We start from the raw sequence: 121,896 nt of genomic DNA on the forward strand, positions 1-121,896 counted from the left end.
TGGGAAGGAGACCTGGGAAGGAACTACAAGTTCGGACTTCGGCCGATCAGAGCTTGTTTGAGATAACGTATGCGCAGAAGGGAGCCGTGTTGGATTCAGCAGAGTACGGTCATTTTTACCGTTACCGCATTTGACTGAGAATTATTCAAAATCACTGCCTACTGGCCGTTGGCCTTACACTGAAAATGTATAACTTGCACACCGTTTCAATTATTGTGAGCTCTGCACTCACACTTGCACACTAAAATAAGATGTAGAGCAATGGTGGGAACTGAACTCACAACCCCCTGGAATGAAATACCCATCATGCATTTCAGAGATTTCAGAAGTTCGAAAGGGTCTTATTTTGTATTTTGCAGACGGATAGCCAGACGGCGCTGCACGCGATCCGAAGGGTCTGATTTCCGAATGACGTTAATACACGTTCTCTCCCGTGTCGTCCACGTCTTCGCATTTGTAATTCAGCCCTCTGCACGACGACACCACACGAACGCGCGTCAGGCTCTGTCCCCCGTGACGAGCGAACGAGGGCTCCCCGGCCGAGACGGATCACAAACAACGTCACTTCAGAGCGACGGCAGCATCCGTCTGCAGGGAAAATAATAATCACTCGGAAGAAGAACGTGGCAGGAGGCTGACGATATAATACAGCACTGGTCTTCAATATTACAGTGTGTGTGTGTGTGTGTGTGTGTGTGTGTGTGAGTGATAGCTAACACTTTCACACAAACCAACTTTACTGAATTTTAAACAAGGGGATATTTTAACTGCTATGGCTTTCGCAAGGTAATTACAACAAGTCTCCCTCCTGAGACTCAAACCTGTAAACGAGCAGCTATAGGTGCCCACCCTTAACCGTTACACCTCCCTCTGAGCGTGCGTGTTCACTTCTTCGCCTGCAAAGAGGAAGCCAAAGCACCGCGGGAAGGCTCCTGTCCGCCACCGCGGTTATTTAGGCCAGAGCAGACGTTAGGTTTCCTCCTGACCCCAAATTTTCAGACCGACAGCTGTGTCCTACATTGGGCATCTGCACTCGTTGCCACACACCACCGCGGTTAAGAACCCCGTTGCGTGACCAAATGGTTGCCATACCCAATACGAGAAGAGACCCCATCTGAAGGAGGATTTTAATTCTGCACATAGAGGAATAACCAGCTTTATAAATTGGTAAAACTGCAGGTTATTCAAGATATGCAAGGCCCTATGGGTAACAGAGGCTGCTGAGCAATTAAATTATTTATCTATTGTAAAGGGACGAAGCTGGATACTCCTGTCCCCCTAAATTAACCTGGAGCACCTCTGTGCTCCCCAGCGGAGTTTTGGGAAAATAAGTAATTCCTCACCTTTTGTTTCTCATTATAACATTCATATATGGATAACCTGTGGGTCGGTTTGCAGTGCGGGCAATAAGCAGGTCATTGCTGTAATTAATTTTTGATTAATTAGCGCTCAAACCCATTTGTTTTTTTTTTTTTTTTTTTTTTTTCCCCCTGCTTCAAAGGCAACTTTGAAGCAGAGTACAGGGAAGGACAAACTAGAACATCCAGGACCTCATGTCTGTGACAGCAGGAGGGAATCGGCTCCTTTACATCCCGTACCCCAGTTAAGCGCGTTCGGTATTGTATCGTTAACCGTTTTTCTTAGCTGCGTGGTTAACCGGAGGGCACCGACACACCCCGATTACCTCAAACGGGGGAAGGGGGGCGGCGGCAGGACGTGTAGCGACTAGAATTTCCACCTTGCAAGCAATGGTCCCAGGTTCAAATCCAGGCTGCGGATCCCATGATCGAAAAGGGTACTAACCCTGAACTGGTAGAGCAAAAATTACCCTGCTGTATAAATTGCTAAATTATTGTAAGTAGGTTAGTGTACAAACCCAGTACTGACTTACTTTAGAGAAAAGGATCAGCTGAACAAATAAATACATATATAATGTTGAAGGGACTAGACCTGTGATCACAGGGTTCTGGGTTCGAGACAAATTTGTCTGGCGAAGACACTACGAAAGGGAAATAATAAGTGGGGGATGTGCAAGTCGCTGCTTTGAATAAACAAACACTATAAATATACGATAAAAATATAATGGAATGGAATGAGAGCAACAATAGCAGAGGATGACAGCGAGCGCGAGGCTGCTGTGCGTCTGCATCTACTGTGTCACATTTACGTGCCACGGGGGAACGCCGTGAAAAACTTCCCCGTTCCTTTGAAAGCACATATTGGGGATAAATATGTGTCAGGCAGCTGCTCAGAATGTACCGCGCCTTGGGCTGAAACCCAGCGAATTAGCATTATTACAAAAGGACTTCATCTTCATATTCACACTCGTGTATCTCTCATCCATTCTGCTTTTTGTTATCATGTGCTGTTTTCCAAAGACTGATGGCAGCAACAGGGAACATGGGCCTACCCTTTTTTTTCAACATTAATTTAACAGACACTTTTCTCCAAAGTGACTTCCAATGAACTCTATGTAGTGTTATCAGCCCACATACCTTAGTCACCACGGTAACTTACACTGTTAGATACACTACTTACAATGGGTCACTCACCCAAACATCAGTGGAACACACACACACTCTCTGTCACTCACACACTATGGGTGAACCCGAACAGCATGTCTTTGGAATGTGGGAGGAAACCAGAGCACCCAAAGACTTACACTGCTAGATACACTACTTACACTGGGTCACTTATCCATACATCAGTGGAACACACACGCACTCTCTCTGTCACTCACACACTACAGGTGAACCTGAACAACATGTCCTTGGAGGGTGGGAGGAAACCTGAGCACCCAGAGAAATCCCACACAGACGCAGGGAGAACCTGCAAACTCCACACAGACTGAGCAGGGATCGAACCCATCTCCTCTCACCCCACCCAGGCACCGTGAGACAGCAGCACTACTCGCTGTGCCACGCCTTTCAACCCTTTTAATAAGAACGATAAAACCCACGGTATCGTCCTGCAGTAACGTCCACACCCAGCCACCCTCATTCCACGTGAAATTTATACACACATTTCAACTGCATGACCACAGTTCATTTTGACATATTGGCAGGGAGGGGGCGGGGTGGTGTTGGGAAACTTTCCTCAAACGGTTCCTATCTGATAGGCAGCTGCGCAACTGGCAACCTCCCCCGGTGGGTCAGCCGGCCAAAGGCTTGATTTCCTCAGCTCCGACTTTCCAAAATTTCTTACGGGTGTTCGCCATCGTCCTCGTAGAAATGTGTCAATGATAAGAAGTACGTGCGAGAAATGTGAGCACATCAGGCGGGATCATGATTCCCCATCTAAGTGCCCTGCATGTTCATTCCTCCTTTCATATTCATTTCCCATCATAAGGCCTGTTCCACAAATATAGATGTGTCCTGCTGTACGTCCCTTCCCATTAACCGCCCCTGGGACGGGGGTCACGGCTATTCAGAGTCATTTTCTGCCAGAGTGGGGCTTATAATGGGGTAAATCAGCTCAGCAGCAGGCCCCCCACACACAGTGGGCCAGCAGGTGGCGTGGTGGTTATAGTTGTCACCTTGCAAGCTGAAATTCCTGGGTTCGAATCACATCAACGCTCCTGCTTGAGTACCTTTCATGCTGCAGTAGGCTGAGCTGATATAGTAAAAATCACCAAATTAAATGGGCAAATGACAGTAAGAGAGCAGAGTGTACAGACCTGTCGTTGTTTAGTTGCATTGGAGAAAAGTGTCAGCTGAACGAATACATAAAAGTGGTTAAGGAACTGGCCTTGTGATCACATAGTTCCTAGTACGAGATAAGTGTTTTCTGCCAAGGCAGTGTGTGAAAGGGAAATAAAAAAAAACAAGATCACGATGGCACAGGGCAAAACTGAGTGATTAAAACAACAAAGTCAAAAAGTATCTGTAATAATGTTTTTTATTATCATCAATGCAGACACTTCTTGACTTACCCTTGTAAGTGGGGTGGTGGGGGGGGATGTATGCCACTGCTTTGAATGCCCAAGTAATGTAGTAAAAAATGAGGACAATGGCTCAGGGTGACAGCGAGCGCTTCCTGCACGATGCGTCTGCTTTTGCGATGCGAAGGTCGGCTGGGGGTCGCCCGTTTACCTGGATCCCCGAAGGACAGCTGGGTGTCTGAGGGACAGGGACACAGCCACGGGGGGGGCAAACCTGCCAACTCCAGACAGTCAGGAGAGAAGGTCAGGACTGGATTCAAACCTACAACCCCGGAGCCACACAGTGACAGCTGGACCCATAGCCCCCCCCCCCGCACCCCCTCCCTCCCTCCCCCCCAGTAGCACAATGTGATTAATAAACCTCCACAGCGCGGTAAATCCAGCTTCCCCGCACGTTCGTCTGCCCGCGCCCCCGTGTTTGTGCCCCGGGGGCGCGGCTCCATGTGCGTATTACTTCGTCAGCAGTATTTCACGCTCTCCAAATTCAGAGGTGCTTAATCATGCCCCTCCCACCCCACCCCACCCCACCCCACCCCACCCCACGCCAACCACTGAAGGTGAACGGGAAGCCGAAGTGACTCATGCGCCCAAATCGAGGACTCGGCCCACCTCATCTATCAAACGGACTCTCGTCACGAGGGTTCGAGGGCAGCGAACCTGTGTGTGCGCGTCTGCTTCTCCTCCTTGCCGTGGACCCCCTGCGGCAAAATGAGCTCAACAGAACCCCCCCCCCCCGACATCACCGAGGACCACGTCCTTCTTCAGGCCTCCGGTTGGCACTGCGCTTATTAAACCTGAGCCGCAGTGACATCGCAGTTCGGACGAGAAAATGTAAACGTGTGTGTTTCCGGTGCTTCCGCACCTTTGTTACGCTGCTTTGTGACTGCTGATCAATATTTACACCCTCGATCGCCCGCCGCCCCACAGAGCGATGGGCTGCGGCGCCGACGGCCGCCGGATCCGCGGGCTTTTCCTTTTCCCGGCTCTAACCTGATTAATTAAAGCGTTCGTTCAGATAGAAAATAACATCACCTGCTGCCTGGAAGGTGGCCAAGTCAGTAAATTATTCACAGCGCGGTAAAACCCGGGCGATGCCGCTTCCGATCCAGACGATGACTCTAATTAATCAATTAAGGTGGGGGAGGGGGGAGACAAAGGGAAAAGCGACAGACCCCAAGGGCCTGTTAGGGCGTGATTAACCACGGTGCAACGGCCACCGGTATTTAAGTGGGACTCAATGAATATTCCATAAGGCCGCGTGTCGCGGAATTAGCGCTCCACTCATTGTGATTGTTCACCGTTTGTTTAACTGAGAGAAGAAGGAAAGGAGAGGAATGTCCGGCGAGGCGCACACAGGCCAACGCATAGAAAAGAAGCTGCCGGTAATATTTCAATGCCTTTGCTTTTTTCCTTCTTTAATGAAAAGATGTGTCATTAAATGGGTTTTTAATATTTTATTTCATTTTGTTAAATATTCACTCCTTTTGCCCACGGTGATGTGTTTGTGACCCAAGTTACATTTTACAGGTGTGTGTTAAGTAAGCAAAATTCAAATATGATACAACGCATGCGCTGCCAGTGTGTGTCACTATGTATGTAAGACCATGAGACCAATACACATTTATAATCGTTGTTAAGTGTTGTTAACGATTTCAAGAAATTTTTTTTCATTTTATATACTGACTTGCAGCATGAGGTTCGTACACTAAGTTACTTATACTGATTTACTCATTTAAACAGCAGGATAATTTTTCCTGTACCAGTTGAAGGCGAGTACCTTGATCAAGGGTAACACAGCAGGAGCGGGGATTTGAACCCGGGTCCTTAAATTCAAGACGACAGCTATGCTACACCTCCCTCTGCCACCCAAAGGTTTTTACATTTACATTTATTTATTTAGACACTTTTCTCCAAAGCGACTTCCAATGAACTCTGTGTAGTGTTATCAGCCCACACACCTTATTCACCGCGGTGACTTACACTGCTAGATACACTACTTACACTGGGTCCCTCATCCATACATCAGTGGAAGACACACACACTCTGTCACTCACACACTATGGGGGAACCTGAACGGCATGCCTTTGGACAGTGGGAGGAAACCAGAGCACATGGAGGAAACCCACACAGATACAGGGAGAACATGCAAACTCCATGCAGACTGAGTGGGGATCGAACGCACGTCCTCTCGCATCACCAAGGCACCGTGAGACAGCAACACTACTCTGCACTGGTTTTTTCTGCACTGGCTTTCTATAGCTGCCCGGATCAAATTTAAGACCCTGGTTATTGCCTACAAAAGCATCAATACAACTGCTCCCAGATACCTACAGGACTTGATCATCCGCTACACCCCAACCAGACTGTTTTGCTCTTCCACATCTGCCCGCTTGGTGGTCGAACGTACGAAAGGTGAAGCACGGAGGTTCTCGGTTCAGGCTCCATTGTAGTGGAAAGACCTCCCCCTGTCACTCAGAACTGCTGAATCCCTGTCCACATTTAAAAAGGATTTGAAAACTCACCTCTTCCAGACTCACTTCGCCCATCATCTCTTAAGTTCATGTACGGCGTAAATGTTCATGCTCGGATCAGTCCTTTACAGAGCCACTCCTGCAATGTAATGCAAATATTTATATGCATCTCAAAAAATAAACTCCTTTGAAGGCGATCAGGAATCGTCGATATTCTGGAAAAGTTTTGTGCAGCTATGTGTGATGAAGGTCGGCTCGTATGGCGAAGGAAACAAATTAACTGCACTTAAGAGTCACACATCCGCAGCTGTGTCCTTCTCCTAATGTAATGCACAAATTGTATTGTCTATGAGATGTTGGTTGCTTTGGAAAAAAGCATCTGCTAAATGAATAAATGTAAAGGGGGGGGCGGTGGCGCAGTAGGTTGGACCGGGTCCTGCTCTCCGGTGGTTCTGGGGTTCGAGTCCCTCTTGGGGTACCTTGCGATGGCCTGGCGTCCCGTCCTGGGTGTGTCCCCTCCCCCTCCGGCCTTACGCCCTGTGTTGCCGGGTAGGCTCCGGTTCCCCGCGACCCCGTATGGGACAAGCGGTTCAGAAAATGTGTGTGCGTGTGTGTGTGTGTAAATGTAAAGGTTCTCGCTGTGCCACCGTGCTTTATTTGTCTGTTACACAAAGCGAAGTTGCCAAAATTAATTTCTTACATGGAATTTTGGATGTGCAGCCGTGGGCGGTGGGGTCCATCTAAGTTCCAGGGAAAGACACCTGGATCCTGGACTGTTTCAACTGACGCTGGTCTCGCTCAGCACTCAGGGCCTCCGCTGAAACGGGGACGGGAGCGCTGACACCGGCCGTCCGCGGGGGGTCGAGGGCGGAGGAGCGCCTCGGCCGTGACCCACATTCCGGGGAGAGAGGCGTCCCGCAGGAGCGCCGGTGTCCAGCCTCATTAAAGCGCCTTTCATCCTTTAAAGAGGCGCCGGGAAGTAAACACATTGCCCAGAAGGAGACGGGAGAGCGAGGCCTCGCAGCGCGGGACGGAACGGGAGCGAATTCCCAGTGACGCTAACTACTGGAAACATGTCGTCGAGCTCCGGCTCATTTTTGGCGCTCGGATGCAGAGCGGGGCCCGAAGAAAACTCGCTTCCACGCGGGGACGTCCATTTAAGCGTCCTCATTAGAAATGGCGCGTCGGTTGCGCCGATCCCCGGGTGCAGATCCCTCGCAGCTCTCGATTAAATTATTATTCCTAATAGCTGAAAATGAAAATAATCGGGCGGCACGGCAATTTGTCAGCGGTTACATCAGCGATGCCCCGCTTCGTATTGTTTCATCAAGCGCCGTCTCCCTCTTAACTTTCCAATAAGTCTGTCCGCGACGCTCGAGTGCAACTCTTAACAAGCAATTTCATAATGCAGCCATCAGCGGCCGCGAGCGAAATTCGCAGCGACAAGTAAAGAGTTTTACGTAATATCCCTAGAATAACAGAATTTCTTTGACTGCACGGATGTCTCGATTTGCGTGCGGAAGCTCCGCCGGACGTTGGGGCGCAAGGGGCCCTCGGCCCTCCGCAATGATGCGGGGTCATCTCGGCGAACGAAATGCGCTGCTAATTGTTCCTGGCAAAAAGCAACAATTTAGGAAATCGATAAAATGAAGCGAGAGAAAATTTCAAAGAGGAAAGTATTAAAGGGGGCTCTACGCCTTATGGAGTATTATTCATCTGACCGCTTTGTTTGTATCCGCTGGACGTATCCGAGAAAACGGTCTCGTGGACTGATGACACGTTAATTAAATACCCAGCTGATTTGCGGGGGAAATGAACAAATAATAAAGTCCATAAAAAGAAGCAAGAACAAATTTCTCAAGAGAAATCTAATAACAAGTCTTATACAGGACTCTGCACTTTACAAAATGTTATTTATCTCACACCTTTCTTTAGAGTCACTGGACTTTAAGTAAGAATTTAAGGTTAAGAATATAAAAAAAATCAACGTTTAAATAGTCCACAGATGTAAATAGACATATATATGTATATATATTATATGGTGTCTGCTTACATCTGTGGACTAATATTTTCGTATTAACTTTATACATACAGTGTATAGAAGTTGCTACTTTCCCATTGTCATTCTTAATAAACATTATTTAGTCGACCCCTGTTCTCTAAAGTAATGCATAAATTGATCTTGGTACATTAAGCTACTTGCAGTTATTTACCCATTTATAGTGGCTTTTACTGTATCAGTTCAGGGTAGGTACCTTGATCGTGGGTGCTGCAGCAGGAGTGGGATTCGAACCCTGGTCCTTAGGTTACTAGGCAACAAATGTAAATACTACACCCTAAGCAGGGAAGTAAATATTTATTCATTTAGCAGAGCAATGAGGAGTCAAGTTCAGGAAGGTCATATTTAGGGGAAGCTGAAATTCAGAAGTGCATGAACACCCAGAATTGAGTAATAAACTGAATGAGTGAGTGATGACAGATCAACTGCATCTGAGTGGAAGGCAGAGAGTCAGAAGAGACCGGAAAAAGGAAAAAACACCTCTCATTTTGTGTGGGCAACCCCTCACACACACACACACACACACACACACACACACACACGCACTCATTCGACGTCCACACCCACATCCGAAGGCCTGCTGCCGCAGAACATACATGATGCGAAGCCACCATCGGTAGAACCTAAGCAACTGTCTCATTCGCAGAGGAGTGGACGCATGAAGAGAAAAGACGTCTCTCGGGCTCGAGGACGTGCGCAGAATTTCCCATCCCTCTTCGCCCCGGGGTTGCGGCAGACCGCCATTCCTGACAGCGCCACCGCAGAATCCATTATTTCACATCTCACTTGCGGAGCGACAGCAGCGGGCCATCGATCAGATGCGAAGCGGAGATGTTTACCGGGTTCGGTTTAAATTCCCCCTCCGTCCCCATGCCGCAGACTTTCGGGCTCTTTTCCAATGCAGCATTTTTTTAAAAAGACCATATTTGCGCATTCTGTAAACTGTAGGGTTTGCTGAGGTGTTATCCAGCATCACCTGCCGAGCCTTGATAACACATCCGGAAAGATGCGAAGAAGACGAGACGTACCTACTGGGTGTATTGAATTCCTTGAAGACCTCTCGATGCCTTCATGACCCCCGGGGGCTGCGCTTACAGCTCGCCGCTCTGTCCTTTTATCTCCGTCCTCGACTTAAATAATAAAGTGAGCTCTTGCGCAGCGAAGAGTGGAAGTCTTCATTTGCATTTCCATCTATTCATACAGCAGACGCTTCTTTTCCTCCAAAGTGACGCACAACTCGCAGCGAGCAAAAAGGTTCGTATTCAAGTTCGTCTTTAAACGTTCAAATTTTCACGCTTTTATTGCGCCCCCGCAGATCACAGACGGTATTCATCGTAATTGCAATATTGACATGATGACAACGGGCCTCATAATTATTATTTAGCAGCTTAAACAAAGCCACTTTTCCCCCCCGACGGTGACCTGTTTCAACCTTTTACGCGGCTGGACATTTCCGCTGGACAAGTTCGTGCAAAGAGCCGTGATCAGAAAAAGGAAACGGATGGATGTCGGATCCAGTCAAACCAGAATTTTCACTGGTAGAACAAGTAATGAGACTGGGGTCGTCATATGTTGACACATTGTGAGAAGGTTGGATTTTCTCGAAATGATGCCGTTGATTGGAAAAGGAGGAGGAAGAAGAGGAAGAGATTAAGCAAGAACCACATGGATGAAAAAAGCAGACGGATGAATGTTGGATCAAATCACCCAGAACTTTAGCTGGAGACTCAAACGATAGCTTGTCGTTCATTGGACGTGTCGAGAGAAGACTGGATTCTCTCAGAAGGATCATGATGATTAGAAACCTTGAAGTAAGAAGAAGACGACCAGCAACCAGATGGACGGACTCAACCGCAGTGAGAGTGGACACGTACCTTTCACTTATGGAGGACAGAACTTTCTAGAAGCACTCTATACGTGTGGTTGCCTAGAGCTGACATCAGCTCAACAGCGTCTTTAAACGTTCAAATTCGACTCAACAGCAATTGCCAACAACAACCTTGATCGAGCGCACAACAGCAGCGAACTTGCCGAGTCTCGAACTGACAACCTCCAGGTAAGATGTCCTTAAGCGCCACCACGACCTGCTGAAGCTGCAACCTTCTGCTTTCCAGCTGTGATCCTGCGAACAGTGAATCATACTCGAGTAAGCGATATGCCATAAAAAGGGACACAAAAGGAGAAGGAACAATTTGACCGTGATCTCGTTCAGCTTGACTGGACGCGACCAGAAGGAGGACTCGCTGTGGTTTTCTCACTTGCCGCTGCCTGTTCGTGTAAGAGACCCCATTATATTGCCCATGTGATTCACTTGCCACGTAGGAACGACTTGTTGCCAACTTATATCAAGCAATCAGCCAACATTTGTGGTAAGAAGAGTCCATCTACTACGGGGTTATTTCATAATGACCCCGGAAGGCTGATTCCAAGCTGCTTTTATTCTGACCGTGTGGAAAAGTCCCCAATTCAACTTCTCGTCTCTACTGAGCCCATTTCACTCCCTCTCTGAGCTCTTAATTCCACGGCGGGAGTTCAGGAGCTCTGGCCTTCCAGTTGACCCGATGCTTTCAGAGGCATCACTCTAACATCTCGGCGGTATGTCGGTATGGGGACCGTTCCTAATGCGCACTCAGATGCGATTGCAGGAGCTGAGTGGCGGTAATGGAGAATGCCAGACATTGGTTTCAGGGGTGGTTTATGAGGGCAGATGCTGCACGGATCCTGTACACATGGGCTCTGCGAAGGTTTACTTCCACTGAAAAAGTTAAAATTTTACATGCATCACAACTGTGGTGACTCGCAGACGGACGTAGACAGCGCTGCACGAGCAGCCCGACAAACACTGTAATGTTGTCGTGGCCTGGATCTTTTCCGTTCTGTTGTTAATTAAAAAGTAATTGACTTCTAATTGTTAGGCCACAGCTAACTAGAAAGGCAACCGCATACCCATTTACATTTATTAGCTTAGTAGAATCTGAGCAAACAGAAGCGCAATCACAGCCAGTCCATTCAAAACCACATGAGTGGATGCGTATAGCACTGCTATGAAATACAAAACTGACTCTGACAGACGGGGTGATGCAATTCTATGGAGCAGTTAGGAGGCCGGGAGAGAGATGTGTTTGAAAGGTATGTGTTGAGACCCTTCTTGAACATCAGGAGGGATTCAGCAGCTCTGAGGGATGGGGGGGAGTCACTCCGCCACATTGGAACCAAAGCTGAGCGCTTACGGCATTGATGGTTGTTTGCCGAGCATCAACAAGTGATTTTGCTACACGCATCCACATGGGCGCGCTCCCGCTACCGGCGAGCCTCGAGCAAAGATCTCAAAGAAACTGAAAGAACACGCAGAACTGTGTGAGCTGCTGCCGGTTGAACAGTTTGACTATTTTTTCCATTTGCATTTCTCTTCTTCTGCAGGGGATTAAAACTAAAAGTTATAACTAACTCAAATGCTGCAGTAGCTATTGTCCTGTTGGTCAAGGATGCCACCACCCTGAGCACTTTAAACATCTTCGGTAGTATCTGTGCTTCACCCCCCACCCTCTGTATAATATTTTCCATTAATATTACCTGGTGCTCCCTCCACAACAGCTTATAATGTTAAGGTGCCTACAATTATTTATGCTATTTATACAGCTGGGTATTTTTTACTTGAGTAAATCAGGGTAAGTATTTTGCTCAAGGATACTGCAGGAGGATATGGGATTTGAAACCTCCATGTCCAAATGCAGTAGCTCTAACTACTATATTACATGCTGGCCCGGTCTCGTTATTATCCATTATTATTCATTATTTATCATTCATTATCAGCCATCAATACAGTGTATGTGGAGGAACTGCATAAATTGTTTTTGAACTTCTTGTGCACATTTTATTGCCTTCATGCGGAAGATTTAATTCATGGCTCAGTGTGGCTGTTTACAGAGAATGAATATTGTATTTTGGCCGTGACCTTTCAAAAAAACGGCCGTAAATATGGGAATGAAATGCCAGGGTGTGCTCGCAGATTACAGCGGCGCGGCCCGCGGTTCAGTTCTCCCCAGACGCACTCGGAGTTTCCAGCGCTTTGCTCCACGGGCCTGAATGAGAAACAAACACGGCAGATGGCTGTGTCTCAGAGAGGAGGGAGGACGTTGGATTTCCTCTTCCGCAACAAACACATCTTTCTTGCATAGCAACTGCGCTGCAAGACCTGGAGAGAAGAAAAAAGAAAACCAACAAGCAATGCACAAAAACCCAGGCGGCATGGTGCAACAGCGAGTAGCGCTGCTGTCTCACAGCGCCTAGGTGCAGGAGGACATGGGTTCGATCCCTGCTCAGTCTGTGTGGAGTTTGCATGTTCTCCCTGGGTCTGTGTGGGTTTCCTCAGGGTGCTCTGGTTTCCTCCCACACTACAAAGACATGCTGTTCTGGTTCCCCCATTGTGTGTGTGTGTGTGTGTGTGTGTGTGTGTGTTCCACTGATGTATGGATGAGTGACGTGCAGCGAATAAGGTGTATGGGCTGGTAACGCTACATAGAGTTCATTATAAGTTGCTTTGAAGAAAAGCATCTGATAAATAAGTGTAAAAACTGATGCCCACAAAAAGTGTGAGGGTCACATGCAGGCAAAATATTACTAGCCACATATTTTCTGTGCTGCAAGAGCAGTTCAAAAAAGCATTTGAGGACATCGTGCCACCGAGGTGGGTGAAACCCCGAAAACAATCTGTGAATAAACATAATGTTCTCTGGGACATTCCAGCCTGTCTCTGCCGCTCTGCTGGCGGATGCTCTTGGAAATTCCTGGCTGGGCTAAACCCGGCGTCTCATTATCACCAGGGACTCAGGGGGTTTGTTTTCCACCACCCCACCCTTGTGCTCGACCATCCGGGGGGGGGGGATTGGGGGGCTCTTTAAATGATAATACGAATTTAAACAGGCAGCGGAGTGACATAACTGTGCTGTCGCGGCTGGAAATTCTCAGTCGAAATGATGTGCCGCACTGAAATATTTTGTGCAGTAACGCTGACTTTAAAGTGCAGACGCCGTTTTTTCATGTCATTTATGTTTAATGCTGTCTGGGAGTCAACAGCCGCACGTCCCCAGCTTTGCGGTATTTTTATTAAATTTTTTATCAAATTAATTCACTTCGGTAACACATTTCTTTACGGCGATTTTCAGCGTGACGCTTCCTGCAATTACATACCCATTTACGCAGCTGGGCGATTTTTAATGGAGCGATTCTGGGTAAATACCATGCGGAAGGGTGTTAGAGCAACTAGTGGGATTCAAACCTTTGACCTCACAGGGTGAAGGCAGCTTTCTTACCACAACATGACCTGACACTATACTTGACTCAGAGTATTAAGTTTGTAGACTGAGCTACATATTTATCCTTTTATGCAATTTTTTTTAAATACATCTCTGTCTTTGATTTACCCATTTACACAGCAGGGTAATTTTGCTGCACCAGTTATTATTTCTAGTGATCAAAGGAGCTGCGGCAAGATCAGAGATTTAGTTACTATTTAAAGACAGCAGGTGGAACCACTATACATGTGAGAGGCCCTATTATACCACATGCAGTTTATATAAATATTATATACTCTATGTACGTATAAGTGAATAGATGCATATACATCCATACATCCACACACACGCTGGCTGAAGCCGCTTGTCCCAAGCGGAGTCGCGGCAAACCGGAGCCTAACCCGGCAGCGCAGGGCGCAAGGCCGGAGGGGGAGGGGACACACCCAGGACGGGGCGCCAGTCCATCACAAGGCACTCTAAGCAGGTCTCGAATCCCAGACCCGCCAGAGAGCAGGACCCGGCCAAACCACACACACACACACACACACACACACACACACACACACACACACACAAGTTGCACTGCTGCAGCTGTCGCTAATTTCACAGCAATACTTTTTCCCATGAAAAAAACAGACGTGATGCTCTGTGAATCCACAAAAAACAAATTAATGTGTGAATAGTCCAGCATGGGAATCATGACTTCTTACCTGCCTCTTCGTAATGAACCAAAAGGGGAAAAAAAGGTTCTTTAAATTGCTATTTATTTTTTTTTTATAGAAGACTTGTATGAAACATGAACTAAACCATATATCAGGTAAATGTTAACAGATTTTTACTGAAAGCAGAATTTAAGGTGAGTGTCTGGAGCTGCTCGTCCTTCGTTCTTTTATCAGCGCATCTGACTGTTTTTTTTTTTTTCGTGAAAATGTTCTATGTTTTTACGGATAGAAGGAATGAAAAGGGAACTTTAATTTTGAGAAAAGAGAAGTGAAACTGTTGACCCCATTGAAGAGCATAGGTTGAGTATAAATTCCAGAAATATCTATGATTCATAGAACATTTACTCATTTAGCTGGTGCTTTTCTCCAAAGCAACTCACACTCTTAATTTTGCAATGATTTACCCATTTATAGCTGGGTAGTTTTACTGGAGCAATTTTTAGAATAAGTACCTTGCTCGAGGGTACTACAGCCAGAGGTGGGACTCAAACCTACAACCTTTGGATGCAAAGATACTCATTATAACCACTACACTATCAGGTGTTGAAGTGCAGCATAGCTATTATTATAATTAAAAAAAAAAACATGTGCTGTATATGCCCTTGATTTGGAGGGAGACCCCAAAAATCTGAGCACTGAGTAAAACAGTTAGAGAAAGACACACTGTTTACTCACCGCGGTGTTTAACTCGTGCTCTTTGCAGTCTGGGGGCGAGACGGTGAGTCGGGTGTCATTCTGTCAGGGTCACGGTCACGATGGCAGGGTCAGGGGTCACGTAAGCATTTCCATATGGAACCTCTTTCTGAAGGACTCTAGGACTTACAGCCTTCAAGGTCAGAGAGCAGTAAACCTGTCAGAGGTGCTACTGTCCCTTTAAGAACAATAAGAGTAATAATTACTATTATTACTATTATTATCCAGGCCTTGAGTGGAAGCCGCTCTGCTGTCACCGCAAGTCAAAACACATGGGGGAAAGAGCACGAAAGCCAGGAGAAGCATTGAAAGACGCGTGGTGCGGCTTTACAAACAACATGATGCCGAGTTACTCACCGCTCTGCGTCTCTAAGGAGCTGCGGGAGTCACAACAAGTCGGTTTATGATGTTACTTTATGGGCAGCGGGTTGCGATCTACCCCACTGTTGTACACAAAACACGGCGAGGTCACCTCTACCTTCCTTAAGTCTATATAATCCTTCGTGAACGACGACAAACACCGCTTTGCCAGCCAGCAGTTTTCAGCATATAATTATTTTTCCCACATGCAAGGTGCCGTTTAAAAATATCCTTTTCTACTGCATATCTGCCACAATTTTAACTGCCTTCTGTACCTTTGTATTTGTTCACATCTAACTGCAATATTTAACATTTTAATTTGTGTTTGCAAGGGGGTATGGTGGCACAGTGGGTTGGAACCCTGTCCTCTTCTCCGGTAAGTCTGGGGTTCAAGTCCCGCTGGGGGTGCCTTGCGACGGACTGATGTCCCGTCCTGGGTGTGTCCCCTCCCTCTCCAGCCTTATGCCCTCAGTTGCCGGGTTAGGCTCCGGTTCCCTGCGACCCCATATGGGACAAGCGGTTCAGATGACAGGTGTGGATTTGTGTTTGACAGTTGAATTTTCATATGAAAGCCGCTGATGGCGTAACGGTTATCGATGTCGAAAGCTGAAGGTCCCGAGTTGAATCCCACCTTCTGTTATCCTGAATTGATATGGTAAAAATTACCCAAAATTAAAGGTCATTTTTATGCATGACAATTATAACAACCTATATGACATCATTTAATATTAAAAAAAATTATAAATTTACCTATATTCTATATTGTGTGTGTATACTGTATACACACCCATTTTAATATTCTGTTTCTATTACATATAATTGCAGAATTCTGTCACTTATTATCCAGTTTATGAAATGCAATACCATCAGTTTTGCAGGGAAGTGAATAAACAATTGCTAAGTTGATTACCTACCACTGTAAGTCATCTTGGATCAAGGTGTCAAACAAATAAAAAACTTTAATAATAGAAAAAGTCATCGATCGCCAAATTCCAAACATGTCCCTTGGCAAATAGCTGCGCTGTTTTACCTAAAGATGTAAAGAGGGACCTTCGGAAAGCGCGGTTCTTATTATAAAAATGTTCCGCTCCCATAAATGTGAAATAGTACGGCACTTGTATAGAACAGGTGACATTTTGCAAGTGGCCCCCAGAGCCGTGCCGCTCGGCCCGAATCTCCGCTGTGGCGCAACGGCTGCTCCTTCCCGGAATGCTTTGGCTCAAAGCGCCGAGTGACAAAACTCTGTTTGCTTTCTTTTTCGCACTCCTCCCCCTTTGGCCCGCCTTCCCCCAGCAAGGAATTTCCCAGAGCGGACGAAAGGATAACTCTTCCTGGTCTCCGCGCGGCCCCGCGCCCCCTCCCCCTCTCCCTCGGTAAGGGGGCGGGCGTTCGAGGGCTCACATACATATGCGGCGGTGCGTTTCCGTCAGTGTGCGCGAGGACGCCGCGTGAACCTGCCGCGCGAGGACGGGAGGGCTGAGCGGAGGGCCGGGGGACGACGTATTTAACGGAGCGTTTCTTACTGTCGGCGTCACACTCGGCGGTGTAAGTATGTCTCCGCTCCTTAGTACGTAAAAATACACGAGGAACATGTGCAGCTACCCAACAGCGGACGGGTGTCCGTTCTCGGGCGAACCCCTCCCGGCCTGGCAGCCAGTGGTTCCGGGATAGGCTCCGGACCACCGCGACCCTGACGCCCAAAGTTTTACGGGACAGATGTGGACACGGTCACTCTGGTGTCGCCTTTCCCCCATAGATATGGAAACCAACTCTCTGGCTATGAGCCCCGTGGACGGAGGCACGGGCCGCAAGCCCACCACCGTGTGCATCTTCGGCACGGGCGACTTCGGGCGCTCCCTGGGCCTGCGGCTGCTGCAGGCCGGCTACGCCGTGGTCTTCGGGAGCCGCCGACCCCACAACTCGAGCTTGCTGCCCCGGGGGGCCCAGGCGCTGAGTCACGCGGAGGCGGCGCGGACCTCCGAGGTGATCTTCCTCGCCGTCCACCGGGAAAACTACGACTTCCTGGGGACGCTGTCCGAAGAGCTGGTCGGCAAGGTCCTGGTGGACGTCAGCAACAACCCGAGGCTCAACCAGTACCCCGAGTCCAACGCCGAGTACCTCGGGAAACTCGTTCCGGGCGCCTCTGTGGTGAAGGCCTTCAACACGGTGTCGGCGTGGGCTCTGCAGTCAGGGGGCCTGGACGCCAACCGGCAGGTAATGATTTATTCCGCGATCCGGAGAGGATTATGGTCCCACCCGCTGCAGAAAGCCCCACTCAAAGACCGACCCTCAGGCTGCATTCCGGCAGGTTAAAACATCATTTTGCCGAGTGGCCTCTGCAGATACAAGCTATTGCGCTCTCGTTATTAATATTTGCATCGGCGGAGGGCGGAAATCGGGACGCAACAGCTGCCGCGGCGGAACTCCATCGAGCGCCACATAAAGCCGTGAAAATTGCAAGCCGCCGCATTACGGCAGTCCGGCGCCGGGTGCCGCTTATTTCTGCAGGGATGAGCCCGTGCTGGCAGCAAAACAAGACTCCCCTCGGCTGAAATAAAAAAAATTAAAAATAGGCAAGAGTAGAGACCGCAGGTGACGGCCGAGCCCCAGGAGTTAAAACAAAATTGCCTTTCATCAGCTCGGACTCCCCGTCCCGCCGGCGCCGCGCGTTTGCGGGAAGGGGAGAAGGAAGCAGCTCGAGACGAGTAAAAAGAGCGATGTTTGTTTACAGGTACGCTACAGACCCGCTGTTTGATTAATTCCACGGGGGGAGGCCTCCTGCATTAAATCCAAACTTAAATAGGCTTTTTTCCCCCTCACCGCCGTGTGGCATTCCGAGAAAAGAAAGACCGTGTTCGATCAAAGCGGAGCGGGTTCCGCCGGTCACCACCTTGACGCGGAATTGTAATGCCGCCGGTCCGAGGGGGTTTACGCCGATGCGCAAACGTTAGAAGGGGGAACGGCCTTCCGCAATTCGGGGCCGGGGGGGTTATTCTCGAACCTGCAGCTTCGCGGTCATCGGCTCGGCTCCTCGATCGCCGCACGTGTGCGCAAGTCCCAGCTCGAGTCGTAACGCGGCGAGCCAATCAGACACCGAGGAATCGTTTTTACCATGCGTCGACCTCACTGCCTCGTGAATCTGTCTTCCTGGTCTGCTCTCTTAACAGGCACAGAAGGTGGCGTAGTGGTTAGAGCCACCTGTTTGCACTCAAGGACCAGGGTCTCCAACCCTGCTTCAGCTGTAGTACTCTCGATCAAGGTACTCACGTTAGATGATACGGTAAAATTACCGTGCGGCATAAATGGATTAATCAGTGTAACAAGCTTACCATACAAACCTAACATTGTAAATCACGTTAGGAAAAAGGGGTAAGCAAAATATATGTTTATAATATTATTATTATTATTATTATTATTATTATGGGGGGGTGGTGGCGCAGCGGGCTTGGCTGGGTGCCGCTGTGTGCTGGGCATGGGGTTGGAGTCCTGCTTGGGGTTCCCTGTGGTGGTCTGGCGTCCCGTCCTGGGTGTGTCCCTTGCGCCTTGTGTTCCTGGGTTAGGCTCTGGTTCACCGCATCCCCACTTGGGACAAGCTGTTTCAGCCAGTGTGTGTCTGTGTGTGTGTGTGTGTGTGTGTGTATTATTATTATCATTATATAATAGTAACAACATAAATATACAGTTATATAGGTCACCTTTTCCTACTATTGCAATGTAATAAAAAATTAATAAATCTCTTCAAAGAGTTTTCAGATATATATAATACCTGTGTATACATATATCTTTACCTTTATTTATTTAGCAGACTCTTTTCTCCAAAGTGACTTCCAATGAACTCTATGTAGTGTTATGAGCCCACACACCTTATTCACCGCAGTGACTTACACTGCTAGATACACTACTTACACTGGGTCACTCATTCATACATCAGTGGAACACACTCTCTCTCTCTCTGTCACTCACACACTATGGGTGAACCTGAACAGCATGTCTTTGGATGGTGGGAGGAAACCAGAGCACCCAGAAAAAACCAAGGCAAAGACAGGGAGAAGATGCAAACCCACACAAACTGAGTAGGAATTGAACCCATGTCCACTTGCACCACCAAGGTGCTGTGAGACAGCAGTGCTACTCACTGTGCTACCATACCACCCGGTATGGTATATCTTTATGTACATAGGACAGTGTTGGTTTGTACTTGATTTCTTACATTAATAACTCTAAATACTTGGTTATTATCCAGTTAGTGCAATTAAAAGTGTCAGATAAGTAATATCCTGTTAGTTGTAGATCCCTGTAAATGGATTTGGATAAAGATGAGAGATAAATAAAAGTTTAAAACAATAACTTTGTTACACTGTGATTATTTTTGTGCTCAGATGATGTTTTTACTGGCAAGAGCTCAGTCGCTCCACTAAGAACTGATGTGTAATGAACTGCTGACCTGTAATGGGTGAAGGGGCTCATCTGAGAACTTTTCTCCAGGGACGCATCTTGGGACGTGACGGACCTTGTTCCTACTACCACGTGTTCTCACCACGGCACTCCTTCCCACCATGCAGGTCCTGATCTGCGGAGACGATAGTGAGTCCAAAGAGGTAGTGGTGGACATCGCCCACAGCCTGGGCCTTACCGCTTTGGACAAAGGCTCCCTGCGGGCAGCCGGCGAGATCGAGGACTTTCCCCTGCAGCTATTCCCGTTGTGGAGGCTGCCCTTGGCCATCGGCGCCGGCCTCCTCGCCGCCGTCTTCACCTACGTGGTCGTGCTGGACGTGATCTTCACCCGCGTCACCACCGGAAAGGATAATTCATTCCGGATCATGATTTCCCTGGCCAACAAGGTGTTCCCTATCATCTCACTAACAATGCTGGCCCTCTGCTACCTGCCGGGTGTCATGGCCGCCTTCCTGCAGCTCTACAACGGCACCAAGTACAAGCGCTTCCCAGACTGGCTGGACCGCTGGATGCTGTGCAGGAAACAGCTGGGCCTCTTGGCCCTGGCGTTCGCCTTCCTCCACGTCCTCTACACCCTGGTCATCCCCTTCAGGTACTTCGTGAGATACAAGGTTGTCACATGGACCATTTCGGAGGTAAGTGGACAAACACACTCACGTTACGTTGAACGGAGACGCATAACCCTTTAATATAATATTATTTCAGCATTAACCTCTCATATTGTTGCCTTGATCTCTATTAATAAGTGTCTACATGTAGTTGTTTAAATTTGTGTTATTTCAGAGCTCATGCGCATTGCAATATTTAATTATGGAAACATCATTCTTCCATGCAAACCATTACATTACTGAGACTCAGCTGTTCATTTTTGTCCACTGTAGAGGAGATGATGTTTTTAAGTCTGTCTTCTAGACTATACATCCTTCAGAGATGAGACCTAATGCACCTTATATCAGGCATCGCGTGTTTTTAAATGATGTCATATATTTTGGGGTGAGGCTTAGAGAACTTCATAGAAATCTTGGAAATAAATCCAGAAACTTTTTTGCTGGGTCCCCGGAGGAAATGACTGCATTTCTTGGTGAACGTTGCTTTTCAGATGAAAGCGAACCAAAGTAAATTTGACAACACCGTGGCCTGGTACACGGACTCCTACATTTCGCTCGGGATTCTCGGCTTCGCTTTTTACGTCCTGCTGGGAATCACCTCTCTGCCTTCCGTCAGCAACGCCGTCAACTGGCGCGAATTCCGATTTGTGCAGGTAACGTCTCTCCCGAACACCTGTCCGCTCTGCGTGTGCATCGAAGAGGCAGCCGATTAATGGCAAACTAATGATGCATGGGTGTATTTCTCAAATGTCTTAATGTCTTATTTATTTTCCCAGACACCTTTACCCAAAGTGAATTAAGCTGTTTTAGGGGCTTTGCGCTTGTGGATGAACAGCCTTGTTTCCGAACCGTTGCGCTATTTTTATCAATTTATTTACCCGACACCTTTCTCTACTCTCAGTATTAGGTTTGTATGTTAAGCTGCTCACAATTATTTACTCATTGGTGTCGCTGGGTCATTTTCACTGTATGACTTCAGTGTGAGTGCTGTGATCAGGGGTACAACATTAGGAAGAGGGATTTGAACCTGACACTTTCCACTTCCAACGCAGCAGCTCTGCACAACCTGCTCCTCCGTTACTGGCCAGCGCTCACAATAAAAAGACAAAGCATAGGTTTTTCACTCATCGGTATTTTTAATTTCTAAAAGTAGATGTCAGGTAACTGAGGTCAGCATTTCCTAAATGCCAGTACTTAATCACAAGAGTCTTGCTAATTATGCAATTCACATTCCGCCAAACAAAATGTCAAACACTATTGGTTTAATGCGGTCCAAAACCCATGCCATGTTCCAAATGTTAAGTTATTCATAAACATAATTTAAAATATACAAATTAGTTCCACCACAGGAGCTTAGGTCCTCTAAAAATGTTCACTTAATCCAGGTCAGTTTCACTCTGAGTGGTCAACGGCGCTGGTGGGGCAGCACAGGAAATTCAGGGGAACGTTTCTACGTCAACACGGAGACAGAAAAGAGCTCCTCGTGCTCTCTGGGGTAGAACCGCATGATCACAGCAGATGTAATACCGACCAAAAGTTTCAGTACGGCCACTTAAATGCAGTCTTTTCTGAGCCAAAAAAGTACAGAAACTGGACTTTCAAGGTGTGGAAGTCAGTCTTATGGACCAAATTTGTCAGAATTTCAATTATGTGGGTCCAACAGGTGAATATTTTTAGATACAGAGAGGCCAGACAGCATGGTGGTGGCAGTGTGATGATATGGGGTTGCTTTTTGTACTGCATCGCAAACGATCTTACCATGCAGAGATGAGAAAATACAGCTCCTTGACAGGAAGTTGGGTATGGACGCCTGTGATCATTGATCTACTTCCTGTTCGTCCCCCTTCCAGTCCAAGCTGGGCCACCTGACTCTCCTCCTGTGCACGGTGCACACCATCCTCTATGGCTGGAACAGGTTCCTGCGGGCTTCAGCCTACCGCTGGTACCTGCCGCCGGCCTACATGCTGTCTCTGGTGGTGCCCTGTGTGGTCCTGGTGCTGAAGCTGGTGCTCATCACCCCGTGCGTGGACCGCGTTGTGATGCGGATACGGCAGGGCTGGGAGAGGAAGCCGCCCCCCGACGTGGCCCCGTCCAAGAGCAATCCCAGCCAGCAGCCCCTCATACTCTGAAGGTGGCAGAGGAGTTCGAGGGACAGCCTATAAGAGGGGACCTTTATTATCACCCTGGATGGAACATGCTGGAACATCCAAGTTGCTAAAGATGTCAAACACACATGTCACATAGCACGTCTCCCGCAATCCATTCCGTTTCTCACCTTTGCGGGTAGTTTTGTTATTTTTGCACGTTGTCTGTTTTTTCTGTTTCTTTTTACCAGACTGAGGAAACTGGTAGAGATATTAAACTTTATGTTTGGTGGAGCCAAAGAAACATAAAAAATATCATTTTATAGGATTTCTTGCATGGCTGCAGCAGACTCGTTCAATTGTTCTTAAAGAATACATATTTTCATTTTGGTGCAGATAGAACCGTACCTGTTTCTCTCCCTAGGGCAGCCAGGATCATTGTGGGTCACGACCTAAACTTGCAACAGGGAGGTGTTGTGTTCAGGTCGCAGCTGCTGGATCCTTAAGGAAGGCACTTAACCCAAGTCTTTTTCAAACGAACAGGTCAAGGGCGATAGAGTGCAGACCTCCAAGGGGCGTAACTTTGGCTGAAAACATCAGTGTACAAAACATTTTATATATTGTAGAAACGACACAACAATAACATCAGTATTAAAAGTAACAATCATTGCTGTTTATTATTTTTATATATACATACACTGTCCTGTAGTTATATTCTCTGAAAGGCATTTCTCTCATATTGAATAAACTGATTTTGCATTTTTAAAACTGCCAAATTTTTTGCTACGCTGAAAATAATTCGTTTCATGCGGAATGCGAGTCCTGCAGACCACCTGAAGATGACCGCAGTAATTTCACCGAACTCATCATTTGTGTCACAACGGTTAACGAATAATCTGCGAGATTCAATAAAGACAGAAGCTATACGATAATAACTCTGCTCTATGATCTAACATACACAGGGGCTACCAATGTAAGTGTCGTAGATTTTTTTTATTAGTCATTAAGTGGCCTTTTGTGGGGATGATATTTTATTTCCAGAAACAAACTCCATCAGGGCTGTGGATGCCATCCTCCTCCCTCCTGGCCCCCTGTCAGACCCCCCCCCCCGCATAAGAATAACCTCCCGCCGTATGGCACCGCCACACTTAGCATACGAGACTCATCCGATGCCCCGAGGTGGCGGTCTAGTGCTGACCACAGATATTGAAAGCAATATCGCAGCTCGAACCCGAAACCGCCTCGCTGCTAAGAGCGTGCAACCGGGCAGGAAATATACTGCCATCCAATATTTAGGAGCAATATCCAAAGTTGGCCCTTAAAAAGATAATGCATTATTTAACTGCATTTTCTACACCAAGGTGGTTATTAGGGCCTGCAGAAAGATGCACCGCCCCTGGGGGGCTATAGTCAGGGGGTAGGGGGGTCAGAACGGAACCCGGGACCAAGCCCATGTCATTGCGGAAACATGAGAGTCGGCAGCAACCAGGGGAACGTGACTCAGCTCATTACTCAAACACTTTAAATGCTAATCATTGCAGTGTCATTATTTATGTATTTCTAATATATTACAATAATGAATTTCTGCTCTGCAATAATATTTCCAAGGACGGGCTCCGGATCCCGACGACCCCGGTAATGTCACACCGGCCCGTGTAAACATACCGCGGCGAAGAACTCCTAACCTCCAGAAGATGAGCTGCGGACAGGAGGACAAAATTGAGTCTCGCTTCCTGTGGGTGCTGCGGGTTCATAACTGCGATGGATTAAAGGGCGATAATGACCCTGAGGAACTCCACAGTCCTCGACATCCAAACACAACGGAAGGACGTAAAAATGGCACATTTTACCATCTCAGCGCTTCGCTTTTATTGGTTTGTAGCCTGCAGAATGGCCCATTTCTCATTAAAGTCGTGGGCTGGCAGTTAAACTATTCACTACACGTTAGGAGGACAATATATGACCGGGGTTCGTCGGGAAACACAAACACTGCACTTATCTAGCGTTACGGGGGGTCGCCTGCTTCCCGGTAAACTTCGGTGGATGGTGCCGTTGCTGTATTGCTTAACTTGTGACCCGTAAGGTTGTGGGTTCAAACTCCACCTTGGGAAATCCTGCTGTTGCCGTGAGCCAAGCAGGGAAACAGACTAGAGGGTGCGAGTGTGTAGTTCAATGGTTTTTTTTAGTCATTAATAACAGAAAAGGTGGTTTACTGAGTCACCTGGATGTCTTCCAAAGAAACTAAAGAAATAGAATAAATCTGGAAAATCACGAAAAAAAGGCCGGATGTGATCGCTGTCGAAAAACAAGAGGAGGCGAGTGGTGTAGTCGTTAGCACTGTCACCTTACAATGCGAAAGCCCAGGGTTCAAACACCCCCTCCTGCTGCAATACCTTTCGTCAAGGTACTTACCCTGAAGTGACACAGTAAGAATACCGCTCTGTGTGAAAGGCTCAATCCCTGTGAATTCAAATATCCAGCACGGCATGTGGCCAAGGACAAAGGTTAATAATCTAATAATAACAAGGGTAATAATAATTTATAACGGTGGAACGGTGCCACAGCAGGTCACACTTGTGTCTCGGGGCTCCTGGGCTGTGGGTTCAGGCATGGGTTTGAATCCAACTCGGTCTGTGGGGAGTTTGCACCAGGTGCTCTGGTTTCCTCCCACTGTCCAACTTCACGTGTTTCACGTGCACTGATGACCTTGAAGTGTGTCTGAGTGAATGTGGCTGTGTGATTGTCCTGTGATGGGCAGGTGCCCCATTGGTGGCGTACATTGACTTCCTGGGATAGGATCTAGGCCACTGTGACCCAACAACAAAGAGCTGGTGGTGCTAATACCTTTAGCTGTAAAAGTTGTAGGTTTGAGTCTCACCTCCTGCTTTAGTAATCCAAAGCAAGGTACTTACCCTAAATTTCTCTGCTAAAAAACTATGCAGCTCCAAAAACGGGTAAATAATTGCAAATAGCTTAAGATTATAAGTTGCTTTAGAGAAAAGCATCAGCTAAAGGAAAGGGGTTATTAATGAATAATTTTAATAACATTAGTTTGTTAATACATTTTATTTACGATTTTATTTCTCTTATATTTTTTTTATTTGTTCTAGTTCTGTTGGGAGCCTTTAAGTACAGTAAAGAAGCCCCCCATTTGCATGAATTTACCACGTTATTTCTGGCCCCTCTTGACATTTGGCCCCAGTTTCCACTGGAATACTATTCTACTATCCTAAATATTTCAGAGGCTGCACACAAATTGCACAACCTGTGAATGGCCAAAGATCCCAGACAGTTAAGGAGTGGGTAAATCAGTGTAAAGCTGATTATCTAACAGAGTAAGTCACCTTGGACAAATGTGTTGGCTAAATAAGTGTGTGGGGGAGGGGGGGGGGTCTGCTAAGCAGGATAATAATAAAGAAGTGAAAAGGGAAAGTAATTTATGTGGCTCCACCTAAGGGAACAAAGCAGGCGCGGTTCGCAAAGGCCTCGGTCGCAGTGCGCCACTCGCGGTGGAAAGCAGAAAAATTAGCTGCATTCTGGAACATTCCTGTAAACACAGGAGCTGCTGTTCAGAAGTCCATTTCCCAACCGCTGGCACAGGTGAGCAGCGGCCGTACCGCGGTCCGCGTGGGTGTAGGGCGTGGGGGGTTGAGGGGGTGTGCAGGCCGGCCTCCCCGACCGCATTTCTAGCCCTGTCTTGTCAGAACACATATTAGAACAAGTCACTTTTTATTTCAGGCTCATATTGAATTGTGCTTGGAGCGCGCACGCGGTCTCACCGGGGAGCGTCACGGGCAACTCGCGGCCGCACCAGAAAAACAAGCTCTGGCACTGTCAGTCAGGGAAATTGCTGAGCGCAGTCCAGACGAATGCACCGCGGTAAAACAAATAGATTATTATAAAAATGGCCCGAGTTACTTGTACGGGAAAGTTTCCACTGAAACCTGAGTACAGATCGCACATATAAATGAACTGCTGCAAAGAGCACCGCGAAGGGGGCGCGACCTGCAGCTCCTCGGCCGTACGAGGTTGGCCGTCCAAATTTATTCGGGTACCTTCGCTGCCAATGATGCAATGCACAACAGTAAACATGTTTAAGCACGGACACACGACGTGAACATGAGAGCAGAAGTGTGCCTCCAAGGGCAATAAAGCAGATCTGGCCAACCTGATGGTTAGGGGCTATACTTTAGGGGACAGGGCATAGGGTTATGAGATAGAGTTAGGGAGTACGTTTACTCATTTAGCTGATGCTTTCGTCCAAAGCAACTTACAATGTTAAGGTTACAATTATTTACCTATTTATACAGCTGGATAACTTCACTAGAGCAAGTACCTTGCTCAAGGGTACTATAGCCACAGACGGGGAATCAAACACCCAAGCTTTGGCTCTAAGGACAACAGCTCTAATCGCTACGCTACCAGCTGACCCAGTAGGAATTAGGGTTGTAGTTTAAAGAATATGCAGTAGGGTTACGGGTTTGAACTAAGGCTTAGGGTTATGAGGTAAAGCTAGGAGATAGGAAGTGGTTAGGGGTTATAGTGTAGGGGTTAGGCAGTAGGGTTAGGGGTTATAGTTTACAGGATATGCAATAGGGTTAGGGGTTAGAACTAAGGATTAGGCTTATGAGGTAGACTTAGGAGAAAGGGTTAGAGGTTATAGCTTAGGGGTTAGGCAGTAGGGTTAGGGGTTATGGGATGGGGGCTACAGTTATTGATTAAAGCCAAGGGGTTATAGGTTAGGAATAGGCAGTACAGTTAGGGGTTATAATTAGGAGTTAGGGTGATGAGTTGCAATTAGGAGATACAGGTTAAGAATAAGGGTTAGGGGTTAGAGGTCATCCAGAGGTCTGACTAACCCTTCACTTCCAGCCATCAGTGTCCTTTGAGCTGTCATTCACAGAAATAATCGGTAACGGCAACAAAACGAAGGTGCAACAATCGGACCATGTTTCAAGGGAGAGTATAAAGCTGCCAGTTTCTCCCGTGAAGATATTACGGCTTCTTTTCATTCCGTTCCACTCAAAAGGTAAATGGCTTTCAGAGAAATCTGTCACACGCAGAGGCTCCCGTTCCCGCTCGTCCTTTTCTGCATATTCGCAGCTAACCCTTTATACACGGTGCTGCCAGCGCCGAAGATACAATGTCTAGGTGGGGCTGTCAGCAAAGAATCCCAGGGTGGAGCTCAGCTGGCTGGTCTCTGTGCTGCACCTGGAGCAAACACACACACATACACACACACTGCCAACCTTCACCAAAGAATTTGGGTGATCGCAAATCTGCCAGCCTGAGGGTGGGGAATTTAGCAGAGAGGCTTTTCAATTTCCCGTCCGGCGGAAAAACATTCACCGCGCCTCTGAGCCGCGCGCTTTTGAACGGTCAATCGGAGGTTTAAAGGGACTTACCGCGGTGGACAACAGCTTCTGCGGAAGGAAAGCCTCCAGTTTGAGGAGGCCGCTCCACCGCGGAGAGGGAGGATTTTTTGGCATCGTACGCAAGCTGTAGGGAAGTTTCCGCCTTTAACCATCATGCCTATAAAACATACCCTCCTTTGTCCATCTGGGCCCGTTTGTCAGGAAACAAGTGATACAGAAAGGAAAAATTTGCTGAAATGTTGAAAGAGGCTGTAAAAGGACTTTGTAGAAACCTCTAATATGGCACGATGAAAGAAGGCAAAAGACGATGACCTTGAGAGGTGGCGTCTCCTGAGGTTGACCGGGAGTGAGGTGAAGCGGCGCGATCTGCCGCATGGAAAAAACCCAATCGACATTTCACGCATCATCCCTCCAGCTCCCTTGGATTCCTGTTAGTCCCCTTTGCGATGGGCAGGTGTGAAGAGCCTCCATTCGACCCCTTTCCAGCATCAGAGCTGCCAAAAACTCTACAGTAAAAATTTCTAAACCCATAAGCACTCATTTGCGGTGCGTTGATGTGATCAAATGGGATCGCAAACAACTTGGAATATCCTGCAATGATGCTAAGACACAAGTCTAACACACACCTGTCCTTCTGGATCACAGATAACCTTAAAGACAGTTATTAATGAATTATTTCTTTGTGAAACATCAAGATCTGAGCTGGGAGGTGTCCATCTGAAAGAGGGGAAAATGCATATTGCATATATCTGGCACTTTTCCCCAAAGCAACTGACAATTTTAAGATACTTAGAATTATATACCAATCCATGCAGCAGGGCAATTTTAATGGAGCAATTTACTACAGCTGGAAGTATGAACTAAACCTATGATTTTGGGGCCCAGAGGCAGCAGCTCTAACCAGTACACCCTCAGCTACATTGAATGTCAAAAAAAAAATTTGAAGAACAGAGAACAGGGATGAGGACTTGCTAAGTGCTGCTAAGTTGATGTCACCACTGAGTGACCAAATGTGTGGAGTGCTTCCAGAACATTCTGCCCTCCACTTGTCTCCTTAGTGTTGAAAAACATGTGTCCACTGTCATCGTGGTCGAGTCCATCTACTTCTCCGTCCTCCAGTGTTTGTAATCATCACCGTCATTTTGTGAGAATCTTAAACTTCTCTTGACATTTCCAGTGTTTGACAACCTCAGTGTCATCGTTTGAGCTTCCAGATAGAGTTCAGGGTGGTTTGATCCAACATTCACATTCACATTCATTGTTTTTCCTGTCCTGCTTCTTCAGTGTCCAGCTGTTACAGAAAATATCGCCGATTAAATAGTTCCAGCCTTCCTTCCCGTGGACACGTGAGCACATTTGAGGACCTTTTCCCAAATGTTCGCTGAAGCCCTGCCAAGTGCTCGTCTTTGGCATATCTCTCGACTGATACTAATACATAAAGCAAGGTTGAAGAATGATGCCACCGTGCATCCTCATGCACAACAGGACAAGCGTACCGTTTGGATTGTCCTCAGCTCCACTAAGTCTCACTGTTCCGTGTCCTCCATAGGTTTTTGCTCGGCTCGATATTCTCCGGAGGAACACGGCATAAAGAAACCCAAACATTCCAGGTGTCCCGTTTTATTAAAAGGACTTCACAGTGATCGGATCTACAGGCTAATACCCGAGCAGTGCAGCTGCAGAAACAAAGGCGAACAGAGAAATCAGAACTTCAGGAATAAATATTGTCGGCTGGAACAAACTTGTCATGTCTGAAAACGAAAAACCAGGGGATCAAGGGAGAGCTGTTTTGTACAAAAGCATTTTAGATCCTTTTCCCACATGCAGCCAGTGGGAACTTCCAGATGTTCAACAGCTGGGGCAGCGAGTAGTGGTTCTCTCAAAAGGTACAGATTTGAATCCTATTCCTTCTGCAACACCCTTAATCATGGTACTTACCTTAAACTCACAGTAAAAATTACACTGGTACATAAGTGGTAAATCACTGTAAGTGACTCGGGGATAGAACCTATGAGAGGCTCCATAGCGCAGCAGTTAGGGCACTGGTCTTGTAAACAAGGAGTTGTGCGTTCCATTCTTGTGGGGGCCTACCTTACACCTGGAACAGTGAGCAGCGTAGTGGTTAGTGCTACTTCCTTTAGAGGCAAAGGTTGCAGGTTTGAGCCCCACCTCTGGCTGTAGTACTGTTGAGTAAAGAAACTACCCTGCTGTATAACTGGGTAAATAATTGTAACCTTAATACTGTAAGTGGCTTTAGAGAGAAGTGTCAGCTAAATAGTTAAATATAAACTTAACCCTCCAAGGCATTCTGGAAAAGGTACTACATTAATGTTATGTATGTAAAAATGTGATGTTCCCATGATGCTCTGCCAAAAAAGGAATGGGTGTAGCAGGTCTTTATCTTGTGATTCCCAGTCTTTCCCACTCATCTGTGCAGGAAAGCAAAGTGTGTTGTGGGGGAGTAGGATGGTGCTCTGAGGATACAGGCCCCTCACCTGTATTCCCCCCCATACGGATCTTCTTCTGTCTGGCGATCGGGAGCTGTTTCCATTTAAAGTTCCCCATATTTGTCTCAGATGCATCACTTTCTCCATCTGAAAGAGACATCTGTGATTCACTCCCCCCCCCCCCCCATTTTCTGCTCCTCCTCCCTAAAGGGCATTTAAATATATTCCTCCTCTGTAGTCCAGTTGGTCCTTTCCGTTCCGCATGGTTGGTGCACGAAACATGATATTTTTATTTACAGAAGAGTTACTCATTTGGCTTTTATGAAAATATTCACTTTTTCCAGCGCAGACACAGCAGCGAGTGGAACAGCAACCGAGGGCCACGGTGCCGCACAGCCTCGGAGTTGCGGCTTCGAACTCCACGGCCGCAGTCGTTCCGCGACTGGTCACTCTCAGAACCGGACACAAACCAGCGCGCCGCTGCATGGTTTTCTTCCAGGTGCTCTGGTTCCCTCCCACAGTCCTACAAACTGTTCTGTGATTTGTTGACACCAAACAGCACAATCACATTAGTCTACAGTATTCCTAATCCTGCAGTTTGTCATATAACACCTGAGGACAGCAGGAGGCGCAGAGGTTAGAGGTATCGTCCTGCAATGAAAGAACCCGGGACTCAGTCCCCACTCTCGCTGTCGTACCCATGATCACGGTACTTACCCTGAACTGATACAGTAAAAGCTACCCGGCTGTATAGATGTGTAAATCATTGTAAGCAGATTAGAATAGAAACCTCCCAGAAGCGTCAGATAAACGTAAAAGAAATATTCTTTTTATAACTTTCTCACAAGTTTTCGCAGGAAAAGGCGAAGATTTTCCTTCCGTAGCTGTTTTGATATTAAAACACGGACCGGAAGAAATTAATATCCTGGCGCCTGGGCACGGCTGCCACCGCTAACATTCCCAAGCAAGTTATTAATACAAAGCCGTGCGTAGCGGGGGCCTTCGGAATTACTGAAATATTAAAGTGCTCTTTTTGAAAACATTATGACACCTTGATGAATGGGAGCAGGAGGAAAAGAAAGCAGTCTGTTTGGCGGGATAATAAAATTGCGGCGCGCTGGAAGCCGCTTGCCATTAACGCCGAAGGCGGACCGAGCTGACCCGGCCCTTCTCGATTCATCACCGCCGACAGCCCATTGTTTGGCCGACGCCGACAGCCGTCCGGAGAGGGCCCCTCGGAAAGGGGGCGGGGGGTCCGGGGCCGGGGAGGTTGTCGGTGCCATCGGCCCGTCGACGGACACACGCAGGATGAAGCGACCCCATTCCACCGCCTTCCTCCTTCCCTGACCTCTTTTCTCAGCACCGGCGGGATCGCTTTAAACGCGACGGAGGAGATGGTGAAGGGCCAGTTCAGTTCAGGGCAGCGCTTATGTTGACGGTTATTCTGGAACGGGGTGGAAATCCTGCCCAAAGAAGGTCCCTCCCTCGCACCGAAACAACGACACGTGTTACCATGTTACCACGCTGGAATCCATATCCTCTTGAAACACAGCTGTTCATTCGTCCTCTGTGGAGGACATCAGATTTTTCAGTGTATCTTTGAAATCGTAAATGATACAATGTTGATTCCGGATGGAAACTACAGAGCGCATTCTATGCTTTAAAATAATACTACATGTTTGGGGGTGGGGCTTGGATAACGCCCTAGAAATCTGGGAAATACATCCAGAAGCCTTATTTGGTGGGAGAATATCGCAGGAAAAATCACATCTGTCTATTTACTTCAATATGATGCTTATTAATTTTAAGGTCCCGAGCCTGAATGCCACTCCTGCTGTAGTGCCCTTCATCGAGGTACGTCCCCTGAACTGAATGCAGTAAAAATGACCCTGCGGCATAAATGGGTAAATCATTAAAGTTCATTCTCCGACATGACCTGGCGTGACTTAACCTAACAAAAGGCTATGGTGTCAAGTCATTCTGGATAAAAGCATCAGCTAAATATGTAATTGATGGATTTTTTTTTGTTTTTTAAATAAACTACAAAGCAATAGGATACAATTCTTGTGAAAAGAGGGCGGCAAATCCGCCAAACTTAGCCCTCAGCTCAAGGTACGAACACAACGTCTTCGCTAAAAGAGCTGAAAAATCAATCACTGCAAAACAATCGCGTGGGCCTCACGCAGCGCGACGGCTGACGGCGCGAGAGTTCCCATCCCTCCCACCCCCCCCCCCCCCGGATCTGAGCGCGAATGTTCCCGTGCCCACAAGGTGCCATTTCATCCTGGCTTTAATTAACTCGACTTTGGGCCAAGGAGGAAAATGTCAGGCCCAGCATGTTCTTTCACCCAAACCGCTTTTATTTCTCCTGATTAGATCAGGACTCGCGAGTCCAGGGGGGCTAAAGAGACGCGCCTAAGACAGCGGTGATCTATAAGGTGCCCGGGAGGCACAGAACCCACAGAGCACTGGGAGCTATACGGACGCAGAAGTTCAATTAGGCCACGTGCGGCACGATGCATTATGGGATACAGACGACGGGTGAGGACTTGCTGCTGTAATGGAAGGAGATAAACTCAAGTTCCCTCAGAAACCGTGACACGCACACACCGACAAATAAAAGGTCGGGCAAAAAGTTTCCTGGCGGTTAAGGAATTGCTGTTGTGAAGTTAAGGTTGTGTGGTCGCGTCCCTAAGAACAATCTTGTTGCTGGACCCTTCGGAAGCACAGCAATACGGCACAAAGCGGGCGGCACGACAGCACAGCGACTAGCGCTGCTGTTTCACGGTGTCTGGGTGGTGTGAGAGGATGTGGGTTTGATCCCTGCTCAATCTGTATGGAGTTTGCATGTTCTCCCCATGTCTGTGTGGGTTTCCTCTGGGTGCTCTGGTTTCCTCACACAGTCCAAAGACATGCTGTTCAGGTTCACCCATGGTGTGTGAGTGACAGAGAGAGTGTGTGTGTTCCACTGATGTATGGATGAGTGACCCAGTGTAAGTAGTGTATCTAGCAGTGTAAATCACTGCGGTGAATAAGGTGTGTGGGCTCATAACACTACATAGAATTCAGTGGAAGTCACTTTGGAGAAAAGCATCTACTAAAGGTAAATGTGGACTTACCCCATAACCAGAAGGCTGTTGGTTCAAACCCTCCTCCTGATTGTGGTAGTCACCTTGATACTGTGAAAAAATTACCCTGTTATATAAAGAGGTCCAACAGCACAAAGCATTATGGGGGAAAAAAAAAAAAACTCTGCACTGCATGTCCACATTTTTGCCCCATTTTTCACAGTGTTTTAATAATCATACTCCCATAACTTCCACGCCGAAACTCAGTGTTGATATGCGACACCTCCCCAACTGTCTGCCGAGTTAAACTTCTTTCATTTAAACACTTCCTTTTACACAACATCCAGGCTTGACATCTCTACTAATCTCATATATTAAAAAATAAGTATTTTGAACATGCATTGTGGAAATAATTTAATTTCGAGAGAAAGATGCTGCAGGTCACTGGGGCTAATATTAAATAACTCGGCTGTAAGTGGGACTTAATTACTTTAAAGAGATTAGAAACTTAACTGAATGTCTTGGCCTTTTAAGCTATAACTCCCCCACCAGCACCTCCCCCGCTCGTGAATGTCACATTATATTTCTAAAGAAGTATGTTTGCCCTTAATGTCCTTCTTTCTCTCATATATAGAGAAAAGTATCTTTCCATACGTTAGCGATTGTGTCTTTTCTGGTTTAACTGCACATTTTCAGTGGATAGAAAGTGAAATATAGGAAGTCAACAGGAGGCGACGGCTCGGCATTTTCAATAGGATGATTATATTCTGCGTGATCGGCAGGTACTTAACACGACTTAACGGAGCCCCATTAGCATCGCGGAAATGCACCATGAGGTCGGCCCACGTCGAACATCTCGCTTTATCGCCGCTTCATAAGGACAAATACAGCGGAAGTGACTTTGCAAAGTTGGGAGCTCAGCGACGACAAGCGAGCGACACGCAGATAGCGATGAACACGGCCTCTTCCGCAGGTACGCGCACTTCTTACCACGGTACAGCTGCTAGTGTGGTGGTTCGAGCCTTTGCACCCCAAGGTTGTAGGTTCGAGCCTTTCCTCCAGCTCCAATACTCTTAAGCAAGGTACATACCCAGAAATTACACAGCTGTATAAGGGGTAAATACTTATAAGTCAGTTTGGAGGAAAAAAAAAAAACATCAGACACATGTATGAATCTCACACCTTTAGAGTATTCAGCATAAAACTGTTAGAAAACTCATACACTCAGTATAACCGTAGTACATGAAATAGTTTAACTGGATTAAAAAAAAAAGCTGTGAGATGTAAGCATAAACCAAATAAAATAATTTGTTTATGAACTGAAATACACACACACATTTTTAGAACCGCTTGTCCCATACAGGGTTGCGGGGAACCAGAGCCTACCCGGTAACACAGGGCGTAAGGCCGGAGGGGGAGGGGACACACCCAGGACGGGATGCCAGTCCATCACAAGGCACCCCAAGCGGGACTCGAACCCCAGACCCACCGGAGAGCAGGACTGCGGTCCAACCCACTGCGCCACCGCACCCCCATGAACTGAAATATATATTCTTTATATATATTCTCCAAAGCAGCTATTAGGAAACACAATGCTTTTTGAATGCAACATAGATGCTAAATACTGTTTATTATTATTATTATTATTAGAGCAGAGGAGTCTGTACTGAACACAAAGAATTATTGTGGGTCAACTTCGCCATCTAGCGGCAAGTAAAGTAATGACAAGAAGCCCTTATTGTGAGCAATTGACGTTAAAATGATCGAACATTTTAAATGTCTTTTATTTGTTTCCATAAAGTCGTTTATGCAGCAATCATCTTTATGTTCGTTTTCCAAGTGCTAACGGCACCGTGGACGTCCTTTCCGTGCCCATTTCCATTTTCCACTAAAACGGTCGTTTGCGCTGCATCATTTTTGACACATATTTATTTTTATTTATTATTACTGTGTTTCAGTGGGACGCCACGTGCGGACGAACGAAGTTTTATCATTGCATAATGCATTGCGTTCGTCTTCAGGGAAGGGAAAAAAAAAAAAAAGCAACCAACCCTTTTTAGACAATTTCTAAAATAAATTTAAATCCATTTCACAAAATCATCATGACTTTGCGTAACTTTCCGCCGCTCGCCTTTACCTGACTGTCTTTTTAAATCGTTCTCACCCACATCACGTGATTGGGCTACTGCGTATTTTCCCTGCGACACGTAGCAGCCAATGAGGTCACTTTCCTGCGACGATTCCTCCACACACAGCATGTGAATGTCGCCGCCGTGCCCACGCTAGCGGACGGAACCGGTGAGTTCGTTTGGGCCGTTCTGGGGTTTTATGATCACTGGGCTCCGCGACTGAACAACATTATAATCCGGAATAGTTAGAAATGTGCGCGGCGACGCTTCTGTCAAGCTTTTTCGCGCTACTCAGCCGGCGTGGTTATGAAAGTAAGAAGTGGCAAGGTCAACGCCAACAACAGCGGCCCGGGTGGGAGGGGTAGTACCTGCACAGGAGTGTGTGACGCCGGTGTCCTGCTACTACCAGGGACTCGAGCTTCATTTTCACACTTGTGTGGCTCCTCAACCTCAGCGTGGACCCCCCCCCCCCCCCCCGCGGTGTGATGACATCTTCTTGTCTGCGCTTGACCGTGATTGGTCACGCCGGCCTGCCTGGCCTGGTCGTTTGATGGTTACACTTACAGAGTGTCACTCACTGTGTCTTTGACTCACTTTGGTGATCGTGATGGGGCCAGGCCAGGGTGGACCTCCTGCAAACGACCCAGTCATGCTGGATCTTTGGATGGCTGTGGTGGGTCTGTCGATGACCATGATTGGTCATGATCGGTTTTTGGATGACCGCAGTGAGTGAGTCTGTCAACGATGACTATGGCCCATAGATACATAGTATGGTTCAGGGGGTCTTTGGGAGCATCATGATTGGTCGCACCAGTGACCAGGTCTGTAAATTTACATTCATTACCGATACTAAAGCAACTTACAGTGTTAAGATACCTACAAATATTACTTATTTATACAACTGGGTAATTTTACCAGAAGTACCTTGCTTAAGGTACGGCAGGCAGAGGCGGGGCTCAAACCTACAACCTTTTGGTCCAACGGCAGTAACTCTAACCACTATGCTCCCAGCTACTACATGACCGTTATCAGTCACAGTGGGTCTTTGGATAACCGCGGTGGGTCTGATCGGTTTTTGGATGACCGTGAATGATGGATCTGTCATTGACCGTAATGGTTTACGGCGGGTCTTTGGATGATCTTGATCGGTTACACCAGGTCTGTCGATGACCGTTTCGAGTCACGGCGGGTCTCGATGACCACGCTGGGATCCGGGCGGTTCCGCGGGTGACCGCGACAGGTTGTCGAATGTAAAGTTAACGAACGCTGCTCCGCTACCTGTGTGGCGGTCCTCGCAGGTGCGGTGCGATGCTGGATGTGACTCCCCGCCACCGACACGAGTGACCGCGATGGCCGGCGTCAGACTGTTCGGTCGATGGGCCGGACTCCTGGGGACACGGAGTTCCCTGACCGCCTCGGGACCGCTGTGCCTCGCCGGTCGTCCGCCCCGCGCCCCCTCCGCCGCCCTCCTGGAGCCGCCGTGGGCGCAGGCCTTGCACGTACGCCTCCAGCAGAGGGCGCTGTGCGAGGGGCGGCGCCTGCTGAGGCGGGAGGACGAGAACCCGGCAGTACCGAAGCGCACGGAGCTCGACGACCTGGTGGAGAAGGCCGGCGGTCCTGAGGAGGTGCTGCGGCTGTGGGCCGAACGGGGTGCCACCGCCAACCAGACCGCCATCTACATTTTCCACTTGGCGCGCCTCGCCTCGGAGAAAGGGGCCCCGGGCCACGCGGACCTGCTCCGGGACCGCCGGCTCCAGGACATGTTCGACCGGGTCTCATCTCAGGTAGGGCGGACAGTGGCACGGCGCAGCGGTTAAGGCACCACCTCAGTGGCAGAAGTATAAGCAGGGGGCGGAGATTAACTAATTAATTCTCAACCATCCCTTGCCTTACGGGGTTAAATCTTTCTAAAAAAAAATCAGTTCCATGAAAACTATGTAAAATTAAAAATTAACCAGAAGAGTATTTTAATTGTTATATTTTGAAACATGAAAATTGGAACATGTTTTCTAATATTTCTATCAAAATTATTAAAACTTAAGAATAATTCTTAAAACTGGCACCACGAATTACGCGGGAGAACGAATAATTTTTGAACCGACGTGGTCACGTTCGCACTCCGACTCGGTCGTATTTGTTAACTCTTTCTTTACAATGGAAAGTCCATATATGATTAAATAATTAATATTTACATGTTGATACACATTATTTGCCAGTTAATCTGTGGAATTACACAAGGGAACGGTGTACATGAGGTACAGGGTTTTTAATGTGTTCTTATTGCTCGCGTCTCCAGGTGTGCACCGTTTGGAACGGATCCCTGGTCAGCGTCCTGCGGGCCGCCGCTTTGCTGGGGGTGACGCCGGGCTCCGCGGCGCTGGACTCCCTCCAGACGGAGGCGCTGTGGCGCATCCGGCGCTTCAGCTACCGGCAGCTGGCCTACCTGGCGGACTGGGCGTGCGGGCGGGACGGCGGCACGAGACCCAGGGAGCTGCTGGCGGCGACGCTCAAGCAGCTGGAGCTGCGCTGGACGGAGCTGGCGGACGTGCGCACCGTGGGGCTGCTGCTGTCCAGGGCGGCTCACCTGCCTCCGTCGCTGGTGGACAAGCTGGAGGACAAGGTGGGACTCCGAATGTCCTCTTCGCCGCGGCCCCTTCCCGGGACGCTAACGGTCGAGCCGCGTGTCCCTGTGCTCCAGGCCCTGGAGCTGGTGGAGACGTTCCACGCCGAGGACATCCGCAGGGTGGCCGTGTCTCTGGCGGCCCAGGGCCGGCGCTCCGTACCCCTCCTGAGGGCGCTCTCCTACCACGCCCAGCAGAAGCCGTCGCAGGAACTGAAGGCCCCCCTGCTGCTGGACCTCGTCTTCGCGTACGGTGAGCGGAGGGGGCGGGGCAGTCGGCGACCTCGCGGACGACGAGTTCTTGAGAACGCGTCACATGGGCGCGGGTGGTTGCGCGAGAGGAGCTCCGTACTCCTTGTGCGTACCGCGTTCCTGTGCTGAGGGACAGGGTGAGACCAGACTTTCCGCGCTGCCTGGGCAGGTTTTACTCCCGAGGAGAGGTTCGCACGCTACGCACCAGCTGGGGCCGCAGGTCTGTTCGTAACTCGTTTTGTTTGTAACTCGGGTCACGGTTAATAAAAGTTCAACAATACCGATGTCCCTTGAGTTACAGGTGACGTACAGTTGAGGTTTTATAAGTTTAATTATGGCTTCACCAAAAAGTAAACTCCAGGACTTTGTTTTAATGTACTGACTTTGAATTACATTAAACTGATCCAGAGTTTAAAAATATGATTTTTTTTAAAAAAATATGAAATTCCCACATTTGTTTTATTAAAAACTTAAATGTGACTCTTACACCTAAGTTGTCATAAAAAAACATTGGCTTATTAATGGGGTATATTCTCTGATATACTGTTATAGTTTTAAACGTTTTTGCAAACTTCAAGCTACATTAAATTTAATTAAACTCCTGTTCAGTGCCAGTTTTTGATTGACTGATCCGATAGACAAACGTGCCGTGTCGATCGGTTACTTATCGATCGCCGGCCCTCAACGCCAGGCATGAACAGTAAACACTGTGGGGGTGAGTTGAATTAATGCGGTCCCACACTCTGTTTGGATGCTCTTTACTGCCATCTGTTGGCTCGGAGGCTGAACGCAACGCACGTTTGCTCGTCTATGAGCAGAAATTTACAGCAGTAGGTAAGTGAGCGTGCTGATGTTTTTATGCGGTGTCGTTATGGTGCCGGTTAGATCGGTACCCGCTCGTTTTCATATATTAACGAGCGAGGCGAGCGGCCGGCTGGGTGGGTGCGTGCTTACGGGTGTCTACGCGCAGCGAGGAATTGGTCTCGCTGACCGTTGATCGGAGTTCAGAGGTCGCCCGCGGGGTCTGCACTCCCGCCGTCTGCGGGACTTGACCCTCCTGTCTGTGTTCCGCCGCCGTCCAGCGAAGATGAAGTTCCACCAGACTCAGCTGTTCCAGCGCATCGCGACCGAGCTCCTGCCCCAGCTGGCCCAGCTCTCCTCCGGCGACGTGACCCGCTGCGCCAGGTCCTTCGCTTACCTCAAGTGGCTCCATCAGCCGCTGTTCGAGGGCTTCGCCGAGGTTCGACACCCCACACCGACAATCGCGCAGCGCAGGTTCTACGCTAAGTGGTCGACTTGTCCTAAAAGAGGCGTCTTATGTTCTATATGGTTATTATATTGTCTAAGCTGTGATCATTACATGTAAATTATCTATTATTATACTGTCTGAGCTCTTACCTCTTTTCAGTATGTGTCAAAATACATTCGTTTCAGTTGTGCCTTAAACTCATTAGAAGTCGGATGTAAAATATCGTTTTATGTTTACAATCAGTTTTTATTTGTTTGGTATTCAATATAAATAAACTTTACACGTTATATATTTTATATTCTGTTTATAAAAAGTCAGGATCACTTTTCTCCAAAGTGATTTATAATGTAGCTACTTACACTGATTTACCCATTTATGCCATTTCGGGCCATTTTTACTGTATCGATTCAGGGTTAGGACCTTTTTGTTGGGTACTGGAGCAGGAGGTGCGGTTCGAACCTGTGTCCTTTGAGCTTAACCAACTGTAACCACCTGCTTCCCCCACTTAGTTGATTTTACAGATTAATTGATGTGCGTGTATGTGTGTGTCTCCATCCTCCAGCACTACCTACAGCAGTCGGAGAAGTACAGCGCCGTGCAGCTGGGGAACCTGCTTCTCTCATTCGCTCGCCTCGACTTCCAGCCCAGCAAGAGGGAGCACTTCTATAGCAAGGTGACCCGGCGGTGGGTCAGTGGGAGGGGCCACTTTGCGGTTGCTCGGTCGCATCCTGACGTAGACCCGATCGGAGCGGAGGGCCGCCGGTCTGCCAGGTGCCTTGAAGGCTTCGTCCTCCTGCGTGCAGGTCCACGACGCCCTGCGGGGGTCGCTCTCCCAGTTGGAGCCATACCTCTTGACGGATGTCGTCTGGTCCCTGTGCGTGCTGCAGCAGGCCAAACCCGAGTACCTGAAAGTCGTCCTTGACCCCGCCTTCCAGCAAAGACTGACGGGTACGTGGCCCGTTCAGCGGCAAATGTCGTAAAAATGCGGTAATTTCTGAACTGCAGGGGGGTCGGTAGCATGTAGGGCTGTTGACTGCTGTGGAGTCAGTTGAAATTTTTTCCCCCGAAGGTCTGCGGGTGGATTTCGGGACGCGTTCCGTCCGGGTGACGTATTGTAAATGACGTACTGTAGACGCACCGCAACGCCTCACGTGTCCTGCTGGTGGCAGCAGAGAGGCAGGAATTTGGCTTTGATCTCATCTACATCACGTCACCTGCAACCTCCCTCTGTGCGGCTGAACCGCAGCGATGTGCACCGCCGCTCCTTGACACTCGCTGGGGCTCCGGGGAGAAACATTTAATAACCTTAGACAAGAGCAAGTACTACATTCTTATGTATTTAGAGTTGTGGGATTAATACACTTTTATTCATTCATTCTTTCATTCATAAGTCATTTAAGCATCGCTGTGGTGTGATGTCAAGGCCTTTTATACCAAATGAATAAATATATCTGCTTGTATTTGTAAGATCTGTTTTCATTTGATCTCCATGGTTACAGAACTTTTTTTCCATTTCTATAAATATTTATTTAGAACACAAGAGGTCTCATCCATTACTTTGATAAATTTAAATATTTTGTCTTCAAAGGTTTCCACAGCAGCAACATTTGAAAGGCAATGGATAGAACATTTTATATTTGAATGGTTGTGTTTTGGGATTTTTTTTTTTTTTTCTCGGAGTGTTTTCAGCACACCTTCGTCTCGCGTACTGGGACGCACCTTAACCGCTTGTCTTCTGTGTCGCAGATGGCGGGAACCGTAAAGTGAGTTACGCGCTCAAACTGCTGCAGGTGGCGGCCACGGCCCATCTGGAGAATCTGTGTCCCCAGGGGGCTGCGGCAGACCCCTTGCTGCTGTCCTCAGCACCCGCCCTGGAGATCCCCCCAACCCCAATGCAGAGAAGCTTGCACGCGGCGCTGCACGACCTGGTGGGGGGCCTCGAGGGGGGGTGTCGCACTGCGGTCACCACAGTGTACGGCTGGACCGTAGGTGAGAGCTGCATCCGACGGGCCTGATGCTGTGCGCTGTCCCCAGTTTCTCACCTACTGGATAGGTCCACCATAGCACTGGGTTTCAGTAGAAATACAGTAAAATTCGCTCAGCTGTATAAATGGGTAAATCAGTGTAAGTAGCTTAGTGGTTAAAGCTAACATTGTAAGTTGCTTTGGGGAAAGGTGTCAAATGAGACAATAATAATAATAATAGTGAGGTCAGTAGAAAAACAACAGTGATGGTCAATGTTTTATGTTAAAGTGACCACACGGGGGTGCTATTTTGCTGTTTAAATATCTTAATAATTGATAAATTATTTTAAATGCTAATTCATTATCAGTAAACATTACGAACTAGGTTTACTTAATAACATGTCTGCAACAATATTTCTCTTTCTCATAATGTAATACACAAATTGTATTTTCTCTGAGATGTGCGTCGCTTTGGAGAAAAGCGTCTGCTGAATGAATACATGTAAATTAAGTATAGGCGAGGAACCACTTTTCTGAACCCCCATCCCCAAAAAAACCCCACATGGTGACCACCTAGTTTAAGGACCTCCATTTCAGACAAGACATCTGCATTGTCTCAGAACTTGTATCAGTCACAATATGAAGACAGACTTCAATAAGGGGTTTGGGGGGGTAAGATGTAGCGTTAACCTGTCCACCTGTCCCCCGTTCTCTCTCCTACCAGACGGGGAGTTGGTCATCGACTCGGACAGCAAGCCCATCCGTCTGCTGGGGCTAAAGGCTCCTCACCTCCCGGGGGGCGGCGGTCCGGAGCCACCGCCCCAGGGGGCGCGCAGGTGAGCCTCGCCCACACGCGAGATTCATGGCCATGGTCATAAATCCAGACTCCGCCTAATCCCAGAAGCGGGAGGTTCCAAACATGTAATGCCTGGGTTCAGAACAGTTTTGGGTCGAGCCCCGGGAGAGCTCGTTGGCAATGGGAACCGGTCTTGTCCCACCAGACTCACAAGGTGAATTCTGCTCGCGCAGGATCGCCTTCCTGGCCGGAGACTTCCTGCACTACGGCTCCCGGTCCAAGGAGCCGCTGGGACGCTTCGCCATGCAACGGCGCCACCTGCAGCTGGCCGGCTTCCTCACGGTAGAGGTGAGCGAGTCCCGTTGCGAGTGTTCGACAGCTCCGGTGTCAGGTGATCTCAGCCAACGGAAGGTGCTGAGAACAAGACCAGCGTTTGTCACTGGTGGACGCGGAGACTCGATGATGGACACGCGGTCTTCTCGGATGACCAACGCCGCTGGCGCTGCAAGTGTGTTCGTAACTCGGTTTGTTCATAAAGCCGAAGTGACGATCGATCCCAGGTTAATTCACGCACCCCTCAAATTATTTATGGCTTAAGTTCGGTGGAAACCTCAGTTACGGCTGTAATAACAAATTACATTGTAGTGATTTTAATACTTTTATTGAACTTTAGTTACATTCAAGTTAATTTTAATTGAAAGAATATATGCCATCCGCATTTTAACTGTTATTCCGCCCCAGTTGTTGACCGATTTATCCTGTGTCGCTGTCCTCATCTTGTTACCAATCTCCAGCTCACAGACACGCTATAAACACCGTGGAAGTGGGTTGAATTGATGCGGTCTCACGCTCTTGTTCGGGTCCTCTTTATCGCCATCTGTCATCGCCGCAGCTACACGCTGCTCGCGGAGGAATTTTAGAAAGCGGACGATTGAAGAAAATGTAGTTTATGTAAATAAAGCGGAGTGTGTTTTGAGGGGGGGCACGGTGGAGCAGTGGGTTCAGCCAGTGCCTGCTGTGTGGCGGTCTGGGGTTCGAGTCCTGCTTGGGGTGCCTTCCGATGGACCGGCATCTCGTCCAGGGCGTGTCCCCTCTCCTTTCGGCCTTGCGCCGTGTTGCTTGGGACGAGCGCTTCTTGACGATGGCTGGATGGATGGATGGAGGGAGGGAGTGTGTGTGTGTGTGTGTGTGTTTTGGAGTTTGCGGTCGCTCAGAGGGGATGGGTCCTCTGCAGAGGGTTAGGGACTCCGAGACACATACAGGGCTTCTCTGGTTCTTTCTGCAAAGCGTTCTGATTAATTGGCAGGGCCTCTTCTCCATCTTTCTACGCACGCACGCGCACGCACTCTGACCGAGTACCTATCTCTCTCCACCTAGATGACAATCTCTTTAGAAGCTTTACTCTTCCACTCCCGCTCTTGGCACTTGCCGACATTCCAGCGTCACGCAGCCTCCCAGGTAGCCCCACCTTTCCCCCAGATCCCACTGCAAGCAGCTTTGCCCCTTGGCTCAGGTGTGCTTAAGCTCCCTGTGTGGAGGTCGGGGGTCAGAAGGCGGAGTTACACACTGCGTACTTACAGTGATCACTCTGGGCTCCAGTTGCAGCTTTCAGGTATTTAGTCCTGTTATGAACACACACACACACCCTGTACATATACATTTACATACATGGGCACATAGAGAGATATATAAACACACAGTTGGACATATAGTTCCGCAAAACATTTATATCTGTGTGTAACTCGACAGAAATTGCACCAGCGTCTCTGGGTGTAAAGCTTTAGGTGAAAGCGAGGATGTAGAAGCCGCTCCACTGGACCTGCATGTCATCTTTCTTCTGGCTCTACATTTATTTACATTTATCTGACACTTTTCTCCGAACCGACTTACAATTATTTACTCCCTCATTATACATCTGGGTAATTTTTTCTCTTTTTTTTTTTTTTTTTTTTGCTGGAACACTTTAGGGTAAGTAACTTGATCAAGGGTACTACAGTTGGAGGTGGGACTCAAACCTGCAACCTCTGGTTCCAAAGGCTCCAGCGCTAATCGGTATGCTACCAGCTGACTGTAAAATACACTTGATGCTGGGTCAAATCGCATATGGCAATGTGTTTCGTGGAGGTGCGGGTGCATTGTGGGATACTTGGTTGGTGTTCCTTCGCCTGGTTCCCTTCGGTCGCCGTGGAGAGGACCGTCGGGCTCGCGAGGCCTTAGCTGTAATCCTGAGCAAGTTAAGAATTACGGAAAAGGAGAGGAGCAAAGCGGGTTAGGGAGACCGCCGGGGCACATCAGCTTGAGGGTGACGGACAGGGAGTTCGGGGGGTTCAGCACCTTCTGGGCTGAGATCGTCTTATGCATCCAGTCATCGTTCGGTGGTTAAAGGTAAACGGCAGTCACACAGAGATGTTTTTTGTTCAACTCGGTGTTGTGAAGTCATTATGCAGCAGATAGTTTTTCTTCCCCTCAAGAACAAACAAAGGAGAGTACCTGTAGGGTATGGGGCCTAAAACTGAACACCTGAAATTTTCACTTCTGTCCACATTGTAGTGGAGTGAGTGAGTGGCTTGTGTGCCTCAGAGCTGCTGAATCCCTCGTAGCATTAAAAAAGGGTGTCAAACCCATCTCTTTCAGGGCCACTTCTCTCCTGATCTCCAGCTAAATGAGTCCAACAGCAAGTGCTGTGATTATCTGTGTATTTGATATTTGAATTTAATTTCCGTAGGCAGAGTAGGCTGAGCTCCCTGTGCCCCTCAGAGCTGCTGAATCCTTCCTACTTTGTTGATGTGCTTTTGTCCACTCCAAGCTTTACCTGGCTAAGTATGATTAAACAACTCAATGTGTTCAATAACTGTCCAGGTAAACTAGCAGATTTTGATTTGCTGTTCAGGCAGAGAAATTGCTAGGATTTTTTTTTCCCCCCCCCTACTTGTGTCTGGACTCATCTTCCTACCAGTATAATCTGTGTGTGTGTGTGTGTTTGAGCTCTTCACCTGGACTAGAGTAGCTAAAGGGACGGAGGGCTTTCCGTTGCACTATTAACGGTCCCTCATTCCTCTCGAACCCTCGGGGACGCGATCAAACTCGTCCCGCGCTTCACGCCATTTCCGTGCCTTTTTCGTCTCCTCCTTTCCATCCCACTCGTCTGGCACCTCGAGGAACGAGGTGTTTTGCAGACGCGGCCCCATATGCAGGGCATGCGTGTGTCTGAGGACACGTTTCGACGAAACGCCGGCTGTCAAAACACATATGTGTTTCCTGGGCCGCATGGGGTGTGATCAGTGAATCCGTTTCAATACTGTGTGTTTTCCTGGGTGTTTGTGCGGTTCCTGTGAATAACGGAGTGTGTGGCGAGGGCTCCCCAAATGGGAGCAGATTCCCACATTTAGGCCAATCCCATTAGTGTGTCGGCCCCGCTGGTATACACTAAATTGAGCCGGTTATATCGGGCCTGGCGATTAGTACCGGTACGGTTTCGCCGGAGAGCCCGGAGAGCAGAGAAAGGGAACCAGGCGGGTCACGTCACCATGGCAACCGTTGTCTAGTTTCTATGGGTAAATTACGTAATATTTATGGATTCGGCATATGTTTTTCTCCAACGGGATATAGAGCTGAGCTTTAAAAAAAAAAAAAGGCTGCATCAACAACCGATGAAGAGCTTTAGATACAAACACAGGATTGATTGGAAGCCTGACTGACATGTTTCTAGTGCTCATTTTCCAGCAGGTTCCTGAAGGTACTGAACGTACGAGGAGCGATATGCAGATAGTGGCTGGACGAAGAGCAGCAGGTGGTGAGGGGCTAATGTAGGGAAGGTTTCAGGAAGCTGAGAGGGAAATGGGTTCGAAAGAGATGGGTTTGAGACCCTTTTTGAATATGGGAGGGATTCAGCAGCTCTGGGGCACTTGGGAGCTCATTCCACCACATTGGGGTCCAAACCGAGGACCAATGGCTGATTTTGGACCCCTCATAGTGGGATCACCAAGAACTCAGAGGTAGAAGAGCACAGCGCTCTTGCAAGGTTTGGGGACTGATGAGATCCTCAAGGTTTGTTGACCTTCCCTCAAATATCCTTCTTCTCAGATGTTTATTATCATCTCCTTGTGTTCAGTAAGCGAGATGAAACGCCATTGTCCTGCACACCACTCAGACTTCTCCACTCTCTCAATCTCCTCCTTAAGGTGCCTTATTACGAGTGGGCGGAGCTGAAGAGCGACTGGCAGAGAGTGGCCTACCTGAAGGCCAAGATGGGCAAGGCTGTGGCCGAAGACATGGCCAAATGACCCCCAGCGGTGGGCAGTCGGGAGCGCCCCAACACAGCGACGGGTCCCCGTCCTCCAGCACGCGCACGAGCTGCGTTTTCACAGACTCGTTAAGGCCTCCCAAATTCTGAGGTTGCCCATTTTGGATCTAGTTGCCTAGACAACGACTGGGGCTTCCCCTGTTGCCATGGCGATGGCTACGGAAGCATTCCGCCGCAAGATGCTGAGAGACGGATGATAGAAAAGGAATGGTTGTTCTCATCTGGGGTTCAGTCTTCAGTCTGTACCCTGGAGAGACATGAAAAGTGATACAATATTTAACTTAAGTAATGTTCATTGGTATTTACCTTAATCACTTCATTTGTAATTGTGCAGCCCTTTATTCGCACCCGGATCGCTGCTCTCAGCGCGGCCTGTTCTGTGCTAACTTGCAGGAGTGAGGCGGCGAATCCGTTACGGGGGGGGTGCAGTGTGACGTGTCGCTCGTAGTGCTGCCCTCCTCTTGGTTTGTATATGGGGAGTACAGTCGGTGTATGAAATATTAAAAGTGTTTTTAAAATTGTTGTGGTTCTTCCATCCTCACTTTGTCACTGTTGTCACTGCTCTTGGACCGTAAACCAGCGCTGCAGTTAGAGGTTTGGGTCCCAGAAGGGTTTTGCTGTTACACTCCTGTCATTGTTACATCTTTTTGCATTTATTTAAGGTGACTTAACATGTTAGGTTTGTACATTGAGATACTTGCGCTGATTTACCCACTTATGCAGCAAGGTAATTTTTACTGTGTCAGTTCAGGGTAAGTACCTTGATCAAGGGTTCTACAACGTTGTACAGCGGGAAGTGGGATTCGCGGGTGCAAAGTACCCGAAGCGATGCCCTTCCGTCAGTTCGAGGAGTCACCCGGGGGGTCAACATCGCTGCTAGCACAGCGGCGGGGTGGGGGTGGGGGTGGGGCAGAATTTGCCACAGCTCGGTCAACACTTATTTTGGAGATTCATGGGGGGGTGGTCTAGTACTTTTAGCCCCTCCATAATTAAATTCCTCCCTCCTGCTCCAGTGTCCTTGATCAAGCTACTTACCCTGAATTGATGGAGTAAAAATTACCTTGCTGTATAAACAAGTAGATCAATGTACAAGTAGCTTAGTGCACAAACCTAATAGTGTAAATTGCTTTGGAGGAAATGAAATGAATAATGTTAATAATACTATCAATAGTTAATTCTAGTTAATATTCAGTTATCCTGAATGACCTCATTGTTCTCTGGAGCCCAGGGCACCTGGGGGGTGAGACAGGTGTCCCTGTGCGTGTGGACCTGTGTCCATGTCCACTTCACAGTCTTGTACGGTCTTGGACACGGTGAGGTAGAGTTGTGGTAATGTATACTCTTTACAGCATTATTATTTTGCTAATTCAATAGACCCTGGTAAACATGTAAATTAATAAATGTAATGCAGATTTTGGGTTAAAGCAGCTTGAGGACCTTGTTAAAGGTCCAACAGCAGCACCTGCACTCTGTACAGTACAGGTCAAAAGTTTGAGAACACCCACACAAGGGCAAGTTGTTCACGCTCATTTTTCCTATTAACTACGGTCAGTTATGAATCAAAATGTAATTTGTGATTTTCAATGAAGTGGTCATCCAAATGTGTACAATGGAAAACATGGTAAATTCTGGGGAAAAACTGGTGCTTTTCTTTTGATAGAATTTTTCGTATTGCTGGACTTCGACTTACTCTTGTGTAGATGTATGTTGCATATTTATTTATATACATACAGTATATATATGTGTGTGTGTGTGTGTTTTTGCACACACACAGGTGTACTGAAATATACACATAAACGAAGCTGCGCTTCCAGTAACTGCAGCTCGTCTCCCCTTGTTGCCTGGCGCCGTCATCGTGCCACATCCACCGGTCCCTCTTATGGCCCAGCAGGTAGTGGGGACGCGCCCCAGCGTCGGGTCTCCTGTGCCGGCGTGGCGACCGGCTGATTAAAAATATCCTTCCGGAACCATCTGCCCGAACCACCCCGCCCCCCCTCCCCCGTCGCTCTCGCCTGCGGGAGACGTGAGATCTGCTTACCCTGCAGTGCCAGCAGCTCGTGAAAGACACACCGATGTCAGATTGAGAGGTAGTGTCAAGAAGGAGGGGGCCCAGCGGAGTGCCACGTCCACACACACGCGCGCACACACACACACACACACACACAGCCTCTGCACTGCCTTCCTGGTAGCCCTGCAGCAGGGTCAGTCCCCAGCCTGTCCCAAGCCTTAGGGTGAAGCGATGTACGTACTGTAGCCTGCAGCTGAGGTCATTCACACAGCTGCGTGTGTTTACCAGGGTATTTTAGGGTAAGGGCTGCAACAGCAGCTTTCCTCTGAGGATCTGCAGTTTCAGGACATCCCTGCAACCGCTGCGCTGACTGACAGGAGCTGGCACCGTTTACCAAAACTGGGGTTTTACCGGGGTAATCTCGGTGGTATCCTCTTATCTGGTGGTGGACGGTGGGGTCGCGACCGCTTCTCCAGCATCGCGCTGATTTTACTGTTTTTTGCCGCGTCCACGGCAGCTGTGCAGTGTAATTTTTCGTTCGTTTATCCCGCATTTTTCTCCAAGACGATTTACAACAGTTAGGTTCGTACCCTGATTTACTGAGAGAGTTTCACCCGCTCATACAGCAGGCTCATTTTTTGCTGCAGCAGTTCAGGGTAAGCATAGTGCTTAGAGTTGCTGCCTTTGGATGCAAAGGTCGCTGGCTCAGATCCTGGTCCTAGTAGCCTTGAGCAAGGTACTTACCCTAAATTGGTCTGGTAAAATTACTCAGCTGTAAAAACTGTTAAACAGTTATAGGTGGCTTTGGAGAGAAGCATCAGGTAAACGTCATGTAAATTTGCTCTTGGGAAAGAATTTTCCCCATCTTAATGGGGGGTTCGGGGGGGGAGTCACATTTTTTGGAGTGCGTCTGCAAATGGATCATCTTAAGAAAAAGAAGTGACGCTACAGATTAAAACGTGCCGTAGCGGCAGCTTGTGTAACTTAAGTAATTATATAACTAAAAGTGATATAACGGGTGGGAAAAGGCTGCCGAATGAAAAATCTCGCTGAAAACTTGAGCAAAGCTGGAGGATAGGCAGGGGTCACCATGGACACTTACCGTATATTTACATTTATTCATTTATTCGTGTGCTACTTGGTCAACAAAGCGTATTTCACAACAACAAGGTTCAGACACAGAGTTATCGATATTCCGACACCACCGTGTTGCTGGTTCACATCCTTCAAGTAGCTGTCTGTAGGACTGACATTCGTATAGTAAATACATGTATGATCATAGCAGATGGTGTTGGGCTCATTTATGGAGCTGTCAGGAGGTCAGGAGAGAAGTGGCTCTGAAAGGGATGGGTTCAAGACCCTTCTTGGATGTGGGAGGGATTCAGCAGCGCTGAGGGACAGAGGGAGTTCATTCTACCCTGCCTATGGAAATTAGATCTGAATATGAAATACACAGACAATCATAGCAAATAGAGTTGAGCTCATTTATGGAGCTATCAGGAGAGAAGTGGCTATGAAAAGGACGGGTTCAAGACCCTTCTTCAATGCTGGGAGAGTTTCAGCAGATTTTAGGCACTGCAGGAATGTGAAAGAATCCAGGACTTAAGGAGTAGTGCTGGTCTAGGAACAGGACTTGTGTTGTGTTCAAGTTGCGGTCGTTGTGTTCAGGTTGCAGGTCAGCTCAAGGAGCTGAACCCAATATCGTTCTCCAAACATGTACACACACACACACACTTTCTGAACTGCTTGTCCCATATGGGGAGCCAGAGCCTACCCGGCAATGCAGGGCGTAGGGCCGGAGGGGGACGCCAGTCTGTCGCAAGGCACCCCAAGCGGGACTCCAACCCCAGACCCACCGGAGAGCAGGACCCGGTCCAACCCGCTGCGCCACCGCGCCCCCCTTCCGCACATGTATTTTATCATTAATTCTTACTTTTTTATTATCTTCCCGTTGCAGTCAATCGAGTCATATGAGATGCACAATTTTGCAAATTTACCATAAAGACATAATATCACACAAATCGGGTTTGACCGCTTTTGACCACGAGGCTGCACTTCAACCACAAGGTTGCATGTTTGACTCTGAAGGTCCATGAGTACAGCAAACAGAAAAGCAACACTGATCAAGTTAAATGTGTTATATGTTCACCAGGAAACACAGATTATTTTTTTATTTTTGCCACTTAGGTGACACATTTACCCATTCGCAAGGTACAGTATTGATTCAGGGTCAGGGTGGCAGAGCAGTGGCGGGAGTAGGATTCGAACCAGCAACCTTCCGTATCCCTTATTTCTACACTGTCCCATCTTCCGGGCTGGATGTGTGATGCAGATTCATAACAGAGGTGCAATGTGCACGCTGCCTTTTAGCTTTGTACCCTGTTTTTACACTGTTTGTTATGAGATAGTCTTTTGTTGCCGCAGCTGGATGTTTGAGATGCCAGCCTTTCGCCCACAGACCAGGCTGCGTAAGCGCTGTGTCTGCTGCCCACACGGTGCTGGAGAACACAGGCGTCTCTGTGTTCAGAGCGGGACGGTGAGACTCGAACCCGTCCCGCAGCCTCGGAGCACTGGGACGCTGGGGAGGGTGTTTGGAAAACCCCAGGTCTGGCGGGGAGAGGTGGGTAAGGAGCTCATGGAGAACAGATGGGGACACATGGCGGGTGGGGGGTTGGGGGGGAGTTGGGGGTGTTCCAACAAATCACCACATTCTGGGAAATGCAAAGCGAAACCACCAGTGGGAAAGAATAGGGCCCCCACCAGTGGGGGGGTGGGGGGGGGGTGCTGTTACTGCGCAGTCATGATGATATCTATCTATCTATCTATCTATCTATCTATCTATATCTATTACCCTGCTGTTATTGTACTATTGCTATAGTGTTACTGTTCTATATTACTGTACTTTTACAATAGTTTCTGCGCTACTACCACAGTGTTACTATAGTATTCCAGCAGTGTTACTGTACTCTTATGGGACAGCTGGTAGCGTAGTGGTTAGAGCCGCTGCCTTTAGATCCACATTGTAGTGCCCTTGAGCAAGGTACTTACCCTAAATTGGACCAGTAAAATTACCCTGCTTTATGAATGAGTCAATAGTTGTGGGCAAATTTGCACTGTAAGTCGCTTTGGAGAAAAGCATCAGGTAAATGTACTTTTAAAGTAGTGTTACTCTACTCTTACTGTAGTATTACTGTGCCGTTGCTTCGCTCCACCCAGGCGGTCATCAGCATCTGAAACCCGAGCAGCAGCAGCGACAGACAGCCCTGAGAGGTTTTCTAAGTGGCCTCGGCCCCCCGGACCCCCCCCCCCCCCCCCCCCCAAACGAACAAAGAGTCTCAAAGAGGGAGGGGGAGGGGTATGCTGGGGGCATGGGGGGGCTGAGCATCTGGTGGTCTGGCTCTCAGTCTTTTCTCTCCCTCTCTCGCTCTCTCTCTGCAGTCTTAGCTGCTTTTCTACAGATTTACTTAGATTTACTCTATTTACTTCATATTGCATTGTCTGTGGCAGTCTCCCCCCCTGTTCTCTCTCTCTCTCTCTCTCTCTCTCTCTCTCTCTCTCTCTCTCTCTCTCTCTCTCTCTCTCTCTCTCTCTCTCTCAAGCTCTGCAGTGCTGATCAGCCTCAGCCAATCAGCATGGAGACCCGGCTACCCCCTGCTGACATCGACGGCGGTGGCCCAATTGCAGGCCGGCAGATGGGGGGGTGTGTGGGGGAATGGGGGGTGATCAGACGGAGCGTTGCAGCCTGCGCTCAGAGTCGCCGCGGCCGCTGCAGCACCTTGGAGAGGGACGCGTACACTTGCACGGTGACCCGTGTACGCGCTCTCAAACTCCTACCCCCACCGAGACCCCCGTGAGCCGCGACCTCTACGTCAAGACGCTCCCCAGCCGCCGGCTCGGCCCCCCTCCCCGCTGCGGGAAGAGCCGGGGCGTCCTTCTTTGTCCTCGCGTGTGCCGTCCCCCTCCTTCACCTTGACGGTGCTCTGCATCGCTGGCGCCAGGAGCCATGCCGGGGGAGGCCGTCCGCCGGATCGCACCCTCGCCCGAGCCGACGGAAGCGCGGCAAGAGGACGCGGGGGTCCCGGGCCCAGGTAGGAGGGGTGGACGGGTGGGGGGGGGGGGGGGGGGTTCGGCGAGCAGGACAGGGACACGAGGGGGACGTGCGCAATGCAGGTGGAAAAGTGGAGTGGGGACAACTGGGGGCACCGGTAGGGAGAGGCCCGGAAATGAGACCGGACCCAAACAACACCGGTTCCATTAGACCGACCCCCCGCCATCCCTCGAAGCTCCACCCCTCAAGTAGTAGCAGCGCCCAGATGCTTGAAGTATGACACAGCAGAGACGGGAAGCAGTAGTGTGTCGCACTTCGGGATGGGACCGGAGGGTGCGTGACGCCGCTCGTCGAGATGAGAGCGACGGTGCGAACGCGTTCGGCGGGGGGGGCGAGGGTGGGCAATGGGGGGGGCTGCGGTGTCGTACATCGCAGTTCCGCTTTGCGCACGCTTCCCATCAAAGGCGCTCGCAGAAACGTTTGCCGATGCAAATTGCGTGCGAGAACCCCCCCTCTCGTCAGCCGTGCGCTTCCAGAGCGGACTCCTCCGTTTGCGTGCATGCGGAAGTTCCCCACCGCGGTAAACTCCTTCGGGGGAGGGACGGAGGAGCCGCGGACGCACCGCCGAGCGGATTTTGCTGCCTCGTCCCGTTTCGCCGTGGGAGGAGCAGAGGAGGAAGGGGCAGCCGAACACACGCAGGGTGGAAATTGAGCGCCGGTCTCGGCCTCATCGTGGTGCCTTTATGCGGGGCTGGAAGGGGTTCGGGGGGGGCGGGGGGGGGGGGGGTCCAGGTGGAGTCACCTCTTTGTGCCGACGGCTTCCGAGGAAAGCATCTGTAAGCCCCGGCATCGTCAGCATCACGCGAGGCACGATGCGCGCGTGCGTGCGTGTACGGTGGGGCTCGGCGGGCGGCAGCTCTGACGCAGCACAAACAAGTCGAGGCCCCGGTGACACCGAGGCTCTGGGAGGGACACGGTGCCAACGGGAGCCACGTGACATGTGCGGTCGCCTACCCCTCCGCGGGCGCGCCCTTACAGGGATGCTCGGCCTCCGCTCTTGGAGATGCGGGGGAGCGGTGAAGCACCGGGTACAATTACATAATGCTTGGCACCGTGTCCATGGCAACGGGCATAACAAAGCAGATGAAATATAGAGAGGTGAGCAGAAATGTAGCGGATGTCAGCAAATAAGAACATATGGAGCAACATGGTGGTTTGTGTGGCTTCGCTGCTCCTCTGTCTATCTATCTATCTAGCTATCCATCTATCTTCACCAGAGATGTACCCATGATTCACTTTGCCTTTTGCAATTCGCTTCGACTGCTATTCTTTCATCTTTGTTTTATTTATATAGATGTAATTTCTATAGAGCGATAACACATCCATCTCAATCCAGTGCAGGTGCAGAGGTACAGCGAAGAGGTTGGGGTTTGTGGGCCGGGGAGAATGGAAGCTGTGATCGTGCCCCCACCCCGCCCCCCCCCGTTGTTGTCCGCGCTGAGGGTGAAGTGCTGAGCTGGCGTGTCGGGCTGCGGAGGGGGGTGCGGCGGGGTGCAGGGTACGAGGGGGAGGTCGGGCAGTGCCCTCCGAGCGCTCCGCGGGCCCATCGGCGGCAAGGATGAGGATGAAGTCATCGCACGGAGCGCCCAGTAAGGGGGGGATGAAAGCCTGCGTGTTGTTCTTCCCGGACGCGTGGCGATCTGGGTGCGTCGCCCGTCAGCCTCTCCACCCAGTACGCGCTGACACCGGCCTCGGGGGGCTGACCGCTCACGTGCCACGACTCGAGCGAGCGAAGCTTGAGTAATCGAGTGAGACTCCTTGTTGCGGGGGGGGGGGTACTGCACTCCAGGTCCCCCAGTGAGGGTCTCAAGCCATTTTCTAAGTGATTTAGAAGCACGTTCATGCATTAGATTTGAAGGCAGAAGCTATTTAACGTCTGTATCGTTAATCTTGAAATTAAGGATGTGCATTTCTTACACGAAGGTTGTTGATTCAAGTCCTACTCCCCATTCCTGCTCCGGTACCCTTGATCCGGGTACTTACTCGAAACTACTGCAGTAAAATACCCTGATGCACAAATGGGTCAGAGAATCTGTCACACTGGATTATAGCATCAGCCAGATGATGATGATGATGATGATGATGATGATGATGATGATAATAATAATAATAATAATAATAATAATAATAATGATGGCACGGTGGTACAGCGAGTAGCACTGCTGTCTCACAGCTCCTGGGTGGTGCGAGAGGACGTGGGTTCGATCCCTGCTCAGTCTGTGTGGAGTTTGCATGTTCTCCCTGCGTCTGTGTGGGATTTCTCTGGGTGCTCTGGTTTCTTCCCACACTCCAAAGACATGCTGTTCAGGTTGCGTGACAGAGAGAGTGTGTGTGTTCCACTGATGTATGGATGAGTGACCCAGTGTAAGTAGTGTATCTAGCAGTGTAAGTTACCGCGGTGAATAAGGTGTGTGGGCTGATAACAATACATAGTATCCTTTGTAAGTCGCTTTGGAGAAAAGTGTCTGCTAAGTGAATAAATGTAAATAATAATAGCAATTAGTGTTCTTGGGGTGGTAATGAAATAAAAAAAATTAACTGACCCCCCGTGTCACAAAGGTGCTCACGAAAGCTTCCCCAACTCTCCAAAATGGCTGTCCTGCTGTCCAGGATATGATTCAAGCAGAGGTTCGAACGCACGGCACTGGCCTCGTGCCTCTGTCTATTGTGCCCATGGGGCTGCAGAATGGTGACAGGCTCACCCTTCTCGCTCTGGCTGCGTCCCCTGCCAGTGGCTGTCTCACACACACACACACACACCACGGCGCTGTTCCTCTGCTCCGTCACGTGTTCCTCTCCCCTCCTCCTGGGCCCTTTAATGTCTTCTGACCGTCCTGCTTTTCTCTCCGCGGCTCCTTTTTCTTCCTTCCTTTCAACCCATTAATTTCTGTATCGCTAATGGAAACAAGAGAGCAGATATTACATTTCGTGTGAGTGTGTGTGTGTGTGTATCTGTGCTGAGTGGCATATATATGCACTTGTAACGAGTAAATAATTAGTACAAAGAGCCTAGTATGTAACCTTAATATTGTCAATTGTCTTGGAGAAAGCTATTATTATTATTATTATTATTATTATTTTTATTATGCAGTTCCATCTTTTTACTGCCGTATTGTCACTAGCTGCCTAAAAGCACGTTCTCTATTTTGTGGAGAGTTTTCTATGAAGAACAGCACTTTATAATTCAAGTTTTTTACCATCTGAAGGAAAATGCCGAGACGCACATGTTTCGCCACGTTTCAAACCGATTCTTGCGTGCAGAGAGCGGGCCGTTGCGACGATGCGCGCTCATCAGCCGGGACTTGTTTGAAAAGGGGGCAGCAGGTGGCGCGGCGGTTCGAATGCCGCTCCTGGTCTAGTTCCCCTTAGCAAGGTACTCACCCTGAAGCGATAAAAGTAGAAGTGAAAAACGAGTGTAAGTAGTAAGCGCAGAACCGTAACGTTGCAAGTCGGAGAAAAGGGTCCAGCGGAGAAATGAACGTGAAGGAACGCCAGGAAAACAAGCTGCGCTTTCTTGACGGTGACATCATCATCATCAGCAGCAGCAGCCAGAATTTCTCTAGCGGCGGTAATAATAGCCTGCGGTGTCAGCGCGATAAATGTTTCCCCCCGTTTCAGGCTCTCTTTCTAAATACCGCGCATCTCGGGAGAAAACTGGGCCGTCGGGCTCTCGTTTTTCCGCCCGGAGGGGCCCGGCGACGCAGCGGGGCGGAACGCTTGGCCGAAGCCCCGCGCCTCCGAGATATCGAACCCGACACGCACGCTTCTTTTTCTCCTCAGAACCGGGTCCCTCCGTGGACTCGGCAGCGACCGCGTGGCGCCTGGCGATGGCGTGACCGCGACCTGGTCCGGAAGCACGCGCGAAGAGGCCTCTGTTCTTAACTCCCTCCTCGGCTCTCGGGGTTAAGGGCGAGGCCTGGAGCCAAGCCGCTGTAAATGTCCCTAATGAGCGTACCGTGGTCATCAAGTTCAAGACGACAGGGTTCGTCTCAGGGTGATGGAGCTCTTTTCCTGCGGTGCACGCGCCGCTATGTTTCCGCGATGACCGCAGCGTACAGGACGATGCAGTTGTTTATAAATGCATATTCACAGCCTTTGTATTTACAGTTATTTACATTTATTTGGTTATCAGACACTTTTCTCCAAAGCGACTTCTAATGAACTCTGTGTAGTGTTACCAGCCCACACACCTTATTCACCACGGTGACTTACACCGCAAGATACACTACTTACACTGGGTCACTCATCCATACATCAGTGCAACACACACACACTCTCTCTCTGTCACTCACACACTATGGGGGAACCTGAACAGCATGTCTTTGGACTGTGGGAGGAAACCAGAGCACCCAAAGAGTTACACTGCTAGATACACTACTTACACTGGGTCACTCATCCATACATCAGTGGAACACACACACACACTCTCTCTGTCACTCACACACTATGGGTGAACCTGAACAGCATGTTTTTGGGCATACCAGGCTAGCAGGTAGCGTAGTTCGCAGCTGCCAACTTCGACCTCAAGGAACCCGGGTTCAAGTCCCCCATCCTGCTGCGGCAGCCTTGATCAAGGTGCTCAATCTAAATTAACGCAGTAAAAATTACTTTGGACAAAAGCGCCAGATCAATGTAAATATGTCTTTCTCACCATCTTCGAGCACAGCCAGAGCGTCTTTAGCACGACAAACAGGGCATTGCCACTGGCAGGTAGTTACAACATGAAATATGATCACCTCTCTTTTATCTTCTCCTCTATCCCACTTGTTTCGCAACAGAGGCCATTAGCGCTTTCGCTGTAGTTCATGCAACCTTTAGCGTGATTGTGCTCGGTTTTTATAATCAGACATCCAGCTGATGTTCTTGCAGTAAAAAGGGTGGGTTCACAAGATGTGCAAAATGAAATTCGATAATTATGGACGGCACAGGAGAAAATGGCTGCGTGGATGCGTGGAGACAGGGGTTAAGCGCTCCTTCCACAAAATGGCGCTAATGGCAGGAAGTCATCCTTGTTCGGCTGACACGGCGCACGGCCTTTCGTTTCCACCTTCAGCGACGATTCGGTCACGCTTCATTAAACACATGATGGTTCAAAATGGAAAAATCGGCAGGGTCGTCATACCTACGGAAATGCATAATCCAGGTGACAAAAAGTTGTGAAAGTGCTACTTTCTATAAGAAGATAGATGTTTGAACGAAAGCCCGCTCGCTGTTTGTCATCGGGACAAGGAGATCCGTCCACCGTCCTATGGGAATAAAGTAGAGCGTGTTCTTCCACGTCTCTTAGGAGACGGCAAGTGCCTCCCGTGACAAAAATCTCATTAATGGCTGTTTTTCGCCTCTGCTGACATCATGAGTGTCTCTTACTCTCCTCCCCCCTCTTCCCTTTACAGACCTGACCGGACATGTTTCCAGCTCCTCCGCTTCCACCCCCAGCGACTGTGCCTCTACTCCATCCCCCAGTACCCCACCGCAGCTCTCCCCAGAATGCACTTCTCCGTTCGGTCCGCGGCTGCCCAAGGCCAAGCCAGGCAGCTCTGCGGTGCGGCCCCAGCCAGAGGGGGCGAGCAGCGACTGTAGTTTCGACGGCCGCCCCGGCACGGTCGGCCGACTCACGGGCAAGTTCGGCCGGGGTCCCTGCAAGCGCGGGCCAGTCAAGATGGAGAGGATCAAAGTGCTGACGGGCACCGAGGTGGAGAGTGACTTTAAGGAGCCGGAGGAAATAGACACACGGGTCGTGATGGGTCAGGAGACCCTTCTGAGGAACATGGAGGTCCAAAGAAACCTGCTGGTGGGGAAAACAACAGGACAGGAAGTCCCCAGCCTGGGATGTCAGGGTCTGGTGCTGCCCACAGCTCCAAAGGAGGAATCGGCCGAGCCTCCTGAAAAGGAAAAGCTGGACACTGGCCAGGACTGTCCTTCTGACACCCAGAACGAGTCACTGACTCCTAAGACGGAGCCAGAAAAAGACTCTGCACAGCTTCTCACCTGTCCTGTCCTGGAGCCCAAAGTTACGGATGCTGGATTGACTGACAGTTGCGGCCCTCTTGAAGGAGAACGGGAGGAGGAGCTGTCACTATCTCAGGGTGAAGTGCCTTCCTTGTCTTTCTCGGAGCCATCCTGTGCGGTTGACCCCCTTCGAGTGGGAGTACCTTCAGGTCTGGACCCAGATCTTTACTACACTGCCCCCTCCACCCCTATTAAGATGGCCTACTGCTCGCACCTTAAGCACCAGTGGTACCCAGGCTCACCTTGTTCTGGCCCTGGCTCCCCTACCGATGAATCCTCTGACCTTCCTGAGAGTGAAGGACTGTGTTCTCCCCCAACGTCCCCCTCAGGCTCCTATATCACAGCAGAGGGAGGCAGCTGGACCTCCTCCTACACATCCAGCACTTCCCACTCCTGCTCTCCCAACCTCATTGGGGAGGCAGAGCTGCAGGAGGCCCCCGCCTGCTACGTTGAGTCCCTCTCTGAGATTGGGGACGAGCTCGGCGAGGAGAGAAACAGCATGGACAAGGAATCCTGTCTCGATAAAGCCGACGGACCGGAAACACTGGAAAGCGGGATCTTTGCCGAGGGAGGGGACGGAGTAACGAGGCAGATGTGCCGGCCTCGGTGGGTAACCGAAGATCTGTCTCCTCAGAAAAGCAGCAGTGGCAGGAGCACATCTTCCCAGGAAGGGGGAGGAGAGTCTGAAGGATCTCTGGAACCCTCAGAGGAGCACGAGTCCACAGCGCCGGCAGCATTTGAGGATCCAAATCAGGGCCTAGAGCTGGACCTTAACGCCTGCATTTCTGAGCATTTTGCCGCAATGGGTACCCCTGTAGAGGACATCTCCCCAGAACTTGTGGCTTCTTTCCCTTTTGTTCACCGACAGACCACTGCAGCAGATACCGGGAGTCTGACCCCAGCTACTTGCTCTTCTGAGGTCTCTGACACAGACAACAATAGTCTCTACGGCGAGATGGCTTCTTCCCCCCTGCTGTTCCCAGGCCCCTGCAGAGACGATGGCCCAGGGGGAGACATGATGATACCTGCTTCAATGCTCCCCTTCCATACGAGCCTCATCTTCCAAGCTGACTCTATGGAGATAACTCTGTTCCCCACAGAGGATGAACCTGGAAATGATGTAGATGCTTATGCAGCTGGGGAGGAGGAGGGGGATGTGGATGAAGATGAAGATGAAGAGGACGAGGACGAGGTGAACGAGGTAGACGAGGAGGAAGAATTGGTGGAGGAGGAGTGTAAGGCTTTAGAAGATCCAAATGAGGAAGATACGTCTGCATCGTTCCTAAACTCCCTCTCAGAGAACTCCATCAACGAGGGTGTGGACGAGTCCTTCGCTTTCCAGGATGACACAGAAGAGTCCGTCGACTCTGCCTCCTACAACGGCGAGGAAGATGACAGGCTGTACAGCACGGAGAAGCATGCAGAACTTGCCCAGCAGTTCCCTGGTCCTAATGATCCACCTGGGTCTGCAGCCCCTTTGCAGCAGGACTCCTCTAACTGTGGGAGCGAGAGTGAAATGGAGATCTCCTCTGAGTCTTCAGATGCAAACCAAGAGTCCAAGGACGGTCCAACAACAGGTAATGCCAATCCTGCAGAGTCAAACCCTCCCATAGCATCTCCCAGTATTTACGTCCCACCAAACCAAAAGGATGAGAAAGAGCTGTTTTGCCCAGAAGAGGGCCCTTCACCTCACAAAGTGACCTTGAAAGATGAGACACCAAAAGGGAGTGCAGAAACAGCAGATGGTTCTGCTCAGGAACTGGTTGAAGCACCTGTTATACAAACTTTCGAAACAGAAGCCTCGCAGGCAGAAGAATGTGGTGGAAAAGGAGAGAGTCTTGCTAGAGAACAGCCTTTGATGCCGGACTCCAGTGACCTTATCAAAGAGCTCTCCTCCTATGTAGTCGGAGAAGCTCTTACAAGTAGAAGTGAGGAACTGAGTACAGAGGCTGAACTTGCTGATCAAAAAAATGGAAACAGTACAGAATTTCCAGAATCCACAGTAGATCTGGGTGAGATGGCCACCAATGACTTGAATAAAGGAGTTCCAGTGCTATCACATCCCAAAGATGACTGCAGCCCCAGCAACATACCCGTGTCTACAAGTCCCGAGGTTTCCTCCGAAGTCCCCGACAACCTGGCTTTCGCGACGGCAGACATCTCGACCTCAGAGTCCTCTTTAAATCAGGACAACTTGGCAGAGAATCAGCCGTGTACCGATGACATCAGTGCAAATCCCCTTAACGTGACCTGCACCACCTACAGCATGTTAGCCATTTCGCCAAAGAAAGAGAACTCTGAGGCCAGCGTTTCACAAAAGGACGCATCCGCTGAAGTCTGGGAGGCTGAGGTGCCACTCTCCCTTGGAGAGTGCTGTGACTACGAAGCAGAGAGCCTCCTGATGTATGAGGTGTCCCAGCCTACATGCGCCGAGCCTGTTTTCACTTCCAACATTAGTCCAGGTGATGCGGCGTTTGCAGACCAAGAGGATAACAACAGCATCAGTGATGTGCAAGTGGAAGCAGAAGATGCAGACGGTGGCTTGCTGGAGTCTAATTTGTCAAACTGGAAATCCATGGAGGAGATTTCAGAGGCTGGTGGAGGTGAGGATGGAAGCATGCATTTTCCAGAGGATGAGGATAGCAACCTTCAAAACCAGGAGAGCAGCATCCCGATGCACCATCCCGTGGTTGCCGAGGAAACTAGCACACCGAATGACCCAGAAAGTGACAGCTTGCTGTTTTTACCCACAGAGCCACCAAAATGTCTGCAATTCAACATCCTTTCAGAGGAGGAAAATGAAGACTTCAAAAATCTGACTCCAGCTGGTGAACAGGATAACGTAAACATCCGAAAGGAGTCTTTATCAAACATATCTGTTGTGGAAGCTGCACCTCAGCCGGAGACGACTGTTACGGCACCTGACACGGAGCCCTCGCAAGTTGAAGGTAACATTGAGGAAGAAAACAGAGTGCAGCAAACAAGTCCAGCAGATGTCAAAATGACCTTCCAATATCAACATCAACATCATTTTCCAGAAGATGGTGACGGTAGACTATCAGAAGTTGAAACCAGAACGGATGCTATTGACAAATCAGATGGCTCCGCTGTTGCAGCAGAAAAGAAACCTACACCTGTCCAAGAAACCGTCTGCAAAATGGAAAATGGCGCCAATGGTAACGTAAGATCATTGGAACATGAGCCTGCATTGACATTACTGGGTGGATCTTTTGGCACATTTAATCCCAGGAAAAGAGCAAACTTCTCTAAAATACAGAAGGAATCAGCAAGTGTTCTAGCTGCAGTGAAGAAGGACGTGGTGGAAAAGTTTATGGGCCAAGAAGGTCTTCAGGAAGCCAACCATTCAAGGAGTGAAGCCATAGAGGCTAGTGTTAGCAATGAGCTACAAAGTGAAGTTCAGGAAAATCAGACAAATGACCAACATGTCAGTGTACCAAAGACTGAAAGTGCATATGAGAAAAAACTGAGCCCAGAGAGTGAGTGCGATGTCCTTGAAGCTAAAGATAATGATGTAAAAACACTTCTTCTGGGCAGCGGTGAAGAACATTTGTCTTTGCCAGGGGAAGGTCATGTGCAGGCAAATATTTGTGTTGAGAAACCGCCTGAAAAAACAGTTGTCCCTGTAGATAAGGGGGAAGCCAAGGCCGAGGACACACCTAGAATGCTACATGAGCTTCAGAAGTTAGATGGTCCAGCAGTGAATAGTGCTGACTTTGAAGAGAAGGAAAAGGAAGCCGCTGTGTTTTGTAAAAGCTCATCGCCCTCTGGTTCCGCTGAAACTCGAGGCAAAACAGACCTTACTGGCCTGGAGGAGTCACGGGAAGAGGTAACTCCTCTTGACGACACCCGTCAAAAGGAACCAGTGGAGGTGAGCGTGGAGTCCATGAACGAGGCCATCATCGAGAGCCTTGGGAAACAGCGGAACCCTCAGCTGCAAGCAAGTGAAAAACACGTGCCTCAAGAAGCAGAGCAAGTGCAAAATGAGGACAAAGACGGCGGTGTCCACATTTCGGAGTGCTCTGCCCGCCAGGTGGAAGAGAAGCATTTATTGCCAGAGGATGTGGAGCCGGACAGCAGCGACATACAGGGGGCACGACCGGTTGGAAGCACAAAAGACATCAATGACAATAACATTTATGGTAGCCCCACCCCCTCAGCAGAGGACGACAGACCCCCCGTCCTTGGTAGCTCCGTGAGCGTATCAGACGAGGAACTTCCCACCCCCATCCAAGAGTCCCAGAGCGAGCTTGTCCATCCGCCTCTGCAGTCTCACCTCCCCACACCCCACCTCCATTCACACCCCGACTTCTTCTGCCCCGAGTTTCCAGCGCCCCTGGCCAGTCCGTCCGGGAGAAGCACGTCTCCCTCGGCTCGGTCAACTTCGGTACCTGTCCAGGACACCCGCCAACAGGTGGAGCAGCAGTCTCCACGCTCGCCAGTTCTGCAGCATTCGCCGACCCTGCTGAGAGGTGCGTGTATTCCTATCCAAATGAGACTATGACATCATCGCCCCTGCCAATAACTATGCCGGCTATGCCAATATAAAGGTATCGGAGGAATAAAGAACAGTAAAAATAAAAGGAAAGGCATGTGTCACGCACTAACACGGTGAACAGGACTTGTCTGTCATTGTCTGCAGAGAGGTAGTGTACTCAACTGTGTAAAGCCGAGGTGAAACGGTGTTTTTTACACTCTCCTGGCAGGCGGAGCAGAGCTGGAGGACTGCTGTCCGGCATCACGCAGAGAGCGCCCCCCGAGGGGCTCTTCGCACAGCAAGTCGAGCTCGTCCAGCGACAGGGAGCTTCCGTCCTCCCCCAAGCCCGTCAGCCCTGCCCCCTGTAGCGCTGAGCCGCACCCCCCGGAGAGGCTGGCCAATCGTCTCACTCGCTGTCCCATGACTTACAGTCCCAAAGGTAAAATCAGGGTCTCCCCACTCCTCCTGAAGTCTCAGCTAGTGGATCCGCGTGATTTACTGGCAGTCCAGCCCTTCCAGTGTTCCGGATTTAAGATCTGTGTATTTTATTGCATAGTGAGCGTATCAGAACCTGTAATTTTTTACAACCTGTGTGAAATGAGAACAAATAAAAATAAAAAGCGTTCTGAGGGATCACGCAGAGGAGTCGTCTTGAGGAGCGAATGAATTGTCAAAGGCACGAAGCGCAAGGTATCGACGCCAAGCCTCGAAAGCTACGCATGTGGAGGTTGAGGGACCCGCAGAAGCGATACAGATTATAGATACAGACGATGAGGGAGAGTGAGAGAGTGAGCATCATGGCCCAGCCCTGAACTTTGAAATCATTACATCAGCCTCTGTGTGTGTGTGTGTGTGTGTGTGCGTCCGCATCCTCAGTGGGGTCCTGTAACGAGTCAGACAGCGATGGCTCCGTACCTGAGCTGGAAGAGCCAGATGGCCCCCTGCTGAGAACCCCGGACACCCAGGTGCGACACCCATTATTGCATGTGGCAAAACAATAATCCTGAGGATCGCTAAGGGCGTAAAGTTCTCCTTAAGCAAATACGCATGTAAAAAGCACGTAAAAACATACGTATATACATTGTGGCGTCAGCAGGGGAGAAGGAAAAGTTTACCTGTATCAGCAGTCGGAGTGCACATCATTCCAGAGTCACCTTGAAATCCTGCCAGGCACTGTGCTTTTATACCTTTTCACATTAAATATCAGTTTTATTTTGCTTATTTCACTAACAGTCCACTTAAGGTGACTTCAGAAGGTCTGCTTTTAAGTGCGTGTATCATGGTAGACGGAGAATAAATGAATATTTAAGTGCGTGTCAGAATGAGACGAAACAGTAGGAGCCGGTGTGTGTCGGCTCTAGACCTGTTGCTCTGAGCCAGTTGGTTTACGGCGTAAATGAAAAATCCACATATTCACATTTAAGTGGTTTTGCTTAAAAAAAAAAAAAAAAATGTTGCTAAGCAACAGCTGTAAATAACGTGGGCTGTTAAGATGAAGCAGACATCCGAATGTGACACTGCCTGCTGTACAGAAACGATGTTTTTAGACGATGTATTTACGTTATGATTTTCAGTGAGTTACCTCTAAAATGTTCACTGAAAAAGAAAATCACGATTTTTGACTGACCCTCCCTCTCTCCTGCCGCCTTTAGTCTCAGCTTTCTCACACAGCGCCCTCTGCTGACGACTCCATGAATAAGGCCAAGCAGAGCCGCAGCGAGAAGAAGGCGCGGAAGGTGGGTCGCCGCCAGGCCGGATTAATCGATCGCAGAGCCAGTACCGCATAACACGCGCGCGCACACACACACACACACACACACACACACACACACACAGACTGAAACTGCTTGTCCCATGCAGGGTCGTGGTGAGCTAACCCGGCAACACAGGGTGTGGAGATGGAGGGGGAGGGGGAGGGGGCACACCCCAGACAGGACACCCCAAGTGGGACTCGAACCCCAGACCCACCAGAGAGTAGGCACAGGCCAAACCCACTGCACCACCCCCCCCCCCTCCCCCACCGCATAACCCATAGCACTCAAATCTGAATCATTCTGGAGTGTTCTTTTTGTTTTACAGTTTTACTATTTAACATTTATCATATTACCGTTTACTTTTGATTATTGTATTATGATGATGATGATTTACTTTTAACAGATTGTTCCTTATTATATTATTCCCCATATGTATTCATCTCTGCCTTTTTACCCCATTACACACTACTTGAACGGTTTGTCTTTGGTTCCTGTGGTATGGGCTCCTACAGAGAGTTCTAGAATGCAAAGCACCTCTGAAATGGTAATTTTCCACAGAACCAGCAGTAGGAGGTAAAAAAACCTTGGTTAGCTTTTAACAATATACTGAAAAGAAAGATTTTGGGGATCCACTTTTTATGCCTTTTATGGCTGCCTGGATGGGTAAATTCGGTCTTTTATGATACCTTGGCTCTAGTGTGTGCGCGTGTGTGTGTGTGTGTGTCCGTCCCTGTAGGCCATGTCCAAACTGGGGTTAAGACAGATCCATGGCGTGACGCGCATCACCATCCGCAAGTCCAAAAACATCCTGTTCGTCATCACCCGTCCCGACGTGTTCAAGAGCCCCGCCTCAGACATCTACATCGTTTTTGGGGAGGCCAAGGTGAGGCAAAGGACACGGCCTTCTGGGATGGAACAAAGCTACTACTACTGTAACTCCAGGTTTGACGGGTGCCCCCCACTCGTGAAATACTGTACTTTTCCATTCATCCATCAATCTTTCATAAGATTTTTTCAAACACAGGGTCACAGTCGTCAGAAACATCCATCCATCCAATTCCAATAACCGTTTGTCTTGAGCAAGATTTCGGCGAGCCACAGCCGTTCCCAGAAGCACTGGGGTGCTAGGCTGTGGTGGGGGGGGGGCTACCAGTCCATTGCAGGGTAGCCACACATGCATATGTTCACAGATTAATGGGAATTTAGCATCACCAGTCCACCTAAACTGTGTGTCTTTGGAATGTGGGAGGAAACCAGAGCACCCTGAGGAAACCCACGCAGACACAAGGAAAATGTGCAAACAGGCAATCTATACAGTGCTTTCGAAACACAAATGATACCGTTCTGTCCTGCCAATAAAGCCATCTGAGCTGAAAACCAGGACCCCTTTGCGGTGAAACTTGGGTGTAATGCATAACAAGAAAATGCTCTCTGTCTCCCCCGTCTTCTCCTCCCTCCCTTTGTCCCCATGTCCCCCAGATCGAAGACCTATCCCAGCAGGTGCACAAAGCCGCCGCAGAAAAGTTCAAGGTGCCCCTGGAGCCGTCGGCCCTGGTCCCGGAGAGCACACCGAGCCTGAGCATCAAGGAGGAAAGCGAGGAGGAAGAGGAGGTGCCTCCTTCTGTTGTTTATTTCATCAGTATTTTAGCGGAAAAGGTCCCATTGGCATTAAAATATACGAGGGTCAAAGAAAAAGTGTCTGCAAGGATGTTTGAACTTTTTTATAAATATACTGCAGATACTTTTTGACTTTCCCTCATATTTTGCTAAGGACTGTTGGCCCAGCCAACATCAAGTAAATGTCACCAAATGAGGAATATAACACATTTCATCATAAAATAGAGGTCAGAAATGATAGGAGAAATCAAAAAAATACATCAGCAGCCACTGCATACAGTATTATTATTATTATTATCATTGTTTTTATTATCATTAGCACACAGTGGCTGTCGGGTTGCTGTGTCTCCTCCCCTTTCATAACCCCGCCCCCTGACTTTGACCACGCCCCTCCGTGGGTACAGGTGGATGAGTCCGGCCTGGAGCTGAGAGACATTGAGCTGGTCATGGCTCAAGCGAACGTCTCCAGAGGGAAAGCCGTGCGGGCGCTGAGGCACAACAAGAACGACATCGTCAACGCCATCATGGTGAGGGGGCGTGGTCTCGGTGATGGAGGGCGGGGTCGAAAACAACAGTCTCAGCGATGAATTCAAGAAACTCACAAAATAAACCCATGGAAGGACCAGGGTGCATACTGCGAAGTGGCATTAAGGGCTTTGTGAGCTAAATTATCAGACTAAATTATGAGACTCTGTCGCTATGGCAACGAGTGACCACAGCAAAAGTGACTATGGAAAAACAGAAGAAAGGATTTTTTTACAATGTTATTTAAACTGTGGAATCTGGGCATTTTTCTGTTGCTTACACTGTATGTCCCGGGTTCTACCCACCTTCCGACATACGCCATCGCATCCCACCCCATCCCACCCCATTCCCTGTTCTCTGTTTCAGATATGGATTTTTTTTCCATGTGACCCCAGGGGTCTTGGCAGCTCACGGCACTTTACCGTTAGCTGACAAAATACTTTTCTACAAATCCTACAATCTAATATCCGATTTCACTCCTTACCGCTAGATAAACATACAGCTGACTTGGTATCTGCAAATGAGAAATGTATTCATGTTTAACGTTAACGTTTATCTTACTCAGTGCAATTAATGTTAAGGGCAGCAGGTGGCGCAGCGGTTGGCAGTGTCGCCTTCCACTATAAAGGCAGCAGCTTTCAGTGTAGTACTCTCGCTCAAGATACTCACCCTGAATTGGTACCGTAAAAATGACCCTGCTGTACAGATGGGTAAATTGTAGGTATGTTAGCGTACAAACCTCACTTTATAAATTGCCTTGGGAAAGTTGTCAAATAAATATGTAAATGTAAAAAAGGAGCGCTCTTCAAAGTATACCCTCCGGTCGCATTCCGTGTTTGCTGATAGTTATTAAATTCACATAAACTATTGCCGTTCCTCGAAAACATGTTTAATGACCCGAGCGTAGCACCGTATACTCATACGCGGTAAACATCGGCCCCCTGGCGGGACTTGTCGTGTGCGTCGCCCCCACCGTAAGGGCTCCGCTTTGAATTCATAGTCGGTAAATTATGAAATGTGAGCGTGAGAGCCAGCACCGGAATCTGTAATGCAGCCTTAGACCCGGAAGATAAAATAAAGCGACGTATCATTTGAATTCTTGGCAGGAGATCACTAGGTGTCTTCGCTGATTATAAATGTTCCTTAACCATCTCTCTCTCTCTCCCCCCCCCCCCCCTTCTAGGAGCTGACCATGTGAGAGGATGGGGGTTATGCCTGTTTCTTGCACACACACTCACTCTGCGTGGCCCCCTGACCCCCCCAACCCCCCACCCATGGCTCATGCACACTATAGACCCCCCTGTATTGCTGCTATGTTGCTTTCCCTTGTTCCTGCCGAATAAAGAGTCCACAGTAACCGGAGCGGCTCCTCGCACTGTGTGGGTACGCGGCCCTTCACCGTCGACGTGTTTGACACACCATCACACGGCTGTACGCAGGACAGGATGGAGGCAGTGGCGCCCCCCATAGGTCAAACTCTCTTTTTACAGCATAGTTATCATATATTAATGGTATAATACAGCCTGATCGCCACTGCTGACACACGCTTTCCACGGACATATGCGTTGTAGTAAAATTCATAGATCAGCTTGGACTTCACGATGCCATGACTTTCTCCTGTACAATAAATGAGTCCTAATGCCGCTCCCACAAAACCCGAATACAAGATATTTCACGAGTTCTTTTTAAAACCACTGTTTGTTCCGTATTTTATGTTAAAAATTAACATGTTGTAAAAAAATGAGGTATATTATGCTGCATCAGGTACCTCATGCCCAGGATGTTTAAATGCCCGGGTGGTGTAGTGGTCAGAGCTGCTGCCTTTGAGCTAAAGGACCGTGGTTTGAATGCCGTCTCCTCCTGGCGTACCAACCGAGCAAAGAACTTACCCTTAGCTGATGTAGTAAAAATTACCTAGTGAGATAAGGTTCAGTCAGTGCCCACTAGGTGGCGGGTCTGGGGTTTGAGTCCCGCTTAGGGTGCCTTGTGATGGACTGGCATCCTGTCCTGGGTGTGTCCCCTCCCCCCTCCAGCCTTACACCCTGAGTTACCGGGTTAGGCTCTGACTCACCGTGACCCCGCTTGGGACAAGCGGCTTCAGCAACTCTGCCTGTGTGTGTGTGTGTGTGTGTGTGTGAACTGCCTGGAACCAACATACTGACACACACACACAGGAAGCCAACCTAATATGACTCATTTGCAGCTGTGTTTGTAAATGTGATCCAGTTACTTAAGTTAAGCCCCCTATCCTGTAGCTGTAGGGTTAGTGTACAAACTTCTCCATATAAGTTCAGATATTAAGTGTCAGACAAATACACACACACACACACACACACACACACACACACACACTTTCTGAACCGCTTGTCCCATACGGGGTCGCAGGGAACGGGAGCCTAACCCAGCAACACAGGGTGGAGGGCAGGAGGGGGAGGGGACACACCCAGGACGGGACGCCAGTCCGTCGCAAGGCACCCCAAGCGGGACTCAAACCCCAGACTCACCGGAGAGCAGGACCCGGTCCAACCCACTGCGCCACCGCACCCGTCAGATAAATAGCAGCTAAAAATAACTTGAACAAACAAAACTCTCAACTTCACCCTCATTATAGTCTTTATTGGCTGCACCTGGTGCTCATGGCCCCATGACCAACTGCTCGGAGGTACAGCCATCAGTCTGGGCAGCTTGGCATGGCCACACACACACACACACACACACACACACACACACCAGCTGTGTATTTTTCTCCAGTTCTACTTCTGATCCAGTACTGTGCAAGCATTTATTTTACCAGAACACAAAACGCATGATTTTCCATTCGAAAAGGAGCCACAGCCAGTTATGAATAAACTGTCATCATTTTTATTGCACAGAACATGTTGCTGTATAAAACTGTTAAACACATTACAAGTTAACAGTGTGATGATACAGAAAGTAAGGAAGCAGGAGGCCAGTTGCTACAGTGACGTGGCCACAGTCCTAAAATATTAATAAAACATGAATACAAATATAACTGTTACAGTCAGTTGATAAGTGTCGTTTCACAAACAGGAAGCGCAGGTTAACAAACGCGGCAGAATATTTTATTAAACTGTCACACCCTCTCCGCTCATTACTTTCAACAACACGGTGATACGAGTCAAACGTCCAGTAAAATCCTCCCGTTGCTAATGCGTTGACTTAGAAATACATTCGTACGAGTTAACGCCCATGTTTGCAAAATATGACTCTTCGCATAATTTCCCGCAGCATTAAAAGCGTAAAAGGGTTGTTTTTGGACTGAAATATGGCAGTGTGAAAGTTAAATTCGGACAAGTCTCCTTCGGGCCCGAGTAGTGTACCTATTTTTTTGGCCGGTAAACAATACGGCGTAGCGAGATGTAACGAGAGCACAGAGCCCTGCATCTGATACATCAACGCCGCAGAGCTTCGGGGACCCATCCATTAAATGTTTGACTGATACACCAGGCCGCGCGAGAAAAATCAGACGCATTTCATAACGGCACCAAGCGTCCGACGCCACCGAGGCCTCGATGGGCTGAAGCGAACCGCTCGGCCGTGACAAAACGGTCAAAATTCCCTTCAAGATTACAAACTGCAGATGCAGGAATGAACAGTACAATGCCACAGTGGTGCCTGGTCTCGTTAACCCCTCATTTAACACTCTACGACCTCATTAAGCCCCGCCCCTCCCCGCAGCCAATCAGAATGCGCGGCACAGTCCGTGTCAGTTTCTCGGCGGCAACACGTTGGCCTCGAAGTGGCCCTGGTTGGTGATGTTGCCCGCCGGGAAGTAACGCGCCACCACGAAGGTGGAGCCGTCGGTGGCCTCGGCCTTCCCCACGCCCAGCTTCTTCGTACTGCGCCACACCATGGCCGTGAAGTGTCCTGCGGGGGGGGGGGAGCGGGCTGTTAGCCATGTCTAGAGGTGGGTCATTTTTACCGTATCAGTTCAGGGTAAGTACCTTGATCGAGGGTACTGCAGCAGAAGGTGGGATTTGAGCCTGGGTCCAAAGAAGGCCACTAAGCACTAGTCCACCTTCCCCACAGTCAACATCCAGGGACAAATCGGTCAAACGAAGCTTAAAATTCCATTTTTTTTTGTGTCGGTCGTCCACAGGATGGGTACATTTTACCGTTTCACCTGTACCGTCATATTTTGCAACATGTCCAAAAAACAAAACTAGACAAAAATAAACTTCCCAAAGAGAGAAAACGGTCCCCCCCGCCCCCCCGAAACACACAGTACAAACGGGAATTTTTTGTTATGTCTTCGTTTCTGACAAACGTAGGCAGTGTCTAGCGAGAAAAGGATTCCCAAACAAAAGCGGATGATGCCTGTCGTGATGTTTCCTTATTGTGATGGTGCTGCTCCTTTTCCATCAAATTACTTAATATTTTATCTTAATTTATTATCCACCTGTCTGTGGGACCATAGGAGCGATTCTACTTCTCCCAGTATAACAATTTAGACAGACTACCTGTCCCAGACAGTTGGTAGGGACCATATGGTATCGTGTCTCATATATATAGATATGGACTGACAGACTATGGTAGGACACATCAGAGCCAATAAAATAAAACTAAAAATTTGGTTCAAAAATTTAAAAAACAGAACTAGGCGAAACCAGAGCCGGCACGATGAGCAGAGTGTTGCTTGCTGGGAAATTTACTCTCACGCAAACCTATGCCGAGTTATTTCAGCCAGCTGTAACTCCAGCCACCAAGTGCCAAAACTGCCGCGTAGAGAAACATTCAACCGGACCGCGGCCGCCCACTGGCTAACGGGGGATCGAACGCAGCCGACTCTCCGGGCTCCGATCGCAAACCCGGCTGCGCGCTGACCGTCCGAGGAAAGTCCCTCGTATGGAATGAAAGAACCCACACGCCAACAAGGGGAACGGTATTGACCGCGCAGAGCGGAGCAAACCGCACGAGGCGGATTTCACGCATGGGGAACCAGTTCTGGTGTCTCGGCGAGAGACGCGTATGGCGGGGCGCAAATTTCCTGCCTGCGTCTCGTCAACGTCCGGCGTGCGCGGCCAGCACCCGTAGCCGGGGCGAAGCGACCGCCTGCTGCAACCGCTACTCGCTGCCGTCACCGGGATCTAAATATTTATATAAGACAACCGCCTCGATGGCCGCACGTAACGAAAAAGCGCCGAGTCGGACCAACGCGTCGGGAGCGGGATGGGGGGGCAGATATGTAAAAATAAGATATGAAGGGAGGAGGGGGGTAGAGGAAAGCTGCTACGATATGTCCATAAATCACCCCGTGTATCTTTCGGATGCAGATGGTTTAGGGGAAGGAGATCCCGCCCGGAGCTCGAAGCGCGACGTGTTTCGGCAGTGACTCACTGGGGGCCTGGAGCTCCCGGGACCTCAGACTCCGAAGGCCTGAGATGACCCCCGACCGCAGGTCTCGGTGAGTACCGCACCGCGGTATCCCGGCCTCGCTGCGCGGTAACAAAACGAGGGACGACCCGGCCGTGACTTTGGCGCCAAACTCAAGGAATGCGGCCCGTACTAGGGCCGTTTCGTGACTCAAAGCAGAGACGCGTCTTCACGGACACGATACATCTGCGCTGCGTGCGAAATACGTCTCCGTCTGCTCCGAGAAGGATGAGCTGTGCGTCGAGTGGCCGTGACCCGAACTGTGACGCTCGCCAGTCGGGACGGTGTCTCACCGGTGCCGGAGGAGAATCCCGGACGGTTGTAGTTGTAGTTCTTCACCTCGTTGTACCAGCGATCGGCAACATCCTTCCCTGTGAAGATCGAGAGGTCAAAGGTCAGCTGCTCAACAGGGATCCCCATCCGCCTGGAACCCCAGGAAGTTCCTAAGTAATAAGGACACACACGGCGTGTGTGAATTCGCTCCCAGGAGACGATGCGGGCCGGCCGCTGGGACTCGAACCACGGTACGCACCCGACTGGTCGTAGGACGCCCACGCCAGGTTCTCTCCGCAGCTCCCCCTGCTGGCGCTGTGCTTCAGGATCCTGGTGCTGGCCAGGCTCTCGGCATACCTGCGGGGGTAGCGGGGGTGACAGTGAGCAGTCAGCAGGGCCACACGCTCGCCTCTTTCTCCAGCGTGGCCCACGTGGGTTTCGCTGTACGGCTGACCGGCGTGCGGAAAGCACCCGAATCTCCCGCCGCCGCTGATCGAGAAGCAATTTTACCGCAGGAGCGATGGGTCAACGGGCACCTCAGCTTCAACTGCAGCGATTCAGCAGTTGATGTGGGGTTGGACGACGGAAAGGAGGCGGAGGGGTGCTGAGGGTGGGGAGGGCGGAAGGAAATGCTGGCTCACCGGGTGGCTTCCCTGCTCAGCTTGCTGCTCAGCTTGAGGGGCGGCGCTTGGTGTCGCCTACGGTACTCGTTGTGGCTTCTCAAGACCTCCTCAGCAAACTGCTTGGAGGCTGTTGAAAAAGGCAACAGCTACTGCCTTTGGAGCCAAAGGTCACAGGTTTCAACTCGAGCAATGAAAGCACATGTTAATTTGAGGTGAGCGTCCACCCTCCCTGCTGACTGCTCATTAACGGCACCATCACACCCATCATCAGTACCCTGGATCAAGACCCTTACTGCTACGTTACAAAATACACCGTAAGTCACTTTGGATGAAAGCATCAGGAGAATGAATAAAGAAATGTAAGCGCTCATGTGTTGTTCTGAAATAATTTCATCTTTGGTCATTTATTGCCAGCTGAGGAAAGGAAAAAAAAAAACCCAACTGGGCCACCAGGTGGTACAGTGGTTAGGTCTGCTGCCTGGAACTTGAACTCAGATTCAAAAGTCACCCCATGCTGTAGTACCCTAGATGAATGCACTTACCCTGAACTTATAGAATAAAATAAAATTGCTCTGCAATATAAATGGATAAATCAGTGTATTTAGCTGAAAGTACAAACCAAACATTGTAAGTCTGCGTCAGGTGTAAATAACTGCTTTCCCAGTGCAGGTTCGTGGAGGTCCAGACCCAAAGGATGTGACACCAGTCCATAGAAGGGCAATCTCATGCACGTTCTCACACACACACACGGAGCAATTTTAGGTCACCCGTCCACCTGAAAAAGATGTTTGGAGTGTGGGAGGAAACCAGAACACCTGGAGGCATCTCAGAGAAACACAGCAGAACATGCGAACTCCACACCGACCGAGGTTTCAGCCCCATCTGAACCCAGGAGACACGAAGCTCCAGAACTACCGTGTCGCCCACACATATTATTCCCACTATTATTAATTCATTCACGTGATGCCATTTTCCAAAGCAGTTCACAGCGTTAGGGTTTTATGCTAATTTACACTAGTTTATCCGTTTACTCATCTGGGTAATTTCTCCTGTACCAGTTCAGGATAAGTTCCTTGATCAAGGGCATTACAGTGGGAGGGGATTCGAACCCAGGCCCCCACAGTCCGAAATGCCTTTTACACACCGCGAGAAGGTGAAACACAGACAGCTCCGAGGGGTCTCGTACGTAGGTCCTCGCGACAGACCCTCGGCCAGGCGCCGCGAGGAGCCGTTCTCCGCCGAGGGGCCGCGTGCGGCCGGCGCCCCCGTCGGCAGGCCGCGTGCAGCCATTCGCGTCCTCGTGGTTCCTGCGGCTGCTGCTGTCAGATGTTGCCTTGTTCTTCATGGGGGTGATAACAGAGCCACGCAGGAAGCTGCTGGTGGTGTCGGCGCAGCGGGCGGTGGGGAGGAGTACTTCGGACGTATCCCGTCGCACCCACCCGCACCCGTCACAAAAACCCCCAGTGTCTCGGCAGATGGGGCGCCGGCGTCCCACCGGTGACATCAGCCGCTGCGAAGCAAAGCGAGGAGGAAGGACGCCGATGCAATGATGATTAGTCACCGTAGCGAGACGCGGCATCGGCGGTCAGAGCGCGGCGCCGACTTCCTGCACAGCTACCCGGAGATGTAGCGGTTTCTCGTCTTCGCGCTGTAGACCTTAGTTTCCGACATGTCGGTGGACCCCGAAGGTGATGACGACCCTTAAAGGTTACCATCAAAGAGCCGCCGGATGGAGAGACGCCGGTTGCAGCAGCAACGGGACCATCGCAGACTGATGAGCGTTGACACCAGTAAATATCCGAGCGTGACGTCCGTGTCCTTAGGTCGCGTCTGGGCCAACTGCACTAAAAGTGCCACGGTGGAGGGCAGATGGGGTTGCGACCAAACTTTAGCCACAGAGGCGCCTCACGCATGCAGTGGTGCTCGAAAGTACGTGAACCCTTCAGGATGGTCATTGTTCTTGTATGAAATATTAAACTTATGAAATCTAAATATTAGATCTTAAAATACACACCTACATCATCTGAAACCACTTGTCACATAGGGGGTCGCTGGGAGGGGACACACCCAGGACGGGACACCAGTCTGTCGCAAGGCACCCCGAGCGGGACTCGAACCCCAGACCCACCGGAAAACAGGACCCGGTCCAACACGCTGCACCGCCACGCCCACCTCAGATCTTAAAATAAAGCTATAAAATTAATAAATGACTTATACCCCTCATTCTACTTACCTGCTTGGTTGTAACCAAAGCAATTTGGGGTTCACTTATTTTTGCACCTGCACTACTTTTGTGTTTCTAGCACACACGCGATTTCCTCTAAAGCAGCATATGGAATCGGTCATTACACACCTATTATATCAGATGACGAAGACTGATTCTCGTGAAATGAGAGGCTATACGGCGAACGCATCTCCGTTACCATGGCGACACCCGAGCCGCAGCTTCCTCCTCTGATATGACCGCAGGAAGACTTATACTAAAAGGTTCTGTGGTCCTTAAGCGGAGTTCAGGGGATGGTCGTTCTGTCAGGAGTGCTTCACCATGTAATACTGCAGCTCTCTGCTTCTAAACATGCGTGTTCTGTTATTCTGTAGAATGTTCTAGAAGCCCTCAAATATTGCTTGGATGCCTGCATTGTTAATGTTAACTGGAACACACCATTCATCCTGGGTGGGGAGAAAAGTACTCGCCTACTTATCTCTCTCTCTCTCTCTCTCTCTCTCTCTCTCACACAAGGCCTGCTCCTCCCATCCCCCGCCACCCAAAAGTTCATTCAGGAAGAGTGCGGGACACAGCTGTTTCCTCATACGAAGGTTTGAACTGAGAGCTTTAGAACCCAGAGACTTGTAGGTGAGGAGCGGGGATGTGACTCCACAAAGCACCGGGGTCACGGGAGGTCAAGCGCAGTTTAACGCCTTACCCTTCCTCTTTTCTTCTAGACTCCTTAGGCACACGTTCCGCCGCCACGGTTTGCCTCCGATAACTAATCCTACTTCATCCCTGGGTTGTTTTTCCAACAGCGGCTCATTATTATTGTTCATGAAGAAATTATACGTCACAGATGATTACCTGATCGCCTTTTAACCGACTTCATTCCTCGTCATTAACACGAGTTCTACACTATATGGTCTATAGACCTAGATTTACCTACAATGATGCTACTGGTAAGTTTGTGTGTGTGTCTTTCTAATAGTGTCACTCATTTCCTACAGCCACATTTGACCACACAGCGCAGGGGTGCAAAATGTGAAATTCAGGAAAACCAGTGATGGGCGAAGATGTGTGTTCAGATGCCCGGTGTGCGTGCAGGACATCGCGAAGCCATATGGTGGTCAGGCCAAGAAAACCATGTTTATGAGAGTAAATCTCATAATGGACCGACTTTGAACGCAGCTCAACCCGAGAGTGAAAATAAAAGAGGAATGATCCACACAGGCTCCGCAGCCAAGCAGCTGACGAAAGGAGTGTGTGTGTGTGTGTGTGTGTGTGTGTGTGTGTGTGTGTGCGAATACCAGCACCAGCCTGCCCAGGGACAAAGGGGTGAAACAGCTATAAAGAAGAAGTCGGGCAAAGAACTCCACAGCTACGCTGCACCCTGACGAACGCGGGTTCGACGCACTTACCCGACTTGCCCATCTCTCCGTAGAAGCTTCTCTCCTCCTTTGGTGCAGTTTTAATTCCCAGGAGCCTCTGACTAACAGTCGGTGTCTCCTGACTGCAGCTCCTTCCCCACCCTCTCTCTCTCTCTCTCTCTCTTTCTCTCCTTCTCTTTCTGTCTCTCTCTCACACACACAAGGAGTCTGCCCTGCTCCTGCTCAACAAGCTTGTTTTTGTTTCTCTCACCCTACTTCTCTCTCTAACTCACACTCACACACACTCGCTCGCTCTTACAGCGCAATCCCACCTCTGACTGCAAGGAGAGCCCAGCAAACACACGCTCTCATGACATCATCGCTCAGAGAGCCGCCTGCCCTTATATGGGATAGAGATTCCTTCTCCGCTGGAAACTGTGAGCTGGAACAAGGACCTTACAAGGGCTCTGCGACCCCCCCTGAAGTGCGGTCTCCTCGGTCACTCTGCTTTGTGATGCACAGCACCACCCCGGGTGGCGACTCAGGCTTGTGTTGCATTTACATTCATTCATTCATTCATTCATTCATTCATTCATTCAACTAACACTTCTCTGCAAAGCAACTTAAACTGTTAAGTTACACTCAATTAGTCATACAGCTGGCTAATTTTACTGGAATAATTCAGGCTAAGTGCTTTGCTCAAGGGTACTACAGCAGGGGGTGGAATTCAAACCCACAATTTTTGGGTCCAAAGGCAGCAGCAGCTCTAACCACTACACTACCAGCTGTGACATGTTGTCATGAAATGCTTCTTCAGGTTATGAAACACACTCAGACTGACTGTGCTTAACAGAATGTCATTGGTTTGCTGCCCTGGGGCGAGCAGCCATTTCACCAGTAGGTTATGGGTGCGATCTCCAGCCTGAGGGTTAATAAAGGGAGCCATGGCCTGCAGCTCTGCCAAAAGCCACAGATAAACCAGACAGGACTTCCTAGCAGCCAACACCTCGTGCTGCTCGTCTATTTAAATGATGATTGAGGCTCTGTGAGGGGGGCAATGGGTCACCTGTAACCCCTCCCCCGATGTTTCCTAAGTGAAGATGCAGCTGAAATAAATTTATGGCTTGTTATAGGCATGTTAAGTGTCACACCTCAGTGTGTCTCTTTAAATTAACCAACAACCAAACAGGGTTGGGTCACAACATTTTAAAGAGAGAATCAGTAGTGTCTTCTGAGATGTAGGAGGTTGTGTGTATGTGGGCCACGTATGATTATGAATGCCAGCATATTGCCAGATGTTATGATTACCTCCTATAATGTCAGTTTTACTAAAGGGTGCTTATGAGTTGGGTTTGAGCCCTGCTTGGGGTGGACTGGTGTCCCATCCTGCGTGTGTCCCCACCCACCTTGGCCTTGCGTTGCCGGGTAGGCTCCGGCTCGCCTCGGGACAAGCGGTTGTTGACAATGATGTGACGTATATTTCTGAGAATAGTGCTTAGGTCTAATCGATGGACAAAGAAAGGTGCTCATGACACCTGAGAGTTATTAAACTCTTCTTAGCTCGTGCTTTTGTTCAAGATGATTTAGCCGCTTATTTGGCTCTGTATTCTTACTGTATCGGTTTTGGTAAGAACCTTGGCCAAGGGTCCAATAGCAATACTAGGGACTAGAACCCAAGTCCTTAGGATTGCGTTTACTAATTGAGCTGATGGTTTTATCTAAATTCACATAATTGTTTACTCAACAGGGTAATTTTAATAGAGTAATTTGGGGTCAGTATCTTGATCAAGGGCCCTACAGTAATGGGTGGGAGTTGAACATGCAACCGTAGGATCCATTGGTAACAGCTGTAACCGCAACACTAGTCATAATTGTCCAAGGTAGTATATACCCCTAGGTACAGTAAGCTACTTGCAATGATTTAACCACTTGTACAACAGGGTAATTGTTGCTGTATCCCTTCAGGACACGTAGCTTTGCCAAGAGAACTACGAAAGAACTAGAGATTAGAGCCCAACTCATACTGCTACTGTACCCATTGTCCCAGTTACAAGGCGTACTGCTTTACAGTACATACTCAATTACAGCTTTTGTCAGTTGTGCTGCAGTAGTTAACAGAACAAATCTAAATCTGTTGGCATCTCTGGTGTCGTTCAGGTGTTATTCAGGTAACGATTAAAATATATTCTGTAAAACACACATGAATCTGACCCTCTGAGTTAATAGGTCTTTTTTCTGTTCTGTAAATTAAAAATAATAATAAACCTCATGTACATAAAAGCTCATGTTTATTGATGCATTAAACAGTGAATTAGGAACCAAATTAGTTTTACAGAAATAAGTAATGTAAAACAAGCTCGTTATCAGTAGCTGCTTGTCCTAATTTGTGGTCATGGTGGGCCGGAGCCTATCTTGGTACAAGGTACACCAGTCCATCACAGGGCAGGCGCACACTTAAACTAAACCACAGCAACCACCTCAGGTGAAACACAGGTCTTCGGAGTGTGGGAGGAAACCAGAGCACCTGAGGAAACCCACATAAACACAGGATGAACATACAAACTCCACATGGACTGAAGAAGGATTGAACCTGCAGCCGAATACAACACGAAGGAGCTCCGGGACACCAGCGCTACTCACTGTGCCACCATAACATACGGAAATAAAAGCAAAAATTAAGTGTGAAAGACCAGAACCGCATGAAATGCTGCTGCGAACTTAATTCACTATAAACCAATTAAATATAATTTTACATTAAATTTAAACAAACATACTTTACTACAGTACCTCAGAATGTAAACTGTGCACAGCAAATGCCACACAACATTACAGTACATCTTTCTCTCCAAATATTTAATGTTCTGACATATTAAAGCAGATGCTGGAAAAAACATGTGATCAAATATTGCTGCTGTGCACTAGTACAGTACACTTCTGAGAGGCTACCAAATTCAATTTATTTCTTAAAAAAAGGAAAACGGAAAGACATGGATCATTCAGGGTGAACCGGCCAGTTATTATGGTAAAAAAATTAATTTGCGTGCAGTGATGCTTTACATAAAAAATGTTTACCCAGCTGAAAAAGTTGCATTAATAAACATAGATGAGATGTTTGGTATTAATGTCGATTTTGTCACATCTCTTTTTCCGTGTTCACCCTCTGCTACTGTTCGCTCTTCAAGCGTTCAACCAGTTTTATGGCGTTTTTCAGTTTCATCCAGGGACCACGGGACAACTTTGGGACCAGATGTACGCAGGCGCTGAGTTTGCGAAGCAGCTGCTTGTGACTGAAGACGAGGGTGTCCCCCACCGGGAGGTGAAACGCCAGAGCCACGTTCTGCCACACATAATACTCTTCTCTGGGCATTTCTTCAATAGACACGACGTTGTAACGGTCATCTTCCATCACAAAGAACTTGCAGGGTTCACTTATTGCCTGTGCGCGCCAGATAAAGTGATACCCTCTCAGAGCACATATACTATCACTGCTATCTTCAAGAAGTGGGTATTCATCGAATAAATAGACGTGAGGATGGTGGACCACAACAGAGTAGAGGATCTCCTGTCTGTAGACCACCGTCTCAAAGACCCTCAGAGTGGGCTTCCTGCCGTTACAGAACTGATCGCTGTACTCATGCAGCAGATCAGAGAGCTGGAAGGTGAACTTGAAATTCCCAAAGCGAGAGCCCTCCTGGAAGGCCACCGAGGTGGCCAACCGGTGCAGGAACGGCTCTTGATCGCTGGCCTGAGCAGGTGTCCTGTTGGGGAAACGCTCTTCCAGGAACCGGCGCTCTGCCCTGGCAATGTCTTGCCCACCAATAAAGAGGCTCCACCAGAGGAAATCGTAACCTTTTCCAGCTCTAGGATCTCCGTTGCATCGTACCTGGAACCCTCCGTTCTCAATAATTCCATCAAGACCTCTCCTGTCTGTAACGTGGGTCACTTTGGGAACATGGAACTCCACAGGTATTGACAGCAATGGTACATTTTTCCTAATATATTTGTTTTCAAAACACTTGTATTTCAAGTCATCCAAGCTCACGTGTTCCTTCTCAAACACCGTCTCTTTGTACCCTCTGTTGTTCTTGCGCTTCATTCTCCTTCCTGAGAAGAAAGACCCAGAACTGAATTTGAAACTCCAACACAACAAACATGAGTCACTCTAAAATATCGCATCAACAGCCAAGCAAATCCGTTTCTCCTTTTTAAGAGTTACGAAAAGGAGCCGGAACTGATGAACTTGTCGAAAATCCAACAGAAATACTTACAACAGCGGATACAATTTGGCTTTTGAATATGAAACAAAATCCGCCGACCGGTTTCTCTCGATCTTCACCTCAAAGACCTAAGAGTTTGATTCAACAGGCGCTCTTATATTCACGTCCTTCTGCTTCTGATTCGCCGAAAATCACGCAACGCTTTTCTTCCCTTCCCTCCTTCCAGCTCATGTTTCAGCCAATGTTCATGACAGCATGTAAAAAGTTTCACTGCAGCGCCGTCACATTTCCTTTCTTTTGCTTTTCTTTGCTGTGTCTTTTCTTTATTAAACCAGCGTTCGCATGGAGACCGTTCGGTCTGAGGAGTTCCACATATCCGTAGTTGAGTCCATGGGTGGCGGTGCAATTTCTGCTTTTCACCGAATTCCTAGTTGAGATGCTACAAACAACGATTCTTCAGCAGAGACTTTGTTTGAGCGACAGAAAGACACAATAATTCTGAAACTGAGAAGAGCATCAACGGAAGTCACATAGGAACCAAACAGCATCGATCAACATGAATCACAAGTGATCTTGTACCCCATTCACATGAGCTGTGGTCAAAACATATTAAATAAAATGTGGCATATTGACAATTTGGGCAACATTCCTGTTTTTGTTTTACGTGAAGCTGGCCATTACAGATATGCAGGTGTATCATGCGCACATCCTGTTGGTGCCCGTATGGCTTCCCTCATTTCCTAGAGCCCAAAACCAGACTCGTCAATCAAACCCTCACTGCACCCTCCCGAGACAAAAATAAACAAAAATATTTCCCAAAAAAACACGAATCATTCGCAATACTGTCGTCCTCGAGATATAAAAGTTTCATTTATGAAAACTTGCCCTGACAAAGAATGTTATTTACCTCCACTTTTCTCTTTGTGTTTAAAAAAATCCCAGTAATGTGAAGCACGGCGGGGGGGGGGCAGTAGGAAAAACCTTTTGAAAAATAAGCCATTTCATTCTTCTAAAGCTCCTTCATGCTCGTTGGCGGGACAGGGGCACCGCGGTACGCCATATGGCATTACCGTGTGCGTGTGGGCGCATCTTCGGTCAGTGTCTTTCCACTTAGAGTCGCATCTGTGCTGTTATTGTTCAAACTCTTTGGTGCATCATGACTTCACCAAATGAAAGAATTCTGAGAAAAGTGCGAAGCGGAAATGCACAGAAACAGCTCCGCTGGTATCGACGCCCAAGCGCCCCTGCGCGCGCTCGCACGCACGCACAAAGACCCAAAGCGCACCCGCACGCACAGACACGCACGGACAAGCACAGACATGTACAAACACTACTGGCAATTTGGCTCAATCATCTTTGGGTGGAAACCCCCGCCGACGCGGGGGGACAAAACCCGCAGACCCCCCCCACAGACTAATTGGGGGTTGAACCCACATCGAATCGCACAGCCCAGGCACTGTGAGACACCACATGAGTCTTTTCATTTGCATTGTTTTCATGCATTACTTTTGTCTTTGCTGTTTTGTTTTCTGCCATTAAAGACTGAATTAATGCATGAAAACTGAATATCACATCTATGTGTGCTGTGTCTGTGAATGTTTAAGGGCACGGTGTGTCGGAACGAGTTGAGCAAGCTCAGGTAGACAGACGTAATTATTCATATTAATTTATTATTATTATTATTATTATTATTGAGATGATGAAGCCATACAGTAATACAAAGTAATTAATGTAGATAAACAGCCTCTATTATTTTCTAGTAAGATAACTAATGTTGGCTGTTGAAGTAACTGTGTCCATTTTCATGGGATTAGGTGATATTTTCTTATGAATGGGTCTCAGCGTTGGAAATTACGACTTTGAGTTATGGAACTCGTGAAAGGGTTTTTCTGGATCGGTTACCTTTGTAAGGTGGGGAAAACTGCACCTTTAAAGAAAACCATTTTTCGCATCAAATATGTCCATCACCGGCGTAAAGCTTTTCATCGAAGCATCTAAAGACACGTCTAAATATTGCAAAAAAGAAACATCCGTTTTTCCCATATATAGATCAGGATGAGAGGTTCAGCGTATTTTTATTACATGTAATCATGGACAGACACATTGACATGTTAGTTGCACATCACCGGTACTGCGGCAGAGTTCAGTCAAAGAAAGAGTACAGTACATCACCTTCGTGTAAAAATGTGTCACAGAAGACTCATCTGGCTCTATTAAAGTACAATGATTTGGTACATTAAAGACGCCATCAAGCATGTTTCAAATTATTTTTAAAAAAGAAACCGATTGCAGATAAAACAGAGATCGGTGAAGGAAAACTTCAGAAAGGGTTAAAAATTCCATTTGCATACAAGAGCAATGGGAATAAATGTGTTTGCTAAGCTAAAAGTATAATAGCGTTAAGAAAAGCGACGACCGTTTTGGATCAAGGTCCTTCGAGCCCCGTTTGGCCACAGCGTTCCTCGTGGGGGACCTTCCTCTGTATCTCTCAGCTCAGCTCAGCTCTTCAGGTCTTCCACCACTTCTTCAGCGTCCTCCAAACTCATCCAGGGACCGCGGGACAGCTTTGGAAGCAATTGTTCGCAGGCGCTGAGTTTGCGAAGCAGCTGCTTGTGACTGAAGACGAGGGTGTCCCCCACCGGGAGGTGAAACGCCAGAGCCACGTTCTGCCACACATAATACTCTTCTCTGGGCATTTCTTCAATAGACACGACGTTGTAACGGTCATCTTCCGTCACAAAGAACTTGTAGGTGTCACTTATTGCCTGTGCGCGCCAGATAAAGTGATACCCTCTCAGAGCACATATACTATCACTGCTATCTTCAAGAAGTGGGTATTCATCGAATAAATAGACGTGAGGATGGTGGACCACAACAGAGTAGAGGATCTCCTGTCTGTAGACCACCGTCTCAAAGACCCTCAGAGTGGGCTTCCTGCCGTTACAGAACTGATCGCTGTACTCATGCAGCAGATCAGAGAGCTGGAAGGTGAACTTGAAATTCCCAAAGCGAGAGCCCTCCTGGAAGGCCACCGAGGTGGCCAACCGGTGCAGGAACGGCTCTTGATCGCTGGCCTGAGCAGGTGTCCTGTTGGGGAAACGCTCTTCCAGGAACCGGCGCTCTGCCCTGGCAATGTCTTGCCCACCAATAAAGAGGCTCCACCAGAGGAAATCGTAACCTTTTCCAGCTCTAGGATCTCCGTTGCATCGTACCTGGAACCCTCCGTTCTCAATAATTCCATCAAGACCTCTCCTGTCTGTAACGTGGGTCACTTTGGGAACATGGAACTCCACAGGTATTGACAGCAATGGTACATTTTTCCTAATATATTTGTTTTCAAAACACTTGTATTTCAAGTCATCCAAGCTCACGTGTTCCTTCTCAAACACCGTCTCTTTGTACCCTCTGTTGTTCTTGCGCTTCATTCTCCTTCCTGAGAAGAAAGACCCAGAACTGAATTTGAAACTCCAACACAACAAACATGAGTCACTCTAAAGTATCGCATCAACAGCCAAGCAAATCCGTTTCTCCTTTTTAAGAGTTACGAAAAGGAGCTGGAACTGATGAACTTGTCGAAAATCCAACAGAAATACTTACAACAGCGGATACAATTTGGCTTTTGAATATGAAACAAAATCCGCCGACCGGTTTCTCTCGATCTTCACCTCAAAGACCTAAGAGTTTGATTCAACAGGCGCTCTTATATTCACGTCCTTCTGCTTCTGATTCGCCGAAAATCACGCAACGCTTTTCTTCCCTTCCCTCCTTCCAGCTCATGTTTCAGCCAATGTTCATGACAGCATGTAAAAAGTTTCACTGCAGCGCCGTCACATTTCCTTTCTTTTGCTTTTCTTTGCTGTGTCTTTTCTTTATTAAACCAACGTTCGCATGGAGACCGTTCGGTCTGAGGAGTTCCACATATCCGTAGTTGAGTCCATGGGTGGCGGTGCAATTTCTGCTTTTCACCGAATTCCTAGTTGAGATGCTACAAACAACGATTCTTCAGCAGAGACTTTGTTTGAGCGACAGAAAGACACAATAATTCTGAAACTGAGAAGAGCATCAACGGAAGTCACATAGGAACCAAACAGCATCGATCAACATGAATCACAAGTGATCTTGTACCCCATTCACATGAGCTGTGGTCAAATCATATTAAATAAAATGTGGCATATTGACAATTTGGGCAACATTCCTGTTTTTGTTTTACGTGAAGCTGGCCATTACAGATATGCAGGTGTATCATGCGCACATCCTGTTGGTGCCCGTATGGCTTCCCTCATTTCCTAGAGCCCAAAACCAGACTCGTCAATCAAACCCTCACTGCACCCTCCCGAGACAAAAATAAACAAAAATATTTCCCAAAAAAACACGAATCATTCGCAATACTGTCGTCCTCGAGATATAAAAGTTTCATTTATGAAAACTTGCCCTGACAAAGAATGTTATTTACCTCCACTTTTCTCTTTGTGTTTAAAAAAATCCCAGTAATGTGAAGCACGGCGGGGGGGGGGCAGTAGGAAAAACCTTTTGAAAAATAAGCCATTTCATTCTTCTAAAGCTCCTTCATGCTCGTTGGCGGGACAGGGGCACCGCGGTACGCCATATGGCATTACCGTGTGCGTGTGGGCGCATCTTCGGTCAGTGTCTTTCCACTTAGAGTCGCATCTGTGCTGTTATTGTTCAAACTCTTTGGTGCATCATGACTTCACCAAATGAAAGAATTCTGAGAAAAGTGCGAAGCGGAAATGCACAGAAACAGCTCCGCTGGTATCGACGCCCAAGCGCCCCTGCGCGCGCTCGCACGCACGCACAAAGACCCAAAGCGCACCCGCACGCACAGACACGCACGGACAAGCACAGACATGTACAAACACTACTGGCAATTTGGCTCAATCATCTTTGGGTGGAAACCCCCGCCGACGCGGGGGGACAAAACCCGCAGACCCCCCCCACAGACTAATTGGGGGTTGAACCCACATCGAATCGCACAGCCCAGGCACTGTGAGACACCACATGAGTCTTTTCATTTGCATTGTTTTCATGCATTACTTTTGTCTTTGCTGTTTTGTTTTCTGCCATTAAAGACTGAATTAATGCATGAAAACTGAATATCACATCTATGTGTGCTGTGTCTGTGAATGTTTAAGGGCACGGTGTGTCGGAACGAGTTGAGCAAGCTCAGGTAGACAGACGTAATTATTCATATTAATTTATTATTATTATTATTATTATTATTGAGATGATGAAGCCATACAGTAATACAAAGTAATTAATGTAGATAAACAGCCTCTATTATTTTCTAGTAAGATAACTAATGTTGGCTGTTGAAGTAACTGTGTCCATTTTCATGGGATTAGGTGATATTTTCTTATGAATGGGTCTCAGCGTTGGAAATTACGACTTTGAGTTATGGAACTCGTGAAAGGGTTTTTCTGGATCGGTTACCTTTGTAAGGTGGGGAAAACTGCACCTTTAAAGAAAACCATTTTTCGCATCAAATATGTCCATCACCGGCGTAAAGCTTTTCATCGAAGCATCTAAAGACACGTCTAAATATTGCAAAAAAGAAACATCCGTTTTTCCCATATATAGATCAGGATGAGAGGTTCAGCGTATTTTTATTACATGTAATCATGGACAGACACATTGACATGTTAGTTGCACATCACCGGTACTGCGGCAGAGTTCAGTCAAAGAAAGAGTACAGTACATCACCTTCGTGTAAAAATGTGTCACAGAAGACTCATCTGGCTCTATTAAAGTACAATGATTTGGTACATTAAAGACGCCATCAAGCATGTTTCAAATTATTTTTAAAAAGAAACCGATTGCAGATAAAACAGAGATCGGTGAAGGAAAACTTCAGAAAGGGTTAAAAATTCCATTTGCATACAAGAGCAATGGGAATAAATGTGTTTGCTAAGCTAAAAGTATAATAGCGTTAAGAAAAGCGACGACCGTTTTGGATCAAGGTCCTTCGAGCCCCGTTTGGCCACAGCGTTCCTCGTGGGGGACCTTCCTCTGTATCTCTCAGCTCAGCTCAGCTCTTCAGGTCTTCCACCACTTCTTCAGCATCCTCCAAACTCATCCAGGGACCGCGGGACAGCTTTGGAAGCAATTGTTCGCAGGCGCTGAGTTTGCGAAGCAGCTGTTTGTGACTGAAGACGAGGGTGTCCCCCACCGGGAGGTGAAACGCCAGAGCCACGTTCTGCCACACATAATGCTCTTCTCTGGGCATTTCTTCAATAGACACGACGTTGTAACGGTCATCTTCCGTCACAAAGAACTTGTAGGTGTCACTTATTGCCCGTGCACGCCAGATAAAGTGATACCCTCTCAGAGCACATATACTATCACTGCTATCTTCAAGAAGTGGGTATTTATTGAATAAATAGACGTGAGGATCGTGGACCACAACAGAGTAGAGGATCTCCCTCCGATAGACCACCGTCTCGAAAACCCTCAGAGTGGGCTCCCTGCCGTTACAGAACTGATCGCTGTACTCATGCAGCAGATCAGAGAGCTGGAAGGTGAACTTGAAATTCCCAAAGCGAGAGCCCTCCTGGAAGGCCACCGAGGTGGCCAACCGGTGCAGGAACGGCTCTTGATCGCTGGCCTGAGCAGGTGTCCTGTTGGGGAAACGCTCCTTCAGGAACCGGCGCTCCGCCTCGGCAATTTCTTGCCCACCAATAAAGAGGCTCCACCAGAGGAAATCGTAACCTTTTCCAGCTCTAGGATCTCCGTTGCATCGTACCTGGAACCCTCCGTTCTCAATAATTCCATCAAGACCTGTCCTGTTTGTAACGTGGGTCACTTTGGGAACATGGAACTCCACAGGTATTGACAGCAATGGTACATTTTTCCTAATATATTTGTTTTCAAAACACTTGTATTTCAAGTCATCCAAGCTCACGTGTTCCTTCTCAAACACCGTCTCTTTGCACCCTCTGTTGTTCTTGCGCTCCATTCTCCTTCCTGAGAAGAAAGACCCAGAACTGAATTTGAAACTCCAACACAACAAACATGAGTCACTCTAAAGTATCGCATCAACAACCAAGCAAATCCGTTTCTCCTTTTTAAGAGTTACGAAAAGGAGCCAGAACTGATGAACTTGTCGAAAATCCAACAGAAATACTTACAACAGCGGATACAATTTGGCTTTTGAATATGAAACAAAATCCGCCGACCGGTTTCTCTCGATCTTCACCTCAAAGACCTAAGAGTTTGATTCAACAGGCGCTCTTATACTCATGTCCTTCTGCTTCTGATTCGCCGAAAATCACGCAACACTTTTCTTCCCTTCCCTCCTTCCAGCTCATGTTTCAGCCAATGTTCATGACAGCATGTAAAAAGTTTCACTGCAGCGCCGTCACATTTCCTTTCTTTTGCTTTTCTTTGCTGTGTCTTTTCTTTATTAAACCAGCGTTCGCATGGAGACCGTTCGGTCTGAGGAGTTCCACATATCCGTAGTTGAGTCCATGGGTGGCGGTGCAATTTCTGCTTTTCACCGAATTCCTAGTTGAGATGCTAAAAACAACGATTCTTCAGCAGAGACTTTGTTTGAGCGACAGAAAGACACAATAATTCTGAAACTGAGAAGAGCATCAACGGAAGTCACATAGGAACCAAACAGCATCGATCAACATGAATCACAAGTGATCTTGTACCCCATTCACAGCACATAATAGTGTAAACATAGTAAATGTAGTGTGGTATAGTTGCATCACAGATAGTATTTCTATTTATATGTACATGTTGGTGTACCATCCAGTGTAAGTGACAATTTCATTTACCTAATTTCCACCATTCGAAACCAAACTTGTAAATCAAGCAGTCACTGCACCCTCCCTCCCTCCCTCCCCCACCAGGCAGGAAGGGCAGCTCACATTACAAAAAGATTTCTCGGTCGGTTTATTAAATTTTAGTTGTAATTAGACTTTTGGGGTGTTCAGACAGTTGGGAATGTGATAACTGAAAAATGATGAAATATCATTTTGGGCTCTTTTCGGACAAATATATAGTAATGCCTGTATACGTTCTGGTCACCTTCGGGTTCATGGATGTGAGAAGAAGACGTCTACAGGGGTTCCACCAACCCTGGCTGGTACAAACCCCACAATGCACAAAGGGACCCAGGCCCAGGACTTCTATACCCTGGTTTGGCGTGAACTTCCAGCAGGAGAAAGCATGAATCCTTCCTCTTTACACTCGTGCTCAAGTTTACTGTACAGACAACAAGAAGCCATTTACAGGGAGGACGCATGGAGTTGTGGAACAAAGCCATGTTTGTCACACTGCGCGTATCTTACGAAGGGAGTTTTACACTTTTTTGCGTTGTTGGCACTTTTCTCCATCACAGCACACAGCTGGGTAGTTTTTACTGGAGCAGCTCTAGGTAAATTCTTTGTTAAAGGCCAATACAGCAGTAGGTGGGATTCAAACCCAAAGTCTGCATCTCTAACCACTACACTGCATATCGCCACTGGTTTGAAAAGACACGTGCATGAACTTCCCTGCGTCCAGCCAAGTGGAATCGCGTCTACTTTATTATCACTCATTATTACATGATGCAATCCCTATCCAGAACGATACAGAAGACTCCACGGCATCAAAAAATCTGTGGTTTGATGTTAAAATTTAATTACCAAGTGATGAACTGTTGTTATTACTATTATTGTTGTTGTTATTATAATTTAATGTTTCTTTCACATTCATACTCTTATTTACCTATTATGAGTTACTCATTATCTCGTTTACTGTATTACCCCATTATCATGTTTACATTCCTTTTATTTTATTTGCTGAGGATATTAGTGTGATCAGCATGTAGTAGAAAGTTCTGGAAAGAAAGCACTTCTGTAACTCGGTAAACTTTCACTGGGATAGACAGGAGGCTGAGAGACCTTGGGTGGTGTTTTGAGTAGATAAGTATGTTTTGGGATGTACTGCAAGAGACACGGGCGAGATCTGCGGGACACACGGGCGCTTTAACATCAGCGTGATGGATAACACTTTGGAAAATTCTGCAGAAACAGCAACGAAATATTTTTAAGATCTACTGTGTCCCGTGACTGAGTCTACAATGCTAGGTTTATATCCTAGTGTTCCGACAATAAAAATATACTGCAAATCTCGCATTGTAAGTTGCTTAGAAGAAAAGTCTCAGCTTAATAAATGAAAATAAATTTAATAAAATATGCTTAGCTTCTTGTACAGCTGGGTAAAATTTGGTCTATTAAAAAACTACTAGAGCAGGGACCCGAACTCAGGACCTCAGAATGCACGACAGCGGCTCTAGTCGCTACGCCACCTGCTGGTCTTACGCTACTGGCTCAGTCTGGTGGTTCAGAAGCCACCAGAAAACAATGATCCCCTCCGTTGGGGAGTCAGGCTGCCCCATCTCTGGAATTGATGGCCAAGGACAGCTGGAGACAGCTGGGGATGTCTCCGGAACCCCCCAACCCACCCCCGTCTGCTGGAACGGAAGGTCTGTGAGGAGCGGCACTCCACTGAGCAAATCTCAGGTTATCGAACCCTATAAAGGCAACGGAGCAACGGAGACGGTTCCGGTCGTTAGAACCGCTGCTCTTCGCATGACGCGCGCAACATCTGAAACTGCTCTTAACGCCCGGACGCACTTCACCGAAGGTTTGCCAAAAAGTGTCTGAGACCAACCTCGGCATCAGCCACGGGTGTAAATTCTGCAGGTGGCAAGTGTAAAACCGCAGGGATCATTAACAAACGCGACGGAAACGCGAACGTGTTCTCTTTCGGTTAGCTTTCGTTTTTTTTCAGAAATCTGCAATGAAAGATACGCTGCTGGCTGGTGCCCAGTCTGGGTGACTGGTACATTTCCATCACCTCCCCCCCCCACCCACCCCAGTGCTGCCTGCTAGTAGGACTGCTGAAATGTTCCACATTCAAGTAAACAGAGATGGGTGTCAACAACCACACCTCATGGGAGTCCCGAGACAGTCAGTCGGTGGGGGGGGGGTCTCGAATCTTTTATGCCGTTCACTTCCGGAGGCCTGGCCACACAACACCGGTTCACATGAGAATATGTTCGCCGACAGCTGCGGAAGCCAGCTGTTGGGGAGATAACTGGCAGCGTACCGGTTAAAGCTGTATTTAAAGCTGCTGCCCTTGGACCCGAGGGTTGTAGGTTCTGATCCCACGCTCAAGCAATATAGCTACCCTCAGCTGTTTTGGCACAAGTGCTCAGCTGTGAGGAGGGCATGATGGTGCAGGGAGTTTGCCCTGTTCCTGCTCTCTAGTGGGTTTGAGGTTTGAGTCCTGCCTAGGGTGCCTTGTGATGGACTAGCGTCCCATCCTGGGTGTGTCTCCTCCCCCACCAGCCTTGCACCCTGTGTTGCCGGGTTAGGGTCCGACTTGCCGTGTGTGTGTGTGTGTGTGTGTGTGTGTGTGTGTGTGTGTCCGTCCGCCTAAATGAGTACATAACTGTAAGCTGCTTTGGAGAAAAGCATCAGCTCACCGAATAAGTGTGATGTAGGATTGGAGTTTCTAGTTATGAGCTACTTGCTATTTAAAACCAGGACAGGTTTTAGAAATATGCAAATATGAGCAACCGCCATGGGGCACTGAATCTGAGCATCATTCCTCCCAACACATGGACCAAAATAAAGAAACAGAACAACAACACAGCAAATACAAATAAACAATAATAGCTAGAAAAAAGTGAACAAAATAACAGTTCACACACAAGAATGAAGACGGGCAGAAAGTAACTGAACTGAGGAATATATTACAGAAAGCGGTGAAGAGATTTAAATCATTCAGACGTAATGTATTTAAGGAGCTTAACTTAATTTAACGTGCTTCTTTCTGCAACAGACATATGCCCCTGTCCCTTCTCAAAAGTTTTATTAACCGGTCAACATAACCCAGTATACCGACGGGTTTCAACCTCACATCCAGCTGAGTTACAGCATCCAGGGGGTGAAAACTGAACCACGTATTTAAATGGAACCGAGAAACCGTGCATTTTATTTTCACAGTTTTGTCCAAGCGTGCATGTCGAAATGAATCGCCTGTGATCAGAGCTACACTAGTAACGCGGCCGTAGCAATTTTCAGTCATCCTCCTGCACATTTCCATTCTCTTGTTGGCGTATTCCGTTCGCAGTGATGTTGTTCAAGCGCCACCCCGCCATCGCCGTGCCGCTTCCACCGTTTTCCGTTGCGACGCGGCACTGATGGTTCATTAAGGATAATGTCACTTCCTGTTACATGACCTCAAAATTGCATATATGTCATCAGTGGCATGATAGACCGCAACACTGATGAAGACATCTTGCTGAAACCCATCCGTCCCGTGACAAAAAAATATAACCATTTCTGTAAGCTCTCCTACCTGCTTTAACTTCAGCAGAGTAGCTGGTAGAGCAGTGGTTAGAAGTGCTGTGGTCAGACCCAATGGTTGCTGGTTTCATTCTCACCTTGGGTTAAAGTACTCAAATCATAAGTGCTTTTTGAGAAAATTGTAAATGCTTTATAGAGAATTAAAGCACCAGTTATGAGTTCCAACCCCACTAGAATGTAGAAAGAGCTCAAATCTACAATCTTTGGAGCCAAAGACAGCTGCTCTAACCACTACACAACCAGCTCATGTCTTCTGATGTGGGTCATCTTCTTCTTGTGCCTCCCACATGAAAAGCTCAGGAGTCCATGGTGAAAACCAAGAGCTACTGTAACTTTTAATCTAGTTTCAACTCTTTACATATTTTCAACAGCTCAACAATTTTTTGGCGTGTGTTTTTGAAGGGCACTAGATTCACAAAGAACCTGTGGACAGTCAACGGTTTACAATGTTCAACCTTAATCCAGTGTGGTCTGTGCTGATACCCTACATGGAAACTTCCAGGCCTAGGAAATTAGCTGCCTTTTCACCTGGGGTCTCCACTAATGTTCAGCGTCCTCAGTTTGATAGGTCTGGCAATGGAAGCATCTGGCAACACACACCTCTCTCAGCTATTATTCACCTTCCACAGGTGTCACTGCATTGTTTTCTCAGGGTGTGACCTTTAAATGAGCTGCTTTTCAGACTTGCACAAGGTAGGGCTCCATAGCTCAGTGGTTAGAGCACTGGTCTTGTAAACCAGGGGTCGTGAGTTCAATCCTCACTGGGGCCTGTTTTACATTTTCGGCCAAAATTCTGAACTCTAATAATTAGAACAAAACACTTCTCTTTAGAGGGGGCATGGTGGCGCAGTGGGCTGGACCGGGTCCTGCTCTCTGGTGGGTCTGGGTTTTGCGTCCCACTTGGGGTGCCTTGCGATGGACTGGCGTCCCGTCCTGGGTGTGTCCCCTCCCCCTCCAGCCTTGTTCCCCGTGTTGCCGGGTTAGGCTCCGGCTCCCCGCGACCCTGTATGGGACAAGCGGTTCGGACTTCTCTTTAGACCTTCTGCTGTCCTGAACAGAGACAACAGTTTGGTTTCTAAGGCTAAAATCCTCAGAGCTTTCCAGCATTTTTTACAGTTCTGCTTACATCCACTATTACGAAATAAAGCTGATGTGGTGGTTAAAGTTGTTGCCTCTGTATCAGAACATTATTGGTTTGAATCTTGCTTTGTATTGTGTCACTAGTGAGCAAGGTGTCTTACCCCCTAATAATGGGGTAGCTGGTACCGTTGTGGGTGGAGCTGCTGTTGTCTTTAGACCCACACGGTTGAATATACCTCCACACATCCAGCACTTGAGTGAGGTTCTCTTCCTGAAATTGACCAGCTGTGTATATGGATGAAAAATTATAAGTTTTTTTTCACAGAGAAATAAATAAATGTACTACCCTGAGCTGTATGAGAGGGGAATAGACAGCAACATCATGCCTAGATCTCTCTGCAGCCAAGGGGACATTACATTATGTAAACTTCTGAAGACAATTACAATTAAAACAGCTTTTCGCATGCTCATTTTGTACCCCTCTTGTCCAACAATGAGGAGGGACCTACAATGTGAAATGACCCAAGGCTCATCTGAACTCTCGAAGTATCTGGATTCATTAATGGGTAAATCAGTATAAGTAGTGTAACACTGTAAGAAGTGTGGGCTAAATGAACGCAACTATGATGGGTCCCATCGAGGCGCCAAGCTGAAAGATATTTCATTGATTTTGTAAGCAACACTCAACAAGAGCAGGAGTCACTTTAACTCACAAAACATTTTTACTCTCCCCATGCAGTGGCACCATTGTTTTACAGCATAGACTTTAAATGATATGTAGCAGGCAGTGATGCTCATGCAGGCTCCATAGCTCAGTGGTTAGAGCACTGGTCTCGTAAACCAGGGGTCGTGAGTTCAATCCTCACTGGGGCCTCATAAGTGCTGTTCTGTAGCTGTCAATGTGAAATTAAGGGGAAGGGCCCTATTAAAGGATGAATTGCTTTCCTATACAAAGTATGCTGTCATAGTCAAAGACCTTATAGTGTTTCTCCTGTTATCCAGGTAGTGTAAGTTGGGCCCTCCATGTAGGATAAGCAATGTCTTTCCACAGTTGCACATAAATAAGAGGGTTATGCCTCACTTTCATCAGCACACACTCTCCTGATGTTCAGCAGACATTTTTCTCCCAAGCAACATGCAATGAACTCTGTGTAGTGTTATGAGCCCATACACCTTATTCACCATGGTGACTTACACTGCTAGAGACACTACTTACACTAAGTCACTTATCCATACATCAGTGGAACGCACTCTTTCTGTCACTCACATACTATGGGGGAATGTGAACAGCATGTCTTGGGAGTGTGGGAGGAAACCAGAGGACCCAGCAGAAACCCACACAGACATGGGGAGAAGATGCAAACACCACTCAGACTGAGTGGGGAATCAAACCCACCTCCTCTCACACCACCGAGGCACTGTGAGATGGCAGCACTACTCGCTGTATCACCCTCTTACACGCACTGCAGTTTCACATCTGAAGACTCAAGTAAGGTTGATATACTGCTTGTTACACCAGTGTCACTTTGAACCAGGCTGTGGTTAGTATCAATAGATGATCTATTTCAAGCCCAATCCCTTCACTACCTTCGGTCCGCAGCTCCACAGATGGACAAAAGGTGAGTCCAATCCGTTCTTCCCCCTCTTACCAAGCAAGCTCTGAACCCCTCTGCTGTGCATCTGTCAGCTTTGAAGTGTCTTCAGGTCCTTCAGGAGTGTGTGGATGGAAAGCGCTTTTGTTTTTCTTTTTCTTCTTATCTTTGCTCTCTGCGGCTGCACGGCCAGGGAACGATCGAGGAATCGCACTCCGCCCGCGATCCTTCCTTGTCGACAGTGCCCACACCTTCTGAGGTTTTCTTTTTTGCTTTTTTTGGCATCGTCTTTGTTCCCCAAGAGCCACCTTGACTGTATAAAGTGAAACTTCTCCGGTGCTTAAGTATAATTAAGGGTTCGATTTTAGCTTTGAGTCTTTGCTGCACAGTTTTATCGAAAACAGTCAGCATCACATAGATGCCTTCCTGTTTCTTCAAACCAACTCATGGTTCTAAGACACTTAACACATTTACTTTGACCTCCTACAGCCGAACACTGCTAGCGGTATGGTGGTTAGAGCTGTTCTCTTGGTACCCAAGGTTCAAATCCTCCTTCTGCTCTTCAGGGAGATGCTTGTCTTACTTCACTTTAGTGAAGTTACCCACTTGTGTAAACAATATAATTTGCATCAGAAAAAAGCATCATCTACGTGAGTAAAGGTGCATTTAGCAGATGCTTTTCTCCAAAGTGACATAAAACTCAGAGTACAAAACAAAAAGTGTGTTCTCTCAACAATTTACCACACTGAACGGTATAGTGTTCCGCACTGGTGAAATTTACAGCAAGCACCCTTCTCCAGGTATGCTCCATAGTACAAGGTGGGATTTGTACCTAGTTCCTTCTGGTGCAAAGTCAGCAGCTCCAAACTCAAACATTTCCATCTGTCTATGACAGTGTTTGGTATAGATTTTAAGATTTGGCAAGTTTATACAGCTGGAAATTTTACCAAGAAGCTGACTGTGAGTGTGGTGAGTAGTACAGCGGTTAGAGCTGTTATACGGGGGGCTAAAAGTCATAGATTCAAATCCCACCATTCTGAGGGCTACACTCAAGCATTGCATGTACTTAGAGCTTCTATAGAGAAAGTTATGTGGTTCTTTAAATTGTCAAAAATTTGTAGATTATTTGATAAAAAAAAATCGTGAGCAAACTGAATGCTTAAAAAAAAGAGCAATGATTTCAAAGGTACAAGAGCAGCTCCCTCTAGAGTGTGGAAGTGTGTTATACTCCCAGAGGCTATAGCACAGATTAATAAAACATTTTCCACGGGTTACCCTGCATTTGTCTCATGAAAGTCTTTATTATACAGGTGCTTTGAGGAAAGCAATGTTTGCTTTCACTGAAGAAAAAGCAATTTCATTGTGATTCCTGTAGAGGTTTCAGGTGGGAGGAGAGGTAAGCAAGGACCCTCTACAGTCGTACTGAATATATACATCAACTTACACTTTTTACTCATCATTATCTTATTTTCTCATTTCTTCTTCTGATTTTATTTTCATTTCTGCAACATCCTTCTGTCTTCCCCTGTTCTGTAATTTGTCCTGAAGGGTAGAGGGGCTGGGATGCAAAACAAATTTCAGAGACATCTGACAATAAAGTTCAATCATATTGTAAAATTACTATTTCAGCTTGGCAAATGAACTGATTCATCCCGTCCGAGATTTAAACTTTAAAAAGTGCTTCAACGCACAAATTAGGAACAGGTGAACATGCTGCTGCAGTAAACAGGGTAAACCCACATAGTATGGGGGGACCGAAACAGCACGTGTTTGGAGTGTGGGAGGAAACCAGAGCACCCGAAGGAAACCCACACGGACATGGGGAGAACATGCAAACTCCACACTGACTGCCCAGCAATCAAACCCACATCCTCTCGCACCACCCAGGTGCTGTGCCACCCTACTGTGAGCTGTTCAGCTACTAGAGAGGTGTAGATTGGGACGGTGACACATTGTTGCAGAAACCGGTCAGGTCACCTGAGGTGTGGCGCCATTGTCTCCGACGTGTACTTTAAATTAACAGATGTGTTAGAGCAATATGTGTGAGGCTCCATAGCTCAGTGGTTAGAGCACTGGTCTTGTAAACCAGGGGTCGCGAGTTCGATCCTCGCTGGGGCCTAACTTGTGTTTTTCGCTGTAACATCTACTTCCGAACAAACAGCACTTCACTGCAAAGTTCTTGGCAAAACACTCCTCAAAGGTTCCCAAACCAATAAAACCCTGATGTGTAACTCAGCTATGCAGCGTTGAGTGCTGCTGCAGCGCTGCATTATTGGACAAGGATTTGACCCCTACCTGCAGTGTGTGTGGATCTCATGTGGTTTTGAGGTAATCTAGGGCCTTTTTCCTCAATCCAAAAACATGTTTCAGGTTAACTGGGGGGCGCAGTGGGTCGGACCGGGTCCTGCTCTCCGGTGGGTCTGGGGTTCGAGTTCTGCTTGGGGTGCCTTGCGACGGACTGGCGTCCCGACCTGGGTGTGTCCCCTCCCCCTCCGGCCTTACGTCCTGTGTTGTCGGGTAGGCTCTGGTTCCCTGCGACCCTGTATGGGAGAAGCGGTTCTGAAAATGTGTGTGTGTATGTGTGTGTGTGTGTGTGTGGTTCCTCTAAAGGGGGGTGTGGTGGTGCAGCAGGTTTGATGGGTGCCTGTTGCATGGCAGGTGAAATGTTCAAGTCCTACTTGGGGTGCCCTGCAATGGGCTGGTGTCCCATCCAGGGTGTTTCCCCTCAGCCCTGCCCCCTTCCCTTTGGGATAGGCTCTGGCTCACCATGACCCTGCTTGGGACAAGTGGCTGTTGACATTGGTTCATTCCTCTAAATAACCTTTAATACTCTGGGGGTGAATGAGTGCAGGCAGGTCAGCGCAGTCTGTCCGGTGCTCTAAGTCACTAGGGATAGAGGCGTCAGCTAAATCCTGCGCAAAAATCACTGCATGTCATATTGGAGGAAAGCATGTGTTTTACATGAGTAAATTTAATAACAGCCCATCTCATCCATAAACATATCAATGACTTATTAACTTGAGATGTAATGTATTTTATCTTTTCAAAGAGAACAGCCCACTGAACAGAAAACCTAATCACTGTCATAATATTTCATAGTAAGACAGCGATAATTGTGTCATTAAACAAATGATTATGAGCCCATCGCTGTAACACTAATAATGTTATTTTATTGTGGATATCTCAGTAAGGGGGGTGCGCGGTGGTGCAGCGGGTTGGACCGGGTCCTGCTCTCTGGTGGGTCTGGGGTTTGAGTCCCGCTTGGGGTGCCTTGCGACGGACTGGCATCCCGTCCTGGGTGTGTCCCCTCCCCCTCCGGCCTTGCGCCCTGTGTTGCCGGGTAGGCTCCGGTTCCCAGCGACCCCGTATGGGACAAGCGGTTCAGAAAATGTGTGTGTGTGTGTGTGTGTGTATCTCAGTAAGAGAATGCACTAGTGAAGCGAATACATTTACTTGCCTCTTCTGTCCAAGGCATCTTGCACAGTTAACCTACTTATAAGTACCCATTTGTAGAGCTGGGCAATTTTACAGGATCACGTTAGAGCAAGTACACTGCTCAAGGGTACTACAGCTGGAGGTGGGGTTCAAACCTGCAACCTTTGGGTCTGCAAGCTTTGACCACTACTCCAGCACTTGAAAACCCTCGTTTTCTCATGCAGTACACAATGAACTCGGTGCACAAATGATTTTTTTTTTATTTAATTGTAGTGAATTTGGGGGGGGAGAGCAGTGGCGCAGTGGATTGGACCTGGTCCTGCTCTCCGGTGGGTCTGGGGTTCGAGTCCTGCTTGGGGTGCCTTGCGATGGACTGGCGTCCCGTCCTGGGTGTGTCCCCTCCCCCTCTGGCCTTACACCCTGTGTTGCCGGTTAGGCTCTGGTTCCCTGCAACCCTGTATGGGACAAGCGGTTCCAAAAGTGTGTGTGTGTGTGTGTGTGTGTGTGTGGTGAATTTTGGGGGGGGGGACTGGGTCTTGCTTTCTGGTGGGTTGGGGGTTTGAGTCCCACTTGGGGTGCCTTGTAATGGACTGGTGTCCTGTCCTGTCCTGGCTGTGTCCCCTCTCCATCCAGCTTTACATCCTGTGTTGCCAGGTTAGGCTCTGGCTCCCTGTGACCCCCTGTATGGGACAAGTGGTTCAGACAGTGTGTGTGAATTTCAGTGGAAAGCACAAGACATAAACATGTAGGTTTAGTAAATATATAGTGTATATGACTATACACAGGGAACAATTTAGGTGTGTGGTTTACTTTGTGTTTGTTGCAAACCTGCAACCTTTGGGTCCAAGAGCAGCAGCCCTAACTACCAAGATAACAGCAGTCCCAGCTAATCACTGCTTTTGTTTATGACATGAAATCAAAAGGTGAATGAAGCTGAATTATGATGCACAGGCTAGTAGAATAAAGTCCTTTAGAGACGCGTCTGAGGAGCGTGCTGGTCCAAAGGAACCACGTCTCTCTCGGACACCACGCCAACAAATGACGGTAGCTGTGCGACGTACGCGCTGAGGGTCCTGACCTCACTCCGAGATACACCTCGTATATCTGAAAAGACGTTTATTGTCCAGTGGAGCCGTTGGGAAATGTCTAAATATGAACCGTCTCTCTGTGTTCAGCTTTTTACACATTAAAAAGTTCTGGAAACCAGTTCCATCACCTGAGGTCTGGCACCATTGGGGGGATCCACCGTGTGAGGCTCCATAGCTCAGTGGTTAGAGCACTGGTCTCGTAAACCAGGGGTCGTGAGTTCAATCCTCACTGGGGCCTTGCTTGTGTCCTGTAAAGTAACATGACCCATCTCAGAGGTTACAAGTAATAGAACAGAGCTGAACAGGTGTAACTGTGCACAGACAGTTGTAATGATTACCCTGATTTTACCTAAATATCAATGCAGCAGGTGGTGCTCATCTTGCTGAGTGTGATCTTTCTCAGCCCATGTAGAAGGGGCAGGGGTTTTCTTGGGGGTCCTCTGATTTCCTACCAAAGAACTGTGTTCAGCCGGTGGTGCTAAATTGCCAGTAATATCATACGGGTGAATGATTGTACTCAAGAGTTTATTATCATATGTACAGTAAACAGTCTGTTACACCACACAATGAAATTCTTACTCCGGGAACCCTCCCAGCAGCTTATGACACAAATTATAAAGACAAAGAAAAAAGACACAAGACGTAAATTACAAATTTACAAAATAAAATAACGGGAGTTTACAGGGAGTTTAGTGGGGATAAAGGCATCATCTAAATGCTGCACAGCAATCGCTGTGTGTCATGCTGCAGGAATTCATGCTGAATTAATACATCTAATAAGAGGCGATCTGGTCGAGCTCATATTTTTGCTGTATCTCTCCACGTTCAGAAAAATCTTTTTGCAGGAGGATGAGATTAAAAAAATGTTGTTCAACGAATACTTTTAACTTATCAACTACTTATTAACGCAAGATGTACTTATGTATTGTTATTATTTTGACACATTATTCTGGACAGGAGTTTTACTAGAGTCCTGTAAAAATTAAAAGCATAACACTATGTGACATTCCCATTGTCCTGCACAAACTTCACCTCCTCCATAACCACTTCTTTCAAAAACCTGTTACCCACCACTAAAATATATAACTACATATGTATAAGTCTAAGACATATATAGATTATATCAGAGTTGACTCCAGAAACATTATTTAGGTCTTTATAGCATTACAATAAAAATATACAAATGTTAGTAATTTAATAATGTTAGTTATGATATGAAATCTAAAAGCACACAAAAAGTAATGACAATGTATAGGACAGTAGAATAAACCCCTTTATTCCTGCATTTATCACGGAATTGTTTTCAGATTTAGGCATCAAACCTGTCTTTTACAGGAACCCTCCTGTGGATACAGAGCGTAGTGTGAAGTTTCAATAAAAATTAATTACACTTGAAAGTCTGTGCTTTATTTGCATAGAAATGAGCAATTGCTCACTGATTTACAGCACTGGAACAGTCCTGAGCTTGATCACAAGACAAAAACGGATGTGTGACTCAAGAATAACAGGTTAAAAATGGATTTTTCCAACATAAATTACAACCTTTTGCTTCTAAAGCTTACTTTAATTTTTAATTTAATTTAATTTAATTTAATTAATTTGAATGAATGAAAAGGGAAACTCTGATTGCAGCATGATAGAGGGTAAAAACTCAATTTTCCCTATTACTGTTCTTTAATTAGGTAATGCTTTAAAACCAGAAGGGTGGACTCGCACAGCGACCACGGATGCACCCCTTTCGATCCTAAGGACACATATGGAGAACGGATCATTCCGGAGGCATGGCTCACCGACCAAGGGTGTGCAAACTTTTCAATGCTTGGCCAAGGTTCACAATAGTTACCGTAAACTAGTCCGAGGACTGCAAATGTAAAAAATCTTAGTGGCGCATTGATCCTTAAGTATCTGAAATGAAAAATCATTATTTTATTTACTTGCCACATATTCAAGTGTGTGTCTCACTATAACTGTATTACCATCTTGTTCAAAAGAATTTGTAGTACTTAAGGCAGGTGTAGTATCTATTAATAATTTTAGACCACATATTGGACACCCCAGGCAGAGAACCAATGATCCTACATCAAGCAGGACAATGTAGCAAGTACAACGCAAACCATCAGTTTTTTTTTGTCACCGGAATTCAACGTTCTCTCACCATCTCAGCTCTTGACAGTCAGAGAACCTCAGGTCACTGCAGGTTTACGCAACGTTTCCGCTTTTCCACCTCTGCTCGAGCCTCTTCCACAGAAATCTGTCTAGCATCCCGACACAGATTTATCTTTGACTGTTCGCAGGCCGTGAGGTTCTTTAGCAGCGTCTCCTTACGGACATGGAGCGTTTCGCCAAGCGGGACGTGAAAGGCCAGTGAGACGTGCTCCCGTACATAGAGCACCTTGGAAAGTAACTTGTCTAGTAAGACAGTGTTGTAACCTCCCCTCAGAGAAAACTTGTGTGTTTTACTTATTGCTCGCGGACACCAGACCATATGTTCGCCTTGCAGAGCGCACACACTTTGGCCGTTATCTTGGAGTTCCGGGTAGCTGTCAAAGCGTTTCACATGGGGATCATGGACAAGGACCACGTGCATGATCTCAAGTGCGTAGACCACCGTCTTATACACCCTCAGAGCGGGCTTCCTGCCGCAGCAGAACTGCTTGCTGTACTCATTCAGCAGCTCAGAGAGGGGAAAGGTGAACTTGAAGGTCCCATAGCGAGACTCTTCCTGGAAGGCAGGTGAGGTGGTCAACTTGCGCAGGAACGGCTCTTGCTCTCTGGCTTGATCGGGCGTCCGGTTGGGAAGGAGTTCTTGGAGGAACCGCTCTTCGGCTGCATCAATTTCATCCTTACTAGTGGAGAGACCCCACCACAGGAGACCCCAGCTTTCTTCGCAATCAGAACCCGTCTCAGGCCGTACCCGGAAACCACCTAAATCCAGAATTCCTTCCAAGCCATTTATGCCTGTAACGTGGATCACTTTAGACACGTGGAACTCCAGGGGTTTTGAAGGCAATGGTACATCATTCCTGATGTTCCGATTTTCGAAGGTCTCGTCGTTTATTAAATCATCCAAGCTCATGTGTTTCTTCTCAGACACCGTCTCCCTGAAGCCTCTGTCATTTAACTGCTGCATTTTCCTTGCTGTAAACAAGAGGATTCCTTTATTACTGTGTCCCCACTGTGTTACTGAATTCCCTCGTTGGGATCAAAAAAGATTATTTATTTATCCACCTACTTCCCTACTAGTGAGAGGGAACTTCTAGAAGGTGATTGCTTCATAACACTGAGTCAGGGTTAGGAACGGTTTTTTGCTTAACATTTAGCTGATGCTTTTCTCCAAAGGGACTTACAGTTATTTACCCAGTTATACAGCCAGGTAATTTTACTGGCACAATTCAAGCCAAGTACCTTGCTTAAGGGTACTACAGCTGGACATGAGTCTCAAGCCTTGACTTTTGAAGACTAAAGCAGCAGCTTTAACCACTACACTAGACAAAGACAGAGTGCAGCAGGTAGTAGTGTAGTGGTTAGATGGCCTCTTTTTGGGCTCAAAGAGCGCTGGTTCACATCCCATAGTAGTGCTGTTAAACGTGGTACATGAATGAATGGGTAAAGCAGGTGCACACTCCCTATAAGTTAGTCTAGAGAAAAAAATTGAGCTGAATTGATATGTGTGAGGGGGGTGTGGTAGTGCAGCAGGTTTGGCTGGGTCCTGCTCTCTGGTGGGTCTGGGGTTCGAGTCCTGCTTGGGGTGCCTTGTAATGGACTGGTGCGTCCCCTCCCTCTCCAGGCTGTTGCCAGGTTAGGCTCCGGTTTGCCGCGGACCCGTTTCAGCAAGTGTGTGTGTGTGAATATGATTTCATTGTAATAAAGCCCCAGGGAAGAATATTACCAACTTTACAAGTGAAAGTACCTGCACTTTAACTGAATGTCTACACATTTCTTTCATTTCAGACATTCCTTTTGAATGGAAAAAGTACAGGAAAAAAGCTGAAAAAGCTTCAAAAATATTTGAAAGCAAAATATTTGTGTCAATAGAAATACAATAATAAAAAAATTGCCCACCCCAGCTCCTGATCAACACAGAATTAAAAAAAAGTACATTATGAAAATAACGGACAACTTCAGATAAGTATACAGGTTCACGGGTTTTATTGGGTTACGGTTATTTATCATTTTTTCATATTGATCACGGTTAGTTACATTTAGTTAATTGTATATTTAGTACAATTACACTACCTGAGCGCTGCTCTGTCACGCAACTTCCACGCGCCGATTTACAGTAAACACGTGTAGACGGGCCTATAGAAGGGGACTCGAGTGGTCATGTGACTGATGTGACATCACTCAGAGCGAATCTGATTGGACGAGCGGAAGCGGGAAACCTAACACCATTATTAAAAAAAAATGGCGCCATTGCATTTCCGTTGAAAAGGGAGTGACGAGTGATTTTACGCCATTTATGTGCGAAAAATACGGGAGGGTATTGATAGTTAAACGGTAATCGCAGAAAACATGTTAAAGACATATTTTTTTTTCATCAATTCTATGAGGAGAGCTCTGGTTGTGGAAAGTAGTTGTATCACGTGAGGTACATAACGCGAAAAGAGAACAAAAATTTAATTAACATGTATTCACCTAGAATATTGAGCTCTTTTAAAACGAGCAAATATGTGTGACTCACTGTGTTTAGCTTCTCACAAATTAGGGAGGTGTAAGTTTGGATGGTGACACATCGTTGCAGAAACTGGTTACCTCAGGTCAGGTTACCTGAGGTGTGGCTCCATTGTCTCCGACATCATGTACTTTAAATGAACAGATTTGTTAGAATTGTATGTGTGAGGCTCCATAGCTCAGTGGTTAGAGCACTGGTCTTGTAAACCAGGGGTCGCGAGTTCAATCCTCGCTGGGGCCTAACTTATATTTTTCAGTGTAACACACTATACATACACAACTATGTTGCATGTAAGAATGCATGTAATGGTCTTCCTACTAACATACTTCCACATCATGCTCCAAGTGCTGCGAGTTCTTGTTTCAGCTCGAGCCAAGAGCTTTCATCAATGTCTGTTGAGAAGAACCTTAATGGTCTTGCAGGCCTTGAGTTGCTGAAACCTGCCTTTTACAGTAATCTTCAGTGTACAGAGAAACACTGTCTGAGAACAAAGGCTTCAAGTTACAGTTTCAAGTCTTTGCTTCACTTGCGAACGAAGAGGCAAACAAACAGTGTTTCATTGATTTACTGCATTGACACACCTTGATTTAAAGACAAAACTTGATGTGTTACACACGTAACGCAGGTTAAAACTGTAAAACTCTTGAAACTGTAAGTTATTTAATGTACTGGAAGAGATTGTTGTGAAGACATTTTTAAGCTTTAAAAGAAAAAATAGTTGAAAAAATATGTGAAATACAGTCGATACTAACTATACTTTAAGACGAAACTGTGATGATTATGTGTAGATGAAGTAGGCAGCTGAGGAAATCAAGAGTAAAAACTCAGGACTGCTTCAAGAGAGCCCTCATGATCCCTTTGTACTTGCTACCCAACACTCTCTCTAGTCTCTCAGACTAGTTGTATATTATAAGTCTTGTATATTGTAAGTGGTCCTTCTTTCTGACAGGTCCTCAGTCACTTATCAGCTCACAATATGCATCGTCCTTGGGGGTGATTGTTGCCACATCCACCTGTGCAGAAAAGTCACATTAGTTTTTCGCAAGCTCTGTTTCACTAGGTGCACTTCAATAAATGTGTATCATACTTGATCCAGAGAATTTCCAATTTACTCTTCATCAACTACACTTTAAAAAGACCAAATTAATTACTTACTAAATACTAAATTAAATACTGTTGAATACATTTATACTGTATGCATTATTGATGCAGCAATGCCGCGTTACTGAGGAGGTCATCCTGCAGTAATTTCCTTTATGAATACGTGTGGAGTCCTCCGGACAAGCTCTATATCCACCTTAACAACACAAGAGTATAATGGACATAATCCAGCAGTTTTAAACCATTTTCTGAAAATGTGCGCATTTTAAAACTGCAGCAGAGCTGGTCATTTTCATCCCTTTGTCACCTCACCCACAGCTTACCTATGTGGTACGCATGTAGCCATGGGAGCGAATCAGCTTTTTCTTTCTTTCTTGCACCATGGTTTCCTAAAAACAACTTGAACTTGAACTTTATCATACATGTTGGAGTTTATGGTCATTGCAGTCTCAGAAGCATAGAGTAGGGTACAAACTGGACAGAACCCCAGTCCGTTATAGGCCAAACACATTCACACTCTATGGGCAGAGTCACCAGTGCACCTGAAACACATGTCTTTGACTGTGGGAGGAAACCAGAGCCCCTGTAAGAAACCCGTAGGAATGTAGGATGAACATACAAACTACACATAGGCTAAGATGAATTCAAACCCATGGCATAAGAGCTGTGAGACAGCAGGTCCACCCACTGGAAAAAGGAGTTACTGTTGTAATCTGCAGGTTTGAATCCCACCTCCTGCTGTAAAACCCTTCATCTTAGTACTTAAGTCAGACTGTTGTGTCAAAAATCACCAAGCTGTAAGCACTGGAGGCAGCGCAAGTCCCTTTGGAGGGAAGTGTCAGCCAGATGAATAAATATAAACACGTTCCTTTATCCCAGGGACAGTCAGAGAACCTGTAGGTGCTACTCGTAACAAGGTAAACAGAGCTCTTTTCCTGAACTCACCGGAAGCTTCACAGCTTATTGGATGACCTTTGTACTCAGCTGTACTTTCACTGTCACGGTAACCGTATGTTGCCATTGTTTGAAAAGTAATGGTAAGAGGGTTCACAGGAGCCAATGAGCTTTGCGTATTTGTGTTTATATAAGAGCACAACCCAAAATGAAGAATTATGGAGACAGAGCTGCTCTGGGAGTAGAGGAGTTTAAGTATAATTTCTCTACAAGGTGAAATTAACACACACAATCTGGACTGCTTGCCCTATGGAGGGTCAGAGCCTAACCCAGGGTATAAGGCTGGAGGGGACACACCCAGGATGGGACACCATTCCATCACAAGGCACCCCAAGTAGGGCTTGAACCCCAGACCCGCTACAGAGCAAGACCCAATCCGACCGACTGTGCCACCACATCCCCGGTAAAAATAGCAGTCTTTTCTAAATGTATATGCAAAAAAACCATGTAGAGTTTCAAACAAAGAAAAGACAAGAACACATAAAGATAGGTGCCAGATGAATTGATTCGTCTATCACAGATTTAAATCGGCTGAAAAGAGCTACAGGGTGAAGCGAGTAACAGATGAAAATACAACAGAGAAAACCCAAATGCATCACAATACCTTCAGTAAATTCCGATTAAAGCATGGATTTAATTCACATGTTTTCATCTGAAGTATCTGAAAAAAGATTTACTGTCCAATACACACATTGGCTGAAGCTGCTCGGCCCAAGCGGGGTTGTGGTGAGCTGGCGACACGGGGACACACCCAGGGCAGGATGCCAGTCTGTCGCCAGGCGCCCCAAGGAGGACTTGAACCTCAGATACAGGACCCGGTCAGGCCCACTGCACCACTGTGCCACCATGCTCCCCCCCCTCACCCACCCAATATAGCCACTGGAAAATGTGTAAATACATATAGACAGTCTTATGTGTTGAGCCTTCAACTTCTAGAGAGGTGTACATTAGGACAGTGACATATTTTTGCAGAAACCAGTCAGATCACCTGAGGTGTGGCTCCATTGTCTCCGACATGTACTTTAAATTAAAAGGTGTGTTAGCATAGTATGTGTGAGGCTCCATAGCTCAGTGGTTAGAGCACTGGTCTTGTAAACCAGGGGTCGCGAGTTCGATCCTCGCTGGGGCCTTCCTTCCATTTTTGAGGGTTACATGCTACACGCATCCACGTGTACATAACATGTAATAACCGTGTTGCGTTTAACACGGTACAAACAACGGCATTTTCACATCCAAAGTCTGGTACCATGAGTCCTTATAGCGACTCAAATGTTTCCATGTCTGTTTCTGAAGAAGCTTAACAATAAATAAACATGGGAGATTATAATCGGTGATGTGACCCATTACCATGTTGTCTGTATCTCATATGGAAATGTAAATCTCTCATAATGCCTAACATATGCATTTACAATAATCTTCACTGTACAAAGAAACACACTCCCAGTGTGCTGTGAGAATAAAGGCTTCGGTTACATTTACATTTTTTCATTTAGTGAGGAACATCTTCTTCTTCAGAACCGCTTGTCCTATACGGGGTTGCAGGGAACCGGAGCCTACTCAGTAACACAGGGTGTAAGGCCAGAGGGGGAGGGGACACACCCAGGACGGGACACCAGTCCATCGCAAGGCACCCCAAGCAGGACTCAAACCCCAGACCCACTGGAGAGCAGGACTGCGGTCCAACCCACTGCGCCACTGCGCCACTGCACCACCGCACCCCAGTTACCACAGCACTTTACATTAGCTAAAACCCCTAACTGCACTGCAGTTTAGAAGATGAGCTTTTTCTTCTCATAGAAAATACAAAGCGTTCATTACATTAGGAGGAAGAGACACTGAGATGCAGCCATGTGATTCTTAAGTGCAGTTAGTTTGTTCCTTTCCACCATATGAACCAGCGTTCATTGCAGGAGTAGCTGCATAAAACTTTATCAGAATATAAATGATTCCAAATCACCTTCCGAGTAATATATTTTTTTGAGATATAGATAAACATTTACATTATATTACAGCAGTAGCTGTGTAAAGGTTTTTCCGGCATGATCTTAAAGTTATAGAGCATGAACATTTACACCTTACTTGAACTTAAGAGATGATGGGCAAAGTGAGCATGGAAGAGGTGAGTTTTCAGACCCTTTCTAAATGCGGACAGGGATTCAGCAGTTCTGAGTGAGAGGGGGAGCTCGTTCCACCACAACGGAGCCAGAACCGAGAACCTTCGCGCTTTACCTTTCGTGCGTGGGACCACCAAGCGGGCAGATGTGAAAGAGCGAAGCGGTCCGGTTGGGGTGTAGCGGATGATCAAGTCTTGTAGATAGTAATAGTTGAAAGTCTGCAAAAAAAAAAAGAGTCAAAGAGTGTTTCACTGATTTACTGCACTGGCACACATTGATTTAAAGACAGAACTAGAAGGGTTACACAGGGAAAACAGGTTAAAACTGTATTTTTTACCAACGTAATCTGTAACAGTTTATGTTTTGCTTTTAGATACATCGCTTCTCCTATCATTTCAGCAATTAACTGGTTGATGACGGTCAGACATCGTCATCTCTTTGCAGATTTATGTGGCGTTTTCGCTGTTGCGCCTCTGCCCGAGCCTCTTCCGAAGAAAACTTTTCTGGATCCCAACAGAGGTTCGGTTCTTCCCGTTCGCAAGCAGCGAGGCTCTTCAGCAGCTTTTCCTCGCTGAAACGGAGCGTTTCGTCCCCTCGGAGATGAAACACCAGAGAGGCGTTCTCCCACACACACAAAACGTTCAGTTTTTAACTGATACAATGAAATGGGGTTGTTGAGGTCATCTCCCACCACATGGTCTTTGTACCTGTTGCTTATTGCCTGTGGATGCCAGATGGTATTTTGCCCCCTCAATGGGCACAAACTTTGTTGTCTTGGACTTCCGGGTAGTTTTCAAAGAGCCACATCAGGGCTGTGGACGAGGACGGTGCGCACCGCACGATCTCCTGAGAGGAGACCTCTCTTTTATACACTCTTAGAATGAGCTTCCTACCACCGCAGACCTGCTTTACGCATATAGCAGCTCGGACTCGGGGAAGGTGAACCCGAAGGTCCCATAGCGAGACCCTTCGTGGAGGGCAGGCGAGGAGGTCAGCTGGTGCGGGAACGGCTCTTGCTCGCCGGTCCGATCGGGCGTCCGCTTGGTAAACAGATTCCGGAGGAACCGAAGCTCTGCCGCATCAGCGATACCCTTCTCAACGGACAGACCCCGGCACAGGAAGCCTTCCTCAGTCTCAGAACCCTTCTTAGACCTGGAAACGGTCTGAATCCACAATCCCATCGAGACCGCTTCTACCAGTAACATGGATCACTTTGGACATGTGGAACTCCACAACAGGCAGCGACTGTAAATCTACCTTGTTAGTGTAGCCGCTCTAAAGGGACCTGCCATGCTTTACATTGATTCATTTAGCTGATGCTTTTCTTCCGAGAAGAAGAGAGTGTCTTCTCCATCGTTCAAGGGTACTACAGCTGGAGGTGGGGATTGAACATGTGACCTGTGATCCAAAGGCAATAGCACTGACCTAGAGAAACACACCAAGGTCTTTAGATATGAGAGAACTAAAGAGCTCATGGATGAAAGTGAGCCATCCCCCAACAGGCCCTCTTTCCTTATTTTTAGGTTCACAGCTACAGAACAGCACTCAGTCAGCCCCAGTGAGGCTTGAACTCACAACCCTTGGTTCAGAAAGCAACACTCTAATCACTGAGCTACAGAGCCAGATTGAAGTCCTGCGTTGGCAGGTATTTTCCCTTGTAGACTGTGGGTGTGTAATTTCAGTCACTTTACACAGCATTTGATTTTTCTTTCGGAAAAACAAGTTACCATTCCTTCCAGTCACTGATTAAGTACACACACACACACACACACACACTTTCTGAACCACTTGTCCCATGGGGGGGGCGGGTCATAGGGAACCAGAGCCTAACCCGGCAACACAGGGCAGGGGACACACTCAGGACAGGACGCCAGTCCGTCACAAGGCACCCCAAGCGGACTCAAACCCCAGACCCACTGGAGAGCAGGACCCAGTCCAACCCACTGTGCCACTGTGCTACTGCACCCCCTTTGATTAAGCACCCTGTAACAGCATCTCCAGTGTCTTTCTATTTCTTTCCTTTCTGTCCTTTTATAAAAGTTAAAGTACACTTTAATGTTAAAAAAAGCAGTACTTAACAATATGCAAATCAGCAGCGGTCTCAGTAAAAAGGTAAGAAATCCCAGAACACGGGACGCTCTCAATGAGGGCACTTTCCTAGGAGAGAAATAAGACGGTGACCGAAACAGGTGCAGTAAAACAGCCTGTCGTTTCGGGAAATTAATCCTTTAATATTTAACCCAGCAGGTAAACATAGTTTAATCTACCACCATTTGCCGCGGCACGTGGCGTGTACTGTACTGTAATTTAGTAATGTTGTGTAGTACCTGGTGCAGACAACAGGGCAGGATGGTGAAAAGTACAGAAACTGACCCCAAACTACAGAGTACGGTAAGAGAGCAGTAGTACAGTACTGTGATTAGCTCCCAATACCAGGTCTGCAGAAACGGTGTAAATATTTGCTGTGCTTATATTGTCACATTTTTGAAAGGTGGGTATTTTTATCGAACTGAACACGTATAAGAGCAACTACTTGAGGCCAAAGGTGAGAACACTTCACGGGCAATTAATCCAGTTCTCACATTAACATCCCTCCAACTGACTGTGGTTACATGCTGTATGTAGGCAGCAAGGTAATTTTTACTAGAACAACAGAGCAAGTACTTCAATCAAGGGTAGTGCACATTCACATTAAGATGACACTTTTCTCCAGAGAGATTCATAATCATCCATCCACTAATGGAGCAGCTGCACCGTTGGGTATAACAGCAGGAGGTGGGATTTGAACCTGTAACCTTCAGGTGCAAAGGTAGTAGGGCTCACCACAACGGTGCTACCAGTCCCAGACAAAGTAATACATACCCCAGGAAAATCCCTCAGCTTCATTCTCAGCACAGCATTTATCAAGCCTCAGTGAGGCTCAAACTCACAACCACTCCTTTATAAGTCCATTGCACTAACCACTGAGCGATGGAACCTGGGATTAAGGAGTACTACAGCTAGACATGGGATTCAAATCCACAGCATCTGAGTCCAAAGGCAGCAGCACTAATCCCTACACTACCTACTGTATCTCCTGCCAGGAGGCACTGACCTCCACCCTGTCACCCTCATGTGGGCTGTGATGGCATCTCCTGCCAACCATTGGGCCAGCCTGGTGGGAAGAGACCCAAGGCTCCACTTTTGGGCTAAAAACCAAACCATGGAGGCTAGATAGATGCACATAAATTATCATCCTTAGTGGAAGGTGCATCAGTTGCCTGGCGACCGGGCTGGAACAGGTCACACCCCCTGTGAGTCACCTCAGCGGCGTTCAGGGAGTGTTATTTGTACCGCCTAGAGAGAGTGAAGAACAGGTCTGGCTCCATAGCTCAGTGGTTAGAGCACTGGTCTTGTAAACCAGGGGTCGTGAGTTCGATCCTCGCTGGGGCCTAGAACACCTTCCTTTTCCAGCACATGTCAATGTTGACACCATCGCTGGACATCAGGGGTCCGCAGTGAGACATGAAGATCCCCTGTTGTTCAGGCTGGATGTCGAAGATCAGATCGTTCGAACTTCCAGCGATAACGTGTCAGTAGTTGTGATGTCAGATCCCACTAGAGATCCAAACCCTGTGAGGGTCACAGACAGAATGGGTCCTTTTCGTTTCTCATTTTCAGTTTTTTTGTTTGCCGCAATCTGATCTTGATACTAAACCGATGGCCCAGCTTGCTGCAGAGGAACTGGGACTGGTGGCTTCCTGGTTCCACATCACGTGTGTGAGTGTGAGTGTGTGTGTGTGTGTATCCATCACAGTAGGAAAGACCATCTCATTGACTGCATCCTCCCGCAACCACTGCAGAAAAGCAGCAATATGTCATTGATGATAATAATAAGAAGAAGCATATGTAGTACACACACACATTTCTGAACTGCTTGTTCCATACAGGGTCACGGGGAACCGGAGCCTAACCCAGCAACTCAGGGCGAAAGGCCGGAGGGGACACACCCAGGACGGGACGCCAGTCCATCACAAGGCACCCCAAGCGGGACTCGAACCCCAAACCCACCGGAGAGCAGGAGCCGGTCCAACCCACTGCGCCCCCTATATGTAGTACAGCGAGACAAAAATGTTAAAGAGGAAGTTAAATTCATTCGTTTAGTTGATGTTAGCCGATATTACAATAATTGACCCGCCCACACAGATGAGCAATTTCACGGCACTCGAGCAGGGAAGAAGCGCTTTACCCCAGATCCCTGCAAAAGCTAAGACCCCCGATGAGCACGTCCTGTTTCTCCCCACTTCGGCAGCACCTCAGGCGGGACACGAGACAGAGCGAGCGTATCTCCTCCGTCGGAAGCCGCTCCGGATGGGCACTCCTCGCGCCAACACTCGTGCAGCAGCTCTATTCAGTCTCGACTGTTTGAAACAACAAAAAACACACAAAACGATGTAAATGAGTTTGGGCTGTTTGCAGTAATGAGTGTTTATGTGCTCTTGTCATTAAAACTACAAGCTTCCTTTAATGATACTTTTTGCTTTCATAGCAAATCCATGCCTGTGTTAGAGGACCCAGAGCGGAGAGAGAGCAGAGCACGAGCGCTGCAATACCGCCGTCGGCCGCCAGAGGGCAGAGCACGAAAAGGTATCTCTAAAAACTATTTTCCATATATGTTATGCTAAAAGATATTTATCATGCGGTGCCTGATGAATCACTTTCAGAACTGTAGCGAGCTACAATTTCAACTGGACACTTCTTACTCCACACATTCTCTGCTAAGTGATGTCACTTGCAATCTATATATATTCCTTGAACACCGTGTAGATTATGCTCTTAATGAAGAATAAAATGTACTCTGATGAATGTCAGATTTTATACATCAGTGGTTGGAAGTGACCTTACAATTCAGGAGTTATGAGCAAGAGCCTTTTGGTTAAATTCACTTAAAATTTCTCCAGGGATTAGAAGAGAAAGATGTTTCCGTTGCGGGGCTCAGACATCCAGCAGGTTCATTACAGGGTGAAACAGGAAATGACCCAACAGCTGTATTCATCGTGGAGGATCTAGTTTGGAGTGAATAATGACGCTTGCCATAAAGGCTGTCGGCTGGGAATCGCCAAAACAAATAAACGGAGGAAGAGGCGTCGCTGCGGTGATCCGCTAAGCAACGGAAATCATGAGGAAACTCCTCAGAAATGAGTGGACATGATTCATAGTCATCATCATGTATTATTACTATATACACCCTCAACTCATGTCTACAAGCATGATATGGAGGACATGATCCCTTCGAGACGGGCTGAGAGTCACAGTTCAGCAGGCAGGTCGCCGAGGGCCTATGGGACACGTTACAGCTGGGGGCAGCAGGTGGCGCAGTGGTTAGAGCCGTCACTGCAATAGAAGGCCTTGGGTTCCATTCTGTTCTGCTCTGCTACCTTTAAGACACTCACCTTGAACGGATGCAGTTAAAATTACCCAGCCGTATAAATGGATAAATCACCTAAGTCCTGTTGGATAAGGGAATCATAATTAGAAAGCATGAGAAGACACCATGCTCAACTATTACTGGTGACTGGAAGCGGTGCTCCCCACAACTGGTTCTTCAGTGTGATGCCTGAATGGGGTTTACTTCAGAAGAACCAGTGACTGTTAAGCCTCCCAAGGAGGGGCTCCATAGCTCAGTGGTTAGAGCACTGGTCTTGTAAACCAGCGGTCGTGAGTTCAATCCTCACTGGGGCCTTGAATCCCAAACAAAAGTTTGGGTGGAAGCCTAAGGTGGCTGTCTGAGGCTACAAACACCAGGAGAAACTGAGCCATAGCCAACAACAAGGCACCCATCATGTCATCTAGGTTATTTCATTAGTAACATTACATAGTAAAATAACTTACTTTGTACATCAAGTTTGTTACTTTAATTTACCCACCTACACCAAGTAACTTTCACTCTATCAGCGCAGGGTAAGGACCTTGATCAAGGTCACCACTGCAGAAGGTCTCCTGACTACAGGGAAATAATACTAAGCCCTATGCACCCTGCTGATGACACCAAGAGGCTGCAGAGCTCAGGTCTCTTGGTGGAGCTCATGAGTTCAGGCTTCACTGCAGACTCATGTATCACTGCTCTTTTTCAATAATCTTATTTCTGCTCCATAAAAGTCTGAGCTACAGCAACCAGGTGAACGTAGTGTGATCAAGGTCAACAGCAGTGACTCCAGCCAGCATAGAATCAACTGTCCCTGTGTTCATACAGCAAGCCCAAAATCCAGAGCTGCAGAACTGGATCTAAAGGAAAACAAGTCATATTTATCTGACAGTTTTCTCCAAAGCAACTTATTTACAATTATTTACCATTTATACAACTTGGTAAATTCACTAGACTTAAATATACTGCAGGGACATTACTCAAGGGTAAATCAACTAGAGGTGGGATTTGAACCTGTAGCCTATGGTACCAAGGCAGTAGCATTAACCACTACACTAACAGCTATCACCCATCAACCTAGAGAAGTGTCTCAGAAAGGATCATTACACAAACTCTTTTATTCACAGTGACAGAAACAGTGAAGCTACTACACGTTCATGCACTGCTTTCCTGATCCTGGGATTTTCAGCGTGGTGCCTATGCTGTATTGTAGTAGACGAGAGGCGTAGCCGCTCACGAGAAGAGCTCCGTGGAGGTAATGGAGCGTGTGTTCTGACACAGCTTCATATAGTCACACACAGACTTGCCCAAGGAATGCAGGTGAGGGTTGATAAATAAAACCTGATGGAGGAACACCGTCCTCTCGTGTCTGCAGTCCACCCCATTCCTCCTCAGCAAAACAACAGCAAATTCATTTAGCGAAGTGGAGCAGAAGTGAGACGCCTTGCAGGAGAGCGGTGCTCTCCAGACCTTTGCAGAGCCCACGGTGCTTCTAGCCAAGATGACTGAGCCTGGCCAGTGCAGCATGGGGGGCTTTTAATTAACATCGCTCCCGCCAGTGGATTAAAGGACCGTTCTCAGATGACACTCGGTGGAGAAATCTGTCACGTTCCTTTAATCAGATTAAAATTAATAAGTGCAACGAGACACTGCGAGGTACCGCTTTGCCCTCCGGAGGCCAAACAATACAAGGGGCATTTTAATAAGTCGGGACCAGGACATGAGCGATAATGTAGAAATTGCCCAGCTGTGAGTTAACAATGAATTTGCCAAGTAGGACACACCATATTCCTCAGCGTCTACCCGAGGGACATGATAAAGTGGAGTAAAGCACACAAACCTCATCTCAGCACCTGTCATTGCAGAACTACAGCAGAAGGCTCCCCCCCCAAATTTAAAAAAAAAAAAAAAGCCTAAACCCTAATTTATGTAGAGGGTGGAAAACATGCAGGTATAAAGGCATTTCCTACACTCAACTGATATCAGACAATGAACAAAGAGAAGTCAAGTCCAATGTAATTCAATTACAAGGTTATTAACTACAAAAAAGGGACACATTAGGCATATCCCTCACTAATAAACACACAGATAAGGTTCAAGAGAAAACAATCCTCAAGTGAATCTTGAACACGCCGTGCGCCCCTCACTCCGCGTCAGTCCAAAGATGGCGCTGCTGCTCCCCTCTGTGCCCCAGAGGACCTGCAGGAAGGAGATAAGCGCTGCTTCTCTTCTGCGTCACAGGAACAGCAGAGACCCTGCTGTGGCAGGAGAGCCTCTCAAGCTCCTCACCAGCGCAAGACTCACAGAAATGGAGAGACTCCATCTGACCCCGGTGCTCCCGCTACGTGTTATGTCAACCATGCTTCTAAAATTACGTGTGGCAGCCTTCGAATTAAACTGGGCAAAAAAGGCCTTTATAACTGTAGAATTTAGCAAGTAATGACAAGGCATATTTATCCAAACTGTATTGACATTTTTCTCACCACTCATTCTTCAGCCAACAATTTGTGAGAGGAAGGTGGGGGGGGGGGGAGACCATGAGTCTAGACTCTGCACTGTCAACTCACAGTCTAGTACTTTGGTTTTCTACCACAGTATCAGGAAGTGGCAATAAATAAGACTAGGGTATAATGAGCCCCCCCCGACTCCTGCACAGTAAACGTACAGCTGGACACCCACAGGGGTTGTAAACAGGTTTCATCAGCATCCCCTAGCAGTGGATGGCAAACATTTTACACAGATTGGTGGACCTGCATCAGACTTCCTGCAGGAAGAGTCCAGTGAACAAGTCCAGCGAAATGTTTCATCCTGGACTGCAGAACAGCAACGTTCACTCAAACCCTGTGTGAGCAGTCTTTGGGTGGGGATGCAACCGTAAGTTCCCTTTCACGGCATCGCTTTGGGCATTGCTCAAGGTACAACGCAAGACGCCTTGCGCAGGGCCAGGTATCCGGCCACCACGTCTGTGGGCAGCAGGCGGATATAGGCAAACTCCTCACTGGACGCAAAGCGCAGTTTTGTCTGGGGGTCCGTGTAGCTGGCCTGTGCAGAATGGGAGTAAGATTAGAGAGGTCAGGGGCTGGGGAAGGGCAGGAGAATAACTGCTCTTCTGGTCTCAGTCGCAAGACGTTTCACTCACTGGCTGCTGCTCAGAACACAGGTCCCTCTTTTATCCATGAACCGAAAAGGTACATTGGTTAAAGCAGCATTGTTTTACAGTATATATGAATTATTTTATAAATAATTTATCCAAACTTACTTGGTCAATATTCATATTCCATTTGTAGAACTTCACCTTGAACAACATGTATTACTAATAACAGAACTATTTGGATGAGCAACTTTCGCTGACTGGCACATACTCTGCTTGGGTATTAAGTGCTGATATATAACATATATAATCCGTGACATTTATTGTTATGGAGTTTAAAATACAGAGCCAGTAAGTAATTCTGCAGACAGAAGGTAAAACTGAAGACATAACACCAAAGCAACTGATTTTTCAACCAGACCAGAAGATGGGTTCAAACCCAAGGAGGGGCCCTACTGTGTAAAGAAAATACTTATATATACATACAAGAGATGCTGTTTTGAGTGTAAGGCACTACTGCTTTCAATGTCAAGGTCTTACTGGAAGTCCAGAGATATCAGAGTACTTCTTGGCTGGCTTCAAGGAGGGGGGGGCATCTATGCTGTAATCTGCAAACACAATCAATGTAAGAAACAACTGCCGATAAAGCCAGACAGACATTGTATTAGTAGAAATGATCCGTACATCTTCCACTCATTCATTTCCTTTAATTACACAGCAGGTGTTCAAGCATTACATGCACTTAATTGTAAATATTTATTGCAATCAAATTATTGCTCTTAGAAGTGACCATATTTTCTTGAAAGTCAATGAACGAATGGCTAGAACACAGAGAGGTTGAGGGGCTGTGGCGAGGGGTGAAGCAGACTCACAGGTGGGGTCACTGAGCTGCCACGGCAGGGCCCGCTCCACTGCCAAGATCTGCTTCAGGTTCTTCCAGGCGCGGTTCTTCTTTCCTGCTGCTGCCCCACCAATTCCGGAGTGCTACAGTCGGAGAAAGACGAGAGCACTCAGAAAGGGTTTTACACCAGGCACCAAATCACATAAACCGTTTATCTCACATCACTTAGTAAAAGCTCTAACCCTTTGCACTAATCCACATACTAATATAATGAGTCAGTCCTGAATCAGTTTTACCAAAAAATTTTACCATGGAATGCAGATTGAATTAAACAAAAAAAAAGACAGCTGGTAGCAGTTAAAGCTGCTGTCTTTGGACCCAAAGGTCACAGGTTTGAACCTCACCTCCGGCTGCAGTACCCTTGAACAAGGGACTTACCCTAAATCTCCCCAGTAAAATTAACCAACTGTACTAAATGGGGAAATAATTGTAGATACATTTGCATTGTAAGTCTCTTGGCGAAGAGCATCAGGTAAATGAATAAAGATAAATCTCATGTGGTACTTAAATCAGCAACTGCATGGGCTCAAGAAGTACACATCCCCAATCACTATACCACCCGTTGCCACGCACCACAGATAAATGCTTAATCTTAACGCAAACTTCGGGATGATTCTTACCACAAAATTGGGATCTTTAAACGGCTGCGGTTTGGGGGCAGTGCTGGACTCTATGGCGGCGGAAAGGTCAGAGGAGCAGGCTGTCCTCAGCTCTGTGGCTGTGTCCACCCCTTGGGCCTACAAAGGTTGCACAAGAGTGAATGGGGATGCAGAAGGGTCTACAGGGCTACACAAGGATGCAAAAGGATTAACAGAGAAGCACGAGGATTTACAAGGATGCAAAAAGGATACACACGGATTAACATGGATGAACACAGCATCCAAGGATTAACAAGGATGCACGATGATAACCAGGGAGACACACGGATTAAGAGGAGCGCATCATCATGATGGATTTACGGCGATACATAGGATGCACAGAAGAGAAGCAGGCAGAAAAAGAAAAATGCGCATCGCCATCGGATGAAGCACGAGGCATATCATTTTCGGCAAGAGCTCAGTAGTAGTACGTAGGCGGTTTTTTTTTTTTTTTTAAAAAAAACTGTTTTAACATAGCTCAGACACCGGGAGATTGGAGAGTTAGATCTCAATGTGTTTGCTAATGACTGACTCTTCACACCTGTGACTGCGTCGGTAGAGCCAACAGCGCGGCATTTGGTTTCTTCTTCTTAGTGACAACAGTTACAGCGCTCACTCCACCAGCACCACCTCCGGCCACTGCCGCCACCACCACCGCCGCCGACGACGCCGACGCCACCGTCGTCGCCGGGCTGCCGCTCAGCGCAGGACTCGCCGGCCGCTTCTTCGCCCGTGGCTGAGCGGAGCAGGCTGCTGTCTTACTACCGGAAGTGTCCGGCACCGCTAACGCTCCCGACGAGGGGAGCGGAGAGGCCATATTCTACATTTACACAAATATTAACGTTTTACGATAAAACTGAAGGCATAAACGGTATACAACGACAAGCCGCTACGGAGAGAACTTCCGCTTCCCCCGGAAGAAGAAGGCGGCGGAAGTGACACAATACTGCTTACCAGCCAATGGGCATTTTACTCTCGTTAAACACATGAATAATAATAATAATAATAATAATAATAATAGAGACAGCCTTCTTTATAGTGAAATTTTACTAATTAACTTGCGAAGACTTATGCTGTACAATAGTATTTTATCTTTTCACTAAAAGTTTTAATTTATTTGCAAGTTTAATAATTTCATTTTCATTTGTGTTCAGGCATCGGCTGCATGCAACCACGCAGAGTACTCCACACGAGTAGCTAGCCTACAGAGGTTTTAGCTTTGATTTTTCTTTCAACTTTCTCTTTAGGCTGTGTAAGCAATTTGTGGCAGTAAGTATAATAATAACCTATTCACGGATTTTGTCAGTTATAATCGTGCTCGAAATGTATCTGTCAAGAGTAATACATTACATTGTACTACATACTACACAGTTTCACTTTGCAACTTGCTAAGAGAGGATTTACTCGGGTTTGCAAAAAATGTGGATTTTATTAAAAGAAAAAGTTTGACTAACCATGATTAGAGAGAGAGGGAGTGTGTGTGTGAGTGAGTGAGTGGATGAGAGAGAGAGAGAGAGAGAGAGACAGAGAGACAGACAGACAGAAAGACCGAGACCTACTGCCTTGGACCCCAAGGCTACAGGTTTGAATCCTTCCCTTCAGCAGCTGTACTACCTTGAGCAAGGTACTTACCCTAAAGTTGCTCCAGTAAAATTACCCAGCTGTGTACATGGGTAAATAATTGTAACCTTAACATTGTAAGTTGCTCTGGAGAAGAGCATCAGCTAAATGAATAAATGTGTGTGTGTGTCCTCAGTGACAGTACAGCCTAAAAACACCCATCTAGTGGGGACACCCATCCAATTTAGCCTTTTTCAAAGTTACTCATCTTTAGAAAATAAAAGTGCAATTTACTTACATGCTACTAATGTACATGTGTTTTTTGTTTCTGGAGGGGTGTTACAGATCATTTATTATAATAAAACAAGAGCAAATCCCTACACTAATAGGTAGGCAGACATATGCATATGTTTGCTTGTATTTTTTTTTTTAATTCACCATTTCTAGTGTTCTAATAACAAGACAGAGCAGATTTACTGTCGCGTCAAAGGAAATAAATAGCTCATATATTCCTGCGTTATTCTAACGCTTTTCTCTCAGGATGCAGCATCTTTAATGAAGGAAAGGCACCCAACCACTGCAGCCAGGGACGAACAGGGAAATAAATAAACAGGCGAACGTTCAAAGAAGTAATTACGGATAAAATTGGAAGGTGATGTTGCTGAGAAAAACCATTTGTTCAAACGTTTGAGGGAACCTCACAGAGGTTGACTTTAAAGCAGTACACGAGATTGTTTTCTGCTGGCAGGGAAAGAGCCGCTGCACCTTTCTGCGGCGCGAGCTCGCCCGATGGCAGACAAATTAAAGTCCTCTGCCGTTCCAGCGGTGCAGAAAGGGCTGCCACTTCAACTGATTGCATCGCACCGCCGTCAGGTGAGGACGCATTTCGGAGTGGGTAAAGGCCTTCCGTAATGTTTCCGAGTCCCCCATTAATTCCGGGCCTTCCGTCTATCTTGGCAACGTTGCGACGAGTTGGCAGTGGAAACGCACGGCTGGGTCAGCAGAGGCTCTGTGCTGCGTCAGAGGGATTTGTGCGCCGTCTCTTTGACGGCCTTCGCTGTTCGACTGCAGCTGCACAGGAAACAAGCGGGGAGCTCTCAGCTCTTTCACCGCCCATCAGTCTCTGCAGAAGCCGTCGGGTGCCGCTGCACAGTGTTTTGTATGTTTTTTTTCTTCCGCCAGAGCTTTTCAGGTCCAACCATATTTAGACTTTGTTTTGGAAGAATATTCTCGCTTTTTCTTCATTAACTTTCGGCTTAAGAGTCATTCACCGTTTGCTTTAAAAGTACAGAGATGTAGTTGACAGAACAATCATCTGGAGTAGATTCTTGTTTGTCATACTGTGCATTAAATTTATGCAGTTTTTGTTCTTGATTTCACTTGGGGTTTGAGTGGAA

At 47.7% G+C, this 121,896-nt stretch overlaps 8 protein-coding genes and 8 non-coding genes across 18 annotated transcripts; 11 read left to right on the plus strand and 5 right to left on the minus strand.

Annotated features, from left to right (window-relative positions):
• Positions 1-16,961: 16,961 nt before the first annotated feature.
• steap4 (STEAP family member 4) lies at positions 16,962-23,618 on the plus strand. Its single transcript, XM_018762806.2, has 5 exons — positions 16,962-17,084; positions 17,296-17,753; positions 20,102-20,629; positions 21,094-21,255; positions 22,453-23,618. The coding sequence occupies exons 2-5, from the start codon at positions 17,298-17,300 to the stop codon at positions 22,729-22,731; spliced, it is 1,425 nt and encodes a 474-aa protein (XP_018618322.2). The 5' UTR covers positions 16,962-17,084; positions 17,296-17,297; the 3' UTR covers positions 22,732-23,618.
• A 12,191-nt stretch (positions 23,619-35,809) lies between these two features.
• On the plus strand, positions 35,810-47,495 carry tbrg4 (transforming growth factor beta regulator 4). Its single transcript, XM_018762804.2, has 11 exons — positions 35,810-35,874; positions 37,004-37,489; positions 38,002-38,325; positions 38,404-38,578; positions 39,660-39,817; positions 40,389-40,499; positions 40,630-40,774; positions 41,573-41,815; positions 42,515-42,626; positions 42,820-42,934; positions 46,768-47,495. The coding sequence occupies exons 2-11, from the start codon at positions 37,055-37,057 to the stop codon at positions 46,867-46,869; spliced, it is 1,920 nt and encodes a 639-aa protein (XP_018618320.2). The 5' UTR covers positions 35,810-35,874; positions 37,004-37,054; the 3' UTR covers positions 46,870-47,495.
• A 4,963-nt stretch (positions 47,496-52,458) lies between these two features.
• Positions 52,459-73,083, plus strand: nacad (NAC alpha domain containing). Of its 2 annotated transcripts, XR_003798315.1 has the most exons (10): positions 52,459-52,985; positions 58,399-63,504; positions 63,739-63,948; positions 64,386-64,474; positions 65,162-65,245; positions 66,000-66,146; positions 66,743-66,874; positions 67,285-67,407; positions 68,589-68,788; positions 72,700-73,083. XR_003798315.1 is itself a non-coding variant. In XM_029259907.1 (9 exons), exons 1-9 carry the CDS (start codon positions 52,901-52,903, stop codon positions 68,601-68,603), a joined length of 5,991 nt encoding a protein of 1,996 aa, XP_029115740.1. In that variant the 5' UTR covers positions 52,459-52,900; the 3' UTR covers positions 68,604-69,246. The 2 variants fall into 2 exon arrangements, 1 of the variants encoding a protein (XP_029115740.1); XM_029259907.1 differs by lacking the exon at positions 72,700-73,083 and having other exon boundaries at positions 68,589-69,246.
• Positions 70,270-77,474, minus strand: glipr2l (GLI pathogenesis-related 2, like). The gene is made up of 5 exons (XM_018762740.2): positions 77,323-77,474; positions 73,714-73,822; positions 73,332-73,429; positions 73,093-73,170; positions 70,270-71,293 (listed from the first exon to the last, which is right to left on the minus strand). Exons 1-5 carry the CDS (start codon positions 77,333-77,335, stop codon positions 71,133-71,135), a joined length of 459 nt encoding a protein of 152 aa, XP_018618256.1. The 5' UTR covers positions 77,336-77,474; the 3' UTR covers positions 70,270-71,132.
• Positions 77,475-79,751: 2,277 nt separating this feature from the next.
• Positions 79,752-81,989, minus strand: LOC108940633 (uncharacterized). Its single transcript, XM_018762900.2, has 2 exons — positions 81,540-81,989; positions 79,752-81,375 (listed from the first exon to the last, which is right to left on the minus strand). The coding sequence occupies exon 2, from the start codon at positions 81,365-81,367 to the stop codon at positions 80,435-80,437; it is 933 nt and encodes a 310-aa protein (XP_018618416.2). The 5' UTR covers positions 81,368-81,375; positions 81,540-81,989; the 3' UTR covers positions 79,752-80,434.
• A 1,558-nt stretch (positions 81,990-83,547) lies between these two features.
• Positions 83,548-85,535, minus strand: LOC114909127 (uncharacterized). The gene is made up of 2 exons (XM_029246010.1): positions 85,086-85,535; positions 83,548-84,921 (listed from the first exon to the last, which is right to left on the minus strand). The coding sequence occupies exon 2, from the start codon at positions 84,911-84,913 to the stop codon at positions 83,987-83,989; it is 927 nt and encodes a 308-aa protein (XP_029101843.1). The 5' UTR covers positions 84,914-84,921; positions 85,086-85,535; the 3' UTR covers positions 83,548-83,986.
• A 1,558-nt stretch (positions 85,536-87,093) lies between these two features.
• LOC114909128 (uncharacterized) lies at positions 87,094-89,002 on the minus strand. The gene is made up of 2 exons (XM_029246016.1): positions 88,631-89,002; positions 87,094-88,466 (listed from the first exon to the last, which is right to left on the minus strand). The coding sequence occupies exon 2, from the start codon at positions 88,456-88,458 to the stop codon at positions 87,532-87,534; it is 927 nt and encodes a 308-aa protein (XP_029101849.1). The 5' UTR covers positions 88,459-88,466; positions 88,631-89,002; the 3' UTR covers positions 87,094-87,531.
• Positions 89,003-93,566: 4,564 nt separating this feature from the next.
• On the plus strand, positions 93,567-93,639 carry trnat-ugu (transfer RNA threonine (anticodon UGU)). The gene has a single exon. It is a non-coding gene; the product is annotated as a tRNA-Thr (tRNA).
• A 1,111-nt stretch (positions 93,640-94,750) lies between these two features.
• On the plus strand, positions 94,751-94,823 carry trnat-cgu (transfer RNA threonine (anticodon CGU)). The gene has a single exon. It is a non-coding gene; the product is annotated as a tRNA-Thr (tRNA).
• Positions 94,824-97,587: 2,764 nt separating this feature from the next.
• On the plus strand, positions 97,588-97,660 carry trnat-ugu (transfer RNA threonine (anticodon UGU)). The gene has a single exon. It is a non-coding gene; the product is annotated as a tRNA-Thr (tRNA).
• Positions 97,661-100,229: 2,569 nt separating this feature from the next.
• trnat-cgu (transfer RNA threonine (anticodon CGU)) lies at positions 100,230-100,302 on the plus strand. The gene has a single exon. It is a non-coding gene; the product is annotated as a tRNA-Thr (tRNA).
• A 4,601-nt stretch (positions 100,303-104,903) lies between these two features.
• Positions 104,904-104,976, plus strand: trnat-ugu (transfer RNA threonine (anticodon UGU)). The gene has a single exon. It is a non-coding gene; the product is annotated as a tRNA-Thr (tRNA).
• A 2,872-nt stretch (positions 104,977-107,848) lies between these two features.
• trnat-ugu (transfer RNA threonine (anticodon UGU)) lies at positions 107,849-107,921 on the plus strand. Its single transcript has one exon. It is a non-coding gene; the product is annotated as a tRNA-Thr (tRNA).
• A 4,344-nt stretch (positions 107,922-112,265) lies between these two features.
• Positions 112,266-112,338, plus strand: trnat-ugu (transfer RNA threonine (anticodon UGU)). The gene has a single exon. It is a non-coding gene; the product is annotated as a tRNA-Thr (tRNA).
• A 2,216-nt stretch (positions 112,339-114,554) lies between these two features.
• trnat-ugu (transfer RNA threonine (anticodon UGU)) lies at positions 114,555-114,627 on the plus strand. Its single transcript has one exon. It is a non-coding gene; the product is annotated as a tRNA-Thr (tRNA).
• An 863-nt stretch (positions 114,628-115,490) lies between these two features.
• On the minus strand, positions 115,491-119,842 carry ino80c (INO80 complex subunit C). Of its 2 annotated transcripts, none has more exons than XM_018762803.2 (5): positions 119,481-119,842; positions 118,922-119,038; positions 118,273-118,384; positions 117,941-118,008; positions 115,491-117,351 (listed from the first exon to the last, which is right to left on the minus strand). In XM_018762803.2, the coding sequence occupies exons 1-5, from the start codon at positions 119,754-119,756 to the stop codon at positions 117,220-117,222; spliced, it is 705 nt and encodes a 234-aa protein (XP_018618319.2). In that variant the 5' UTR covers positions 119,757-119,842; the 3' UTR covers positions 115,491-117,219. The 2 variants fall into 2 exon arrangements, with proteins under 2 accessions (XP_018618319.2, XP_029115952.1); XM_029260119.1 differs by having other exon boundaries at positions 117,280-117,351; positions 117,887-118,008.
• Between the last annotated feature and the right edge of the window lie 2,054 nt (positions 119,843-121,896).

Source organism: Scleropages formosus, chromosome 18, assembly GCF_900964775.1.
Source record: "Scleropages formosus chromosome 18, fSclFor1.1, whole genome shotgun sequence".
In the NCBI taxonomy this organism is placed as follows: domain Eukaryota; kingdom Metazoa; phylum Chordata; class Actinopteri; order Osteoglossiformes; family Osteoglossidae; genus Scleropages; species Scleropages formosus.

What these genes read in the sequence shown, in the direction of transcription:
- LOC114909127 (XM_029246010.1), bottom strand. Translation starts at nt 84,913, where the DNA reads ATGAAGCGCAAGAACAACAGAGGGTACAAAGAGACGGTGTTTGAGAAG.
- steap4 (XM_018762806.2), top strand. Translation starts at nt 17,298, where the DNA reads ATGGAAACCAACTCTCTGGCTATGAGCCCCGTGGACGGAGGCACGGGC. An exon ending in GCCTGGACGCCAACCGGCAG is followed by an intron (nt 17,754 to 20,101) that starts GTAATGATTTAT and finishes CCCACCATGCAG; the next exon opens with GTCCTGATCTGCGGAGACGA. An exon ending in TCACATGGACCATTTCGGAG is followed by an intron (nt 20,630 to 21,093) that starts GTAAGTGGACAA and finishes GTTGCTTTTCAG; the next exon opens with ATGAAAGCGAACCAAAGTAA.
- ino80c (XM_018762803.2), bottom strand. Translation starts at nt 119,756, where the DNA reads ATGGCCTCTCCGCTCCCCTCGTCGGGAGCGTTAGCGGTGCCGGACACT. An exon ending in GCAGCTCAGTGACCCCACCT is followed by an intron (nt 118,009 to 118,272) that starts GTGAGTCTGCTT and finishes TTGTGTTTGCAG; the next exon opens with ATTACAGCATAGATGCCCCC. An exon ending in CTGATATCTCTGGACTTCCA is followed by an intron (nt 117,352 to 117,940) that starts GTAAGACCTTGA and finishes CATTCTGCACAG; the next exon opens with GCCAGCTACACGGACCCCCA.
- LOC108940633 (XM_018762900.2), bottom strand. Translation starts at nt 81,367, where the DNA reads ATGAAGCGCAAGAACAACAGAGGGTACAAAGAGACGGTGTTTGAGAAG.
- glipr2l (XM_018762740.2), bottom strand. An exon ending in CTGAGCAGGGAAGCCACCCG is followed by an intron (nt 73,430 to 73,713) that starts GTGAGCCAGCAT and finishes CTACCCCCGCAG; the next exon opens with GTATGCCGAGAGCCTGGCCA. An exon ending in GGGATTCTCCTCCGGCACCG is followed by an intron (nt 71,294 to 73,092) that starts GTGAGACACCGT and finishes CCCCCCCCGCAG; the next exon opens with GACACTTCACGGCCATGGTG.
- tbrg4 (XM_018762804.2), top strand. Translation starts at nt 37,055, where the DNA reads ATGGCCGGCGTCAGACTGTTCGGTCGATGGGCCGGACTCCTGGGGACA. An exon ending in TGTTCGAGGGCTTCGCCGAG is followed by an intron (nt 39,818 to 40,388) that starts GTTCGACACCCC and finishes TCCATCCTCCAG; the next exon opens with CACTACCTACAGCAGTCGGA. An exon ending in CCGGCTTCCTCACGGTAGAG is followed by an intron (nt 42,935 to 46,767) that starts GTGAGCGAGTCC and finishes CTCCTCCTTAAG; the next exon opens with GTGCCTTATTACGAGTGGGC.
- LOC114909128 (XM_029246016.1), bottom strand. Translation starts at nt 88,458, where the DNA reads ATGGAGCGCAAGAACAACAGAGGGTGCAAAGAGACGGTGTTTGAGAAG.
- nacad (XM_029259907.1), top strand. Translation starts at nt 52,901, where the DNA reads ATGCCGGGGGAGGCCGTCCGCCGGATCGCACCCTCGCCCGAGCCGACG. An exon ending in TTCGCCGACCCTGCTGAGAG is followed by an intron (nt 63,505 to 63,738) that starts GTGCGTGTATTC and finishes CTCTCCTGGCAG; the next exon opens with GCGGAGCAGAGCTGGAGGAC. An exon ending in AAAGCGAGGAGGAAGAGGAG is followed by an intron (nt 66,875 to 67,284) that starts GTGCCTCCTTCT and finishes CCGTGGGTACAG; the next exon opens with GTGGATGAGTCCGGCCTGGA.